The sequence below is a fragment of the Somniosus microcephalus genome, chromosome 1, assembly GCF_052327205.1.
Source record: "Somniosus microcephalus isolate GS21.2 chromosome 1, FLI_Smic_1.0, whole genome shotgun sequence".
Lineage (NCBI taxonomy): Eukaryota > Metazoa > Chordata > Chondrichthyes > Squaliformes > Somniosidae > Somniosus > Somniosus microcephalus.
In genome coordinates, this window is record NC_140987.1 from 316,453,086 (window position 1) to 316,596,626 (window position 143,541).

The window sequence follows — 143,541 nt, forward strand, 5'->3', positions numbered from 1 at the left end:
CCTCCTCCTCCTCTCCCCCTCCTCCTCCTCTCTCTCCCACCTCTCTCCTCCTCTCTCTCCCCCCTCCTCCTCCTCCTCCTCTCTCCCCCTCCTCCTCCTCTCTCCCCTCTCCTCCTTTCTCTCCCCCTCCTCCTCCTTCTCTCCCCCTCCCTCTGTCCCCCTCCTCCTCCCTCTCTCCCCTCCTGCTCCCTCACTCTCCCCCTCCTGCTCCTCTCTCCCACTCCTGCTCCCTCTCTCCCCACCTCCTCCGCCTCTCTCTCCCCCTCCTCCTCCTCCTCTCTCTCCCCCACCTCCTCCTCCTCTCTCTCCCCCATCCTCCTCCTCTCTCCCACCTCCTCCTCTCGAACCCGCTCCTCCTCTCTCTCCCCCTCCTTCTCTCTCTCCCCCCTCCCCCTGCCTCTCTCTCCCCCCTCCTCCTCCTCTCTCTCCCCTCTCCTCCTCCTCTCTCTCCCCTCTCCTCCTCACTCTCTCCCCCTCCTCCTCCCTCTCTCCCCCTCCTCCCTCTCTCCCCTCCCTCTCTCCCCCCTCCTCTCCTCTCTCCCCCTCCCTCTCTCCCCTTCCTCCTCCTCTCTCCCCCTTCCTCTCTCTCCCCCCTCCGCCTCCTCCCTCTCTCCCCCCTCCTCCTCCTCCTCTGCCTTCTCCCTCTCTCCCCCCTCCCTCCCTCTCTCCCCCTCCTCCCTCCTCCTCTCTCCCCTCCTCCTCTCTCCTCCTCCTCCTCTCTCTCCACCTCCTCCGCCTCTCCCCCCTCTTCCTCCTCTCTCTCTCCACCCTCCTCCGCCTCCTCCCCCCTCCTCCTCCTCTCTCCCCCCCTCCTCCACCTTCCTCCCTCCTCCTCCTCTCTCCCCACTCTCTCTCTCTCGTCCTCTCTCCCCCCTCCTCCTCCTCTCTCCCCCTCCTCCTCCCTCTCCTCCTCCTCCCTCTCCCCTCTCCCTCCTCCTCCCTCCCCCTCCTCTCTCCCCTCCTCTCCTCTCTCCCCCTCCTCTCTCTCCCCCTCGCCTCCTCCCTCTCTCCCCTCCTCTCTCCCCCTCCTCCTCTCTCTCCCCCTCTCCTCTCTCCCGCTCCTCTCTCCCCTCCTCCCCTCTCCCCCTCCTCCTCTCCTCCCCTCCTCCACTCTCCCCCTCCTCCACTCTCTCCCCCCCTCCTCCTCTCCCCCTCCTCTCTCTCCCCTCCTCCTCTCTCTTCCCCTCCTCCTCCTCTCTCGCCCCCCTCCTCCTCCACTCTCTCCCCTCTCCTCCTCTCTCCCCTCTCCTCCTCTCTCCCCCCTCCTCCTCTCCCTCCCCCCTCCTCCTCCTCTCTCTCCCCCTCCTCCTCTCTCTCCCCCTCCTCCTCTCTCCCCCTCCTCCTCCTCCCTCTCTCCTCCTCCCTCTCTCCCCCCTCCTCCTCCTCCTCCCTCTCCCCATCCACCTCCTCTCTCTCCCACCTCCTCCTCCTCTCTCTCCCCCCTCCTCCTCCTCCTCCTCTCTCCCCCTCCTCCTCCACTCTCTCCCCTCTCCTCCTTCTCTCCCCACTCCTCCTCCTTTCTCTCCCCCCTCCCTCTGTCCCCCCTCCTCCTCCCTCTCTTCCCCCTCCTGCTCCCTCACTCCCCCCTCCTGCTCCCTCTCTCCCCACTCCTGCTCCCTCTCTCCCCACCTCCTCCGCCTCTCTCCCCCCTCCTCCTCCTCCTCTCTCTCCCCCCACCTCCTCCTCCTCTCTCTCCCCCATCCTCCTCCTCTCTCCCACCTCCTCCTCTCGACCCGCTCCTCCTCTCTCTCTCCCCTCCTTCTCTCTCTCCCCCTCCCCCTGCTCCTCTCTCCCCCCCTCCTCCTCCTCTCTCTCCCCTCTCCTCCTCCTCTCTCTCCCTCTCCTCCTCCTCACTCTCTCCCCCCCCTCCTCCCTCTCTCCCCTCCCTCTCTCCCCCCTCCTCCTCCCTCTCTCCCCCTCCCTCTCTCCCCCTTCCTCCTCCTCCTCTCTCCCCCTTCCTCTCTCTCCCCCCTCCGCCTCCTCCCTCTCTCCCCCCTCCTCCTCCTCCCTCTGCCTTCTCCCTCTCTCCCCCCTCCTCCCTCTCTCCCCCTCCTCCCTCCTCCTCTCTCCCCTCCTCCTCTCTCCCTCCTCCTCCTCTCTCTCCCACCTCCTCCGCCTCTCCCCCCTCTTCCTCCTCCTCTCTCTCCACCCCTCCTCCGCCTCCTCCCCCCCTCCTCCTCCTCTCTCCCCCCTCTCCTCCTTCCTCCTCCTCCTCCTCTCTCCCCCTCTCTCTCTCTCGTCCTCTCTCCCCCCCCTCCTCCTCCTCTCTCCCCCTCCTCCTCCCCTCTCCTCCTCCTCCCTCTCCCCTCTCCCTCCTCCTCCCTCCCCCTCCTCTCTCCCCCTCCTCTTCCTCTCTCCCCCCTCCTCTCTCTCTCTCCCCCTCCGCCTCCTCCCTCTCTCCCCCCTCCTCCTCCTCTCTCCCCCTCCTCCTCTCTCTCCCCTCTCCCTCCTCCTCTCTCCCCTCCTCTCTCCCCCTCCTCCCTCTCTCCCCCTCCTCCGCTCTCCCCCTCCTCCACTCTCCCCTCCTCCACTCTCTCCCCCCTCCTCCTCTCCCCCCTCCTCTCTCTCCCCTCCTCCTCTCTCTGCCCCCTCCTCCTCTCTCTCTCCCCCTCCTCCTCTCTCTCCCCCCTCCTCCTCTCTCCCCCTCCTCCTCCTCTCTCCCCCTCCTCCACCTTCCCCCTCCTCCTCCTTCCCCCCCTCCTCCTCCTCTCTCCCCCCCTCTCACCCCCTTCTCTCTCGCCCCCCCTTCTCTCTCTCCCCCCTCCTCCCTCTCCCCCTCCTCCCTCTCCCCCTCCTCCTCCTCCTTTCTCTCCACCTCTCTCGTCCTCTCCCCCTCCTCCTCCTCTCTCCCCCTTCCCATCCTCCTCTCCCCCTCCTCCTCTCCCCGTCCTCCTCTCTCTCCCCTGCGCCTCCTCCCTCTCTCCCCCCCTCCTCCTCCCTCTCTCCCCCATCTCCTCCTCTCTCCCCCCTCCCCCTCCTCCTCTCTCCCCCCTCCTCCCACTCCTCCTCTCCCCCCTCCTCCTCTCTCTCCCTCCTCTTCCTTCTCCTCCTCTCTCACTCCTCCTCTTCCTCTCTACCCCTCTCCCCGTCCTCCTCTCTCTCCCCCCTCCTCCTCCTCTCTCTCCCCTCCTCCTCCTCTCCCCCTCCTCCTCTCCCCCTCCTCTCTCCCCCCTCCTCCTCTCCCCCTCCTCCTCTCTCCCCACTCCTCCTCTCTCTCCCGCCCTCCTCCTCCTCTCTCTCCCTCCTCCTCCCTCTCTCCCCCCTCCTCCTCCCTCTCTCCCCCCTCCCTCTCTCCCCTTCCTCCTCCCTCTCGCCCCCCTCCTCCCTCTCTCCCCCCTCCTCCTCCTCTCTCCCCCCTCCCTCTCTCCCCCATCCACCTCCTCTCTCTCCCACCTCCTCCTCCTCTCTCCCCCTCCTCCTCCTCCTCTCTCCCCCTCCTCCTCCTCTCCCCCCCTCCTCCTCCACTCTCTCCCCTCTCCTCCTTCTCTCCCCCCTCCTCCTCCTTCTCTCCCCCTCCCTCTGTCCCCCTCCTCCTCCCTCTCTTCCCCCTCCTGCTCCCTCTCTCCCCCCTCCTGCTCCCTCTCTCCCCCTCCTCCTCTCTCTCCCCACCTCCTCCTCCTCTCTCTCCTCTCCCCCTCTCCTCTCTCTCCCCCACCTCCTCCTCCTCTCTCTCCCCCATCCTCCTCCTCTCTCCCACCTCCTCCTCTCTACCCCCTCCTCCTCTCTCTCCCCCTCCTCCTCTCTCTCCCCCCTCCCCCTGCTCCTCTCTCTCCCCCCCTCCTCCTCCTCTCTCTCCCCTCTCCTCCTCCTCACTCTCCCCCTCCTCCTCCTCCCTCTCCCCTCCTCCTCCTCCTCTCTCCCTCCTCCTCCTCCCTCTCTCCCCCCTCCTCCAACCTCTCTCCCCCCTCCTCCCTCTCTCCCCCTCCCTCTCTCCCCCCTCCTCCTCCCTCTCTCCCCCCTCCCTCTCTCCCCCTTCCTCCTCCCTCTCTCCCCCCTCCTCTCTTTCCCCCCTCCGCCTCCTCCCTCTCCCCCCCTCCTCCTCCTCCCTCTCTCCCCCTCCTCCCTCTCCCCCCTCCGCCTTCTCCCTCTCTCCCCCCTCCTCCTCCTCCCTCTCTCCCCCTCCTCCCTCTCTCCCCCCTCCTCCTCCTCCTCTCCCTCCTCCTCCTCTCTCTCCCACCTCCTCCTCCTCCTCTCCCACCTCCTCCTCCTCCTCTCTCTCCCCCTCCTCCTCTCTCTCCCCCCTCCTCCTCTCTCTCCCCCCTCCTCCTCCTCTCTCTCCCCCCTCTCCTCTCTCTCCCCCCTCCTCCTCCGCCTCTCTCTCCCTCCTCCTCCCCTCTCCCCCTCTCTCTCCCTCTCCCTCCTCCTCTCTCCCTCCTCCCCCTCCTCCGCTCTCCCCCTCCTCCGCTCTCCCCCTCCTCCGCTCTCCCCCCTCCTCCTCTCCCCCTCCTCCACTCTCTCCCCCCTCCTCCTCTCCCCCTCCTCCTCTCCCCTCCTCCTCTCTGCCCCCTCCTCCTCCTCTCTCCCCCCTCCTCCTCCACTCTCTCCCCTCTCTCTCTCCCCCTCTCCTCCTCTCTCCCCCCTCCTCCTCTCCCTCCCCCCCTCCTCTCTCTCCCCCCTCCTCCTCTCTCCCCCTCCTCCTCCCTCTCTCCCCCCTCCTCCTCCCTCCCCCCCTCCTCCACCTTCCCCCTCCTCCCCCTCCTCCACCTTCCCCCCTCCTCCTCCTCTCTCCCCCCTCTCACCCCCCTTCTCTCTCGCCCCCCCTTCTCTCTCTCCCCCCTCCTCCCTCTCCCCCCTCCTCCTCCTCCTTTCTCTCCACCTCTCTCTCCTCGTCCTCTCCCCCTCCTCCTCCTCTCTCCCCCTTCCCATCCTCCTCTCCCCCTCCTCCTCTCCCCGTCCTCCTCTCTCTCTCCCCTGCGCCTCCTCCCTCTCTCCCCCCCTCCTCCTCCCTCTCTCCCCCATCTCCTCCTCTCTCCCCCCCTCCCCCTCCTCCTCTCTCCCCCTCCTCCCACTCCTCCTCTCCCCCCTCCTCCTCTCTCTCCCCTCCTCCTCCTCTCTCTCCCCCCTCCTCCTCCTCTCTCTCCCCACCTCCTCCCTCTCCCCCCTCCTCCTCTCCCCCCCTCCTCCTCTCTCCCCCCTCCTCTCTCCCCCCCTCCTCCTCTCCTCTCTCCCGCCCTCCTCCTCCTCCTCTCTCTCCCCTCCTTCTCCTCTCTCTCCCTCCTCCTCCCTCTCTCCCCCTCCCTCTCCTCCCCCCTCCTCCTCCCTCTCTCCCCCTCCCTCTCTCCCCCTTCCCTCCTCCTCTCATCCCCCTCTCCCTCTCTCCCCCCTCCTCCCTCTCTCCCCCTTCTCCTCCCTCTCTCCCCCTTCTCCTCCCTCTCTCCCCCCTCCGCCTCCTCCCTCTCTCCCCCCTCCCTCTCTCCCCCTTCCTCCTCCCTCTCTCCCCTCTCTCCCCCCTCCTCCCTCTCTCCCCCCTCCTCCCTCTCTCCCCCCTCTCTCCTCCCCCTCCGCCTCCTCCCCTCCCTCTCTCCCCCTCCTCCTCCCTCTCTCCCCCCTCCTCCTCCCTCTCTCCCCCCTCCTCCTCCTCCTCCCCTCTCCCCCATCCACCTCCTCTCTCTCCCACCTCCTCCTCCTCTCTCTCCCCCCTCCTCCTCCTCCTCTCTCCCCCTCCTCCTCCCTCTCCCCCCTCCTCCTCCACTCTCTCCCCTCTCCTCCTTTCTCTCCCCCCTCCTCCTCCTCCTTTCTCTCCCCCTCCCTCTGTCCCCCCTCCTCCTCCTCTCTTCCCCCTCCTGCTCCCTCACTCCCCCCTCCTGCTCCCTCTCTCCCCCTCCTCCTCTCTCTCCCCCCACCTCCTCCGCCTCTCTCTCCCTCCTCCTCCTCCTCCTCTCTCTCCCCCCACCTCCTCCTCCTCTCTCTCCCCCATCCTCCTCCTCTCTCCCACCTCCTCCTCTCTAACCCCCTCCTCCTCTCTCTCCCCCTCCTCCTCTCTCTCCCCCCTCCTCCCGCTCCTCTCTCCCCCACTCCTCCTCCTCTCTCTCCCCTCTCCTCCTCCTCTCTCCCCTCTCCTCCTCCTCACTCTCTCCCCACCTCCTCCAACCTCTCTCCCCCCCTCCTCCCTCTCTCCCCCTCCTCCCTCTCTCCCCCTCCCTCTCTCCCCCCTCCCTCTCTCCCCTCCCTCTCTCCCCCTTCCTCCTCCCTCTCTCCCCCCTCCTCTCTCTCCCCCCCTCCGCCTCCTCCCTCTCTCCCTCCTCCTCCCTCTCCCCCCTCCGCCTTCTCCCTCTCTCCCCCCTCCTCCCTCTCTCCCCCCTCCTCCTCTCTCTCCTCCACCTCCTCCCTCTCTCCTCTTCCTCCTCCTCCCTCTCTCCTCCTCCCTCTCTCCTCCTCCTCCCTCTCTCCTCCTCCTCCTCTCCTCCTCCTCCCTCCTCCTCCTCCCTCACTGTCCTCCTCCTCCCTCTCTCCTCCTCCTCCCTCTCTCTCCCTCCTTCTCCTCCTCCTCCTCCCTCTCTCTCCTCCTTCTCCACCTGCTCCCTCTCCTCCTCCTCCTCCTGCTCCTCCCTCTCTCCTCCTCCTCCCTCTCTGTCCTCCTCCTCCTCCCTCTCCCCTCCTCCTCCCTCTCCTCCCTCTTTCCTCCTCCTCCCTCTCTCTCCTCCTCCTCCCTCTCTCCTCCTCCTCCTCCCTCTCTCTCTCTCCTCCTCCTCCTCCCTCTCCTCTCTCTCCTCCTCCTCCTCCCTCTCTCTCTCCTCCTCCCTCTCTCTCGCCTCCTCCCTCTCTCTCTCTCTCTCCTCCTCCCTCTCTCTCTCTCTCCTCCTCCCTCTCTCTCTCCTCCTCCCTCTCTCTCTCTCTCTCTCCTCCTCCCTCCCTCTCTCTCTCTCCTCCTCCCTCTCTCTCTCTCTCTCCTCCTCCCTCTCTCTCTCTCTCCTCCTCCCTCTCTCTCTCTCTCCTCCTCCCTCTCTCTCTCTCTCTCCTCCTCCCTCTCTCTCTCTCTCCTCCTCCCTCTCTCTCTCTCTCTCCTCCTCCCTCTCTCTCTCTCCTCCTCCCTCTCTCTCTCTCTCTCTCCTCCTCTCTCTCTCTCTCTCCTCCTCCCTCTCTCTCTCCTCCTCCTCCCTCTCTCTCTCCTCCTCTCTCTCTCTCTCTCTCTCTCTCTCTCCTCCTCCCTCTCTCTCTCTCTCTCTCCTCCTCCCTCTCTCCTCCTCCCTCCCTCACTCTCCTCCTCCTCCCTCTCTCTCTCTCTCTCTCCTCCTCCCTCCCTCTCTCTCTCTCTCCTCCTCCCTCCCTCTCTCTCCTCCTCCCTCTCTCCTCCTCCCTCCCTCTCCTCCTCCTCCTCCTCTCTCTCCTCCTCCTCCCTCTCTCTCTCCTCCTCCTCCCTCCCTCTCTCTCCTCCTCCCTCCCTCACTCTCCTCCCTCCCTCTCTCTCTCCTCCTCCCTCCCTCTCTCTCTCTCTCTCCTCCTCCCTCTCTCTCTCTCCTCCCTCTCTCTCTCTCCTCCCTCTCTCTCTCTCTCCTCTTCTTCCTCCTCTCTCCCTCTCTCTCTCCCCTCCTCCTCCTTCTCTCTCTCCCCCTCTGCTCTCTCCTCCCCGCTCTCTCTCTCTCCTACCCGACCCCCCCCCGTTCTGCTCCGCTCTCCCCTCTCAATTCAATTCAATTCAAATCGCTTTATTGGCATGATGACAAGGTACCTCTTATGTTGCCAAAGCATCGAAAAACATTCGTGGTTGTACACAAAAATACAGATCTATCCATACAGTGTACAAACAGATATATCCCTGAGTGTATAAATATATACTCTCTCCCTTCCCCCGTTCCGCTCTCCCCTCTCTCCCTCCCCCCGTTCCGCTCTCCCCTCTCTCCCTCCCCCCGTTCCGCTCTCCCAGCCGCTCTCTCACCTGTTCCAGGGTCGATGCTCCGCTCTATCCGATCACCATGACAACTGCAAACAACGGGGAAATGGCGGGCCCGCTGATTGACCGTTGCTCCAGCCAATCAGCTGCAACCAGCCCGTGACCATGTGTCCAGGCCGCCCAATTTAAGCAGCCGCCCCTCGCCCACGAATCAGCCAATCAATGGCGTTGTTCCTGGCGGGTCCTGGAGCCGGACTGATGTTGGCCTGTTAGCAGCTGGTGAGGCGCTGCTGCACATGTACCCACGCTTGGGGCTGAGAAAGTGTTATCTTGCGAATTCGCCAAGCGGCCGAGTGTGGCGGAGCTCAACCAGTCAGATAGGCGCACGCAGGGCAACCGTGCTGGGGTCCTTCTGTCTGGCCCGCGCTGTGACGCAGCAAGACCGGGAGAGCGAGGCCTGAGAGTGTATATACACTAAGAGTGAGTATATACACAGTGAGTATATACACTGAGTGAGGGAGACCGAGTGAGTATACTCACTGAGAGTGAGGGGGACCGTGTGTGTATATACGCAGTGAGGGAAGACTGTGTGTATATACGCAGTGAGGGAAGACACTGTGTGTATATACGCAGTGAGGGAAGACACTGTGTGTGTATATACGCAGTGAGGGAAGACACTGTGTGTATATACGCAGTGAGGGAAGACACTGTGTGTATATACGCAGTGAGGGAAGACACTGTGTGTATATACGCAGTGAGGGAAGACACTGTGTGTATATACGCAGTGAGGGAAGACACTGTGTGTATATACGCAGTGAGGGAAGACACTGTGTGTATATACGCAGTGAGGGAAGACACTGTGTATATACGCAGTGAGGGAAGACACTGTGTGTATATATGCAGTGAGGGAAGACACTGTGTGTATATACGCAGTGAGGGAAGACACTGTATATACGCAGTGAGGGAAGACACTGTGTGTATATACGCAGTGAGGGAAGACACTGTATATACGCAGTGAGGGGAGACACTATATACGCAGTGAGGGAAGACACTGTATATACGCAGTGAGGGAAGACACTGTATATACGCAGTGAGGGAAGACACTATATACGCAGTGAGGGAAGACACTGTACACGCAGTGAGGGAAGACACTGTACACGCAGTGAGGGAAGACACTGTACACGCAGTGAGGGAAGACACTGTGTACACGCAGTGAGGGAAGACACTGTGTACACGCAGTGAGGGAAGACACTGTGTACACGCAGTGAGGGAAGACACTGTGTACACGCAGTGAGGGAAGACACTGTACACGCAGTGAGGGAAGACACTGTGTACACGCAGTGAGGGAAGACACTGTACACGCAGTGAGGGAAGACACTGTGTACACGCAGTGAGGGAAGACACTGTGTACACGCAGTGAGGGAAGACACTGTACACGCAGTGAGGGAAGACACTGTACACGCAGTGAGGGAAGACACTGTATACACGCAGTGAGGGAAGACACTGTATACACGCAGTGAGGGAAGACACTGTATACACGCAGTGAGGGAAGACACTGTATACACGCAGTGAGGGAAGACACTGTATACACGCAGTGAGGGAAGACACTGTATACACGCAGTGAGGGAAGACACTGTGTATACACGCAGTGAGGGAAGACACTGTGTATACGCAGTGAGGGAAGACACTGTGTATACGCAGTGAGGGAAGACACTGTACACGCAGTGAGGGAAGACACTGTACACGCAGTGAGGGAAGACACTGTACACGCAGTGAGGGAAGACACTGTACACGCAGTGAGGGAAGACACTGTACACGCAGTGAGGGAAGACACTGTACACGCAGTGAGGGAAGACACTGTACACGCAGTGAGGGAAGACACTGTACACGCAGTGAGGGAAGACACTGTACACGCAGTGAGGGAAGACACTACACGCAGTGAGGGAAGACACTGTACACGCAGTGAGGGAAGACACTACACGCAGTGAGGGAAGACACTGTACACGCAGTGAGGGAAGACACTGTACACGCACGCACACGGAAGACACGGCACGCGCACGCACGACACACGGGAGACACTGTATACACGCGCGCGCTACACGCACGCACGCGCGCCACACGTACACACACACTGAGGGAAGACACGTGTACACACACACTGAGGGAAGACACGTGTACACACACACTGAGGGAAGACACTGTATACACACACACACACACACACACACACACACACACACACACACACACACACACACACACACACACACACACACACACACACACACACACACACACACACTGAGGGAAGACTGTGTGTGTGTATACACACAGTGAGGGAAGACTGTAGCTGGGGTCCAGAGTGCGTGCCCAGGTCCCAGTGCAGTTAGGACTGTGTACAGTGTACTCACCGTGCACTTGACACAGTGCAGGAGAAATGACAGTCTTTGCCAGTAACATGTTGCTGGTTTCATTTTTTGGTCTTTTTCCCACAGGATTCAGAATGAGCTTTAATTTCGGGAGTCCAGCTGTGGGCAGCAGCTTCTCGTTTGCAACTCCTAAGACCGCCGCAGCAACACCGGCTGGATTTTCCTTTGGCAGCAATGCTGGAGGCTCCCAAGGTGGCTTCGGCTTTGGAACACCACAGCAGGCAGCTGCTGCTGCAGCAGCTACCACCTCCGCACCCAATGCCAGCTTGTTCTCGTTCACCACTCCTGCTGCCGGGACAGCCCCTTCCACTGGATTTTGCCTGCCAGTGCAGCCAGCAGCAACCTCTACTGCTGGAGGCTTCTCACTCGGGTAGGTCGCACTGGCAGTCCATGCACCAATCTTCAATATACATATTCTTCAAAGTGTACTGGGATGGGGGGGGGACGGCGGCAGGGGAGACAATGAATATAGGGGGATTTACAGGGGGTGTGTACTAGGGAGGATATGTAGGGAGCTGTTGGGGACGGTTTAAACTAGCTTGGCAGGGGGATGGGCACCAGCATGTAGGAGTAGAAAAGAGGAATAAGGTGCATAAGAGTGAGTGTTGGATACATGATCAGTGGTGTACATTTAAGGAGTTATTTTACAACTTCCAAAAAATATATATTCCGCTGAGGAAAAAAGTGTAAAAGAAAAGAGCCATCCGTGGCTAAGTAAAGTAATTAAGGATAGTATCCGACTAAAAATAAGGGCATATAAGGTAGCCAAATCTAGTGGGAGGATAGAAGATTGGGAAGTCTTTAAAAGACAGCAAAAAATAACTAAAAGATTGATTTAAGAAAGGGAAGATAGTTATGAAAGTAAATTAGCAAAAAATATAAAAACAGATAGTAAGAGTTTCTATAGTTAAATAAAAAGAAAAAGGGTGGCTAAAGTAAATGTTCATCCCTTAGAGGATGAGACTGGGAAATTAATGGTGGGAAACATTGAGATGGCAAAAACACTGAACAATTATTTTGTATCAGTCTTTATGGTAGAGGACACTAAGAATATCCCAACACTGGACAAACAGTGGGCTCTAGGAGGGGGGGAGCTAAACACGATCAAAATCACTAAGGAAGTGGTACTTAGTAAAATAATGGGATTCAAGGCGGATAAATCCCCTGGACCTGATGGCTTGCATCCTAGGGTCTTGAGGGAAGTGGCGGTAGGGATTGTGGATGCATTGGTAATTTTTCAAAACTCCCTGGACTCAGCAATGGTCCTGGCAGATTGGAAAACTGCTAATGTAACACCCTTATTTTAAAAGGGTAGTAGGCAGAAGGCTGGAAACTATAGACCTGTTAGCCTAACATCTGTGGTTGGTAAAATGTTAGAGTCCATTATTAAGGAGACAGTAATGGGACATTTGGATAAACATAATTTTAATAGGACAAACTCAGCATGGTTTCGTGAAGGGGAAGTCATGTTTGACAAATTTGCTTGAGTTCTTTGTGGAAGTAACATACAGGGTGGATAAAGGGGAACCAGTGGACGTAGTGTATTTAGACTTCCAAAAGGCATTTGACAAGGTGCCACACTAGATTATTGCTCAAGATAAAAAAAATCACGGGATTGGGGGTAATATTCTGGCGTGGGTGGAGGATTGGCTCTCTAACAGAAAGCAGAGAGTTGGGATAAATGGTTCGTTCTCAGACTGGCAACCAGTAACTAGTGGTGTTCCACAGGGGTCAGTGCTGGGTCCCCAACTCTTTACAATCTATATTAATGATTTGGAGGAGGGGACCGAGTGTAACATATCAAAGTTTGCAGATGATACAAAGATGGGAGGGAAAGTAGTGAGTGAGGAGGACATAAAAAACCTGCAAAGGGACATAGACAGGCTAAGTAAGTGGGCAGAGATTTGGCAGATGGAATACAATACTGGAAAGTGTGAGGTTATGCACTTTGGCAGGAAAAATCATAGAGCAAGTTATTATCTTAATGGCAAGAAACTGGAAAGTACTGTAGTACAAAGGGATCTGGGGGTCCTGGTGCACGAAACTCAAAGTTAGTATGCAGGTGCAGCAAGTGATTAAGAAGGCCAATGGAATGTTGGCTTTTATTGCTAGGGGGATAGAATATAAAAACAGGGTGGTATTGCTGCAGTTGTACAAGGTATTGGTGAGACCGCACCTGGAATACTGCATACAGTTTTGGTGTCCATACTTAAGAAAAGACATACTTGCTCTCGAGTCAGTACAAAGAAGGTTCACTCGGTTAATCTCGGGGATGAGGGGGTGGTCATGTGAGGAGAGGTTTAGATTGGGACTCTACTCATTGGAGTGCAGAAGAATTAGAGGCGATCTTATTGAAACATATAAGATTGTGAAGGGGCTTGATTGGGTGGATGCGGTGAGGATGTTCCCAATGATGGGTGAAACTAGAACTCGGGGGCATAATCTTAGAATAAGGGGCTGCTTTTTCAAAACTGAGATGAGGAGAAACTTCTTCACTCAGGGTGGTAGGTTTGTGGAATTTGCTGCCCCAGAAAGCTGTGGAAGCTACATCATTAAATAAATTTAAAACAGAAATAGATAGTTTCCTGGAATTAAAGGTTACGGGGAGCGGGCAGGATATTGGACATGAGTCTAGGTTCGGAATGGTCATGGCCCTGTGGGTAGTGGAGTGGGCCCAGGGGCCGTGTAGCCTGGTTCTGCTCCTACTGTGTTCTAATTCTGTGTTAGATTTCAGGAGATGGTTTTATTCCTGTTGCTGGCTGGGGTGGAGATTGCCTTTACAGAAGGTAAGTACTGTAGAAAATATAGGGACAGAGTGATCGCCTAGATGGGTCGGAGAGGAATTTCCCAGATTTTTTTTCTCCCAAATTGGCCATTGGGTTTTTTATCTGGTTTTTCGCCTCTCCCGGGAGATCACATGGGCTCGGGTGGATGGAGAGTGATAGAAGATTTGAGGTTAAGATCAGATCAGCCATGATCTTATTGAATGGTGGAGCAGGCTCGAGGGGCCGATTGGCCTATTCCTCCTATTTCTTATGTTCTTCTAGTACTACTTTCTTCTCTAGTACTATAAGTGGTAATTGTACCATATTAGATAGCAGACGAAGAAAAACTAAAAGTCAAAAATAGGTTTAGAATGCATGTACATAAATGCGCAAAGCATGGTGAATAAGGTTGGTGAGCTACAAGCACAATTAGCTGTGGCAATAATGGAAATGTGGCTTAAAAACCGTGAAGACTGGGCACTTAATATTCAAGGGTACAAGGTGTTCAGAAAAGATAAGGAAGGAAAAAAGGGAGGTGGGGTGGCAGTGCTGATTAAGGAAGACATTGTAGTGTTGGAAAGGGAGGATGTTCTTGAGGAGACAAGGACAGAATCCATTTGGTTAGAGTTAAGGAGCAAAAAGGGTATGATCACGCTATTGGGGGTATTCTGCAGGCATCCAAATAGTGAGAGGGAGGTAGAGGAGCAAATCTACAGGGAAATCGCAGAGATATGCAAGAGCTATAGAGTGGTGATATTTGAGGACTTTAATTACCCAAATATCGATTGGGATAATGCTAAGGGAAAGGAGGGGAGGAATTTCTGAAATGTGTTCAGGAGAATTTCCTTGACCAGTATGTTCTTGGCCCAACTAGGAAGGAGGCATTGCTGGGGAATGAGGTGGGCCAGGTCTGTGGGAGAACACTTGGGTACAAGTGATTATCGTATCATAAAATTTAGATTAGCAATGGAGAGGAGCAAATAACAAGCTAGAGTGGAACTTCTAAACTGGAATAGGACTAACTTCAGTGGCAGTGGGTTGCGAAAGGATCTAGCCAGGTTAAAATGGAACCAAAGACTGACTTTTGGGGGGGGGGGGGAAACTGTAATGGAACAATGGGTGATCTTTAAGGAGGAGATGTTCCAAGTACAGGCTAGGTACATTCCAACAAGAGGGCAGGGTAAGGGAATCAAAGTATGAGCTAACTGGATGACGAGGGAGATAGAGAAGATGATGAAACAAAAGAGGGTGTATGATGCATGTCAGGTGAATTCTTCAAGGGAGAACCAGACCAAATACAATAAATTGAGGGGAAGTGAAGATGAAAATAATTGGCAGAGTAGAATGGCAGTTAACATAAAAGGGAACCCAAAAATCTTCTAATAGCATGTAAACAGTAAGTGGGTAGGAAGAGGTGGGCTGGGGCCTGTTTGGGACAATGCAGGTGATATATGCTTCGCGGCACAGGGCAAGGCTAGAATACTCGGAGTACTTTGTATCGGTGTTTACTGAGGAGGTGGATGCTGACAAAATATCAGTAGAATTGGAAAAGGTACAAGCAATGGAAGGGGTGAAAATTGATAGGATGTACGAGACAGGCTAGGTATGCTTCGAGGGGATACGTCGCCTGGTCCAGATGGATTGTGTCCCAGGTTGCTAAGGGAATTGGGGAGGAGATAGCAGAAGGGCTTGCCATAATTTTCCAATCTTCCCTAGATGTGGGGGAGGTGCCTGAGGATTGGAAAGTGGCAAATGTGACACCATTGTTCAAGAGGGTGTAAGGACAATCGTAGTAACTACAGGCCAGTCAGTTTAACATCAGTGGTGGGTAAAGTTTTCAGAACAATCAAGGAAAAAATTATGTTTGACTAATTGAATTTTTTGATGAAGTAACAGGGAGGATCAATGAAAGGAATGCAATGGATGTTGTCTATGTGGATTTTAGGAAGGTGTTTGACAAAGTACCACATAGAAGGCTGGTTAACAAAATTGAGGGTCAGTGGCAGCTTGGATAAGGAATTGGCTTAAGGACAGAAAACAGCGAGTTGTGGTAAATGGCTGTTTTTCATACTGGAGGATGGTAGACAGTGGTGGGGCCACTGCTTTTTCTGATATATGTATGACCTGGATATTGGAATACAGAGTAGAATTTCTAAATTTGCCGATGACACCAAACTTGGGGGTGTGGCAAACAGTGATGATACCAATCGACTGCAACAGGACATAGAAAGGCTAGCAGAATGGGCAGACAAGTGGCAGATGGAATTTAATAGAGAAGTGTGAGGTGATGCATTTTGGCAGTGTGCAAGGACAGAGTGACCTGGGAGCTACTGTGCATAGGTCCCTGAAGGTGGCAGGAAATATTGAGTGGCTAGCAAAGCATATGGGATCTTGGGCTTCATAAATAGAGGTATTCAGTACAAAAGTAGAGAAGTTATGCTGAACCACTTCTGGTCACCACACTTTAGGAAGGATGTGAAGGCCTTTGAGAAGGTGCAGAGGAGTTTTACCAGGATGGTTCTGGGGATGGGGGATCTTAGCTACCAGGACAGGTTGGAGAAGCTGGATTTGTTTTCATTAGAGCAAAGGAAGTTGAAGGGTGATTTGATAGATGTGTACAAGAGTATGACTGATTTGGATAGGCTAGATGGGGAAAGGCTGTTCCCACTAGTTGATGGTACAAGGACTAGGGGACACCGATTTTAAGGTTTTGGGCAAGAGATACAGGGGGGGGGTGTGTATGAGGAAAAACTTTTTTACGCAGCGAGTGGTGATGACCTGGAACTCGCTGCCAATGGAAGTGGAGACACTCACTGTTTTCAAGGGGAGACTGGGTGGGCACTTGAGGGAAATAAACTTGCAGGGCTATGGGGATAGAGTGGGGGAATGGGACTGCACTAGAGAGCCGGTACAGACTCGAATGGCCTCCTTCTGTGCTGTTCTGACTATATTGGGGGGAATGTTTATTGCTGTAGTTTAGCTGCTGATAGCGCCTTGCATGTGTGGTATGTTTGGTTCACTGCACTATAGGAGGGGTGGGAGGCTGGTTTATCTTTGCCTGGCTCTGGTTCCACCCAGTGAGTGATGCTAGGTTTTTAACCAAAACTTGTTTTTTTTCTGCAGGATGAATAAAGCGAGTTTAGGGTTTGGTAGCCCGGCAGCCCAGCCGGTCTCAGGCTTCTCCTTTGGTAATGTGCCTGCTGCCAACACTGCAGCTGCAGCCACCACTACCACCAACACCACCTCGTGCTTCTCTCTGCCCTCTGGATCAACGGCCCAGACCGCAGCTCCAGCAGCCTTTAGTTTCGGCACTGTCCCAGCACAGCCGGCTGCAGGGGGCTTTGCACTCGGTGCCTGCTCCACAGCCCAGCCAGCAGCTTCCACTGGGTTTGGATTCACCGCGGCCCTGGCTGTCCCAACCCAGACCACTGCAGCCAGCGGCTTTGGATTCAGCACGGCCACCAGCGCAACGCCAACACCCACACTCGCTGGCTTCAGCTTTGGCACTCCAGCAACCACAACAGCAGCCCCCAAACCAGCAGCACCACTCTCCCTCGGGGCTCAGGCTACAGGTAGGTACACCGCAGTGCGGGGATGTTTCATTTCTTCACACTCCACACGCTGTAGAAGCTTGGGTGAGGGGATGCTTCATTTCTTCACTCTCCACACCACTCAAGTTCAGCTCTTATTGGAAATGTCAGACGGGGCAGGAGCTGTGGTGTCCTCAGTTACCAAAAAACCTGAAGCTATTTAAGAACATAAGAAGCAGGAGTAGGCCATTCGGCCCTTCGAGCCTGCTCCATCATTCAATGAGATCATGGCTGATCTTCTGCCTCAACTCCATTCACCAGCCCGATCGCCATACCCCTTGATGTCAGAAATCTATCGACTTCTGTTTTGAATATACCCAATGACTGAGCCTCCACAGCCCTCTGGAGTGGAGAATTCCAAAGATTTACCACCCTCTGAAGAAATTTCTTCTCATCTCAGTCCTGAATGGCCTACCCTTTATCCTGAGCCTGTGGCCCCTGGTTCTAGACTCCCCAGCCAAGGGAAACATTCTCCCAGCATCCACCCTATCAAGCCCTATAATAATTTTGAATGCTTCAATGAGACCCCCTCTCCATTCTTCTGAATTCAAGAGAATACAGGCCTTGTTTACTCAATCTCTTCTCATACGACAGTCCCGCCATCCCAGGAATCAATCTCGTGTACCTTCGTTGCACTCCCTCTATGGCAAGTATATCCTTCCTTCGGTAAGGAGACCAAAATTGTACACAGTACTCCAGGTGTGGCCTCACCAAGGCCCTATATAATTGGAGTAAGACTACTTTACCCCTGTATTCAAATCCCCTTGCTATGAAGACCAACATACCATTTGCCTTCCTAATGGCTTGCTGCACCTGCACATTCACCTTCAGTGACTCGTACAAGGACACCCAGGTCCCTTTGAGCACCTGCATTCCCCAATCTTTCACCATTTAGGAAATACTTTGCCTTTCTGTTTTTTCTACCAAAGTGGATAACTTCACATTTATCCACATTATAATCTATCTGCCATGTTCTCACCCACTGTCAAGATTGTCTTGAAGCCTCTTCGCAACTGACACTGCTACCTAGCTTTGTCATCCGCAAATTTGGAAATGTTACATTTAGTCCCCTCATCCAAATCATTGATATAGATTGTGTTCTTTTTCCGAGTGGCAGGCAGTGACTAGTGGGGTACCGCAGGGATCGGTCCTAGGACCCCAGCTATTCATCACTATATATTAATGAACTAGACGCGGGAACTAGATGTAATATATCCAAGTTTGCAGACGACACAAAGCTGGGTGGGCGTGTGTGCTGTGAGGAGGATGCCGAGAAACTCCAGTGTGATTTGGACAGGTTGGGTGATTGGGCAGATGCAGTATAATGTGGCTAAATGTGAGATTATCCACTTCGGTGGCAAAAACAGAAGGCAGATTATTATCTGAACGGCAATAGATTGGGAGAAGGGGAAGTGCAATGAGACCTGAGTGTCATTGTGCACCAGCCGCTGAAGGTAAGCATGTAGGTGCAGCAGGCGGTTAAGAAGGCAAATGGTATGTTGGCCTTTGTAGCGAGAGGGTTCGAGTACAGGAACAAGAATGTCTTGCTGCAGTTGTACAGGGCCTTGGTGAGACCACACCTTGAGTATTGTGTGCGGTTTTGGTCGCCTTATCTGAGGAAGGATGTTCTTGCCATGGAGGGAGTGCAGCGAAGATTCACCAGACTGATACCTGGGATGGCAGGAATGATGTATGAGGAAAGATTGGGTCGATTGGGCTTATACTCGCTGGAGTTTAGAAGAATGAGAGGGGATCTCATTAAAACTTTCAAAATTCTAACAGGACTAGACAAACTAGATACAGGAAGGATGTTCCTGATGGCTGGGGAGTCCAGAACCAGGGGTCACAGCCTAAGGATAAGGGGTAAGCCATTTAGGACTGATGAGGAATTTCTTCACCCAGAGCGGTGAACCTGTGGAATTCTCTACCACAGAAGGCAGTTGAGGCCAATTCATTAAGAAATATATCTAACTCCTTCTTGAATATATTTAATTAAGGCTCAAGGGATATGGGGAGAAGGCAGGGACAAGGTACTGAATTTGGATGATCAGCCATGATCTCATTGAATGGTGGAGCAAGCTCGAGGGGCCGAATGGCCTGCTCCCATCTTCTGTTTGTTTCTATGTATAGCTGGGGCCCAAGCACCGATCCTTGAAGTACCCCACAAGTCACAGCCTGCCATCCTGAAAAAGATCGGTTTATCCCTGCTCTGTTTTCTGTCTTAACCAATTCTCAATCCATGCTAGTATATTACTCCCAATTCCATGTGCCCTAATTTTACTCACCAACCTCTTGTGTGGGACCTTATTGAAGGCCTTCTGAAAATCCAGATACACCACATCTACCAGTTCCCCTTTGTCTGCCCCACTAGTTGTATCCTCAAAGAACTCCAATTGGTTTGTCAAACAGGACTTCCCTTTCATAAATCCACGTTGATTCTGCCCAATCTTACTATTAATTTCCAAGTGCCCAGTTATTGTATCCTTTATAATAGATTCCAGCATTTTCCCAACTACTGATGTGAGGCTAACAGGTCTGTAGTTCCCTTTTTTTTTCTCTCCATCCTTTCTCACATTTGCTATCCTCCAATCTGCAGGAACCATTCCAGAACCGATAGAATTTTGGAAGATGACAACCAATGCGTCCATTATCCCAATGGCCACCTCTTTCAAAACCCTAGGATGTAGGTCATCTGGTCCTTGAGATTTATTGACTTTTAGTCCCATTAATTTTGCTAGTACTGTTTTTTTTTTTTTTAACTAATAATTTCTTTAAGTTCCTCATTCTCACCACACCCTTGGTTTTCTCGTATTTCTAGGAAGTTTTTTGTCTTCCTCAGTGAAGACAGAAACAAAGTATTTATTTAATTTCTCTACCATTTCCTCATTCCCCATTGTAAATTCTCCCGTCTGACTGTAAAGGACCTACATTTACCTTCGCCAGTCTTTTCCTTTTCATCACATAACTATAGAAGCTTTTACAATCCGTTTTTATATTTTTTGCTAGTTTGTGCTCTTATTCCATTTTCCCTTTATCAATTTCTTGGTCCCCCTTTTCTGATTTCTAAAAAGATCCCAATCCTCAGGCTGACTGCTTTTTCTGGCAACTTTAAGCTTCCTCCTTTGACTTAATACTAGCTTTAATTTCTTTTGTTAGCCATGGTTGGATCGCTTTTCCTTTTTGGGTTTTTATGCCCTAGAGGCTTATGTTTGTTGAAAATTATGCATTATTTCCTTGAATGTTCACCATTGTATATCCACCTTCATACCTTTTTAATGTAGTCTCCCAATCTACCATGGTCAACTTGTTCCTCATACCCTTGTAGTTTTTTCTGTTTAGATTGAAGACCTTAGTTTCAGATTGGACTACATCACTCTCAAACCTAATATAAAATTCAATCATATTATGGTCACTTGTCCCTAAATGCCCCTTTACCACAAGATTATTGATTAGCCCTTTCTCATTACACAGTACCAGATCCAGAATAGCCTGTTCCCTGGTTGGTTGGTTCCTCCACATACTGATCCAGGAAACCATCTCGCATGCATTCCAAGAATTTGTCCTCCACACCATTAGTGGTAATTTGATTTGCCCAGTCAATATGTAGATTCAAGTCCTTGTTACATGCACTTCTAATCTCTTGCTTGATGCTGTGCCCTACATTACCATTACTGTTTGGTGGCCTATACACAATTCCCACCAATGTTTTCCTCCCTTTGCTGTTTCTTAGCTCCACCCAAACTGATTCCAGTTCTACATCACGATCTGCCGAGCCAAGATCTTTTATCTCTACCGTACTGATCTCATCCCTTATTAACAGTGCTACGCCACCTCCTTTTCCTTTTTGTCTGTCCTTCCTAAATGTTGAGTACCCTGGAACATTCAGTTCCCAGCTTTGGTTACCCTGCAACCATGTCTCTGTAATGGCAATTACATCATACCCATTTACTTCTATTAGTGCCATTAATTAATCCACCTTGTTGCGAATGCTACGTGCATTTAGATAGTGTCTTCAACTTTGCCTGTTTAATATTTTTCTGCACTTTGACCCTTTTTACTGTTGGCCTTTTTTTCTGCTCCCTACTAGTTTTGCTGACAACGTTTCTAACTTGCACTTCCAGCTTTTGTTTTTCTCTTCTGGGCCCACACTTAGGTTCCCAGCCCCCTGACAAACTAATTTAAATCCTTCCCAACAGCACTAGCAAACCCTCCTGTGAGGATATTGGTCCCGGTTCTGCTGAGGTGTAACCCATCCAGCTTGTACAGGTCCCACCTTCCCCAGAATCGGTCCCAATGCCTCAGGAATTTAAATCCCTCCCTCCTATCTCTCCAGCCACGCATTCATCTGTTCTATTCTATTTCTGCTCGCTAGCACGTGGCACTGGGAGTAATCCTGAGATTACTACCTTTTTGAGGCCCTGCTTTTTAATTTATTTCTTCGCTCCCTATATTCTGCTTGCAGGACCTCGTCCCTCTTTCTACCTATGTCGTTGGTACCAATCTGGACCATGACCTCTGGCTGTTCACCCATCCCCTTCAGAATGTCCTGCAGCCACTCAGTGACGTCCTTGACCCTGGCACCAAGGAGGCAACATACCATCCTGGAGTCATGTCTGCGGCCACAGAAACGTCTATCTGTTCCCCTTACGATAGAATCCCCTATCACTATTGCTCTCCCACTCTTTTTCCTCCCCTCCTGTGCAGCTGAGCCACTCGTAGTGCCACGGACTTGGCTCTTGCTGCATTCCCCTGAGAAACCATCTCCCCCAGCAGTATCCAAAACGGAAAATCTGTTGGAGAGGGAGATGGACCCAGACCTTCCTAGTTCTTTTACTCTGTATGGCGGTCACCCATTCCCTTTCTGCATGTGCACTTTTTTTTTTACCTGCGGTGTGACCACCTCGTTAAACGTGCTATCCACAAAGATCTCCGCCTCGCAGATGCTCTACAGTGATTTCAGCCGCAGCACGAGCTCCGAAACGCAGATTTCGAGTAGCTGCAGCTGGAGACACTTCCTGCACACGTGTTCGCCCTGGACACTGTGTCCCTGACTTCCCACAGCACAGGAGGAGCACTCCACACAGCCGAGCTGCCCTGCCATGTCCTACTCTTAATTTACTCCCTTTACTTCCTTTAAATTAAAACATATTAAATACACTAGGGACCTTACTTCACTTTAAACATTACTCGCTCTAAACTAGAGACCTTACTTTTACTTTAACGACTGGACTGTAGAAATACTCACCAGCTCCTACTTGCCAATCAGCTCCTTCCCTGGTTGTGATGTCACTTTAGTGGTGTTGTTGTTTGACTGCTCCTGCTCTCTTACTCTTCTGGGTGTAAAGTAAGAACCAAATCCTACAGTGAAAAGTTAGGGAAAGCAAAGGCGAAGCAAGGGAGCTCCTCCTTCCACTCCTCACTCACCCAACTGTCAGCACTCTGCTCAAACCGCACACGGTGCAGATCGCACTGCGAAGCCTGTTTTTATAGGCCTAGTTTCCCTACTAAACTGCCTTCAGCTGCTCTGAATTATTCTCTGCCTTCTCTGAGGCTGCTGACTCCTTTCAAGTCTGCTGTCCTTGGCCTCCCACGCTCTTTATCCTGCCTTTGTTGTCGGGGTGTTGCAGCACTAGCAGGAGCTTCATGTACTGCCCATCCCTAGTTACCCTGGAAAGGAGGGAAACTGGTCCTTTGGTAATGATTGCGTTTTTACAATTGAATGGCTCGCTCATCCAGTTGGGACAGTGTTGAGAATCAGCTGTGTTGTGTGGGATTGCAGTTGCACCTCAGTCAGATTGTGCAGGGGTGGCAAGTTTTTCCTGTGACCATCTGTAAACTTTCTTTCCTGATACCTGCTCATGAATTGACAGGTTTATCAAATTCACAAGTTGTCATGGTGGGATTTGAACTCCAGACCTTTGGGTTGCTGGTCCAGTACCGTGACAGCCACACTAACAAACCCAAGTACCCTGGGCTGATTCATAAGGGATGGCATTTAGAAACATAGAAGATGGGAGCAGGAGTAGGCCATTTGGCCCCTTGAGCCTGCGCCGCCATTCAATGCGATCATGGCTGATCATCCAAATTCAGTACCCGGTCCCTGCTTTCTCCCCATACCCCTTGATTTGGCTGAGGTACCAGAGAATGATGGGTGCCCATGGTATGGTGTCCAGCAGGAGTCGCACCTTGCTGGCTACCATTCCACAGGCACCATGACAGAGCGTGGAGGGCTATTATTCTTGTGTGAATATTGACACCACTCAGCCAATGACTTGGAGGTGGGTGGGACTTGTGGCTCATGGCAGAAACTACAGTCACTGAGTACAGCAGGATTAATTCTCCAGCAAAATACAATGAGTGCAGTTAAAGTTGCATACAAATTACGTGCAGAAAAATCAATCCCAGTCTCTTCCAGGCATGATTGACGGGGAATTACCTAATCATCTCCATTCTGACCAGGACCTGTGGTTTCACTGTATGCAGCCCTTTTCTATAGCCAAGTATTGGCATGCTCATAGCAACCTTAAACACCATCAGAATCTACTGCCATCTTTCATCTTGCTTAGCTTAACGTGTCATATCAATACATATTGGGCACAGTCACAATTAACTCAGTATACTTTAACATGTCATGATTCTGGTGTAATACCCAATTCATAGCCCCCCCCCCCCCCCCCCCCCCCCCCCCCAGTGCTAGACCTGCACCCGAGTGTTGCACTGCTCTCTCCAGACAACCCAAGTTTTGAAGAACAGAATCAAGGATTGTACTGCTGGAACTTTCTGCACTTCAAACGAAATTAAATTTCCCACCATTGCATCTCGTTGAGATCCTCAGAAAAAGGCTGCATATAGTGACCCTGCAATTCCTGCTCAGAATAGTGATGATTGGGTAATTCCCCTGTTGAGCACGTCTGGAGACTGCACTGCTGGAAGTGACTCATTGATTTTAGGCACATAATTTGTGACTAACTGCATTTAGATGCAATTGATGTGTGAAATAATTCCAGAGTTGCTGTCTCTGATGTGTGGCTGGTCCTGTTTGAAGCACGGTACAGTTAGAAGCCTGTTTCTTTGAGGAGGGTGTAGGTCCTTCTATTTGAAGAGTGTAAACCATGAATGCACACTCCATTTACCTGCGCTGCTATAACTATCACAGGCTCCCTGTTGTTTTGACACTGTGCTTTTTGCCTCTTTCAGCTTTTGCCTTTAGCCAATCTACACCGGCGGCGTGTGCCACCACATCAGCTCCAGGCTTTTCCTTTGGCTCAAAGCCAGCAGGTGGGTGCCGAGTCTGAGCTAGTGAACGACTGATAATGGAGTGAGGTGAATGAACTAATCCCTTTCAAACACAATGAAAACAAGCAAGCCATGCTGCTTCATCGATAAGTGATTACACTGGAATTTTGTTTCTCACCTCAGACCTGTGCAGGGGCACAGCCAGCACCCGCTGTGCCATCACCTACTCCCTCACCCACAACAAGGGCCAGCAATGTTGAGCTGTGCCTACTGCTTCAGTCGGTAACCGTACCGTCCAGAATGCAACAGTTAATGTCTCCCCTTGTGTGAGTGGAACAGCAGTGGTGAGACGAAAAAATACCATGGTCTAACTAGCTTGCCTTCTACCATCCTGGTAGTCACATGATACAATGATAATGGAGTTAGTGACTAATGGCACTCAATCTCTATCAATGAGTCCACAACAGACCCAGACATGATGTGAGGAAAACCCCATTGGTGGAGAGCTTTGGTCTAAAGTCACTTCCTCCCAAGCAGTGACTAGTCCTCGGTGTGGTGTGCACTGCACAGTTTGATTGAGAACTTAATAGGTCAGAGGAAGTTGCCATGCATTTTCACTTTAGACCTGGACTCATCCCCCTTCCTGTAGCATTAGGATCTATCTCTCTCTTGCACGCCTGCCCCCCCCCCCCCCCCCCCCATGATATTATGGATCCGCCAGTGATTGGCTTATTAATTGCTTCGTTTACAGCAGAACCCACAGTCACTGCTCTCATGCCAAGCTCCATCAGGGTTCTTTTGGCCGTGCCCTGTGTTTAGCATTGTGGTTTAAGTGCTGTATCTGGGGCCATTGTCTGCCAGGTGCTGGTTTACATGGCCTTGTCACACCACACAGTTCCTCTTCAATAAGTCATAAACTTTGACTTAGCAGAAATCACCCTGCACTAAAGTTGCTAAGTTATTGTGTAACACTTGAATCAGGACTAACCTGCCATTGAGTTAAATAGCAACAACCTGCATTTAGCATAGTTACTGCCCCAAGCAGAGTGTAGATGGGGCCGACACTGGAGTAATGTAAATACACCCTTAAATGATAGAGCAGCTGCTTCGCCGGGTTGTTATCCTGGGAGACGTTCCTCTTTAATGAATACAAAGACCAATGGATTCTTTCCCTGCAGGGTTGCCCACAGGAGCTTCAACTGGTGCACCTGCAGCAGGGCCAACTCTGTTTGCCTCGGTGGTGAGCTCGGTGCCTCCCGCCTCTTCCGTGACGACCGGCTTTACACGTGAGTCATGAGCAGATGCTTGGGACAGCAGCGATTTATAGAATCCTACATTTCCAAAATAAGATTAACATATCATATTCCACATACGCAATGTCTGTGTTCAGTGCAGCAAGTCCTGGCCTCGAGTTGGAGCACAGCGCCCTGGGGCCGGGTGAGTTACACGTTTCAGGAGGCTGCCAGAGTACCGTTTTTAACCTCTTGAGCAGCCTGAAGTTGGGCGTTGCGCACTTCCAGTTTGTTACTTCCCTTCTTGCTTACGGGTGAGGTTGGGAAAGGATGGGGTCCAGTCATTAGAATGACTTATCACGTGCCTGCTTCAAACAATGTTGTTGAGAACTACCAGCGCATGCAAGGCCTATATTTTGGAAGAGACACTTAAGTTAAACTAGCCAATCCACTGTTTCCTTTTACTTCCCTTCTTACTAAACATTTGTGGATTTTGCCCTGCTCTATATGGTTGGAGGTTAATCATCACAGCCCCAGGACATTGCTGCAGGAGTTTCTCAGGGCAGTGTCCTAGGCCCAACCATCTTCAGCTGCTTCATCAATGAACTTCCCTCCATCATAAAGTCAGAAATGGGGCTGTTTGCTGATGATTCCACAATGTTAACTCCACAAATAATGAAGCAGTCCATGCCCACGTGCAGTAATACCTAGATGATGTTCGGCTTGGGCTGATAAGTGGCAGGTAACATTCGCGCCACACAAGTGCCAGGCAATGACTATCTCCAAAAAGAGAAAGTATAACCACCGCCCCTTAACTTTCAACAGCGTTACCATCACCGAATCCCCACCATCAACATCCTGGGGGCAACCATTGACCAGAAATTTAACTAGACCAGCCACATAAATACTGTGGCAACAAGAGCAGGTCAGAGGCTGGGTATTCTGCGGCAAGTGTCTCACCTCCTGACTCCCCAAAGTCTTTCCACCAACTACAAGGCACAAATCAGGAGTGTGATGGCATACTCTCCACTTGCCTGGATGAGTGCAGCTCCAACAACACTCAAGAAGCTCGACACCATCCAAGACACAGCAGCCCGCTTGATTGGCACCCCATCCACCACCTTAGACATTCAATCCCCCCACTACTGGCGTACCATGGCTGCAGTGTGTACCATCTACAAGATGCACTGCAGCAACTCGCCAAGGCTTCTTCGGCAGCACCTCAAACCCACGATCTCTACCACCTAGAAAAACAAGGGCAGCAGGCACATGGGAACACCACTACCTCCAAGTTCCCCATCAAGTCACACACCATCCTGAGTTGGAAGTGTATTGCTGTTCCTTCATTGTCGCTCGGTCAAAATCCTGGAACTCCCTCCCTAACAGCACTGTAGGAGCACCTTCACCACACAGACTGCAGCAGTTCAAGAAGGCAGCTCACCACCACCTTCTCAAGGGCAATAAATGCCGGCCTTGCCAGTGACGTCCACATCCCATGAATGAATTTTTTTAAAAAAAAAGTTAGTTATTCAGGTGATATTCAAGTGTTTCCAGTATTGAGTGGGACAAAGGTTTGTGTATAATTATTTCCATGGTGATGTCTTGAGCATTAGTGGGACATTACTGATGGACAGCATCTTGGTGAAGCACCATGTGTAAAATTTTCCTAGTGTATTAGAGCATTGAAAGCACCCATCAGGCCATGTTTGGTGTAGAGGGAGCTTTACTCTGTATCTAACCTGTGCTGTACCTGCCCTGGGAGTGTTGGATTGGACAGTGCAGAGGGAGCTTTACTCTGCATCTAACCCTGTGCTGTACCTGTCCTGGGGGTGTTTGTTGTTTACACTGGATACCTCAAGTGGAAAATGTTCCATTCCCTAGCACTAACATCTTTCACTTTGAGCACAAAATTCGCACAGACAATTAAGAAATCTTCAGCCGGAGAAGCTGCAGGCTGACATTGCATGTAGTCCATTTGAACCTAGCATGGTTTAGCGACTTACTAAACTAACTAACTCTAGCTTCATAACATTGAGGACTGATCTTTTGTTCTGAGCCTGTATATCTTCAGATTCCTAATTAACTTGTTTGAAGTGCATCTTCCTGACCTAGTTTTGCTTGTGTTTAGTGACCAGTTCTGCCGCTCCTGTTCCTGCTGCCTCTACAGCGTCTGCTCCGTTTGGGTTTAAGCCGACAGCTACAGCCTTGCCTGTCACCACAGCTGCAACCTTGGGTATGTACTGGTACTATATTTGACTCTACAATTACAGTCCTTCCATAATTGATGCAGTACAGGTCCTAGGAAGTTTAACAGATTACTTCTCCAGTATCTCATTCTATGGTAAAGCTGAAGATTAAAGGGGGAGTCTGTGTGCTCAGTTTAATTACAGGTCTTGCATGGTGCTTGCACCATGGTCTAGGTTACTAGACAGTGCCAGTTTGGCTCTGTTAATAGCACTCTAGTCTGAGTCCAAAGGCTGTGGGTTAATGTGCCACTCCAGGAACTTGAGCACATATTCAGAGTGTGGAGCTGGGTGGTGCTAAGCTGGTCAGGAGCACCAGAGGAGCCTGGCAGTGACTTGCCGGAATCGCCAATATACACACCACTATCAGCAGCTGGAACAGTCACACATGCACTTAACATTTATTCTACATGGTCGTTCCAGGCTGTCTCTGGGAGCCTCACTAAGATGCATTGCTTGGTCAAGCTAGCCATTTCATCTCCTTCCCCATGGATCACCAACACCAGAAGCTGCAGTAAAAAAGAAAAATAGACTTGCATTTCTACAGTGCAGTTCACAGCCTCCAGACATTCCAAAGTGCTTTACAGCCAATGAAGTACTATTGAAGTGTAGTCAGTGTTGTAATGGAAATGCAGCAGCCAATTTGCAAACAACAAAAACCCACAACCAGCAATGAGATGATGACCAGATAATCTGTTTGTATTGATGTTGGTTAAGGGATAAATATTGGCCAGGACACTAGGGAGAACTCCCCTGCTCTTTGAAATAGTGCCATGGGATCTTTTACGTCCACCAGAGAGGGCAGGCGGGGCCTCGGTTTAATGTCTCATCCAAAAGACAGTGCTTCCGACAATGCAGCACTGCACTGGAATGTCAGCCTAGGTTTTTTGTGCTCACGTCCCTGTAGTGGGACGTGAACCCACAACCTTCTGACTCAGACGAGAGTGCTACCCACTGAGCCACAGCTGACACTACAATGTTAGTTACAGAATTTCTGAAGGCCCACGCGGTCATAGATTCTAGCCACGTGACCTAACGCACTCCCTTGCTCAGTGCCACAAGCTACATCAACAATGGATTTGTGCTACTTCTAAAGTGGCCCTGGAAATCCTCCGCATTGACTCCATGAAATCTCATGGCTTCAGGTCAAACCTCCTGCTTACCACCTACTGCCCTCCCTCTGTTTATGAATCCGTACTCCTCCATGTTGAACACCACTTGGAAGAAAGAGGGTAGCAAGGGCACAGAACGCACTCTGGGTGGGGGACTTCAATGTCCATCACCAAGAATGGCTCCGTAGTACTGCCACTGACCGAAGGACATGGCTGCCAGACTGGGAATGCGGCAGGTGGTGAGTGAACCAACACGAGGGAAAAACCTACTTAGGACCTCTGCTGTTTTTGATATAAATTAATGACTTGGACTTGGGGGTACAGGGCACAATTGCAAAATTTGCAGATGAGACAAAACTTGGAAGTGTAGTAAACCGTGAGGAGGGTAGTAATAGACTTCAAGAGGCTATAGACAGGCTGGTGGAATGGGTGGACACAGCAGATGAAATTCAATGCTGAAAAGTATGAGGTCATACATTTTAGTAGGAAGAATGAGGAGAGACAATACAAGCTAAATGGTACAATTTTAAAGGGGGTGCAAGAACACAGACCTGGCGGTGTGTGTAGACAAATCTTTGAAGGTGGCAGGGCAGGTTAACAAAGCAAGTTACTAAAACATATGAGACCCTGGGCTTTATAAATAGAGGCATAGAGAACAAAAGCCAGGCAGTTATGCTGAACCTTTATAAAACACTAGTTCAGCCCCAGCTAGAAAATTGTGTCCAATTCTGGGCACTGCACTTTAGGAAGGACATAAAGGTTTTAGAGAGGGTGCAGAAGAGATTTACTAGAATGGTTCCAGGGATGAGTGATTAGTTACGTGGATAGACTGGAGAAGCTGGGGTTGTTCTCCTTAGAGCAGAGGAGGCTAAGAAGAGATGTGATAGAGGTGTTTAAAATCATGAAGGATTTCGCTAGAGCAAATAAAGGGAAACTATTTCCAATGGCGGAGAGCACAGGTTTAAGGTGATTGGCAAAAGAACCAGAGGCGACATGAGGAACATTCTATGCAATGGAGTGGTTAGGATTTGGAATGCACTGCCTGATAGGGTGGTGGAAACAGATTCAATAGTAGCCTTCAAAGGGGAATTGGATAAATACTTGAAGGAGAACAAATTGCAGGGATATGGGGAAAGAGCGGGGGAGTAGGGCGAACTGGATTGCTCCTCGCAAGCCGACGCAGACTTGGTGGGCCGAACAGTCAACTTCTGTGCTGTACTATTCTATGGTTCTATACTTTGTCTCGTCCTCACCAATCTACCTGTTGCAGATGCATCTATCCATGGTAGTATTGATAGGAGTGATCACCGCACAGTCCTTGTGGAGACGAAGTCCCGTCTTCACACTGAAGACACCCTCTATCGTGTATTGTGCCAGTACCACCGTGCTAAATGGGATAGATTCAGAACAGATCTAGCAGCTTGAAACTGGGCATCCATGAGGCGCTGTAGGCCATCAGCAGCAGTAGAATTGTATTCCACCACAATCTGTAACCTCATGGCCTGAAATATCCCTCACTTTACCATTGAACCAGGGTTGGTCACCTGGCTTAATGAGGAGTGTAGAAGAGCATGCCAGGAGCAGCACTAGGCATACCTGAAAATGAGCTTGCAGCTTGGTAAAATAACACCGGACTACAAGTGTGCTAAACAGCAGAAGCAGCATGCTATAGACAGTTAAGTGATTCCCACAGCCAACTGATCAGATCAAAGCTCTGCAGTCCTGCCACATCCAGTCGTGAATGTTGATGGACAATTGAACAACAGATAGGAGGCTCCATGAAGATCCTCGAGTGGAGCCCAGCGCATGAGTGCAAAAGACAAGGTTAAAGTGTTCGCAACCATCTGTAGCCATAATTGCTAAGTGAATGATCCATCTCTGCCTCCTCCTGAGGTCTGACGCCAGTTGGTGGAACTACAGTATAACTTTTTTTTTTTTAAAACAAACTAGATATATTGCTAATTTCTCTGCATAATTCCGGTCTCTCAACACGTTGTATTGAAATGTACATGGGCAGAATGTGGCTGTTGAGGTGTGGATCATGCACTGGATTAAATGAACCCTCATTCTTCAAGGTGGAGCTGCATGACCACTGTCCTGCAGACTCATGCAGGTTGGTGATCACTGTCCCGCAGACCCATGCAGGTTGGTGATTAGTCGTTGGAAATGCCAGTGTCTGCTATTAGGGAGCTGGTATCTAATGATCACCCACTACCTGCTGGTCACTCGTGTCTGCTTTTGTAGAGCTTTGGATGGGGAGCTGGTACCAGCTGGCCAGCCAGGGTAATGTTTGATTTGAATAAAGGTACTCATTAACTGGCTTTAATAGTTAGAGAAAAGGTTCCACTGTATGATGCTGTAGCAAGGGAGGAAGCTTCAGAGCTCATTTCAATCTTCTGTCGTTAGCTTCTCTTTTAGTGTAATTGGACTATTCTTTGACTAATATTGGAATATGGAACCAAATCCATAGCCGGCTGTGCTCTAACTCCAGCACTACCACAGACTAAAAAATACTAGATTGCTATTTGTGCCCCTTGCCCTCTGCTTCCCCACTACTTTGCTCTTGCTGGCCTGGTGTGCTCTGCTTAATCTGCCTGACATGGTCCATGATTACCTGCTCCCTACACCACTTCTATTTCTGGCTTCGACTGACTCGTGCTGTTCAACTCCTGATTGTCCTACTTCAGCTTTTTTCACAACGCATCCTTTTTGAAATCCTTCAAGGACTGGCAGTTTGAGCTGCCCAGCTGAGTCTTCCTTGAAAAGCGGGTTTGGGTGGAAGCGGCTCACAGGCCGCGTGTTGTATACAGTAAGTGATCATCCTTCCTCACTACGCAAGTGATTGTAGTTCAAGCAGGAAGGAAAGTTGCTGTTGCAGCAGAAGATTACAGTTGCTGCGTTTTGTTTTGTAGCTTCCACTACTGCTGCTGCTGCCACCAGCAGCACTGGGTTTTCTCTGGGCCTGAAGACACCAGCAAGTTTCTCCCTAACACCAGGACCAGCTGGGACAGCCACCAGTGTGAGTACTACGGCTGCCGCTACCACCACTGCTGTTTGCACCGCTGCCGTCACCATCACCACCACCAGTGCTGCTGCCACCACCAGTAGGTAAGGGAATCATTTAGTCAGCCTGCTAGACCAGGAGGGGTGAGGTTGCTCCAAGGTGCTCGGGTCCATGCTGTTGCTGCAATGTCTTCCCATCACTACTTGTGCCACTAAGCAGCAGAATGGTTATTGGTCAGGCAGATTGAGGAGTGGGGGTAGTGGCCTCATGGCAGAAGGAGCACGGGTATAGGACACTTTGCACAGCTTCAGGAGTGAATTTTGTGATGTACAGAACTACATCTTCAGAGCTTTTAGGCAATCCCTTTATTTTGCTACAAAGACAGGTTTATTTGCAAAAAGTCAATTTTTTTTCTACCTGCAAGGAGCTGCGTGAGGTGGGAGTTTGGTGGGTGTGAGAGATTTGGCATAGATGGATTTAAGTTCAGGTGCCATAACTGACGACCTTGCGTTCCTTCTGAGGTATCATCTCATTCTGTCGTACGAGAAGAGATTGAGTAAACTAGGCCTGTATTCTCTTGAATTCAGAAGAACGAGAGGGGATCTCATTGTAGCATACAAAATTATTACAGGGCTTGATGGGCTGGATGCTGCGAGAATGTTTCCCTTGGCTGGGGAATCTAGAACCAGGGGCCACAGGCTCAGGATAAAGGGTAGGCCATTCAGGACTGAGAAGAAATTTCTTCAGAGGGTGGTGAATCTTTGGATTTCTCTACCCCAGAGGGCTGTGGAGGCTCAGTCATTGGGAATATTCAAAACAGAAGTGGATAGATTTCTGACTAGAAAAGGGATATGGCAATAGGGCCGGTGAATGGAGTTGAGGCAGAAGATCAGCCATGATCTCATTGAATGGCGGAGCAGGTTCGAAAGGCCGAATGGCCTACTCCTGCTCCCATTATGTTATTCTTCCCACCCACGCACGTACATCCTTGTACCTTCATAGTTACTTTTTTCTGCTATCTAAGCTCTTCCTGGCGTGTTCACAGAGCATGCCTTGTGTTCTGGGAATAGGAGGTCACATGCTCGATGGGAACATCACTGGTTCTCCATTTTCATTCCATGAGGAGCAACCACGCCTACTTGTATCATTTGTTCATTCAAAATCTTCCTTCAACTTCCTCCCCAAAAGAAAACCATCTGGAGAACTAACAGGAGGGTGAAGGACAGGTTATGTCTGGGGCCAGTCACAACTGTTGGAGGTTTTTGGAGCACTCCTTGTGTTGAAATGAGCTTGGTATGGAATTGGGTTTTGGAGGTTCCCCTAATTTGAAGCAGGTTTGACTTGCCGTTCATTCTATTTGCAGTGCCCCTCCAGTTATGTCGTATGCTCAGCTGGAGAGTCTCATCAACAAGTGGAGTGTGGAGCTGGAGGATCAGGAGAAACAATTCCTGCACCAGGCCACACAGGTCAACGCCTGGGACCGGATGCTGATTGAAAATGGAGAGAAGGTGGGCAAAGTGCTGACCAATTGTAGAAAACAGAATTGATATTGAATGGCTCAGATTTGTCCAGAAGGACACTAACAACATGGTTATTTCTCTTCCTCCTCCCCCAATCTCTTAATTGATTTAAGTGGAGATTGGCTGGGCTTTAAGGTAGTTAATAGACAGCTGACCAGGTAGCTGCCAGGACTGTCCTACAAGAGCATCATGCCTCTCCTTTGTGAAGGGTTTTGTTTGGGTTTGTGATCCTCCTTGTTTCTGCAAATTGTTCTGTAATGCTAACGAGTTTTTTGCTGAGACAGCATCTGGAATTCACCACTGTGGGAACACCATCACCACAAGGACTAGCGGTTCAAGAAGGCCCGCCACCACTTTCTCAGGGCAATAAATGCAACCTTGCCCATGTGGGCTATATCCCAAAAACAGTGTTTTTAAAAAAAAAAAACCCCATCACTGAACAAATGGCTAATCTCACATTAAAGTATTGTTACAAGAGTTGATCCTTTTGGGGGGGGGGGGGGGGGGTGCGTGTGTGCACGTTCTCTGTTACCTCTGGGACCTGCGTTCAAGAGGAGCTCAGTGATGGATGTTGTCTTTGCTTATGTCTGCTGGCTGGAAAGGTCCTGTGTGTAATGCGTTTGGTCTGAATGCCAGTCCTCATAGGCATGAAACCACAGCTAGCCACTGCCTTGAAAACTCAGTAAATTGATCAGGATGGCTGGTGTGGGAGGTGGAAATTAATAATCCTGTGATCCTTTTGAAGTGGAGGCTGAGCTACATTGGTGCATTGTAGATTGGACTCTATGCCACATGACACTGGCTACCTGAAATGGGCATGTGTTCTGGCACCCTTCACCTTGAATACAAAAAAGAGAGAAGATGGATTATGAGAGTAAACTAGCAAGAAATATAATAACATAGTAAGAGCTTCTACAGGTATATAAAAAGGAAGAGTAGCTAAAGTAAACATTGGTATCAGGGAAATGGCAGAGACTTTGAACAAATATTTTGTATCAGTCTTCACAGTAGAAGACACTAAAACCATCTCAGTAACACAATCAAGGGGCTATAGGGAGGAGGGAACTTAAAACAATCACTAAAGAAAAAGTACTCGGTAAAATAATGGGACTAAAGGTGGACAAGTCCCCTGGACCTGATGGGATGGACTACACCTGAACCATGCTGGGACCAGAGTACTAGCGAATTGAATAACTAGGGAGGTAGATGGGGCTTTAAACTAAATTAGGGGGAGGGGAGGGGGGGGAGGTCCCGGTGGGGAGAAATCTAGAATGCTAAAGAGAAAAGACAAGGAAGCAGTGCAGGAAAGTGATTGGGGTAAGGATAACCAGATTGTGTCAGGAAGGGACCGAGCGTACAAACAAAGGAGTGCACTAAAATAGGGTCCGGGTAAGACAAATAGAGCCATAGTACAAAAAAATGTTAAGATGCCTAAAAATGTTAGTCAAATCTAAAGGCACTGTATCTGAATGCACAAAGCATTCATAATAAGGTAGACAAATTAACAGCACAAATAGATGTAAACGGTTACAATATAATTGCGATTAGAGACATGGCTGCAGGGTGACCAAGGCTGGGAGCTGAATAGCCAAGGATATTCGATGTTTAGGAAGGACAGGCAAAAAGGAAAAGGTGAGGTTAGTAAAGGATGAAATCAGCAATAGTGAGACGATATTGGCTCAGAAAATAAAGATGTAGAATCAGTCTGGGTGGAGCTAAGAAGCACCAAGGGGCATAAAACATTGGTGGGAGTTGTCTGTAGGCATCCAAACAGTAGTGGTAATGTAGGGGATGGCATCAAACAGGAAATTAGAGATGCATGTAACAAGGGTACTACAGTAGTCATGGGTGACTTTAATCTACATAGACTGGCCAAACCAAATTAGCAGTAATACTGTGGAGGATGAATTCCTGGAGTGTACGAGATTTTTTTTTAGACCAGTACATTGAGGAGCCAACTAGGGAACAGGCTACGATAGCAAAATACTGCGGATGCTGGTAATCCGAAATAACAGAAAATGCTGGAAAAACTCAGCAGACCAGGCAGCATCTGTGGAGAGAGAAACCGAGAATGTTTCAGGTCGAAGACCTTTTCGTCAGAACTGGGGGGGGAAAAAAAAGCAGGAAATGGAATAGATTTTAAAGCAAGTTTAGGGGCTGGGAAAAGGCGGAGGGGATGAAAGAACAAAAGGGAAGGTCAGTGATAGGATAGAAAGCAGGAGCGATTAAGAGACAGAGATATTCAGGGCAAGAAGGTGGTAATGGGACAGGTTAAAGAACAAAGGATGGCTCTAGATGAAGTGTGAATTGGGCTGGCAGAATGAAGGACTGTTGCCATGTGGGAGGGAAGAAAAAAAGGCCAAACAGAAGTGTGGATAAAAGAATAAATATATAAATAAAGTGTGTGTATGTGCCCGTCCACCGGGAGCCGAGGTCCCCCTTACGGACTAAACGGAGGTGTTCCGCAAAGCAGTCACCCAATCTGCGTTTGGCCTCCCCAATGTAGAGGAGGCCACATCGTGAGCAGTGAATGCAGTATACCAAATTGCGAGAAGTACAAGTAAATCGCTGTTTCACCGGGAAGGGGTGTTTGGGACCCTGGACAGTGGGAAGGGGGGAGGTATAAGGGCATGTGTTGCATCTCCTGCGCTTGCACGGGAAGGTGCTGGGCGAAGAGGAAGGGGTGCTGGGGTTGATAGTGGACTAGGGTGTCGCGCAGGGATCGGTCCCTACGGAATGCTGAAAGGGGAGGTGAAGAGATGTGTTTGGTGGTGGGATCACGCAGGAGGTGGTGGAGGCTGGTGGGGTGAAAGGTGAGGACAAGGGGAGCTTTCGTGGTTCCGGGAGGGAGGGGTGAGGGCAGAATTGCAGGAGATGGAACGGACGCGGTCGAGAGCAGTGTCCACCACAGTAGAGGGCAATCCTCGGTTGAGGAAAAAGGAAGGCATATCTGAAGCACTAGTATGGCAGGTGGCATCGTCAGAGCAGAGGAGAATGGAATAGAGTCCTTACAGGAGGTGGGGTGGGAGGAAGTGTAGTCCAGGTAGCTGGGAGTCAGTGGACTTGTAGTGAATGTTTGTCAATAACCTATCCCCAGAGATGAAGTCAAGGAAGGGAAGGCAAGAGTCGGAGATGGGCCATGGGAAGGGTGGAAATTGGAAGCAAAGTGAATAAAATTTTCTAGTTCAGGGTGAGAGCAGGAGATGGCACCGATACCTCTTTCCGGTACATTGATGACTGAGGGAGAGGACCTGAGTAGGACTGGAATAAAGAACGTTCCACATATCCCATGAAAAGGCAGGCATAGCTAGGACCCATGCAGGCACCCATAGCAGCACCTTTGATTTGGAGGAAATGAGTGGAGCCAAAGGAGAAGTTGTTCAATGTGAGAACAAGTTCAGCCAGGCAGAGGAGGGTGGTTGGTCTTCTCCAAGGAAGAAGCGGAGCGCCCTCAGGCCATCCTGATGGGGGGTGGAGGTGTAGAGGGATTGTACGTCCATGGTGAAAAGGAGGCAGTTGGGGCCGGGGGTAACTTAGTGGCGGAGGGCGTCAGAAGAGTCGCGGATGTAGGTGGGAAGAGACTGGACAAGGGGAGGAAAAAATAGTCGAGATAGGAAGAGAGAAGTTCCGTGGGGCAAGAACAGGCTGAAACGATGGATCTACCAGGGCAGTCTGGTTTGTGGATCTTGGGAAGGAGGTAGAAGCGGGCTGTGAGGTTGGGGAGCTATGAGGTTGGTGGCTGTGGGGGGGGGGATCTCCAGAGGAGATGAGGTCAATGACAGTCTTGGAAATGGTGGCTTGATGTTCGGTAGTGGGGTCATGGTCCAGGTGGAGGTAGGAGGAGGTGTCTGAGAGTTGCCGTTCAGCTTCCGCTAGGTAGAGGTCGGTTCGCCAAACAACAGCACCACCCTTGTCAGCAGGTTTAATGACAGTCGGGGTTGGATCTGAGAGAATGGATTGCTGCAAGTTCAGAGGGAGGTAGGTTGGAGTGAGTGAGGGGAGCAGAGAAATGGAGACGGCCAATGTCACAGTGGCAGTTTGCAATGAAAAGATAGAGGGTAAGAGGCCTGAGGGAGGGGTCCAGGTAGAACGAGAATTCTGAAAGCAAGAGAAAGGGTCAGCCGTGCGGGGGGGAACGAATCCTGGCCAAAGAAGTAGGCACGGAGACGAAGGCGGTGGAAAAAGCTCTCCGCATCATGCTGAGCTCAATTCATTGAGGTGGGGGCGTAAGGGGATGAAGCTCCGGCCTTTGAGGACTGATCGTTTGGGGTCAGAGGGGAAGGTCAGAGGATAGTGAAAACACAGCCGGGGGTAAGATTGGGAGAAGGGTCAGAGGAAAGTGAAGGGGGCGAAGGTTCCGGAAGGGCGTTGGTGTTCGAAAGTTGATGAAGCTTGCGATCCTTGACATCAGAAAGGAAGAAAAAAAGTTTTTTGTTGGTGTCAGATGAGTCGAAGGATGAAATGGAACACTGGACCCGGGCAGCTTTGAGAGTGCGTCGGTGCTGCTGAAGAGAGGTTGAGTGTGTTCATGTGGCGCCGCATGGGAACAGGCTATCCTAAATTGGGTATTGTGCAATGTGAAAGGGTTAATTAATCTTTTGTGTGGTTCTTTAGGGAAGAGTGATCATGACATGATAGCATTCTTCATTAAGATGGAAAGTGAAGTCCAATCTGAAACTAGGGTCCTAAATCTAATCAAAGGAAATTACAAAGATATGAGGAGTGAGTTGGCTATGATAGCTTGGGGAGCTTCATTAAAAGGCATGACTGTGGATAGGCAATGGCTAACATTTAAGGAACGAATGCATGAATTGTAACAGATATAATTGGGATTACGGAGACATGGCTCCAGGGTGACCAAGGCTGGGATTTCAACATCCAGGGGTATTCAATATTCAGGAATTGTGGTATGTGCCTTAAGAGCCCCTGTGTACTGCAATGCCAGTAGTGGCCACTCGGGCTATATAAGCCTGTATAGTGTCTTGTATCTTTTAGTTCACCTCCAGACTTGGTTCAGTAAACACCTGTTAAACCAGCTCCTGCATTCCGTGTCTCCATTAACACACGGATACAACAATGCCGACAAATTGGAAACTGACTTACCTGCAATTCGGCAGCACCTCAAGGAGATCGATTCCTCAGACGAAGGTCGAAGGAAAAAAAAAAGAGAAAACTCTGGTTTCACCAGCTAGCCGGGCTGGTGGCAGGTACTGCAATAATCCTTCCTGGGCGGCGGGCTGGGGCTCGATCGGCTGGCTCTGCAGCAGGGCCGAGCAGCGAAGGCGGAGGCAAACAGACGGAGGGTGGAGCACTCTGGAGACGGCCAGCGCTGCAAAGCAGGTCGGCGTTCGGACCAAGCCGAGGGAGGGAAAAGTCCCAGAGAGTCCGGCGGGAACGAGTCTCCAACTACTAAAAATATCTATAAATAAAAACCGCGGAGAACAGCATTGGCAGCGCGGGAGGCGCCATTTTTTCTCGGCAGGGAAGAAAGGAAAGCACTGGAGGTGCCACTTTTTCAGGATGCCTAAGACTGGCAATATTACTGCTTTCGATAGTGATGTAGAGGATTGGACCACATGTGCAAAGAGTGGAGGTATATTGCACAGCGAATGAAAGAGGATGATAAAAAGGCATCGGTACTTCTAAATCTGATGGGCGCAAGGACATACGGGCTGTTACGAAACTTAATCACTCCAGCCAAACCGATGGACAAGAATTTTAAGATTGTTGATACCCTACAGGAGCACTTAAACCCAACACCGCTGTTGATAGTGGAACGATTCAAATTCTTCAAGAGGAATCAGCACAAGAATGAAAGTAACGCTGATTACCTCACCGAATTAAGGAAGCTGTCAAAGCGCTGTCAAAGCACTGCCAATTCGGGGCAGGACTGGCAGATTCTCTTCGAGACAAATTAGTCTGCGGTCTCCTAAGTGAAGGAACACCGAAAAGGCTACTTTCTGAGAGATTTAACACTGGACAAGGCTTTCAGTGTGGCTGTACCATACGAAGCAGCAGCAAGAGGAGCTGCAGAGATACAGCAAAAGCCACAGGACTTCGGCACCCATGAAATGACACGGGGGTTTCGAGAGATGTTTATCGCTGCAGCAGATCCACCCATGACCAGAGGGACTGCTGGTTCAAGGACAAAGCATGCAGGCAATGCGGAAAGATGGGACACATTGCACGTGTATGCCGATCTGGAAACAAAAAATCCACTGACAGGAAAAAAAAATCAATAAGGAAAAGTACAGAAAGGTACAAATGATGACGGACAGTAGCTCCGACAACCAGAAGAGCGATAGTGACTCCGGAAACAAGAGACTAAGCTGTCTCAAATTACATAATGTAATTGCCAAAGAAGATTACCAGACCATTTGGGTTACACTCACAATAGCGGGGTCCCCAGTTAAAATGGAGCTAGATACATGATCAGCTCTGACCGTCATAAGTCGACGGGATTACGAGCGGCTATTTCCGCATATACCTTTTTGAAAGACACATCCATTATCTTGAAAACATATACGGGGCAGAAAGTATACCCCAGAGGGAATAAGGGTGCCTGTTGTATACAACGGCAAGGAAATACAGAAGTTGTATTTATACGTTCTGCAAGATGGTGGTCCACTGCTGTTGGGACGTGAAGGATCAGGAAGATAAGTTTAGACTGGCACTCCATTCAGGCACTGACGGTGACCAGTAAGGGGGGAAAAAATGATGACGTCATACCTGAACGATTAAAAGACATCTTTGCCAACGCCAAAGAAGTGTTTCAACAGGAACTAGGGACCTTGAAAGGCGTCACCCCCTCAATAAAAGTGGAAGATGCGGCAATTCCCAAGTGTAAGGCAAGGCCGGTGCCATATGCAATTCGTCCAGCAGTCGAGGCAGAGCTGGAGAATTTGGAAAAGGCGGGCGTGTTATCCAAGATAGATTGGAGCAAGTGGGCAACACCCATCGTCCCTGTCATGAAGAAAAGTTGAATAATGATAAATCTGAAGAACCGAGAAAAATTCGCATCTGTGGGGACTTCAAGGTGACTGTAAACCCGGTCCTTCACACGGGAGGATAGAAGATATTTTCGCCTCACTATCCTGAGGGAAATGTTTCACCAAAATTGACTTGGCACAAGCATAACTACAGATGGAGGTTGAGGAGGCCTCTTTAAAAAGTACCTCACGATAAACACACACAAAGGCCTGTACCAGTACAATCGACTAGTTTTCGGAGTAGCATCCGCTCCAGCTATCTGGCAAAGAGCTATGGAGCAAGTCCTGCAAGGGATTCAGGGGACTCAATGCTACCTAGACGACCTCCTTGTAACAGGAGAAAACGACAACAAGCACCTTGCCAATTTGGCGCAGGTGCTCACTAGGCTGAGAGAACGAGGCCTGCGAGCAAATCGCCCCAAGTGTGAATTTTTCCAGAAACAAATCCTATTGTGGCCACATAATTAACGAAGAAGGGTTGCATAAGTCACCTGAGAAAATTGAAGCGGTCATAAAAGCCCCAGCACCTGTGTCTCTCAATTAAGGTCATTCCTGGGATTAATAAATTACTATCTCAAATTTTTACCAAACTTGTCAACTCTTCTGCACCCTCTTAACAAACTGCTACAAACGGGAGTAATTTGGAAATGGAGCGAAGACTGTAAACGTGCCTTCCATAAATGCAAAGGCTTGATCACGTCCAAGGAAGTTTTGGCTCATTACAACCCATCACTGCCAATCAGACTGGCGTGCGATGCATCCCCTTACGGTGTAGGAGCGGTTTATCGCCTAGATTCCCTGATGGCTCGGAGCGGCTGATAGCTTTTGCGTCACGCTCATTGAACTCAGCTGAGCGTAACTATGCCCAGATCGACAGGGAAGCACTCAGCCTGGTGTGGGGAGTGAAGAAATTCAACCATTACCTACACGGACAAAAATTTACCTTGTTGACTGACCATCAACCCCTCGTCTCATATTCAACCCTAAAAAGGGCGTTCCCATTATGATAGCGCAAAGGCTACAGAGGTGGTCCCTTTTCCTAGGGGCACACCAATATGACATAGAATACAAAGGATCAAAACAGCGTGGAAATGCTGACGGCGTATCGCGTCTACCGTTGCCAACGGTAGAAGAGGCACCTACAGTGGACCCAGTGGAGATGTTCCACTCAACCATAGTGGAATGTCTACCAGTAACAAATTCTACCATTGAAAAGGAAACGAGAAATGACCTGACTCTCACGAGTCTACGATTTAACGGTGAAGGGATGGCCAGCACATGGCGAACCACTGCCAGTATTCTCGCAAAGAAGAGAACAGCTGTCAGTGTGCCGAGGAACCTTGATGTGTGGATCCAGAGTGGTGATTCCACCCAAACTCCAGGATAAAGTGCTAAAGGAGCTTCACGAGGGGCACCTGGGTGGAGTGAAAATGAAGAACCTAGCCAGAGCGTTTGTGTGGTGGCCAGGTATCGATGGAGACATCGAAAAAATGACCAAGAGCTGTCTAGGATGCCAGCAGGTCCAAAACGCCCCACCACAAGCCCCTCTACATCCATGGGAGTGGCCCTCCTCTCCATGGCAAAGGGTACACATCGACTTTGCTGGTCCATTTATGGACTCGATGTTCTTAATCGCAGTTGATGCACACTCCAAGTGGCTGGGGGTAATAAAGATGTCCTCCACCGCCACGGAAAAAACCATCACCAGTATTAAGGACCATATTTGCCAGGAATGGGATGCCTGAACAGATCTGTTCTGATAATGGACCGCAATTTGTGTCCGAAGAATTCAGGAAGTTCTTAAAACAATGGGGTTAAGCACTACACGTCCGCCCCATACCATCCCGCCACCAATGGATTGGCTGAAAGGTTTGTCCAGACCTTTAAGAAGGCCATAAAGGCCATGGGTAATGAAGACATAAATCTACAGCATAAGGTAGATAACTTCTTGTCTGCATACAGGAATGCAACACGTGGTTACAAACCAAACTCCCGCCATGATGTTCTTCAATAGAAGACTAGATGCCGGCTGGATTTGATCAAGCCAAACATCAGAAGGGACGTAGAGAACCGGCAATTTCAAGGCACGAATGAAAGGCCAACTAGAACCTTCCAGATAGGTCAACAAGTTTTGGCCCGGGACTACCGTACCGAGAAATGGCAGCCTGGAACTATTTGCACACGACTAGGACTGCTGATGTATACCGTGGACATTGGAGAAAGCATAATAAGGCGCCATGCTGACCATATCATAGAATCATCCGAAAAGGGACAACCTACACCACAACTCTACGCCTAATGATGAAGCAGAGATACCCATAGTATCTACCTCCGATCCGGTGATACTGGAACCAGATGAACCTGACACTGGCATTCAAGCTGAATCGACCTTGCCAAAAGAACCTACTACACCACCGAAAACTACTTCACCACCGAGGCGTTATCCGGACCGAGTCAGGAAGCCTCCAGAGAGACTGACTTATAATTGATTAACTGCAGCAAATGTGTAGATTATTGTTCTTGTAAACATGTTAATTAATGATTACTTAAAATATTGTGTACTGGTTGTCTAAAAGGGGAGGAATTGTGGTGTATGTGCCTTTAAGAGCCCCTGTGTACTGTAATGCCGGTAGTGGCCACTCGGGCTCTATAAGCCTGTATAGTGTCTTGTATCTGTTAGTTCACCTCCAGACTTTGTTCAGTAAACACATGTTAAACCAGCTCCTGCCTTCCGTGTCTCCATTAACACACAGATACAACAGGAAGGACAGGCAAAAAGGAAAAGGCGGTGGGGTAGCATTGCTGGTTAAAGAGGCGATAACACAATAGTAAAGAAGGATATTAGCTCTGATGCTGTGGAATCTGTATGGGTAGAGCTGAGCAATAACAAGGGGCAGGAAAAAGTTAGTGGGAGTTGAATACAGACCCCCAAAAGTAATGCTGAGGTTGGGGATGGCATTAAACGGGAAATTCGAGATGCGTGCAATAAGGGCACAGCAGTTATCATGGGTGACTTTAATCTACATATACAGGAAACTTTGGTTTATCCGGAGGTTAACTGTCCGGAATGCTCGAGGCACCGGCAAAATTCAGGAGTCGGTTCAGTAAGTTTTTTTTCTTTTCGTTGCTTTTTTTTTTTCACCAGTCAGGCTCTGCAAGGTCTAGCTAAAGCTGTTGCTTAGCTACAGAGACTCTTGCAAGCTACGGCCGACTGTTTAGAAGCACAGGGTTTGTTGCTAGATACGGAGCTCAAAAGCTTCCGTATGTTTTAACATTAGCACTGGTTTGTCCGGCAGTTTTGATGGGATGGCAACAGCTCGGTCCCGTCGGTGCCGGATATCACAAAGTTTCCTGTAGATTGGTCTAACCAAATTAGTAACAATACTGTGGCAGAGGAATTCCTAGAGTGTATACAGGATGGTTTCTGGAACCAACTAGAGATCAGGCCATCTTAGACTGGGTATTATGTAATGAGAGAGGATTAATTAGCAATCTTGTTGTGCGAGGCCCCTTGGGGGAGCAATCATAACATATGATCGAATTCTTCATTAAAATGGAGAGTGAAGTAGTTGATTCAGAGACTTGGGTACTGAATTTAAATAAAGGAAACTACGATGGTATGAGGCGCGAGTTGGCTAGGATGGATTGGGGAATGTTACTAGACGGTGATAGGCAATGGCAAACATTTAAAGATCGCATGGATGAACTACAGAATTTGTTCTTCCCTGTTTGGCATAAAAATAAAACATCTAAGGTGACTCAACATTGGCTAACAAGGGAAATTAGGGATAGCATAAGATCCAAGGAGAGGACATAGAAATTGGCCAGAGAAAGCAGCAAACCTGAGGATTGGGAGCAGTTTAGGATTCAGCAAAGGAGGACAAAGGGATTAATTAAGAGGGGGAAAATAGTGAGTAGTCTTAGACTGTGTTCGGTGCCTTCCCGGATGCTTCTCCAATTTGTGCAATCTTGGGCCAGGGATTCCCAGGTGTCAGGGATGTTGCACTTTTTCAAGGAGGCTTTGAGGGTGTCCTTGAAGCGTTTCCTCTGCCCACCTGGGGCTCTCTTGCCGTGCCGGAGCTCAGAGCGCTTGTTTTGGGAGTCTCTGTCCGCATGCCTGATAAATGTGACCGGCCCATCGGAGCTGATCGCACGTGGTCAAAGCTTCGATGCTGGGGATGTTGGCCTGAGCAAGAACACTGACGTTGGTGTGCCTATCCCGCCAATGGATTTGCAGGATCTTGTGGAGGCAGCGTTGGTGGTACCCCTCCAGTGCTTTGAGTTGCCTGCTGTACATAGTCCATGTCTCTGAGGCATACAGCAGGGCGGGTATCACTGCTGCTCTGTAGACCATGAGCTTAGTGGCGGGTTTGAGGTTCTGGTCTTCAAACGCTCTCTTCCTCAGGCGACCGAAGGCTGCACTGGCACACTGAAGGCGGTGTTGGACTTCGTCGTCGACGTCTGCCCTTGTTGATCGTAGGCTCCCGAGGTTTGGCAAGTGGTCCACGTTGTCAAAGGCCTTGTCATGGATTTTGATATTCGGGGGGCAGTACTGTGTGGCGGGGGCAGGTTGGTGCAGGACCTTTGTCTTGCGTATGTTTAGTGTAAGGCCCATGCTCTCATACGCTTCGGTGAAGGTGTTGACGATGGTTTGGAGTTCGACCTCAGAGTGAGCGCAGACGCAAGCGTCGTCTGCATACTGTAATTCAACGACAGAGGATGGGAAGACCTTGGATCTGAACTGGAGGCGACTGAGGTTGAACAGTTTCCCGTTTGTTCTGTAAATTAGCTCCACCCCAGTGGGGAGCTTAGAGTGAGATGGAGCATTGCAACAAGGAAGATAGAGAACAGCGTTGGTGCGATGACACAGCCTTGATTGACCCCGGTTCGTATGTGAATTGGGTCTGTGGTGGAACCATTGGTCAGGATCACGGCTTGCATGTCATCGTGAAGCAGGTGGAGGATAGTGACAAACTTTTGACTGCAGCCAAATTTGAGGGCACTCCATAATCCCTCACGGTTGAGTGTTGAAGGTGTTTGAGATCAAAAGGCCATGTACAGCGGTTGGTGCTGTTCCCTGCATTTCTCTTGTAATTGACATGCGGTGAAGATCATGTCCTTTGTGCCCCTTATTGCGACTTTGGGACGAGCTCTTCGGCCACTGGGAGAAGGCGATTGAGGAGGATTCTTGCAATGACTTTCCCTGTGGCAGACAGCAGGGAAACTCCTCTGTAATTACCGCAATCGGACTTGTGACCATCTTCAAGAAAGGTGACAATTACAGCGTCTGAGATCCCCTGGCATGATCTCCTCCTTCCAAATAAGAGAAATGAGTTCATGAATTCGCACCAGTAGTGTTTCTCCACCATGCTTTAGTGCCTCGACGGGGATTCCATCTGCTCCTGAAGCCTTGTTGTTCAGTTGTCGGATGGCCTTTTCAACCTCATGCCGGGCTGGGGTTGTGCTGAGATGGTGGTGGGTAGCATGCTGTAGGATGGAGTTGAGGACACTCGTGTCGAAGACAGAGTCGTGGTTAAGAAGATCTGGCCGTAGATGGTCTTGACTGCGCTAGATCGCATGGATGAACTGCAGAATTTGTTCATCCCTGTTTGGCATAAAAATAAAACAAAGGTGACTCAACATTGGCTAACAAGGGAAATTAGGGATAATATAAGATCCAAGGAGAGAACATATAAATTGGCCAGAAAAAACAGCAAACCTGAGGATTGGGAGCAGTTTAGGATTCGGCAAAGGAGGACAAAGGGATTAATTAAGAGGGGGAAAATAGAGTATGAGCGTAAGCTTGCAGGGAACATAAAAACTGACTGTAAAAGCTTCTATAGATATGTGAAGAGAACAAGATTGGTGAAGTCAAGCGTAGGTCCCTTGCAGTCAGAATCGGGGGAATTTATAATGGGGAACAAAGACATGGCAGACCAAATAAATGCATACTTTGGTTCTGACTTCACAAAGGAGGAGACACAAACTCCCAGAGATGTCTGGGAACATAGGGTCTAATGAGAGGGAGGAACTGAAGGAAAACGGTGTTGGGGAAATTGACAGGTTTGAAGGCCGATAAGTCCCCAGGGCCTGATGATCTACATCCTAGGGTACTTAAGGAAGTGGCCCTAGAAATTGCTGGTCATCTTCCAAAATTTTATAGACTCTGGAACAGTTCCCATGGATTGGAGGGTAGCTAATGTAACCCCACTATTTAAAAAAGGTGGTAGAGAGAAAAATGGGGAATTACAGCCTGACATTGTTAGTGGGGAAAATGCTAGAGTCCATTATAAAAGATGTAATAGCAGAGCACTTGGAAAACAATGACCGGATCGGACAAAGTCAACATGGATTTACAAAAGGTAAATCAAGCTTGACTAATCTACTGGAATTTTGAGGATGTAACTGGTAGAATAGATAAGGGAGAACCAGTGGTTGTGGTGTATTTGGACTTTCCGAAGGCTTTCGATAAGGTCCCGCATAAGAGATTAGCGTGCAAAGTTAAAGCACATGGGATTGGGGGTAAGGTACTGACTTGGATAGAAAACTGGTTGGCAGACAGGAAACAGAGTTGGAATAAACGAGTCTTTTTCCGAGTGGAAGTCAGTGACTAGTGGGGTACCGCAGGGATCGGTGCTAGGACCCCAGTTATTCACTATATATATTAATGATCTATATTAATGATCTAGACGAGGGAACTAGATGTAATATCTCCAAGTTTGCAGACGACACAAAGCTGGGTGGGCGTGTGTGCTGTGAGGAGGATGCAGAGAAACTCCAGTACAATTTGGGCGATTGGGCCAATGCAGTATAATGTGGAGAAATGCGAGGTTATCCACTTTGGTGGCAAAAACAGGAAGGCAGATTATTATCTAAATGGCAATAGATTGGGAAAAGGGGAAGTGCAACGAGACCTGGGTGTCCTTGTGCACCAGTCGCTGAAGGTAAGCATGCAGGTGCAGCAGGCGGTTAAGAAGGCAAATGGTATGCTGACCTTCATAGTGAGAGGATTCGAGTGCAGGAACAAGGATGTCTTGCTGCAGTTGTGCAGGGCCTTGGTGAGACCACACCTTGAGTATTGTGTGCAGTTTTGGTCGCCTTATCTGAGGAAGGATGCTCTTGCCATGGAGGGAGTGCAGGGAAGATTCACCAGACTGATACCTGGGATGGCAGGAATGACGTATGAGGAGAGATTGGGTTGATTGGGCTTATACTCACTGGAGTTTAGAAGAATGAGAGGGGATCTCATTGAAACTTAAAATTCTAACAGGACTAGACAGACTAGATGCAGGAAGGCTGTTCCTGATGGCAGGGGAGTCCAGAACCAGGGGTCACAATCTAAGGATAAGGGGTAAGCCATTTAGGACTGATGAGGAGGAATTTCTTCACCCAGAGTGGTGAACCTGTGGAATTCTCTACCACAGGACATTTGAGGCCAATTCATTCATTAAATATATTCAAGAAGGAGTTAGATATATTTCTTAAGGCTAAGGGGATCAAGGGATATGGGGATAAAACAGTGATAGGGTACTGAATTTGGATGATCAGCCATGATTGCATTGAATGGCGGAGCAGGCTTGAGGGGCCGAATGGCCTACTCCTATCTTCTATGTTTCTAACAATTATACATTCCTTTCTGGTGCAAAAACACAAAAGGAAAAGCGGCCCAACCATGTCTAACAAGAAATTAAGGATAGTATTAGATCCAAAGAGGTCATATAAAGTTGCCAGAAAAAGTAGCAAGCCTGAGGATTGGGAGCAGTTTAGAGTTCAGCAAAAAAGGACCAAGAGATTGATTAAGAATGGAAAAATAGAGTAGGAGAGTAAACTTGCAAAACATAAAAGCGGATTGTAAAAGCTTCTACATGTATGTAAAAAGAAAAAGATTAGTGAAGACAAATGTCAGGAAATGGCAGAGCAATTAAACAAATACTTTGGTTCTGTCTTCACAGAAGAGGACACAAATAACTTCCCAGAAATGCTAGGGAACAAAGGGTCTAGTGAGAAGGAGGCATTAAAGGAAATTGGTATTAGTAAAAAAAAAAAAAAAGTGCTGGAGAAATTAATGGGACTGAAAGCTGATAAATCCCCAGGGCCTGATAACCTGCATCCCAGAGTACTAGGAGGTAGCCATGGAAATAGTGGATGCTTTGGTTGTCATCTTCCAAAATTCTATAGATTATGGAATAGTTCCTGCAGATTGGCGGGTGGCAAATGTAACCCCACTATTTAAAAAAGGAGGGAGAGAAAACCGATAGGGAACATGCTAGAGTCTCATATAAATGATATGATAACTGGACACTTAGAAAACATCTACGGGATTAGACAAAGTCAACACAGATTTTTGAAAGGGAAATCTTGTTTTTTGAGTATGTAACTAGTAGAATAGATAAAGGAGAACCAGTGGATGTGGTGTATTTGGATTTTCAGAAGGCCTTTGATAAAGTCGCACATAAGCGGTTAGTGTGCAAAATTAAAGCACATGGGATTGGGGGTAATATACTGGCATGGATTGAAAATTGGTTAACAGACAGGAAACAGTAGGAATAAATGGGTCTTTTTCAGGGTGGCAGACGGTGACTAGTGGGGTACCGCAGGGATCAGTGCTTGGGCCCCAGCTAGTTACAATATATTAATGATTTGGATGAGGGAACCAAATGTAATATTTTGAAGTTTACTGACGACACGAAACTAGGTGGGATTGAGTTGTGAGGAGAATGCAAAGAGGCTTCAAGGCGATTTAGATAAGTTGAGTGAGTGGGCAAATACATGGCAGATGCAGTATAACTTGGATGAATGTGAAGTTATCCACTTCAGTAGGGAAAACAGAAAGGTAGAGTATTTCAATGGGGATAGATTGGGAAATGCTGATGTACAAAGGGACCTGGGTGTCCTTGTACACGAGTCACTGAAAGCAAACATGCAGGTGCAGCAAGCAGTTAGAAAGGCAAATGGTATATTGGCCTTCATTGCAAGAGGATTTGAGTACAGGAGCAAGGATGTCTTACTACAGTTGTACAGGGGCTTGGTGGGACCATACCTGGAGTACTGTGTGCAGTTTTGGTCTCCTTGCCTAAGAAAGGATATACTTGCCATAGAAGGAGTGCAGCAAAGGTTCACCAGACTGATTCCTGGGATGGCAGGACTGTCGTATGAGGAGAGATTGGGTCGACTAGTCTTGTATTCACTAGAGTTTAGAAGAATGAGAGGGGATCTCATTGAAACATACAACATTCTGACAGGGCTAGGCAGACTGGATGTAGGGAGGATGTTTCCCTTGGCTGGGGGGGTCCAGAACGAGGAGTCACAGTCTCCGGATGCGGGGTAGGACATTTAGGACTGAGATGAGGAGAAATTTCTTCACTCAAAGGGTGGTGAACCTGTGGCATTCTCTACCACAGAAGGCTGTGGAGGCCAAGTCACTGAATATATTTGAGATATAGATTTCTCGACACAAGACATCAAGGGGTATGGGGAGAGCAGGAATATGGTATTGAGATAGAGGATCAGCCATGATCATATTGAATGGTGGAGCAGGCTTGAAGGGCTGAAATTTTCTATTTTTCTATGCATCCTGGGATCTTAAAAGAAGTGGATGCATTGGTTGCAATCTACCAAAAGTCCCTGGAATCTGGCGAGGTCCCAGCGGATTGGAAAGCTGGATTGGACAGCCGCAAATGTAACACCCCTATTTAAGAAGGGAGGGAGACAGAAAGCCGTAAACTGTAGACCAGTTAGCCTAACATCTGTCATTGGGGAAAATGCTGGAGTCCATTATTAAGGAAGCAGTAGCTGGACAATTAGAAAATCATAATAGTCAAGCAGAGTCAGCATGGTTTTATGAAAGGGAAATCATGTTTGACAAATTTGCTGGCGTTCTCTGAGGATGTAACGAGCAGGCTGGATAAAGGGAAACCAGTGGATGTGGTGTACAGGAAACTTTCAATTAACTGGAACGCTCTCCACTGGCAAAATTCAGGAGTCGGTTCAGGTAACTTTTTTTACTTTTAGTTTTTTTTTTAATTGATTTGTTGCTGTGCAAGGGTGCAGCTGAAGCTGTTGCTAAGCTACAGAGATGCTTGCAACTTGTGCCGATTGTTTTGAAGCTGTTGGGTTTGTTGCTTTATACGGAGCTCTGAGCTCCGTATCTTTTACTATAGCGTTCGGTTATCCGGAATTGTTGATAAACCGGCAACACGCCGGTCCCGTCTGTGCCGGATACCAGAAAGTTTCCTGTATTTAGATTTCCAGAAGGCATTTGATGAGGTGCCACATAAAAGGTTACTGCACAAGATAAGAGATCATGGGGTTGTGGGTGATATATTACTATGGACTGCCTAAGAGGAGGAGAAAAAGAACCATGGATAGAGAATTGGCTAACAGAAAACAGAGTCGGGATAAATGGGTCATTTTCCGGTTGGCAAAAGGTAACTACTGGGGTGCCACAGAGATCAGTGCTGGGGCCTCAACTATTTACAATCTACATTAAAGACTTGGATGAAGGGACTGAATGTAACATATTTACTGATGATACAAAGATAGGTGGGAAAGCAAATAGAGTGGAGGACGCAAAGAATCTCCAGAGGGATATAGATAGGCTAAGTGAGTGGGCAAAAATCTGGCAGATGGAGTTTAATGTGGGGAAAATGCAAGGTTATCCACTTTGGTAGGAAAAATAAAAAAGCAAATTATTATTTAAATGGGGAGAGATTACAAAATGCTGAGGTACAGAGGGATCTGGGGGTCCTTGTACATGAATCACAAAGTTAGCATGCAGGTACAGCAAATAATTAGGAAGGCAAATGGAGTGTTGGTCTTTTATTGCAAAGGGAATGGAGTATAAAAGTAGGGAAGTCCTGTTGCAACTGTACAGGGCATTGGTGGGACCACACCTGGGGTACTGCGTACAGTTTTGGTCTCCTTATTTAAGGAAGGATATACTTGCATTGGAGGCAGTTCAGAGAAGGTTCACGTGGTTGATTCCAGAGATGAAGGGGTTGTCTTGTGAAGAAAGGTTGGGCCTATACTCATTGGAGTTGAGAAGAATGAGGGGATCTTACTGAAACATATAAGATTCTGAAGGGGTGTTTCCCCCCTCATGGGGGAATCTAGAACTAGGAGGCATAATTTCTGATTAAGGGGGCACCCATTTAAATCAAATGAGGAGAAATTTCTTCAGAGGGTCGTGAATCTTTGGAATTCTCTTCCCCAGAGAGCTGTGGAGGCTGGGTCATTGAATATATTTAAGGTGGAGATAGACAGATTTTTGAAAGGTAAGGGAGTCGAGGGTTATGGGGAACAGGCAGGGAAGTGGAGTTGAGATCAGATCAGCCATGATCTTACTGAATGGCAGAGCAGGCTCAAGGGGCCAAATGACCTACTTCTGCTCCTATGTCTTATGATCTTATGAAAAAAGGTTGAGCAGGTTGGGCCTATAAACATTGGAGTTTAGAAGAATGAGAGGTGATCGTATTGAAACATAAGATACTGAGGGGGCTCGACAAGGTAGATGCAAAGATGTTGTTTCCCCTCATGGGGGAATCTAGAACTAGGGGGCATAGTTTCAGTATAAGGGGTCACCCATTTAAAACTCAGATGAGGAGGAATTTCTTCAGAGGGTCGTGAATCTTTGGAATTCTCTGCCCCAGAGCTGTGGAGGCTGGGTCATTGAATATATTTAAGGTGGAGTTCGACAGATTTTTGAAGCCAGGATCTCATTAAATGGCGGAGCAGGCTCGAGGGGCCAAATGGCCTACTCCTGCTCCTATTTCTTAGGTTCTTATGATGAGGTCCTGTCAGTGCTGGATTCTAGAAATGGGCTAGCCAAAGATCCACCTTCTAGGTTGCTCTTACAGAGACTTTAATAGGACATGAATCTTATCTAGCACCTTGGATAGAATCTTACCTATCTTAGAAGGTTAATCACAGAAATCACAGAAACCCCACAGTGCAGATAGAGGCCATTTCGGCCCATCGAGCCTGCACTGACACATATCCCACCCGATCCCTGTAACACTAAGGGTCAATTTATCATAGCCAATCAACCTAACCCGCACATCTTTGGACTGTGGGAGGAAACCGGAGCACCCGGAGGAAACCCACGCAAACACGGGGAGAATGTGCAAACTCCACACAGACAGTCACCCGAGGCCAGATTTGGGGTGATCTGATCAAAGTTTTTGAGATTAAGGGGAACAGATAGAAAGAAACTATTTTTGCTAGTTGGGACATTTCAGGAGTGAAATTAGATCACACTTCTACACACACAGGGTGGTAGAAGTTTGGAACTCTTCTGCAATTGATGCTAGATCAATTGTTAATTTTAAATCCGAGATTGATAGCTTTTTGTTAACCAAAGGTATTAAGGGGTATTGGCCAAAGGCGGGTCTATGGAGTTAGGCCGCAGATCAGTCATTATCTCATTGAATGGCAGAACCGGCTCAAGGGGCTGAACGGCTCCTCCTGTTCCACTTTCTTTTCAGTGTACCTTCTTTGTTTTGACTTGGAGAAGCATGAAGTATGAATTGGCTTTTTGCAAAGGGCTGCTGGTGGGTTATGGGGTGAATTTTGGATGGTTTCTACCCAACTCTCCTCTGTTGTCTTTTCCTTAGATCACTGCCTTGCACCGAGAAGCAGAGAAAGTAAAACTGGATCAGAAGAGGTAAGGCCATATTCAGTATTGTACCATTTTATCCACCTAGAGTCTGTCTTCCACAACCCCATAGAATATCCTTGCGTTCTAACGCTGTGATCGAATCCTTCATTAATACTGCTGCTTCACCTGTTGGCACAAACAGCAATGAGATAAATGATAGATAATCTGCTTTTGGTCGTATTTGAGTGTTGGCCAAGACACTGAGAACTCCCTCCTCTTCCAATCGTGCCAAAGGATCTTTTACATTCAGGCAAACAGGGCCTTGGTTTAATGCTTCATACGAAAGACAGCACCTCTGATAGTGCAGCACTCCCTCAGTACTGCACTGAAGTGTCAGTAATAGGTCATGTGCTCATGTCCTGGAGTGGCACTTGAACCCACAACCTTTTGACTGACCTGAGAGTGCTACCACTGAGCCTAGCTGAAGCTTGATTTTCATGGAGCCAGTGCATTCTGTGTGACAGAACTGAGCCCATCCATCAGTTTCAGTAGTATTGTCATTGGGATTTCAGTAAAGTGTAATAGTGAGTGGATGAAATGTTAATACTGTGTCCACTTGAACTGTGAACAAGACTCCGTATTATTGTTGGTGGGTACAGGTCTCGGAGCAATCTGGATGGATCCAGGACCTGGAGAGCCTCTAGTAATGTGTTTTAAGTGTGTGCTCCCACCATTATATTGTGTTGGTACCAGTACATGAACACCATTGGGAGCAAATCTGAGCAATCACTAACAGATGAATGGACCATCCTCTTGGGTTGTCAAACTCCCGGGGAACAGTCCAAGCTAGTCCCTGTGCTGCGGCTGCAAGGTGGCCCAGTGTTTGCAGATCATGGAGCCTTGTGCTTTTACAAGGAATAGTCTTCAAAATATTTCTTTGGTCCGAGTTTTACCACTGCCTTGCATCATAATTTAATGCAGTATTTGCATTGAGAAATGACAGGCTGGTGGCTGACCAGGTGGGTTGGTGAATTTCATTGGGTTGAGGCAGCAACAGATCTCTGCAGGGATTGAGGGTCTTTTCAGGAATCAGCCCAATTATAGAGGGCTGGGTAGGCAGGATAATGGCTTGCTGGAAGGGAAATTATATCCAGGTGTTTTCCCAAGTCCATGTGAAACTTGTGTATTACTTCCTTTACATAGAATGTGTGGGACAGAAACAGACCATTCGACCCAACTGGTCCATGCTGGTTTGTTCCAAATGAACCTCATCCTACGTGCGTTTTGTTTGCATTTTGTTACCGAGGGGCCTATTGGATTTCTCCACATCCGAGGAATACATCTGGCTACCAGGAGTCAAACCATACAAGTGGGAGTGGGTTCCTTGCCCAGCTTAAAGCAGACCGTGCGCGTAGAGGCGAGTCTGGGGAGGTGGCTCAGGCATTCATGACATGGTCTTGTGGAGCGCCTCTTGGGTGAAGGCCTAGGAACAGAAGTCAGTCATTCAACTTCTCGAATCTGTTGCACAGGAGGAGGCCCTTCAGCTCCTTGAGCCTATTCTGCCATTCAGTTAGAACATGGCTAATCTGTAACTTCACTCCTTTTAATACAAGAAGTGCTCCAAACAATCTTATCAATCTCCAGTTTTGAAATTTTTAGTTGACCCCAAGCCTCAACAGCTTTTTGGAGGATCTCCAGATCCCTACTACCCTTTGTGTGAAGTGCCTCCTGACATTGCCCATGAACAACCTAGCTCTATTTTTAAGGTTGACCCTTGTTCTGCCCCCCCCCCCCCCCCCCCAAAAGCCAGAGGAAATAGTTTCTCTATTTACCCTATCAACTTCTTTAATCATCATAAACATCTCAATGAGAGAACCTTCAATCGTCTATACTCCAGGGAATACAAGCCTCGTCTGTGCAACCTGTCCTCATAATTTAACTCTCTTAGCCCCAGTATCCTTCTGGTGAATCAGCTTTGCACCCCTCTCCAGTGCCAATATATTCCTGAGGTGCGGTGCCCAGAACTGAACGCAGTACTCGAACCAGAGCTTTATATAACATTACCCCTTTGTATTCCAGCCCCCTTGAGATAAAGGCCAACACTCCATTAGTATTTTTTATTATTTTTGTACCTGTTCACTAGTTTTTAGTGATTTCTGTGCTTGGACCCCTAAATCTCTCAGCTCCTCCACAGTTCCCAGCTTCTCGTCATTTAGAAAATACTCTGATTTATCTTTCTTGGGTCCCAAATGGATGAACTCACACTTCCCCACATTGAACACCATCTGCCACAGTTTTGCCCACTCACTTAATCTATCAATGTCCCTTTGCAACTTCTTGCTCCTATCTATACTATACACCTAACTTGGTGTCATCAGCAAACTTGGATATACATCTCTCTATTCCTTCATCTAACTTAAAAATCCAGTGAAAAGCTGAGGCTCCAGTACAGATCCCTGGAGGACACCACTAGTCACATCCTGCCAATTTGAGTACACACCCATTATCCCTACTCTGTCGCCTACCTCCTAACCAATTTCCTACCCATGTCAATAGGTTGCTCCAATTCCATGCCCCCTCATTTTTGTTAACAGTCTCTTATGTGGAGCCTTACCAAATGCCTTCTGGAAGTCCACATAAATAACATCCATAGACACTCCCTTATCTACCACATTAGTTACCACCTCAAAAAAATGAGCTAGGTTTGTTAGATATGACTTCCCCTTTACACAACCATGCTGACTCTCTCTGATCAGCTCATTTTGTCCAAGTGCTCAGTTACTCTGTCCCTAATAACAGATTCTAGTAACTTCCCACAGCAGATGTTGGACTAATAGACCTAGAATTTCTGAATTTACCTTTTCTACCCTTAAATAATGGACTGATGGTGGCAATTTTCCAATCTATGGGGACAATTCTTGAATTGGAAGATAATGTCTAGAGCACCTGCAATTTCCGTACCTTTAGTTAACTTTTTACTATTTTAGTATCTCGGTCTTTGAGGCCAGTTTCTTGGAGTTTTATCGGTCAGTGTCTTAAATGTCAGTCTCTTAGATTTTTAGAGTTCAGTGTTAAGTGTTTTAGGGTCAGGGTCTCAGTGATTAAGGTCAGTGGGTTGGTTACCATGGCAGGCCAGTGAGGACCCATTGCATGCGCATCCTGTTCTATGTGGGAACTCCAGGATACTTCCTACACACATGGTTATCCAGGATGTATGAAGTGCCGCCAGTTGCTCAAGCTCCAACTTTCTGAGCTTGAGTGGCTGGAGTCGCTTCAGTGCATCCGGGAGTCTGAGTTTTCTCGAACATACGTTCCAGGAAGTGGCCACCCCACAGCTACAGGAGGTGAGGGAGTGGGTGACCACCAGACAGGGTAGGAGGAAGACGCAAGTACTGAAGGAATTTCCCAAGCCAGTGCCACTCACTAACTGATTTTCAGTTTTGAATACCAGGGAGGGTGACTTCTCTTTGGAGGAGTGCAGTAAGAATCAAACCCCTGGCACCACAGGAGATTTGACTGTGCACAGTGGAAAAAGAAATAGTAATGTTGGAACCATAGGGCATAGACGGGCTTTTCTGTAACCGCAAACGTGATTGCTGAATGACCTGTTGGCTCCCTGGTGCCAGGGTAAAGGATATCCCCAAGTGGATGCAGGACATTCTGCGAGGGGAAGGGGAAGCTAGAAGTCGTTGTCCATGTTGGAAGCAATGACATGGGTAGAAAGTGTTGTGGTCCTTCAGGCAGATGGGGTAAAAAAAGAACTTCAAAGGTAGTCATCTCTGGATTACTCCCAGTGCCACGTGCTAGTGAGTATAGAAATAAGGAAGATAGTGTAGATAAATGCATGGCTCAAAGTGGTGCAGGAGGGAGGGTTTCAGCTTCTAGGGGCACCTGTAAAAGATGGACGGGTTACACCAGAACAAAGCCGGACCAATGTTCTCTCGGAAGTGAACGAGTACTGTTGGGGAGGGTTTAAACTAATTTGGCAGAGGAAGGGGAACCAGAAAATAGCAGAAATGAGATCAGAGGACCGAGCAATAACAGTAAAATTAGAAAATGGTGGTTTGAGCAGTGGCTGCGTGCCTCGGGGGTAAAGAGCCAGGCTCGCTGCTCGTGGGCAGCCGGTGCTAGGCGAGCGCTGTCCGCACCTGGCCCTGTCCCGAGGGCCCTGAGACACAGCCGTAGCCTCTCTCCAACGTCCCCTGCCTGCTGGCACAAGCAGATTGAATGTGAGGGCAATGGGGTTACAATCCCCTCCCCACGTCAGGAGACCTAACCCCCAGATTGAGCGCTCGCTCCGCTGGAAACCTCCCGACAGCCCAACCCCGAGCTTCCGCTCGCTTGTCCTTTGAATTTTCCATCCCACTCCTGCTCTGACACCCCTGTCCTCGGCCTCCGACACCGTTCCAATGACGCTCGAGGAACAGAAACTCGTCTTTCGATGAGGCGCTTTACAGCCTTCCGGACTCGACAGAGTTAAATAATTTCAGATCATAACCACTGTTCCCTTTTTTTTCGGACAGCAGCTGCTGGTGCTGCCTGACCTGCTGAATATTTCCAGCATTTTCTGTAGCTTTGATAGAAAGTTAGTTGACAGACAGGAAACAAATGGACGTTGCTCCGATTGGGATAGATTGGAAGTGGTGTCCTTGAGAGATTCGTAAAGCTACATCATTCATGTCAGAGGCCGGGTCCCAGGAGTGAGGTCAAGGCCCAGGAGTGGCGCAACGTGGATCAGCAGTGGGGTCGGGGCCCAGGGAAGGTGCGGCACGGGCCAACAGCGAGGTCGGGAGGACCGCAATGCATCCTACGAAACCCAGGCAGAGGGACCTGTGGGAAGGTGTGTGTGTGGTGTGTCAGTGTCAGAACAGCGGGGGAGCTGTTTATAGAGCTCCAAACAAAATTTCAAAGACATGCATTTGTTATATTCGACTTTAATTGCCCAAATATAAACTTGGTAAAACATAGTGCTAAGGGTAGGGAAGGAGAGGAATGTCTGATGTGTACATGAGAACTTTCTTCATCAGTATGTCTCCAGTCCAACAAGGAAGGAAGCAGTGTTGGATCTGGTTCTGGGAAATGAGGTAGGGCAACTGGAGTGTTAAGTGACCACAACATAATTCAGTTTAAAGTAATTATGGAAAGAGACCAGAAGATATCAAGGTACAATTGCTCAACTGGGGAAGAGTTAATGTCAGTGATTTAAAAAGGGGCCTAGCACAGGTAGATTGGAAAAGGCGATTTTATACCGGACTAGCTGGAGTTCCCGGTGGTGTCGAGGGTTTTTTGAGGGCATGGGGAGAGGGAGAGAGACTGGGGGAAAGAGACAGAGAGACTGACTGGGATTAGCAGAGAGAGAGAGAGACTGGGATTAGCAGGGACTCGCCTTAGCTCAGGTCGCGCTCCGGGCTGACGGTGACGCGCGCGCTGACTCCTGCCCTGCACGCCTTTACTAAGATGGCGGCGATGGCTACGCTGGGCTCAGTCCCGCGCTGCCAGCCTTTACCAAGATGGCGGCGATCGCGGGACAGGCGGTGCCTAGCTTGGGCGTGGCTGGAGAGGCCGAGGCCTGCAGGCAGCTCATCCACTGCCGAGGGGGGGTGCCCCGAGTCCCCTTTGGAAAAGGATTTTTTTTTTCTTAAAACCAATTTTTTTTTTTTTTTTGCTGCAAATCTATATTTCAAAAAAGAAACACGCAGAAAGTGGGAAAAAGAAATTGAATAGTTAGGAATCAAGATGGCGGCCACTCACCTCAGGTCAGAGGGATTAGGCCCACCCACACACGCAATGTGACGCAGCGATTGGTCAACCATCAGGTCACTCAACTGTAGGATTGGTCAACCATGTCACTCAATGCTATCCCCTGTAGGATGGCCCGCCCCCCCCCCCCCCGTGACCACCGATTGGTCAACCATCACGTCACTCAATGCTAATGAGCGGAATGTTGCCATTTTTTGAACCTTTTTTGTATACTGTCGGAACAATTTTTGTCTGATATATAATCAAGGAGCAATAGAGGGCATTCAGGGAAGAGCAAGTTCAGGTACAAACTAGGCAGATTCCTTTGAAGGTAAAAGGTAGAGCATCCAAAGCTAATGTGCCCTGGATGACGAAGGAAATAAAAGTTAAAATAACACAGAAAAAGAAGGCTTGTAACAAATGTCAGGAGCAAGATTCATTCATAACCAGGAAGATTATGGAAAGTACAGGAGGGAATAGAAAAAGTTAATACAGGAGGCAAAGAGGTTAGGAGAATAGATTAGCAGGCAACATTAAATTGAACCCTAAAACATTTTATAAACCTGTGACGTGTAAGCGGTTAGCGAGGGGAATAAGTTGGGCCTTTTAAGGACCCAAAGGGAAATCTTCCTGTAGAGGCAGAGGACAAGGCTAAAGTATTAAATGAGTACTTTGCATATGTCTTCATATAGGAAGCGGATGGTGTGAATGTTATACTAAAAGAGGAGAGGGAAGGTATGGACAGGACAGTAATAGATAGAGAAGATGTACTAAAAATATTAGCATTACTGAAAGTTGCTAAGTCACCTGGCCCAGATGGAATGTATCCCATGTTGCTGAAAGAAGCAAAGGTAGAAATAGCAGAGGCATTGGCCACAATCTTTCAATCCTCATTGGATACAGGAGTAGTGCTGGAGGGTTGCTAATGTTATACCACTATTCAAAAAAAGGGGAGTGGGATAAACCAGGAAACTATAGGCCAGTCAGCCTAACATCAATGGTGGGGAAATTATTGGAAGCCGTTATCGGGGACAAAAATAAACTTTCATTTGGAAAGGCATGGGTTAATCAAGGAGAGCCAGTAATGATTTGTTAAAGGTAAATTGTGTCTGACTGACTTGACTGAATTCTTTGAGGTAACCGAGAAGGTGGATCAAGGTAGTGCAGTAGGTGTTGTATATGGGAGGGTATACAGGTCTTTCACTGAACCAAATACTTGTTTGAACACTTGCCACAGTTCACCTGTGTTTTTACCCATTAACAGTCCTGTGGTCAATTTAAGGTTCTATGGGTACGGTAGCATAGTGGTTGTTACTGGACTATTAATTGAGGCCTGGACTAATTATCCAGAGGCGTGAGTTCAAATCCCACCAGGGCAACTGGGAAATTTAAATTCAGCTAATTAAATAAATCAAATAAAAAGCTAGTATCTGTAATGGTGACCACGAAACTACCGGATTGTCGTAAAAACCCATCTGGTTCACTAATGTCCTTTTTTTAAGGAATGAAATGTGCCGTCCTTACCCAGTCTGGCCTATGTGACTCCAGACCCACAGTGGTTGACTCTTAACCGCGCGTCAACTACAAAAGAAATGCAGGGAACAGCACCAACTGCTGTACATGGCCTTCTTTGACCTCAAAGGCTTTCGACACCGTCAACCATGAGGGATTATGGAGTGTCCTCCTCAAATTTGGCTGCCCTCAAAAGTTTGTCACCATACTCCGCCTGCTTCACGATGACATGCAAGCCGTGATCCTGACCAACGGATCCACCACAGACCCAGTTGATGTACGGACCGGGGTCAAGCAAGGCGCTGTCATCGCACCAACTCTCTTCTTGATCTTCCTTGCTAAATGCTCCATCTCACCCTCCGTAAGCTCCCTGCTGGAGTGGAGCTAATCTACACAACAAACAGGAAACTGTTCAACCTCCATCGCCTCCAGTCCAGATCCAAGGTTGTCCCATCCTCTCATCGAATTACGGTATGCAGACGACGCTTGCGTTGCGCACACTGAGGCCAAACTCCAAACCATCGTCAACACCTTCACCGAAGCGTCTGAGGGCATGGACCTTGCACTAAACATCCGTAAGACAAGGGTCCTCTACCAACCTGCCCCCGCCACACGGTACTGCTCCCCAATTATCAAAATCCATGATGAGGCCTTGGACAATGTGGACCACTTTCCATACCTCGGGAGCCTACTGTCAACAAGGGCAGACATCCATGACCAAGTCCAACACCACCTTCATTGTGCCAGTGCAGCCTTCGGTTGCCTGAGGAAGAGTGTTTGAAGACCAGGACCTCAAACCCAGCACCAAGCTCATGGTCTGCAGAGCAGTAATGATACCCGCCCTCCTGTATGCTTCAGAGACATGGACCATGTACAGCAGGCACCTCAAAGCACCAGCGAGGTACCACCAACGCAGCCTCTGCAAGATCCTGCAAATCCAGGATAGGTGCACCAATGTCTGTTCTCGCTCAGGCCAGCATAGAGCGTGGTCAAAGCGTCGATCAGCTCCGATGGACGGGCCACATCGCATGCCAGATACGGACTCCCAAAACAAGCGCTCTACTCGGAGCTCCGACAGGTCAAGAGAGCCCCAGATGGACAGAGGAAACGCTTCAAGGACACCCTCAAAGCCTCCTGGAAAAAGTGCAACATCCCCATTGACACCTGGGAATCCCTGGCCCAAGACCACAGAGTGGAGGAGAAATATCCGGGAAGGCGCCGAGCACCTGGAGTCTCTTCACTGGGAGCAAGCAGAAGCCAAGTGCAAACAGCGGAATGAGCGCACGTCAACCCAAGCACTCCACCCACCCAATCCTTCAACCACCGTCTGCCCCACCTGCGACAGAGACTGTAGGTCCCACATTGGACTCATCAGTCACCCGAGAACTAATCTTTAGTGTGGAAGCAAGTCATCCTCAGTTCCGAGGGACTGCCTAAGAAGAAGAAGCCCTCTGAAATGACCTAGCAAGCCACTCAGTTGTACCAAACTGCTACGAAAAGCACTAATCGGAATAAAACTGGACGGACCACCTGGCATCGTAGGCACCAGCTTCAGATGCAACACTACACCCAGCCCAGTCAACCCTGCAAAGTCCTCCTCACTAACATCTGAGGATTTGTGCCAAAATTGGGAGAGCTGTCCCACAGACTAGTCAAGCAACAGCCTGACATAGTCATACTCACAGAACCATACCTTTCAGCCAATGTCCCAACTCCTCCATCACTGGGTATGTCCTGTCCCACAGGCAGGACAGACTCAGCAGAGGTGATGGCACAGTGGTATACTGTTGAGGGAGTGGCACTGGGGGTCCTCAACATTGACTCTGGACCCCATGAAGTCTCATGGCTTCAGGTCAAGCATGGACAAGGAAACCTCCTGCTGCTTGCCCCCTACCACTCTCCCTCATGTTCAACATTGCAGAGTACTGATTCATCAATACTTGGAAGCCCTGAGAGTAGCAAGGGCACAGAATGTACTCTGGGTGGGGGACTTCAATGTCCATCACCAAGAGTGGCTCGGTAGTGCTACTACTGACCAAGCTGGCCAAGTCCTGAGGACATAGCTGCCAGACTGGGCCTGCGACAGGTGGTGAGAACCAACTTGAGGGAAAGATCTGCTTGACCTCGTCCTGGGGCTGAGATGGAGGCCAGTCATCTCTGCCCCAGGACATCGCTGCAGGTGTTCCTCAGGGCAGTGTCCTAGGCACAACCATCTTCAGCTGCTTCATCAATGACCTTCCCTCCATCAGTTCAGAAGTGGGGATGTTTGCTGCTGATTGCGCAGTGTTCAGTTCCATTCACAACTCCTCAGATAATGAAGCAGTCCATTCCTGCATGCAGCAAGACCTAGATGCCATTCGGGCTTGGGCTGATAAGTGGCAAGTAACATTTGCGCCGCACAAGTGCCAGGCAATGACTATCTCCAAGAAGAGAGTCTAACCACTGCCCGTTGACATTCAATGACATTACCATTGCCGAATCAGCATCCTGCGTGTCGCCATTGACCAGAAACTTAACTGGACTAGCCACATAAATATTGTGGCTACAAGAGCAGGTCAGAGGCTGGGTATTCTGTGGTGAGTGTCTTGCTTCCTGACTCCCCAAACAAAGCCTTTCCACGATCTACAAGGCACAAGTCAGGAGTGTGATGGAATACACTCCACTTGCCTGGATGAGTGCAGCTCCAACAACACAAGAAGCTCAACACCATCCAGGACAAAGCAGCCCGCTTGATTGGCACCCCATCCACCACCTTAAACATTCACTCCCTCCACCACCGGCGTACCGTGGCTGCAGTGTGTACCATCTACAAGATGCACTGCAGTCACTTGCCAAGGCTTCGTCAACAGCACCTTCCAAACCCACGACCTCTGCCACCTAGGACAAGGGCAGCAGGCGCATGGTAACACCGCCACCTCCAAATCACACACCATCCCAACTTGGAAATGTATTGCCATTCCTTCGTCATCGCTGGGTCAAAATTATGGAACTCCTGCCCTTATAGCACTATGGGAGTACCTTCACCACACAGACTGCAGCGGTTCAAGGTGGCTCACTGCCACCCTCTCGAGTGCCATTACGGGTGGGCAATAAATGTTGGCCTTGCCAGTTACATCCCAGGAACTATTTACAGTTTAAAAAAAATAAAATTAAAAAAAATTCTACCTCGTTCCTTTGAAGTCTGCATTACCTAAATTTAAAACCTTAGTTGATAACTCCAACCCAATATCGAATTCGATCCTGTCCCTGTTAGCTAGGTGTTTCCTCACCATTATTGACTCATTGTTAAATCTAGTGAGGCCTGTTCTCTTGGTTCAGAAAATATTCCAGAAAACTGTCTTGGATACACACAGAATGTGAAGTGTGTGTCAGCCCTATCCTAGAATCTCACAGCACAGGAGGTGGCCATTTGGCCCATTGTGCCTGTGCCAGCTCTTTGACAGAGCTTTCCAATTAGTCCCACTCCCCTGCTCTTTCCCCATAGCCCTGCAAATGTTTCCTTTTCAAGGATATATCCAATTCCCTTTTTGGAAGTTACTATTGAATCTGCTTCCACCACCCTCTCGGACAGTGCATTCCAGATTACAACTCGCTGGGTAAATAAATTCTCATGTCACCTCTGGTTCTTTTGCCAATTACCTTAAATCTGTGTCCTCTGGTTACTGACCCTCCTGCCAGTGGCATCAGTTTCTCCTTATTTACTTTATCAAAACCCTTGATAATTTTGAACACCTCCTATCAAATCTCTTAACCTCTGCTCTTAGAATAACCCCAGCTTCTCCAGTCTCTCCATGTAACTGAAGTCCCTCATCCCTGGTATAATTCTAGTAAATCTCCTCTGCCTATGTCCTCCATTCCACCAGCAACCAGTTGGATGTAAGTTCGAGTTTGTGTGGTGAATAATTGAGTTGATTCACTCACATTCTGCTGGACGTGGAGGTCACAAGGGTCAGTCTCGGGGCCTCATTACTGTCTTACTGTGGGCAGATGGCCTGAGTTACTGTCCCCAGGACCGACATTGATTTTCCACGTCTACCATTGTATTGAATGGAGGCCTGAGATGTGTCTATGGTCGGCAGAGCATTGTAGAGAGCAATTTCTAATGGGTTTGGTTTGTCTTGAATTTCATGAGTCAGCAAGATCTTGGAGTAAGTATTGGACTGGAGGTATCTCAAGTTCTGTCTCATTCTGAAAACTGACGTCAACAAGAATCTGGCTTTAAACAGGACCGCTCTGAAGTCTGCCGTATATCTAAGTTTGCTGGTGGCACAGTAAATAGTGTAGATGGGAGTAGAAAGTTGCAAAGGGACACTGATAGATTAAGTGAGTGGGCAAAACTGGCAGATGGAGTTCAATGTGGGGAAGTGTGAGGTCTGCACTTTAGACCTAAGAAAAATAAATGAGTGTTTTCTAAATGGTGAGCAGAGAGATTTAGGTGTCCAAGCACAGAAATCGCTCAAAGCAAGTGACCAGGTGCAGAAATAATTAAAAAGGCTAATGGAATGTTGGCCTTTATCTCGAGGGGGCTGGAATACAAAGGGGTGGAAGTGATGTTTCAGTTGTATAAAACTCTGGTCAGACCCCATTGGAGTAACTGCTCAGTTCTGTGCACCGCACCTCAGGTGGGATGTATTGGCCTTGGAGGGGAGCAGTGCAGATTCACCAGAATAATAAAAGGGCTAAATTATAAAGGCAGGTTGAATAGACTAGACTTGTATTCCCATGAGTATAGAAGATTAAGGGGTGATATAATTGAGGTGTTTAAGATGATTTAAAGGGTTTGATAGGGTAGATAGAGAAACTTTCTTCTGGTGGAGGGAGTCCAGCGCAAGGGGGGGCACAACCTTTAAAATTAGAGCCAGGCTGTTGAGAAATGATGTTTAGAAACACCACTACACACAAAGGGTAGTGGAGATCTGGAACTATCTCCCAAATAAACTGTTGAGACTAGGTCAATTGAAAATTTCAGAACTTATATTAAGAAATATGGAACCAAGACAGGTAAATGGAGTTAAGATACAGATCAGCAGTGATCTAATTGAATGGCAAAACAGGCTCGAGGGGCTGAATGGCGTCCTCCTGTTCAAATGTTTTGACAAATGCCATTGTACATAGGAAGCAGAGCTGCAGATGCGAGTATCAGGCATGTGTGTGTCTGATACCTTGTCCATCAGCGTGCTGTTTCTGCTGCTGCCTCTTCTGCAAAGAGGTGAATCTCAGAACAACAGAGTAGAGGGGATCGCATTACTGTAATGTGGTGTCAGCATTTCCTGCATTTGGATGGTTGTAAAAGCTTCTATAGGCATGTAAAAAGGAAGCGAAAGTAAACGTGGGTCCCTTGTAGGCAGATACAGGAAAAATTATGAGGAATAAGGAAATGGCAGAGACATCAAACTAATACTTTGTATTTGTCTTTACAGAAGAAGACAAAAACATTCTGGAAATAGTGGGGAACCAAGGGTCCAGTGAGTGGTTAGGATCAGGAATGCACTGCCTGAAAGGGTGGTGGAGGCAGACTCAATCTTGGCTTTCAAAAGGGAGTTGGATAAGTACCTGAAGGAAAAAAATTTGCAGGGCTACAGGGAAAGGGTGGGGGAGTGAGACTAGCTAAAGTGCTCTTGCAGAGAGCCGGCACGGGCTCGACGGGCCGAATGGCTGCCTTCCATGCTAGAACCATAGAATGCTTACATGATGGTGAGAATGAGGAACTTAAAAAAATTAGCATTAGTAAAGAAATAGTACTGGAGAAATTAATGGGATTAAAAGCTGACAAATCCCCTGGACCTGATGGCCTGCATCCTAGGGTTTTGAAAGAGGTGGCTGTAGAGATAGTGGATGCATTGGTTTTGATCTTCCAGAATTTCCTAGATTCTGGAATGGTCCCAGCGGATTGGGAGGTAGCAAATATAACCCCGCTATTCAAGAAAGGGAGAAACGGGGAACTATTGACCAGATGGCCTGACATTAGTAATAGGGAAAATGCTAGAACCTATTATTAGGGGCGTGATGACAGAACACTTAGAAAGTCATAATATGATTGGGCAGAGTCAACACAGATTTATGAAAGAGAAATCGTGTTTGACAAATCTACTTTTTGAGGTTGTAACTAGCAGGGTAGATAAAGGGGGACCAGTGGATGTAGTGTATTTAGATTTTCAACAAGCATTCAATAAGGTTCCACACAAGAGCTTATTACACAAAATTAGGGCTCATGGGGTTGGGAATAATATATTAGCATGGATTGAGGATTGGTTAACGGACAGAAAACAGTGTGAATAAACTGGTCATTTTCGGATTGGCAGGCTGTAACCAGTGGGGTGCCACAAGGATCTGTGCTTGAGCCTCAGCTATTTACAATCTATATATTAATGACTTGGATGAGGGGAGTTTGCTGACTATACAAAACAAGGTGAGAAAGCAAGTTATGAGGAGGACACGGAGGTTGCAAAGGGATATACTGTAGATTGGTTAAGTGAGTGGGCAAGAACATGGCAGATGGAATATAATGTGAAGTTATCCACTTTGATAGGAAAAATAGAGCAGAATATTGTTTAAATGGTGGGAGACTGGGAAATGTTGGGTGTCCTTGTACATGAGTCACAAAGTTAACATGTAGGTACAGCAAGCAATTAGAAAACAAATGGCATGTTAGCCTTTATTACAAAAGGATTGGAGAAGTACAAGAGTAAAAAAGTCTTACTGCAGTTGGATAGATTCTGGGTGAGACCACACCTGGAGTATTGTGCGCAGCTTTGGTCTCCTTACCTAAGGAAGGATATACTTGCCTTGGAGGGAGTGCAACAAAGGTTCACCAGACTGGTTCCTGGGATGGGGGGAATTGTCCTATGAGGAGAGATTGAGTAGACTAGGCCTATATTCTCTAGAGTTTAGAAGAATGAGAAGTGATCTCATTGAAATGTATAAAATTTATTAAGGGGATTGACAGGGTAGATGCAGGGAGGATGTTTCCCCTGGCTGAGGAGTCCAGAACCAGGGGGCAGTCTCAGAATAAGAGGTCGGCCATTTAGGACTGATGAGAAATTTCTTCACTGAGGGTGGTGAATCTTTGGAATTCTCTACCCCAGAGGGCTGAGGAGGCTCAGTCACTCTGTATAGTCAAGACAGAGATCGATAGATTTTTGCTTACTACGGGAATAGTGCGGGAAGGTGGAATTGAGGTAGATCAGCCACGATCTTACTGCATCACGGAAAAGGCCCGAACTGCCGATTCCTGCTCCTATTTCCTATGTTCTTATGATTTGCCTGTTTTAACGTATTTCGATTTCCCTACATAAACAAAGAGGACGAGCAGATCATCCCTGGTCTCCTTGATTTTAAACTTGTAAACATGTAATGAGAGAATGCAACGTCTAATTTCATTGAAAATATCTCTCTCTCGTAGACTGGACCAAGAGCTTGACTTCATCCTGTCGCAGCAAAAGGAGCTGGAAGACCTGCTGGCACCACTGGAGGAATCGGTCAGGGACCAACATGGCACCATTTACCTGCAGCATGCAGATGAAGAGCGAGAGCACACGTGAGTGTCTGGTGTTTTTGTCTAGGGCTCTATGTCACAGGGTTAGAGACAGAGTAAAGCTCCCTCTACACTGTCCCATCAAACACTCCCAGGGCAGGTACAGCACAGGTTAGATAAAACAATAATCATATTTAAATAGCACCTTTTAATGTAAAACAAAATGTCGGGAAGCTTTGTCAAAGGGGTTGTTTTATTCCTTAATCCCTTAAGGAATAAAAACCCCACGGGGAAAAATTGTCCAACTGTGGCTAATGAGAAATTAAAGATAGTATTAGATTAAAGGAAGAGGCTTATAATGTTGCCAAAACGAGTAGTTAGCCTGAGGATTGGGAGGATTTTAGAATTCAGCCAAGGAGGATCAAGAAAAGAAAAGGAAAGTAAAATATGAGTAAACTAGCGAGAGACATAAAAACAGACTGTGAAAGCTTCTATAGGTATGTAAAAAGGAAAACACTAGAGAAAGTAAACATGGCTCCCTTACAGGCTGAGACAGGAGAAATTATAATGGGGAATAACAAAATGGCAGAGAAATTAAACACATACTCTGTCTTCATGGAAGAAGATGCAAAAAACCTCCCAGAAATAGTGGAGAACCAAGGGTCTAGCGAGAATGAGGAACTGGAATAGTCAGTTATACAGTACAGAAAGGGGCCCTTCGACCCATCGTGTCTGCGCCGGCCATCAAGCCCTATCTATTCTAATCGCATTTTCCAGCACTTGGTCCATAGCCTTGTATGCTATGGCGTTTCAAATGCTCATCTAAATGCTCCTTGAATGTTGAGGATTCCTAGCTCTACTACCCTTTCAGGCAGTGAGTTCCAGATTCCAACCACCCTCTGGGTGAAAAAGTTTTTCCTCAAAGCCCCTTACCTTGAAACTATGCCCCCTGGTTATTGACCCCTCTACTAAGGGGAAAAGTTCCTTTTCTATCTACCCTATCTATGCCCCTTGTACTTGTTCACCTCAATCGGGTCCCCCCTCAGCCTTCTCTGCTCTAAGGAAAACAACCCCAACCTGTCCAATCTCTCTTCAGAGCTGAAATGCTCCAGCCCAGGTAACATCCTGGTGAATCTCCTCTGCACCCTCTCCAATACAATCGCATCCTTCCTATAGTGTGGCGACCAGAACTGCACACAGTATTCCAGCTGTGGCCTAACTAGCGTTTTGTACAGCTCCATCATAACCTCCCTGCTCTTGCCTTCATTAGCCGAGGCATAGAATATAAGTATCCCATATGCCTTCTTAACCACCTTATCTACCTGTCCTGCTGCCTTCAGGGATCTATGTACATGCACACCAAGGTCCCTCTGTCCTTCTTAGGGTCCTACCATTCATTATGTATTCCCTTGCCTTGTTAGTCCTCCCAAAATGCATCACCTCACACTTTTCAGGGTTAAATTCCATTTGCCACTGTTCTGCCCATCTCTCATCCTGTAGCCTGAGGCTTCCCTCCTTGCTATTTAACACTCCACCAATTTTCATGTCATCTGCAAACTTACTGATCATGCCTCCTACATTCATATCTAAATCATTAATGTACAATACAAACAGCAAGGGACCCAGCACCAATCCCTGCGGTACACCACTGGACACAGGCTTCCAGTCACACAAACAACCTTCAACCATCGCCCTCTGCCTCCTGCCACTAAGCCAATTTTGGATCCAATGTGCCAAGTTGCCTGGATCCCATGGGCTCTTACCTTCTTGACCAGTCTCCCATGCGGGACCTTGTCAAAAGCCTTGCTGAAGTCCATGTAGACTACATCTACTGCACTACCCGCATCCACACACCTAGTCACCTCCTCTCAAAATTCAATCAAATTGGTTAGACATGATCTCCCCCTGGCAAAGCCATGCTGACTATCCTTGATTAATCCCTGCCTCTCCAAGTGGAGGCTAATTCTGTCCCTCAGAATTTTTTCCAATAATTTCCCTACCGCTGATGTTAGGCTCACTGGCCTGTAATTCCCTGGTTTATCCCTACTACCCTTCTCGAATAATGGTACTAGGTTAGCTGTCCTCCAGTCCTCTGGCACCTCCCCTGTGGCCAGAGAGGATATGAAAATGTGTGTCGGAGCCCCTGCAATCTCCTCCCTTGAAAGAAATTAGTATTGGTTAAAAAAAAATAGTTCCAGAGAAATTAATGGGACTGAAAGCCGATAGATACCCTGGACCTTGTGGCCTACATCCTAGGGTTTAAAAAAAAAAAAAAAAAAAATTATAAAGTGGCATTGGTTTGTCATCTTGCAAAATTCCATTGATTCTAGAACAGTTCCTGCAGATTGGAAGGTAGCAAATGTAACCCCATTATTTTAGAAAGGAGGGAGAGAAAACTTGAACTACACACCAGTTAGCCTGACATCAGTAGTAGGCAAAATGCTAGAACCTATTAAGGATGTGGTAACAAGGCACTTAGAAAATAATAATGGGATTGGGCAGACTCAACGCAGATTTATGAAAGAAATCATGTTTGACGAATGTGTTAAGAGTATTTTGAGGTTGTAATTAGTAGGATGGATAAGGGGGGCCCAGTGGATGTGGTGCATTTGGATTTTCAGAAGGCATTTGATAAGGTGCCACAAGAGGTTATTAAACAAAATTAGGGCTCATGGGATTGGTAATATACAACCATGGATTGGTTAATGGACAGAAAACAGTAGGAATGAACAGGTCATTTTCAGGTTGACAGGCTGTAACTAGTGGGGGTACCACAAGAATCAGTGCTTGGGCCTCAGCTATTCACAATGATTTGGATGAGGGGACCAAATGTAATATATCCAAGTTTGCTGATGATACAAAGCTAGGTGGGAATGTAAGCTGGGAGGAGAATGCAAAGAGGCTTCAAGGGGATACAGACAGGCTAAGTGAGTGGCAAATGGAAAATGTGGCGAAATGTGAAGTTATCCACTTTGGTAGCAAAAATAGAAAAGCAGAGTAATTTTTAAATGAGCAATTGAGAAATGTTGGTGTTCAGAGGGACCTGGGTGTCCTTTTATATGAACCACAAAGTTAACATGCAGGTACAGTAAGCAATTTGGAAAGCAAATGGTATGTTGGCCTTTATTACAAGAGGATTTGAGTATAAGAGTAAAGATGTCTTACTGCAATTGTATAGGGCCCTGGTGAGACCACACCTGGAGTATTGTGTACAGTTTTGGTCTCCTTACCTAAAGAAGGATATACTTGCCATAGAGGGAATGCAACGAAGATTCACCAGACAGCCCCTGGGATTGGGGGGGGAGGTGGATTGTCCTATGAGGAGAGATTGAGTAGACTAGGCCTATATTTAGAGTTTAGAAGAATGAGTGTTGATCTCATTGAAACATACAAAATTCTTACAATGCTTGGACAGGGTAGATGCAGGGAGGATGTTTCCGCTGGCTGGGGAGTCTAGAACCAGGGGTCACAGTCTCTGAATAAGGGGTTGGCCATTTAGGACTGAAATGAGGAGAAATTTCTTCACTCGGAGGGAGGGGGGGGGCGGGTTGTTGGAATACCAGACAGTGAGGCATAAAGCTGGTAAAAGCACAGCCAGCAAAAGGGGATTGGAGGAAGCGCACAAGCAGCCAGAGTCAGGAACAGCATTTGGGAGGCAACTCTTCAGAAAATGAAGCAGTCCATACCTGCATGCAGCAAGATCTGGATGACATTTAGACTTGGGCTGATAAGTGGCAAATAACATTCATGCCACACAAGCGCCAGGCAATGATTATAGAAACATAAAAGATAGGAGCAGGAGTAGGCCATTCGACCCCTCGAGCCTGTTCCGCCATTTAATGAGATCATGGCTGATCATCCAAATTCAGTACCCTGTCCCTGCTTTCTCCCCATTTCCCTTGATCCCTTTAGCCTTAAGAAATATATCCAACTCCTTCTTCAATATATTTAATGAATTGGCCTCAACTGCCTTCTGTCGTAGAGAATTCCACAGGTTCACCACTCTCTCTCTGGGTGAAGAAATTCCTCCTCATCTCTGTCCTAAAATGGCTTACCCCTTATCCTTAGACTGTGACCCCTGGTTCTGGACTCCCCCCACCACCAGGAACATCCTTCCTACATCTAGTCTGTCTAGTCCTGTTAGAATTTTATAAGTTTCAATGAGATTCCCCCTCATTCTTCTAAACTCTAGCGAATATAAGCCTAGTCGACCCAATCTCTCCTCGTACGTCGAGGTATCAGTCTGGTGAATTTTCGTTGTGCGCACTCCATGGCAAGCAATATATCTCCGAACAAGCAAGAGTCTAGCCACCTCACCTTGACATTCAATGGCATTACCATCACCGAATCCCCCACCATCAATATCCTGGGGCTCACCATTGAACAGAAACTCAACTGGACCAGCCACATAAATACTGTGGCCACAAGAGTGGATCAGAGACTGGGTATTCTGCAGTGAATGTGTCTCCTCCTGATTCCCCAAAGCCTTTCCACCATCTACAAGGCACAAGTAAGGAGTGTGATGGATTATTCTCTACTTGCCTGGATGAGTGCAGCTCCAACAACACTCCAGAAGCTTGACACCATCCAGGACAAAGCAGCCCGCTTGATTGGCACCCCATCTACCACCTTAAACATTCATTCCCTTCACCACCAGCGTACTGTGGCTGCAGTGTGTACCATCTACAAGATGCACTGCAGCAACTCGCCAAGGCTGCTTCGGCAGCACCTCCCAAACCCGCGACCTCTTCCACCTAGAAGGACAAGGGCAGCAAGCATGTGGGAATGCTATCGCCTGCAATTTCCCCTCCAAGTTACACACAATCCTAACTTGGAAACATAGTGCCTGCTGTTCCTTCATCGTCATTGAATCCTGGCACTCCCTTCCAAAACAACACTGGGTCTACCTTCACCACAAGGACTACAGCGGTTCAAGAAGGCCACTCGCCGCCACCTTCTCAGGGCAATTCAGGATGGGCAATAAATGCTGGCCTTGCTGGCGACGCCCACATCCCAGAACAAATTTAAAAAAAAAAAAAAAAAAAGCTGGGGAGGGACGAACCCACAGTTATTTCACCACAAGAATAAGAATTTTAAATTTGAGGTTATTCACAGAATCACAGAAACCCCACCGTGCAGATAGAGGCCATTTCGGCCCATCAAAGTCTGCACCGACACATATCCCACCCGATTCCCGTAAACCCACGTATTTAATCCCCCTAACACTAAGGGTCAATTTATCATAGCCAATCAACCTAACCCACACATCTTTGGACTGTGGGAGGAAACCGGAGCACCTGGAGGAAACCCACGCAAACACGGGGAGAATGTGCAAACTCCACACACAGTCGCCCGAGGCCGGATTCGAACCCGGGTCCCTGGCGCTGTGAGGCAACAGTGCTAACCACTATGCCACCGTGTGTGTGTGTGTGGCCCAGTGGGGGTCTGCGAGGATTTGAGTGAGCTGCTTTACTCTGGGTGGAGGCCAGCCAAGAGAGCACTGGAATCATCGAGTCTGGAAGTAACAGGCTTTAAAGTTTCAGCAGCAGATGGGCTGGAGCAGGGGAAAAGGTGGGTGATATTAGAGGTGGAAGTAGGGGGTCTAAGTGATGGAGCGGTGGTGGTCAGAAGCTCAGTTCAGGATCAGATGAGATATTGAAGTTGTGAACAGCCTCAGACAGTGACATGGGGAGGTGGGGGAAGCGGTGGAGTTGATGGCTAGGGAAGGGAGTTGCTGCTGGAACCGAAGATGATGGCTTCAGCATTCCCATGTTTAGCTTTTTGTTCCATAAACTTATTAATGTCTAATTGCCAAACTTTTAAAAATATAAATGATTCCTGCTGTTAAAAACAAATTGACGTGAGGTAGTTAGTTAAGTTCTGCCCATTCAGCAGTATTGCCATGTGTATATATTTGTACACTGGCATAGAGAGGGAACTTTGAAAATAAAGATAATCAAACCCATTACATTGCAGCTCAGATGTGACACAAAGGATAAATGTGGCAATCTAATGGAGGGGGGAGGAATGAACTTTGGATCCAAACTGACGAGGTGCTTGGATCCATGTAGCAATGACTGGAACATCTTGTTTCTCAGTATAGTGCATCTGTTTTTGGTGAGTGAGCTGCAGAGTCATTTCTACATAGTCATAGCAGCTACATCGCAGTACAGCCAGTGGAGGTTACAGTGCTTTGCTGAACACCTCCACCAGTGTGACACTAAGCTTCCGGTCACTTGCCACTTTAACTCTCCACCCTACTCTGACCTTTCTGTACTCTACCTCCTACACTGTTCCAATGAAGCTCCGTGCAAGCTCGAGAAACAGAACCTCGTCATTCTGTGAGGCACTTTACAGCCTTTGGCCTTAACATTGAACTAAACAACTTCAGACCTTAACCCCGGCTTCCATTCTCTCTCTCCGCAGATCCTGCTGAGTGTTTCCAACATGTTTTGTCTTTATTTGAGGTTACAATATTTGTCAGAAAGGGGGTGCTCCTAGTTAATGACTCCAGTGTGATATTTGTATCCACGGGCAGGACCAAACCATGCAAGTCAGGACCTCCCTACAGTGCTGTTGGGCTGTAGGCCAGGTCCCAGATTCAGCACTTTAGTTTATGGTGAGTGGCCAGCAGCTCTTAGTGTTATGCCACATGATAAGTTCATTGCCTGGTCTCTCTTCTTTTAACTGATGCTGGGGTGGTGTCGAGGTGTTCGAATTGAGCTAGAGAGGGCAGGTCCTCCTGATCGCTGCTGCCCTCTACTCCCCCTCGCGTACCCTGCTGAAAGTAAAGACAGAATGTGACTTTGTTCTGTGTTGCTGTCTAGCTATAAATTGGCAGAAAACATTGATGCCCAGTTGAAGAGGATGGCCCAGGATCTGAAGGAAATTATCCAACATCTCAACACCACCAACAGCTCCTCCGAGATCAGCGATCCTGTAAGTGGATGCAATATTAGCTAGTCTAGAATTTACAATCTAGTAGTCTAATCCGCAGTCTCTGAGCTCAGAGGGAGGGAGAGAAGTAAAAAGTAATCGAAGTGTGACATCACCAGAAAGCAGGTAAGTGATTGGTTGGTGAGTATTTCTTTCTTTTTTAAACTTTTAGTTACTAAGGTCTCTCTGGTGTAGCGGGGACTGTTGGTAAACCATTTAACTGTAGTGTAATTGGTGGGGTTGATTTAATTTAATTTCAATTAATTAAAGGGTAAGTCATGGCAGGACAGCCTGGCCACGTGGTATGCTCCTCCTGCGCTATGTGGGAACTCGGACACTTCCTGTGTCCCTGACAACTACGTGTGCAGGAAGTGTATCCAGCTGCAGCTACTAACAGACCACATTGCGGCGCTGGAGCTGTGATTGGATGCATACTGGAGCGTTCGCGATGCTCAGCACGTTTAGGGAGTTCGACACACCGCAAGTAGAGGTTGGACAGGCAGAAAGGGAAGGGGTGACCAACAGGCAGAGTACTAGGCGCAGGCAGGTAGTGCAGGGATCCCCTGTGGACATCCCCCTCTCAAACAGATACACCACTTTGAGTGCTGTTGGGGGGGATGGCTTATCAGAGGGCAGCAGCAGCAGCCAACTTCCTGGCACCAGGGGTGGCTCTGCTGCACAAGACTGGAGGAAAAAGAGGGGTAGAGCTATAGTAATAGGGGAATAGATGGGCATTTCTGCGGCCGCAGACGAGACTCCAGGATGGTGTGTTGCACCCCTGGTGCAAGAGTCAAGGATGTCTCAGAGCGGCTGCAGAACATCTTGGAAGGGGAGGGTGAACAGCCAGTTGTGGTGGTGTATATAGATACCAACGATATAGGTAAAAACCGGGATGAGGTCCTAAAAGCTGAATATAGGGAGTTAGGAGGTAAATTTAAAAAATGGGACCTCCAAAGGTAGTAATCTCAGGAATGCAACCAGTGCCACGTGCTAGTCAGAGTAGAAATGGGATATTTCAGATGAATACGTGGCTAGAGGAATGGTGCAACGGGGAGGGATTCAAGTTCCTGGGACATTGGAACCGGTTCAAACCGGACGGTTTGCACCTGGGCAGGGCTGGAACCGATGTCCTAGGGGGAGTGTTTGCTAGTGCTCTGGGGGAGGGTTTAAACTAAAATGGCAGGGGGTTGGGAACCTGAGCAGGGAGACAGGAAAGGGAAACGAGGATAAAAACAAAAGATAGGAAGGAGAAAACCAAAAGTGGCAGTCAGAGAAATCAACTGTTTAAATCGAACGTGGCCACAGTAAATAATAATTCTAAGAGCGTTAAAAAAACAAGCCTGAAGGCTTTGTCTTAATGCGAGGAGCATTTGTAATAAGGTGGATGAATTGGCTGCGCAAATAGAGGTAAACGAATATGATTTGGTTGGGATTACGGAAACGTGGCTCAAGGATGGCCAAGACTGGGAACTCAACATCCAGGGGTATTCGATATTCAGGAAAGATAGGCAAAAAGGAAAGGGAGGAGGGGTAGCATTACTGGTTAAAGAAGGGATTAACACAATTGTAATGAAGGATATTAGCTCTGATGAGGTGGAATCTGTATGGGTAGCATTGAGAAATACTAAGGGGGGAAAAAACGTTAGTGGGAGTGGTATATAGACCTCCCAACAGTAAGGCGGAGGTTGGGGATGGCATTAAAAGGGAAATTAAAGAAGCGTGCAATAAGGGCACAGAAGTCATCATGGGTGACTTTAATCTACATATAGATTGGGCTAACCAAATTAGTAACAATACTGTGGAGGAGGAATTCCTGGAGTGTTTACGGGATGGTTTCCTGGACCAATATGTCGAGGAACCAACCAGAGATCAGGCCATCTTAGACTGGGTATTATGTAATGAGAAAGGATTAATTAGCAATCTTGTTGTACGAGGCCCCTTTGGTCGGAGCGATCATAATATGATCGAATTCTTCATTAAGATGGAGAGTGAAGTAGTTGACTCAGACTAGGGTCCTCAATTTAAATAAAGGAAACTGCGATGGTCTGAGGCGCGAATTGGGTAGGATTGATTGGGGAATGTCACTCAAAGGGTTGACGGTGGATAGGCAATGGCAAACATTCAAAGACCGCATGGATGAACTACATAATTTGTCCATCCCAGTTTGGCATAAAAATAAAACAAAGGGTGACTCAACTGTGCCTAACAAGGGAAATTAGGGATAGCATAAAATCCAAGGAGAGGACATATAAATTGGCCAGAAAAAGCAATAATCCTGAGGATTGGGAGCAGTTTAGGATTCAACAAAGGAGCACAAAGGGATTAATTAAGAAGGGGAAAATAGAATGAGTGTAAGCTTGCAGGGAACGTGAAAACTGACTGTAAAAGCTTTTATAGATATGTGAAGAGAAAAAGATTGGTGAAGTCAAGCGTAGGTCCCTTGCAGTCAGAATCAGGGGAATTTATAATGGGGAACAAAGAAATGGCAGACCAACTAAATACTTATATTGGTTCTGTCTTCACAAAGGAGGACACAAATAACCTCCCAGAGATGCCGGGGAACATAGGGTCTGATGAAGGGGAGGAACTGAAAGAAATCAGTATTTGTAGGGAAATGGTGTTGGGGAAATTGATGGGATTGAAGGCCAATAAATCCTCCGGGCCTGATAATCAACATCCTAGGGTACTTAAGGAAGTGGCCCTAGAAATAGTAGATGCATTGCTGGTCATCTTCCAACATTCGATGGAATCTGGAACAGTACCCATGGATTGGAGGGTAGCTAATGTTACCCCACTATTCAAAAAAGGTGGTAGAGAGAAAACGGGGAATTACAGACCGGTAAGCCTGACATCAGTAGTGGGGGAAAATGCTAGAGTTCATTATAGAAGATGTAATAGCAGAGCACTTGGAAAACAGTGACAGGATCGGACAAAGTCAACATGGATTCACAAAAGGTAAATCGTGCTTGACTAATCTTGAATTTTTTGAGGATGTAACTGGTAAAATAGATAAGGGAGAACCAGTGGTGTATCTGGACTTTCAGAAGGCCTTCGATCAGGTCCCGCATAAGAAATTAGTGTGTAAAGTTAAGGCACATGGGATTGGGGGCAAGGTATTGACTTGGATAGAGAACTGGTAGGCAGACAGAAAGCAAAGAGTTGGAATAAACGGGTCTTTTTCCGAATGGCAGGCAGTGACAAGATGTAATATCTCCAAATTTGCAGACGACACAAAGCTGGGTGTGTGTGCGCTGTGAGGAGGATGTTGAAACTCCAGTATGATTTGGACATGTTGGATGATTGGGCAGAAACATGGCAGATGCAATATAACGTGGATAAATGTGAGGTTATCCACTTTGGTGGCAAAAACAGGAAGGCAGATTATTATCTAAATGGCAATAGATTGGGAGAAGGGGAAGTGCAACGAGACCTGGGTGTCCTTGTGCACCAGTCGCTGAAGGTAAGCATGCAGGTGCAGCAGGCGGTTAAGAAGGCAAATGGTATGTTGGCCTTCGTAGCGAGAGGGTTTGAACAAAGGAACAAGAAGTCTTGCTGCAGTTGTACAGGGCCTTGGTCAGACCACATCTTGAGTATTGTGTGCAGTTTTGGTCGCCTTATCTGAGGAAGGATGTTCTTGCCATGGAAGGAGTTCAGCGAAGATTCACCAGGCTGATACCTGGGATGGCAGGAATGACGTATGAGGCGAGATTGGGTCGATTGGACTTGTACTCGCTGGAGTTTAGAAGAATGAGAGGTGATCTGATTGAAACTTATAAAATCCTGACAAGACTGGACAGACTAGATGCAGGAAGGATGTTCCTGATGGTTGGGGAGTCCAGAACCAGGGGACACAGTCTAAGGATAAAGGGTTGGCCATTTAGGACAGAAATGAGGAGGACTTTCTTCACCCAGAGAGTGGTGAACCTGTGGAGACCAGTTCGTTAAGTATATTCAAGAAGGAGTTGGATATATTTCTTAAGGCTAAAGGGGTATGGGGAGAAAGCAGAGACCGGGTACTGAATTTGGATGATCAGCCATGATCGCATTGATTGGCGGAGCAGGCTCGAGGGGCCGAATGGCCTACTCCTGCTCCTAGCTTCTATGTTTCTATGTCTATTCAGCCCATCAGACCTCGCTCATCGGCTGGAACTGTTACTCCAGTCCGCTTTCCCTGCCCATTCCCTTTTATCCTTTTATATTCTTTATGAAATTCTTTAAATGACATTACAGTCTCTACCTCAACAGCTCCTTGTGGTGAAGCATTCCATGTTCCAGTAAACCTCTGTGAAAACATTCCTTCTAACTACCCTCTCCTGATAATCCTCAGTTTATTCTCCTTTAGTTAACAATTCACCAGCTGGTGGGAACTGTCTTTCACACCTTCCAACTCAGAACCCAGGATGGCTCAGTTTTTGTGTTACCACTGATCTGATTATTTGATGGTGTGACTGGCCAATCCAGAATGTCGGGATTCTCTCTCTGGGGGACCACTCACTGTGTATATAAGGCCAGGATTCCTCCTTTAATTGGGGTCCAGTCGCATGGACCTCTTGGGCAGGTAAGGGTCCAAATGATGCCACTGCCGTGTTTTTTTTTAAGAATCCCAATACAGGAAACTTTCGATTTAACTGGCCCCTAAATAACCGGAACGCTCTATCCACCAGCAAAATTCAGGAGTCGGTTCAGATAAAAAAAAATTTAACTCCATTTGTTGCTGTGCAAGGGTGTAGCTGAAGCTGTTGCTAAGCTACAAAGACGCTTGCAACTTGTGCCGATTGTTTTGAAGCTGTAAGCAACAAGGTTTGTTGCTTTATACGGAGCTCTGAGCTCCGTATCTTTTACTATAGCGTTTGGTTATCTGGAATTGTTGATGAACTGGCACCACGTCGGTCCCGTCCGTGCCGGATACCAGAAAGTTTCCTGAACCACCATTGGCATAGTATTACATAATATTACATAAACTGGGCATTCGGCCCAACTGGTCTATGCCGGTGTTTATGCTCCACACGAGCCTCCTCCCACCTTTCTTCCAAGCTCATCAGAATATCTTTATTTATTTTCTCCCTCGTGTGCTTATCTCTCTTAGGCAGTCCCTCGCAACCGAGGATGACTTGCTTCCATGCTAAAAATGAGTTCTCAGGTGACCGAGTCCAGTGTGGGAGCTACAGTCTCTGTCACAGGTGGGGCAGACAGTAGTTGAAGGGGTGGGTGGGGTGCTTGGGTTGACGTGCGCTCCTTTCCGCTTGCTCCCGGCGAAGAGACTCGGTGTTTGGCGCCTTCCCACATGCGTCTCCTCCACTTTTAAGCGGTCATGGGCCAGGGATTCCCAGGTGTCGGAGGGGATGTTGCACTTTTTCAAGGAGGCTTTGAGGGTGTCCTTGAAGCGTTTCCTCTGCCCATCTGGGATGCTCTTGCCGTGTCGGAGCTCCGAGTAGAGCGCTTGTTTGGGGAGTCTCGTATTCACAGAAATCACAGAAACCCCACAATGCAGATAGAGGCCATTTCGGCCCATCGAGCCTGCACCAACACATATCCCACCCGATCCCTGTAACCCCTACACCAACACATATCCCACCCTATCCCCGTAACCCCATGTATTTAATCCCCCTAACACTAAGGGTCAATTTATCATAGCCAATCAACCTAACCCGCACATCTTTGGACTGTGGGAGGAAACCGGAGCACCCGGAGGAAACCCACGCAAACACTGGGCGAATGTGCAAACTCCACACACAGTCACCCGAGGCCGGATTCGAACCCGGGTCCCTGGCGCTGTGAGGCAACAGTGCTAACCACTATGCCACCATGCTGCCCTTGGGGATGTAACCCGTCCATCGGAGCTGATTGAGCGTGGTCGATGCTGGGGATGTTGGCCTGAGCAAGAACACTGACGGTGCGCCTATCCTGCCAATGGATTTGCAGGATCTTGCGGAGGCAGCGTTGGTGGTACCCCTCCAGTACTTTGAGTTGCCTGCTGTACATGGTCCATGTCTCTGAAGCATACAGGAGGGCAGGAATCACTACTGCTCTGTAGACCATGAGCTTGGTGCCAGGTTTGAGGTCTTGGTCTTCAAACACACCTTCAGGTGACAAGGCTACACTGGCACACTGAAGGCGGTGTTGGACTTCATTGACGTCTGCCCTTGTTGACAGTAGGTTCCTGAAGTATGGAACGTGTAAGGCCCATGCTCTCGTACACTTTGGTGCAGGTGTTGACGATGGTTTGGAGTTCGACCTCAGTGTGCGCATACACGAGCGTCGTCTGCATACTGTACTTCGATGACAGCAGATGGGATGACCTTGGATCTGGACTGGAGGCAACGGAGGTTGAACAGTTTCCCTTTTGTCCTGCAAATGAGCTCCATTCCAGTGGGGAGCTTACCGAGCGTGAGATGGAGCATTGCAGCAAGGAAGATCGAGAAGAGTGTTGGTGCGATGACACAGCCTTGCTTGACCCCGGTCCGTACGTGAATGGAGTCTGTGGTGGATCCGTTGGTCAGGATCACGGCTTGCATGTCGTTGTGAAGCAGGCGGAGGATGGTGACAAACTTCTGGGGGCAGCCAAATTTGAGGAAGACACTCCATAATCCCTCACGGTTGACGGTGTCAAAGAAGGCCATGTACAGCGGTTGGTGCTGTTCCCTGCATTTCTCTTGTATTTTCCGCACGGTGAAGATCACGTCCATTGTGCCCCTTTCTGGGCGGAATCTGCATTGCGACACTGGGAGAAGGCGATTTGAGGAGGATTCTTGCGATGACTTTCCCTGTGGCAGACAGCAGGGAAACTCCCCTGTAATAACTGCAATCGGACTTGTCACCTTTCTTGAAGATGGTCACGATTACGGTGTCTGAGATCCCCTGGCATGCTCTCCTCCTTCCAGATAAGAGAAATGAGTTCATGTATTCGCGCCAATAGTGCTTCTCCACCATGCTTTAGTGCCTCGGCGGGGATTCTATCTGCTCCTGAAGCCTTGTTCTTCAGTTGTCGGATGGCCTTTTCAACCTCCTGCCGGCTGTGGCTGTGCTGAGGTGGTGTTGGGTAGCATTCTGCGGGATGGAGTTGAGGACACTCGCGTCGAAGACAGAGTCTCAGTTAAGGAGATCTTTTGAAGTGCTCCTTCCAGCGGGCACTGACTGCCTCTCTGTCCTTGATGAGTACCTCTCTGTTCTCTGCCCGCGGTGGGGTAGGACCGTAGGTGATCATGTGCATGTGCTTATCTAGCTTCCTTTTAAATGCATCTATGCTATTCGCCTCAACCACTCCCTGTGGTAGCAAGTTCCACATTCTCACCACTCTGGGTGAAGAAGTTTCTCCTGAATTCCCTGATGGATTTATTAATGATTGGATTTATGGCCCCTTGTTCTAGTCTCACCAAGTGGAAACCTCATCTCTACGTCTACCCTCTCAAACTCTTTCATAATTTTCAAGACCTCTATCGGGGCACCCCTCAGTTTTTTCTAGAGAAAAGAGCCCCATCTTGATAGGTATATCCTCTCCGTTCTGGGTATATCCTCTCCGTTCTGGTATCATCCTAGTAATCTTTTTTGGACCTTCTCCAGTGCCTCTATCGTTTTTATAATATGAAGACCAGAACTCTGCACAGTACTCCAAGTGTGGTCTAACCAAAGTTCTATACAAGTTTAACATAACTCTGCTTTTCAATTCTACCCCTCTCAAAATGAACCCTAGTGCTTTGTTTGCTTTTTTTAATGGCCTGATTAACCTGCGTTGCTACTTAGTGATGTGTGTATCTGTACCCCCAGATCTTCTGGTCCTCTACCCCATTTTAGACACTTTTTTTTTCCAAGGAGTTAAGTGGCCTCCTTATTCTTCCTGCCAAAATGTACCCCCTCTCACTTGTCCATTTAGAAGTTCATTGCCATTTACATGCCCATTCTGCAAGTTTATTAATGTCTTCCTGTATTTTGTCACAGCCCTCCTCTATTAATTATACCCCCAATTTGGTGGTGTCTGCAAATTTTGAAATTGTACCTCCGATTCCAGAGTCCAAATTGTTGATGTAAATGGTGAACAGTAGTCCCAGCGCCATGTATGTGGACTGGAACTAAAATCAGTGGGGAATTTGTATCCCGGTAGTTTGAGGTGCAGCAGAAGTGATGCTGACATGAATATTTGGGGTCATTGGACAAAGATTGTAGAGCGACTGCTCTGCGGGGTTACGGCAAATGATCATTTTTAAATCTATATTCCATTATTGCAGCCAGCCTAGCTCTCCAAAAAAAATATGATGAACTATTCTTTAAATGTCATGTATTCAGGTTTAAGTTGGGTTACTTGAAGAATAAAATGTTCCTAGTTGACCCGCTCTCCTGTTATTTGAAGTACTAATTGAACTGGAAACCTCTTCAGCATTCCCGTGCCGAGCCTCTTGAATACACCGCTGCCCTGTGCTGCTTGGTGCTGTGTATGGGCAGCACTGCCAGTAGTCCAGGCACCAGATGGTGTTCAAAGTGCGAGTGGTTTAAGTATGGCATTGTGTAGAGCAAGTGCTGCTAACATTGTCGGAATGGGTTACAAGATTTATTAAACAATCGCATTACTTTCTCGTGTTCTGCTCTCTGACTTTCCTCTTGTTTCAGCTGCAACAAATTTGCAAAATTCTCAATGCACACATGGATTCTCTGCAGTGGATCGACCAGAGCTCAGGTACTTATTACTGCTTTCTTGGGATGTCTTTAAAACTGCTTCAAATACAGTATATTCAAAAGAGCTAGAAGTTTGAGTAGTGCAGATGTGTGTATTCAGACCTGTATGTGTCCCAGCTACTTCTGTCTGTTTTTCTTTTAACTTGCTGTTTGTGGTCTACATTAATGATTTGGATGTGAATGTAAAAGTTATGATCAGTAAGTTCGCAGATGACACGAAAATTGGTGGGGTGGTAAATAGCGAGGCGGGAAGCCTCGGGCTACAGGACGATATAGATGGGTTGGTCAGATGGGCGGAACAGTGGCAAATGGAATTTAACCCTGAAAAGTGAGGTGATGCATTTTGGAGGGACTAACAAGGCAAGGGAATACACAATGAATGGTAAGACCCTAGGAAAGACAGAGGATCAGAGGGACCTTGGTGTGCATGTACATAGATCCCTGAAGGCAGCAGATAAGGTGGTTAAAAAGGCATATGGGATACTTGCCTTCATTAGCCGAGGCATAGAATATAAGAGCAGGGAGGTTATGATGGAGCTGTACAAAACGCTGGTAAGGCCACAGCTGGAGTACTGTGTGCAGTTCTGGTTGCCACACTATAGGAAGGATGTGATTGCTTTGGAGAGGGTGCAGAGGAGATTTACCAGGATGTTACCTGGGATGGAGCGCTTCAGCTATGATGAAAGACTGGACAAGCTGGGGTTGTTTTCCTTGGAGCAGAGAAGGCTGAGGGGGGGACCTGATTGAGGTATACAAAATTATGAGGGGCATAGATAGGATGGATAGAAAGGAACTTTTCCCCTTAGTAGAGGGGTCAATAACAAGGGGGCATAGATTCAAGGTAAGGGGCAGGAGGTTTAGAGGGGATTTGAGGGGAAACTTTTTCACCGAGGGTGGTTGGAATCTGGAACTCACTGCCTGAAAGGATGGTAGAGGCAGGAACCCTCAACATTCAAGAAGCATTTGGATGAGCACTTGAAATGCCATAGCATACAAGGCTACGGACCAAATGCTGGAAAATGGGATTAGATTAGATAGGGCTTGATGGCCGGCGTGGACGTGATGGGCCGAAGGGCCTTTTTCTGTGCTGTATAACTCTGACTCTATTTGATTTTCAAAATTCTCCCATTACCAAGGTTTCCTGTGAAACTCTCCACTGGAGTGTCAGCGTTGACTCAGTGGGCGGCACTCTTGCCTCTGGGTCAGAAGGTTATGGGTTTAAGTCCCACTTGAGCACATTCCAGGCTGACACTCCCAGTGCAGTACCGAGGGAGCGCTGCACTGTTGGAGGTGCTGTCTTTTGGATGAGATGTTAAACTGAGGCCCTGTCTCGGGTGGATGTAAAAGATCCCATGGCACCATTTTGAAGAGCAAGATAGTTCTCACGGTCTCCTGGCCAATAATTTTCCCTTAACCAACATCAGTAAACAGATACAATAGCAAAATACTGCAGATGCTACAGAAAATGCTGGAAATACTCAGCAGGTCAGGCAGCATCGAGGAGAGAGAAACAGTGTTAATGTTGCGGGTTGAAGACCCTTCATCAGAACTGGAAAATGTTAGAGAAGTAACATTTATAAGCAAGTGCAGGGAAAGGGAGGAGGGGAGGAAAGAACAAAGGGAAAGACTGTGATGGGCTGGAAGGCGGGAAAGATTGACTGACAAAAGGGATGATGGTGCAAGGCAACAGAAGGTAATGGGACAAGTTAAGAAACAAAAGATTGTAATGATCAATAACATGTCATTCTATAGTGGACACGAGGTGGAGCCGTAGAGCTGTATATAAGACTACACTACCCATGAGGCACTAGGCTACCCACAAGGCAACAGTCAAGATGGCAGCCTACACACAGGAGCACACATGCTGCATCTCTACAGATACTGTACCTACAGAACGTGTACTGAATAAATAACTAGCTAGAAGCTAGCTGTGTTCATAATAAGAATGTCTAGTTATTAATGAACATAAGATGGTACCAGGGTGGTGAAGATCTGCTGAAAATTGTGAAAAGCGACATGGAGAATTTGAAGCCACCAGAGCGTTTGAAACTCACAGGAAACATCGACTACAATTGGCAGACTCTTCAACAACAATTCGAACTCTACATTGCAGCCATCGGATTCGGTACGAAGCCAGACGCAAGGAAGATAGCGTTGCTGCTTACGGTTGCAGGCCCACAAGCGATAGAGGTAATTAATACATTTGTATTTAATCCAGCGGAGAACAGAGAAAAATAAGATGTGCTAAAAAAAATTGATGCACATTGCTCTCCCAAAAAGAATGAGACGTATGAAAGATACATCTTCTGTTCTCAGACACAGCAACAAAATGAGACTTTTGATAGCTTTATAACTGATCTGAAACTGAAAGCACAGACATGTAATTTCTCTGAGCTCAAAGCATCCATGATTCGTGACCAGATTGTGTTTGGTATTCATGATAAAGTCAGGGAACGTCTGAGAAACCGAACTAAATTTGGAAAATGCGGTGAAAATATGTCAAGCCAGCGAGCTAGCTCGAAAGCACGCGAAGACTTTCAGTGAAATCAATAATGATGCGATTGTAATGAGTGATAATGCTGCTGTCGGTGCTGTGTCCTACAAGGGGAAGAAACGTGGGCAGAACAGAAATGAAAAGCAATCGGAGGATGAAATTTTTAATTGTAAACGCTGTGGTTACAAACACCAGTTAAGACGATGCCCAGCGTTTGGAAAAATGTGCACAAAGTGTAATGGAAAGAATCACTTTGCCAAACAATGCTTTTCAAAAGTAAAAACAACGAAAGGGCAACAAGTTAATGTGATTGAGGACACTGATTTAAGTGAGACATTTTTTGTAGGAATGGTGTCATGTGACAATATCAAAAAGGATACAGAAAATGTGCAGCCCTCAGAAATGGACAATGCTGAACATAAAGTTAATGCAGTAAAAGAGGACAAATGGATGATCCCACTGCAGGTAAATGGAGCATTAGTTACCTTGAAACTAGACACTGGGGCAAAAGCAAACTTAATCAGTATGAGTGACATTAACAATATGAAAGAAAAGCCCAAAATACAGAAAGTCAGTACTACTGAAGGACTATAATGGACAGAAAATAGATAGCTTAGGTGTATGCAGACTTAAAGTGACAGTCAAAGACAAAGTGCATCATCTCATGTTTTCTGTTGTGGCTGAAAGGCTTGATTCACTACTGGGTGACAAAGCTTGTGAGGACTTAGAACTGGTCAAAAAAATCTACTGTATAAACTGTGCCATAAGCAGACCAGATGACTCGGTGGATTCTGTAGTGAATAATTTCCAGGATGTGTTCAAAGGATTTGGAGTTCTACCATTCACTTACAAGACCCAGCTAAAGGAGGATGCTCAGCCAGTGGTACATGCTCCACGAAGAGTTCCAGCACCCCTGCGTGACCGGCACAAGAATGAACTGGACAGAATGACCACACTAGGAGTCATCAGGAAACTCGAAGAGCCAACAGACTGGGTTAACTCCATGGTATGTGTAAAGAAAAAGAACAATGATCTAAGAATATGCATGGATCCAAAGGACTTAAATGCAAACATAAAACGTGAACACTACCAGATTCCCAAGCGAGAAGAAATCACCAGTGAAATGTCAGGTGCCAAATACTTTACAAAGCTCGATGCCTCACAAGGATTTTGGCAACTAAAACTGGAGATGAAGAGAGCACCAAATACTGTACCTTCAACACACCATTTGGCAGGCATTGTTTCCTCGGAATGCCTTTTGGGATAATATCTGCATCAGAAATCTTTCATAGAGCGATGGAACACATAATTGAAGGTCTGGAAGGAGTTCGGGTCTATGTTGATGACATCATCATCTGGGGCTCCACACTGAAAGAACACAATGAGAGACTGACTAAAGTGCTACAGAGCATACGCCGGAATGGACTGAAGCTCAACAAAGCCAAGTGTCAGTTTGGCGTCCAGGAAGTCACTTTCCTAGGAGATAATCTATCTGGTAAAGGAATAGAGCCATATATGGAAAAAGTAAACGCCATACTCAAAATGCCCCGACCCACTGACAAAAAAGGAGTGCTACGCATCATGGTGATGATAAACTTCATTGGAAAGTTCATTCCTAACTTGTCAGCCAAGACAGCCTGTCTGCAAGACCTGCTACATAAAACAAATGAGTTCGCATGGACAGAAAGACATGAACAAGAGTGGATAAACCTCAAAACAGTGCTGACAACCACACCTGTACTCCTTCTTTGACCCAACAAAAAGAATCAAAGTGTCAACGGATGCATCAAAAGATGGCCTAGGTGCGGTCTTGCTACAAGCAGAGGGTGAAGATTGGAAGCCTGTTGCCTATGCCTCCAGGTCTATGACTGATACTGAGTGTCGATACGCCCAGATTGAAAAGGAATGTCTAGGCTTGGTAGTTGGACTAGAAAAGTTTCATGGCTACATATATGGACTTCCCACCTTCACAGTTGAGACAGACCACAGCCCACTGGTTGCCATCATAAAAAAGAACCTGAATGAGATGTCTCCAAGGATTCAACGACTCATGATGAAGCTGCAAAGATATGACTTTGAACTAATCTACACACCAGGCAAATACATAGTGTTAGCAGATGCATTATCCCGAGCACCCACAATGAGTCATGCGAGCTCTACTGAAGAAGACGTGGATGTTCATGTGAGTATGGTCACTGCTGCGCTGCCCGTGTCAGACACAAAATCAAAGCAAATAGCAGAAGAAACAGTAAAAGATACAGCATTACAAACAGTAATAGAGAACATTCATCATGGTTGGCCAAAAGGTTCCTGTCCAAAATATTTTCACAAGGTCAGAATTGAGTGTCGCAAGTGGACTATTACTAAAACAGAACAGAATAGTCATTCCACAGGCTCTACGTCAAGACATGCTCAAAAGGATTCATGAGGGACACCTCTGAATTGAAAAATGCAAAAGGAGGGCAAGAGACACTGTTTATTGGCCTGGCATAAATAAGGACATTGAGAACATGATAGGCAAATGTGAGACATGTCAAACACCAAAACAAACCAGCAAAGGAACCAATGATAGTAGCTGACATACCAACAGCACCATGGCAAAAGGATGGTATGGACCTCCTTCATTTAAATGGTAAAGACTATCTAATAGTGATTGACTACTATTCTAACTATCCTGAGATGGCGCTGCTCTCGAGCACCACAGCAAGCAGTGTCATAATGCATGTGAAATCCAGCTTCGCCAGACATGGAATTCCCAGGATTGCCATTAGCGACAATGGTCCGTGCTTCAACTGTAAGGAGTGGCAACAGTTTGCAGCACATTATGACTTTCAGCACATCACATCCAGTCCTTTGTATGCTCAGTCAAATGGTAAGGCAGAGAAGGGTGTTCAAGTTCTCAAGCAGCTACTGAAGAAAGCGACAGAAAGCAAGTCTGATCCTTATCTCGCCCTGCTGAGCTACCGAGCCTCACCTTTAGACTGTGGTTCTTCACCTGCTGAACTACTAATGGGTCGCAAGTTGCGCACCACGCTACACTGCTGTGCAAAAGAACAGCAAAGTGAGGAACTGAGACAGAGACTTCAACTGTTAAAGCTGAAACACATCATACTATGACAAGTCATCCAAAACTCTAAAACCATTGACAAGGGATGATGTTGTCAGGATTGAGGATCCAGATGCATGGAACAGGAAAGCTACAGTTCTTGAGGAAGTAGGACCAAGGTCATACACTGTTAGAACTGAGGAAGGACAGATTCTCAGGAGGAACCGCCGTTCCCTCCTTAAAAACACGAGACTATTCAAGACCAGATTGATGACCATGCCGCAACTGCATCTTGTCATTCACCACCAGAACAATCTCATGAAGACACATCAGACTTACCCGTGTTGAGAAGATCCACACGTGAAGTAAAAAAGCCTGATAGACTTAATCTTTGAGTACAATGTAAAGCTTTGAAAATGTGTTGACTGTTTTGAAAATGTTTGTTTATAGAGCACTAACAAAAGTGTTACTGATATGATCTTTTGTTTTCTTGAAAGTTGATTGATATTGATGTTGTTAAACCTCAAAGAAAGGGGGATGTAATGATCAATAACATGTCATTCTATAGTGGACACTAGGTGGAGCCGTAGAGCTGTATATAAGACTACACTACCCAGCTGTATATTAAGACTATATTATCCATGAGGCACAAGGCAACAGTCAAGATGGAAGCCTCTACAGATACTTTATTGAACACGTGGACTGGTACAGTAACTAGCAAAAGCTAGCTGTGTTCATAAGAAAGATGACTCTAGATGAGGTGTAAACAGCTACCATGTGAGGGGGGAAAAAGAGGGGGGAAATTTAGGGGCCGAGGTTATCGTCTGAAATTGTTGCACTCTGAGGCCTGAAGCCTGTAAAGTTTCTAATTGAAAGATGAGCTGCTGTTCCTCAAGCTTGCGTTGAGCTTCATTGGAATAGTGTAAGAGGCCAAGGACAGAGATCAGAGTGGGAGTGGAGCAGAGAATTAAAGTGACAGGCGACCAGAAGCTCGGGGGTCACGCTTACGGTTTGAACGGAGGTGTTCCGCAAAGCGGTCCCCCAATCTGCGTTTGGTCGTCTCAATGTAGAGGAGACTGCATTGTGAGCAGTGAATACAGTATACAAATTGTAAGCAGTGGCGGACATTTAAGGAGATATTTCATAACTCAACAAAAATATATTCCAGTGAGAGATTTTACGATGGTATCGAATTGAAAACTAAGTCATACAATGTTGCCAAGATTGGTGGGAGACCAGAGGATTGGGAATTTTCTTTTTAAACCAGCAAAGGATGACTTTATAAAAAAAAAATTTTTTTTAATGAATTATGAGAGTAAGCTGGCAAGAAACATTAAAACGGCTAGTAAGAGCTTCTACAGGTATATAAAAAGGAAGAGGGTAGCTAAATTAAACGTTGGTCCCCTGCAGGATGAGACTGGAGAATTAATAATGGGGAACGGGGCAATAGCAGAGACTCTGAACAAATATTTTGTATCTGTCTTCATGGTAGAAGACACTAACAACATCCCCAAAAATGGATAATCAAGGGGCCACAGGGAGGGGGGAACTAAAGACTATCACTAAGGAAATAATACTTGGTAAAATAATGGGACTAAAAGACGACCAGTCCCCTGGACCAGATGGCCTGGATCCTAGGGTCTTAAAAGAAGTGGCTGCAGAGATAGTGGATGCATTGATTGCAATATACCAAAATTCCCCGGACTCTGGAGCGGTCCCAGCGGATTGGAAAACTGCAAATGTAACTCCCCTATTTAAGAAAGGGAGACAGAAAGCAGGAAATGATAGACCAGTTAGCCTTGCATCTGTCATTGGGAAAATGCTGGAGTCCTTCATGAAGGAAGCAGTAGCAGGGCATTTGGAAAATTATAATAGTCAAGCAGTCAGCATGGTTTTATGAAAGGGAAATCATGTTTCACAAACTTGCTGGAGTTCTTTGAGGAGGTAACGAGCAGGGTGGGTAAAGGTGAACCAGTGGATGTGGTGTATTTAGATTTCCAGAAGGCATTCAATAAGGTGCCACCTAAAAGGTTACTGCATAAGATAAGAGCTCACAAAGTTGAGGGTAATATATTAGCATGGATAGAGAATTGGCTAACAGAAAGCAGAGAGTCAGGATAAATGGATCATTTTCCGGTTGGCAAACTATAACTAGTGGGGTGCCACAGGGATTGGTGCTGGGGCCTCAACTATTTACAATCTACATTACGCTCAGTCCCTTCATCCAAGTCATTAATGTAGCCAAGTTTGCAGATGATACAAAGATGGGTGGGAAAGCAAGTTGTGCAGAGGACTCCAAGAACCTGCAAAGGGATATAGACAGGCTAAGTGAGTGGGCAAACATTTGGCAGATGGAGTATAATGTGGGAAAGTGCGAGGTTATACACTTTGGCAGGAAAAATAAAAAAGCAAATTATTATTTAAATGGAGAGAGATTACAAAATGCTACAGTTCAGAGGAACCTGGGGGTCCTTGTGCATGAAACAGAGTTAGCATGCAGGTACAGCAAGTAATCAAAAAGGCAAATGGATGTTGGCCTTTATTTCAAAGGGGGTTGGAGTATAAAAGCAGTGAAGTCCTGCTACAACTGTACAGGGTATTGGTGAGACCACACCTGGAGTACTGGTTACAGTTTTGGTCTCTTTATTTAAGGAAGGATATACTTGCATTGGAGGCAGTTCAGAGACGATTCACTAGGTTAATTCCAGAGATGAGGGGTTTGACTTGTGAGGAAAGGTTGAGCAAGCTGGGCCTATACTCATTGGAATTTAGAAGGATGAGAGGTGATCTTATTGAAACATATAAGATACTGAGGGGCCTCTTTGTTGGGAAATCTAGAACAAGGGGGCACAGTTTCAGAATAAAGGGTCACCCTTTTAGAACTGAGATGAAGAATTTCTTCTGAGGGTTGTAAATCTGTGGAATTCTCTGCCCCAGAGGCTGGGTCATTAAATACATTTAAGGTGGCGATAGACACATGTTTGCAAGATAAGGGAGTGAAGGGTTATGGGGAGCGGGCGAGGAAGTGGCTTTGAGCCCAAAATCAGCCATGATCTTATTGAATGGCTTAGCAGGCTCGAGGGGCCAAGTGGCCTATTCATGCTTATGTTCTTATGTACAAGTAAATTGCTGTTTCACTTGGAAGGAGTGTTTGGGGGCCCTGGACAGTGGGAGGGATTGGGGGGGGAAGATGTGGTGGGATCACGCTTGAGGTGGTGGAAATGACACAGGATGATCCGTTGAATGTGGAGGCTGGTGAAGTGAAAGGTGAAGACGAGGGGAACCCTATCGTGGTGCTGGGAGGGAGGGAAAGGGGCGAGAGCAGAAGTGTGGGAAATGGATTGGATTTGGTCAAGGGCTGTGTCAACCACGGTAGAGGGGACTCCTCAGTTGAGGAAAAAGGAAGACCTGTCGGAAGCACTGGTACGGAAGGTGGCATTGTCTGAGCGGGGGGGGGGCGGCGGGCGGGGGGGGGGGCGCTGCCCTGATGTAGAATTGAGCCACACTGACCCAGGACCCAGCAGGGTCTCCTGATCTCAACTTAATAGCAGTTGAGATGCTGTAATTGTCCTCAACACTCCTGAGGGGAATTGGCCTGGATTCCCACGTCTGATTGCTCTCCAGTGAATCCTGCCGAAAGTGTAGATCAGGATCCGGTCAACCCTGATTCCCCACAAGGTTCAGTATCCAACCAGGATTCTGTTTAATCTCAAGTAGAGAATGGTCACTTGCGTGCAGTAATGTGGAGATAGTCTATTGAAGGGGGGACACATCTTGGTCAGTGTGTACCTTTCATCGCCCTTGACCCTGTGATGTCTTGTTGAAGAGCTGTTGTGGCAGAGGACTGGATTCACACTGTCTCTGATTGCACCGTGCTGCTGAGCTCATCCACTTCCATCCCTTTCTCGCTAATGCTCTTTTTGCCTTTCCTCAGTCTTGCTGCAGAAGAAAGTGGAGGATGTCTCGAAACAATTTGAAGTGCGACGGAAGGAGCAGGAGAGGAACTGCAGAATTACTTTTGACTGAATCCTGCCAGGATTTAACTTGCACCAGGAACCTGCAACTTTCTTGAACATTTTTTTTCAATAAAGAATCGCATTATCACTCGGCAGGTGTGAGACTCACTGTGTAAAGGTTTGATGCCAAGTCTGGGTTTTCAAACTCTTAGATGGTTGGAAGGGGTAAGCGATGCTGTGAGGTTCTGCTAGGGAATGTTAGTGTATGAGACTTTGCTGATATCGAGGCACCGAGAAGGAATGTGCTATCGGGTGGGAGGGGAATTTGCTGGTTGGAAGGGTCATCCGTGTAGGCAGGGGGACGGGGTGTGCTGTAGTCGGGGGGACGGGGTAGAGTGTAGCGAGTAGCATAGAAGCAAAAGACAGGAAGGAGAAAAGCATAAGTGGCAGTCAGAGAAATCAAGGAGGAAAAATTCAGTATCGCCTCATTTGGGGTGTCATTATTGGCGGTGGGCAAAGTTTAGCGCCTGGCGCTAATTATCACCTCCGACAGCAAACTTGGCTTTTATTGCCCCTGGAGGTGATTGGCATGCTAAATCTAGCGCTACACACCTCCAAGGCGCCGAGGTGCTACCTCCGTGCTGGCGCAGCTCATGTGATGTCAGTCAGCAATGGAACACAGACGAGCTGTCACCATCCAATTCTTAAAGGGGAGGGTTGATCTTACTCTACATCCACATCCTGCTCATTGCAGCCTTGAATCTTGGCCTGGAGCGACTTGTACATCAAATCTGCTGGAAAGAACAATGGAGAGACCCAGGGAAAGAGCTCTGAGTGCAGCGCCCACAGTCTCTAAATTGATACAAGGAAGGTCAAATCAAAATGAATCTCTCGGAATGCGTGGTGCAAAAATGTCATCAAAAAAAGGCAGGAAGTGGTCGCCTTTAAATAGCACTCCCCCAGCCCCTTTCTGACTGCAGCACGCACCCATCAACCTGTCGTTACTGGTGGCAGGGGGTGCCACTCAATATCCGGGGCCTTGCGCACTCAACTGACGTCACGATCTGCCAGCGCAGGAGATCGTGGCGGTAGTGTTTAGCGCCGCCGCAAAATGTCCTAATTTTGTGTGAGGTGCAGATATCACCACACTAGGGCAGTAGTTGCTTTGCGTCCCACTTGGCACCCTCTTAAGGCGCTAACGGGAGCAGCCGCAACCAACTGAATTATTCCCCCCAAGGGTTTAAATCAAACGTGGCCACAGTAAATAATTCTGAACAGTGTAAGTGTTTTTAAAAAAAACAAGCCTCAAGGCTTTGTCTTATTGCGAGGAGCATTCGTAATAAGGTGGAGGAGTTAGCTGCGCAAATAGATGTAAACGGATATATGATTGGGATTACGGAAACATGGCTCCAGGGTGACCAAGGCTGGGAACTCAACATCCAGCGTTTTCAATATTCAGGAAAGACGGGCAAAAATGAAAAGGAGGTGGGGTAGTATTGCTGGTTAAAGAGATTAACACAATTGTATGGAAGGATATTAGCTCTGATGATGTGGAATCTATGGGTAGAGCTGTGAAATACCATGGGGCAGAAAACGTTAGTGGGAGTTGTATACAGACCCCCAAACAGCAATGAGGAGGTTGGGGATGGCATTAAACAGGAAATTAGAGATGTGTGCAATAAGGGCACAGCAGTTATCATGGGTGACTTTAATCTACATATAGATTGGGCTAACCAAATTAGTAACAATACTGTGGAGGAGGAATTCCTGGAGTGTATACGGGATGGTTTCCTGGACCAATATGTCGAGGAACCAACTAGAGATCAGGCCATCTTAGACTGGGTATTATATAATGAGAAAGGAATAATTAGCAATTTTGTGCGAGGCCCCTTGGGGCGGAGCAATCATAATATGATAGGATTCTTCATTAAGATGGAGAGTGGAGTATTTGACTCAGACTAGGGTCCTGAATTTAAATAAAGGAAACTGCGATGGTATGAGGCACGAGTTGGGTAGGATTGATTGGGGAATGTTACTCAAAGGGTTGATGGTGGCTAGGCAATGGCGAACATTTAAAGATCGCAAGGATGAACTACAGAATTTGTTCATCCCTATTTGGCATAAAAATAAAACAAAAAAGGTGACTCAACTGTGCCTAACAAGGGAAATTAGGGATAGCATAAGATCCAAGGAGAGGACATATAAATTGGCCAGAAAAAGCAGCAAACCTGAGGATTGGGAGCAGTTTAGGATTCAGCAAAAGAATACAAAGGGATTAATTAAGAGGGGGAAAATAGAGGTATGAGAGTAAGCTTGCAGGGAACATAAAAACTGACTCTTATAGCTTCTATAAATATGTGAAGAGAAAAAGATTGGTGAAGTCAAGCATAGGTCCCTTGCAGTCAGAATCGGGGGAATTTATAATGGGGAAGAAAGAAATGGCAGACCAATTAAATACATACTTTGGTTCTGTCTTCACAAAGGAGGACACAAATAACCTCCCAGAGATGCCGGGGAACATAGGGTCTGATGAAAGGGAGGAACTTAAAGAAATCAGTATTTGTAGGGAAATGGTGTTAGGGAAATTGACAGGATTGAAGGCTGATAAATCCCCAGGGCCTGATAATCTACATCTAGGGTACTAAAGGAAGTGGCCCTAGAAATAGTAGATGCATCGTTGGTCATCTTCCAAAATTTTATAGACTCTGGAACAGTTCCAATGGATTGTAGGGTAGCTAATGTTACCCCACTATTCAAAAAAGGTGGTAGAGAGAAAACGGGGAATTATAGACTAGTAAGCCTGACATCGGTAGTTGGGAAAATGCTAGAGTCCATTATAAAAGATGTAATAGCAGAGCACTTGGAAAACAGTGACAGGATCAGACGAAGTCAACATGGATTTACAAAAGGTAAATTGTGCTTGACTACTGGAATTTTTTGAGGATGTAACTGGTAGAATAGATAAGGGAGAACCAGTGGATGTGGTGTATTTGGACTATTAGAAGGCTTTCGATAAGGTCCCGCATAAGAGATTAGCGTGTAAAGTTAAGGCACATTGGATTGGGGGTAAGGTACTGACTTGGATAGAGAACTGGTTGGTAGACAGGAAGCAAAGAGTTGGAATAAACGGGTCTTTTTCCGAGTGGCAGGCAGTGACTAGTGGGGTACCGCAGGATTCGGTCCTAGGACCCCAGCTATTCACAATATATATCAATGGTCTAGACGAGGGATCTAGATGTAATATCTCCAAGTTTGCAGACAACACAAAGCTGGGTTGACGTGTGTGCTGTGAGGAGGATGCCGAGAAACTCCAGTAAATAATAATTCTAATAGGTCTAAGAGCGTCAAAAAAACAAGCCTGAAGGCTTTGTGTCTTAATGCGAGGAGCATTTGTAATAAGGTGTATTGGCTGCGCAAATAGAGGTAAACAAATATGATTTGGTTGGGATTACGGAAACGTGGCTCAAGGACGGCCAAGACTGGGAACTCAACATCCAGGGGTATTCGATATTCAGGAACGATAGGCAAAAAGGAAAGGGAGGAGGGGTAGCATTACTGGTTAAAGAAGGGATTAACACAATTGTAATGAAGGATATTAGCTCTGATGAGGTGGAATCTGTATGGGTAGCATTGAGAAATACTAAGGGGGAAAAAACATTAGTGGGAGTGGTATATAGACCTCCAAACAGTAAGGCGGAGGTTGGGGATGGCATTAAAAGGGAAACTAAAGAAGCGTGCAATAAGGGCACAGCAGTCATGGGTGACTTTAATCTACATATAGATTGGGCTAACCAAATTAGTAACAATACTGTGGAGGAGGAATTCCTGGAGTGTTTACGGGATGGTTTCCTGGACCAATATGTCGAGGAACCAACCAGAGATCAGGCCATCTTGGACTGGGTATTATGTAACGAGAAAGGATTAATTAGCAATCTTGTTGTACGAGGCCCCTTTGGTCGGTGCGATCATAATATGATCGAATTCTTCATTGAGATGGAGAATGAAGTAGTTGACTCAAAAACTAGGGTCCTCAATTTAAATAAAGGAAACTACGATGGTCTGAGGAGCGAGTTGGGTAGGATTGATTGGGGAATGGCACTCAAAGGGTTGACGGTGGATAGGCAATGGCAAACATTCAAAGACCGAATGGATGAACTACAGAAGTTGTTCATCCCAGTTTGGCATAAAAATAAAACAAAAAAGGTGACTCAACCGTGGCTAACAAGGGAAATTAGGGATAGCATAAGATCCAAGGAGAGGACATACAAATTGGCCAGTGTGGAGTCTGTGTGGAGTTTGCACATTCTCCCTGTGTTTGCGTGGGTTTTCTCCGGGTGCTCCGGTTTCCTCCCACAGTCCAAAGATGTGCGGGTTAGGTTGATTGGCTATGATAAATTGACCCTTAGTGTTAGGGGGATTAAATACGTGGGGTTACGGGGATAGAGTGGGATATGTGTAGGGGTTACGGGGATCGGGTGGGATATGTGTCGGTGCAGGCTCGATGGGCCGAAATGGCCTCTATCTGCACTGTGGGGTTTCTGTGATTTCTGTGAAAAAGCAATAATCCTGAAGATTGGGAGCAGTTTAGGATTCAACAAAGGAGGACAAAGGGATTAATTAAGAAAGGGAAAATAGAATGAGAGTAAGCTTGCAGGGAACATAAAAACTGACTGTAAAAGCTTTTATAGATATGTAAAGAGAAAAAGATTGGTGAAGTCAAGCGTAGGTCCCTTGCAGTCAGAATCGGGGGAATTTATAATGGGGAGCAAAGAAATGGCAGACCAACTAAATACATATTTTGGTTCTGTCTTCACAAAGGAGGACACAAATAACCTCCCAGAAATACTGCGGAACATAGGGTCTGATGAAAGGGTGGAACTGAAAGAAATCAGTATTTGTAGGGAAATGGTGTTAGGAAAATTGATGGGACTGAAGGTCGATAAATCCCCAGGACCTGATAATCTACATCGCAGGGTACTTAAGGAAGTGGCCCTAGAAATAGTACATGCATTGCTGGTCATCTTCCAGAACTCGATAGACTCTGGAACAGTACCCATGGATTGGAGGGTAGCTAATGTTACCCCACTATTCAAAAAAGGTGGCAGAGAAAAAGCGGGGAATTATAGACCGGTAAACCTGACATCGGTAGTGGGGAAAATGCTAGAGTCCATTATAAAAGATGTAATAGCAGAGCACTTGGAAAGCAGTGACAGGATCCGACAAAGTCAACATGGAATTACAAAAGGTAAATCATGCTTGACTAATCTACTGGAATTTTTTGAGGATGTAACTGGTAAAATAGATAAGGAGAACCAGTGGATGTGGTGTATTTGGACTTTCAGAAGGCTTTCGATAAGGTCCCGCATAAGAGGTTAGCGTGCAAAATTAAGGCACATGGGATTTGGGGCAAGGTATTGACTTGGATAGAGAACTGGTTGGCAGACAGAAAGCAAAGAGTTGGAATAAACGGGTCGTTTTCCGAGTGGCAGGCAGTGACTAGTGGGGTACCGCAAGGATCGGTCCTAGGACCCCAGCTGTTCACAATATATATTAATGATCTGGACAAGGGAATTGGATGAAATATCTCCAAATTTGCAGACGACACAAAGCTGGGTGGGAGGGTATGCTGTGAGGAGGATGTCATGAAACTCCAGTACGATTTGGACAGGTTGGGTGATTGGGCAGAAACATGGCAAATGCACTATAATGTGGATAAATGTGAGGTTATCCACTTTGGTGGCAAAAACAGGAAGGCAGATTATTATTTGAATGGCAATAGATTGGGAGAAGGGGAAGTGCAAAGAGACCTGGGTGTTCTTGTGCACCAGTCGCTGAAGGTAAGCATGCAGGTGCAGCAGGCGGTTAAGAAGGCAAATGGTATGTTGGCCTTCGTAGCAAGAGGGTTCAAGTACAGGAACAAGGATGTCTTGCTGCAGTTGTACAGGGCCTTGGTGAGACCACACCTTGAGTATTGTGTGCAGTTTTGGTCACCTTACCTGAGGAAGGATGTTCTTGCCATGGAGGGATTGCAGTGAAGATTCACCAGGCTGATACCTGGGATGGCAGGAATGACGTACGAGGAGAGATTGTGTCAATTGGGCTTATACTCACTGGAGTTTAGAAGATTGAGAGGGTATCTCATCAAAACCTATAAAATCCTGTCAGGTCTGGACAGACTAGATGCAGAAAGGATGTTTCTGATGGCTGGGGAGTCCAGAACCAGGGGTCATAGTCTAAGGATAAGGGGTAAGCCATTTAGGACTGAAATGAGGAATTTCTTCACCCAGAGAGTGGTGAACCTGTGCAATTCTCTGCCACAGAGGGCGGTGGAGGCCAGTTCATTAAATATATTCAAGAAAGAGTTGGATATATTTCTTGAGGCTAAAGGGATATGGGGAGAAGGCAGGGACAGGGTACAGAATGTGGATGATCAGCCATGATCTCATTGAATGGCGGAGCAGGCTCGAAGGGCCGAATGGCCTACTCCTGCTCCTATCTTCTATGTTTCTATGATTTGGACAGGTTGGGTGATTGGGCAGATGCAATATAATGTGGATAAATGCGAGGTTATCCACTTTGGTGGCAAAAACAGGAAGGCAGATTATTATCTGAACGGTAATAGATTGGGAGAAGGGGAAGTACAACGAGACCTGGGTGTTATTGTGCACCAGTCGCTGAAGGTAAACATACAGGTGCAGTAGGCGGTTAAGAAGGCAAATGGTATGTTGGCCTTCGTTGCGAGAGGGTTCGAGTACAGGAATAAGGATGTCTTGCTGCAGTTGTACAGGGCCTTGGTGAGGCCGCACCTCGAGTATTGTGTGCGGTTTTGGTCGCCTTATCTGAGGAAGGATGTTCTTGCCATGGAGGGAGTGCAGCGAAGATTCACCAGACGGATACCTGGGATGGCAGGAATGACGTATGAGGAGAGATTGGGTTGATTGGGTTTATACTCGCTGGAGTTTAGAAGAATGAGGGGATCTCATTGAAACTTATAAAATTCTAACAGGACTAGACAGACTAGATTGCAGGAAGGATGTTCCAGATGGTCGTGGATTCCAGAACCAGGGGTCACAGTCTAAGGATAAGGGGTAGGCCATTTAGGACAGAGATGAGGAGGAATTTCTTCACCCAGAGAGTGGTGAACCTGTGGAATTCTCTACCACAGAAGGCAGTTGAGGCCAATTAATTAATTATATTCAAGAAGGAGTTAGATATATTTCTTAATGCTAAAGGGATCAAGGGATATGGGGAGAAAGCAGGGACAGGGTACTGAATTTGGATGATCAGCCATGATCTCATTGAATGGCGGAGCAGGCTCAATGGGCCGAATGGGCTACTCCTGCTCCTATCTTCTATGTTTATATGTTTCTATGTAGCGAGAGGGACGGGGTATAGTGTAGCGATTTTGACGGCTTACAGTGTAGCGAGGGGGACGGGGTATAGTGTAGCGAGTGCGATGGGTTTTAGTGTAGTGATTTCGACAGCTTATAGTGTAGCTAGAGGGACAGGGTATAGTATAGCGAGAGGGATGGGGTATAGTGTAGCGAGAGGGACGGGGTATAGGTTAGCGAGAGGGACGGGGTGTAGTGAGAGGGATGGGGTATAGTGGGAGAGGAATGGGGTATAGTGCAGCGAGAGGGACGGGGTTTAGTGCAGCGAGAGGGACGGGGTATAGTGTAGCGAGAGAGACGGGGTGTAGGGAGAGGGACGGGGTATAGAGTAGCGAGGTGGATGGGGTATAGTGTAGCGAGAGGGACGGGTTTATAGTGTAGCGAGAGGGACGGGGTATAGTGTAGCGAGAGGGATGGTGTATAGTGTAATAAGGGGGACAGGGTATCGTGTAGCGTGCGGGACGGGGTGTAGTGAGCGAGACGAATAGTGTCACGAGAGGGACGGGGTATAGTGTGGTGAGAGAGATGGGGTATAGAGTAGCAAGAGGGATGGGGTATAGTGCAGTGAGAGGGACAATGTATAGTGTAGTGAGAGGGACGGGGTATAGTGTAGCGAGAGGGACGGGGTATAGTGCAGTGAGAGGGACAATGTATAGTGTAGCGAGAGGCACGGGGTACAGTGTAGTGAGAGGGACGGGGTATAGTGTAGTGAGGGACGGGGTATAGTGTAGCGAGAGGGACGGGGTATAGTGTAGCGAGAGGGACGGGGTATAGTGTAGTGAGAGGGACGGGGTATAGTGTAGCAAGAGGGACGGGGTATAGTGCAGTGAGAGGGACAATGTATAGTGTAGTGAGAGGGACGGTGTATAGTGTAGTGAGAGGGACGGGGTATAGTGTAGTGAGAGGGACGGTGTATAGTGTAGTGAGAGGGACGGGGTATAGTGTAGTGAGAGGGACGGGGTATAGTGTAGCGAGAGGGACGGGGTATAGTGTAGCGAGAGGGACGGTGTATAGTGTAGTGAGAGGGACGGGGTATAGTGTAGTGAGAGGGACGGGGTATAGTGTAGCGAGAGGGACGGGGTGTAGTGAGAGGAACGGGGTATAGTGTAGTGAGAGGGACGGGGTATAGTGTAGTGAGAGGGACGGGGTATAGTGTAGCGAGAGGGACGATGTATAGTGTAGTGAGAGGGACGGGGTATAGTGTAGCGAGAGGGACGGGGTATAGTGTAGCGAGAGGGACGGGGTATAGTGTCGAGAGATGGACGGGGTATAGTGTAGTGAGAGGGACGATGTATAGTGTAGTGAGAGGGACGGGGTATAGTGTAGCGAGAGTAACGGGGTATAGTGTAGGGAGAGGGACGGGGTACAGTATAGCGAGAGGAACAGGGTATAGTGTAGCGAGAGGGACGGGGTATAGTGTAGCGACAGGGATGGGGTATAGTGTAGTGAGAGGGACGGGGTGTAGTGTAGCGAGAGGGACAGGGTATAGTGTAGCGAGAGGGATGGGGTATAGTGTAGTGAGAGGGACGGGGTATAGTGTAGCGAGAGGGACAGGGTATAGTGTAGCGAGAGGGATGGGGTATAGTGTAATGAGAGGGACGGGGTATAGTGTAGCGAGAGGGACGGGGTACAGTGTTGGGAGAGGGACTGGGTATACTGCAGCAAGGGGGACGGGGTATAGTGTAGGGAGAGGGACGGGGTATAGTGTAGCGAGAATGACGGGGTATAGTGTAGTGAGAGGGACGGCGTATAGTGTAGTGAGAGGGAAGGGGTATAGTGTAGCGAGAGGGACGGGGTATAGTGTAGTGAGGGGGATGGGGTATAGTGAAGTGAGAGGGACGGCGTATAGTGTAGTGAGGGGGACGGGGTATAGTGAAGCGAGAGGGACGGGGTATAGTGTAGTGAGGGGGACGAGGTATAGTGTAGTGAGGGACGGGGTATAGTGTAGCGAGAGGGACGGTGTTTAGTGTAGCGAGAGGGATGGAGTATAGTGAGAGGGAGAGGGACGGTGTATAGTGTGGCGAGAGGGACAGGGTATATTGTGGCGAGAGGGACAGGGTATAGTGTAGCGAGAGGGACGGGGTATAGTGTAGTGAGAGTGACGGGGTATAGTGTCGCGAGAGGGACGGGGTATATTGTAGTGAGTGAGATGGTGCATAGTGTAGCTAGAGTGACTGGGTATAGTGTAGTGAGGGGGACGGGGTATAGTGAGAGGGAGAGGGACGGGTATAGTGTAGTGAGGAGGACGGGGTATAGTGTAGAGAGAGGGACGGTGTGTACTGTAGCGAGAGGGACGGGGTAGAGTGTAGTGAGGGGGACGGGGTATAGCGAGAGGGAGTGTGACGGGATATAGTGTAGCGAGAGGGACGGGGTATAGTGTAGCGAGAGGGACGGGGTATAGTGTAGCGAGAGGGACGGGGTATAGTGTAGCAAGAGGGACGGGGTATAGTGTAGCGAGAGGGACGGGGTATAGTGTAGCGAGAGGGACGGGGTATAGTGTAGCGAGAGTGACGGGGTAGAGTGCAGCGAGAGGGATGGGGTATCTTGTGGTGCGCGGGACAGTGTATAGTGTAGCGAGAGGGACGGGGTATAGTGTAGTGAGGGGGACGGTGTACAGTGTAGCGAGATAGACGGGGTATACTGTAGTGAGCGGGATGGGGTATACTGTAGTGAGCGGGACGGTGTATAGTGTAGCGTGAGGGAATGGGTATAGTTTAGTGAGAGGGATGGGGTATAGTGCAGTGAGCGGGATTGGTTAAAGTGTAGTGAGGGGGACGGGAAATAGTGTAGCGAGAGGAACGGCGTATCGTGTAACAAGGGGGACGGGGTACAGTGTAGCGAGGGGGATGGTATATAGTGAGAGGGAGAGGGACGGTGTATAGTGTAGTGAGAGGGAAGGTGTATAGTGTGTATTGATTTCTATGTGGGTTCAATGACGACACATTGATGAAAGAGAATGTCTTTTAATCTAAAGTTTGTTCAACTATGTTAACAGCATTACTGGAGACACCATCTTAGAGATCCATCTAAAACGAAACTAAAACTAAACTCCCTCTCTCACATGCCCTCTGCTGGTAAGGCATAAATAATCAAACAGGCAAATATGCTGGTAAGGCATCATAATCAAACAGGCAAATACCATCACTATTTGCTGATATCATTACATCTCCCTTTCTTAAAACAAAAGTATTTTACTTTTATCTAACAACATGTTTTCTTTGTATTAATCTGCATTTTAACTGTAACACTTAATGAACTTACATTATCATTATCATTATCAAGGTTTTTTAACCTTGTTTTGTGTGTTCACATGAAATATGTAAATACCTAGAACTTGAAGAGAGAATAAGATAACATTACTTCCTTCTATAACAAGAGTCCTTAAACTTGCTCAATGAGTCTCTCAGGAGGCTTCACGTGTCTTGGGGATTTTCTGATTGATTGTCCTTGAATCTGAGTTGTTGCCTCAGATGATGGTTTCTCAGCTGTGTGATCAGGTTGTTCAACAGTATCAGTCTTTTGACCTGCTGTGTGATCAAGTTGTTCAACAGTATCAGTCTTTTGACTTGCTGTGGCTGGTCCCATGAGAAGATCTCGACGATTTCTTCGCAGAACAGCACCCTCACCTGTCTGAATGGTGTATGATCTTGGTTGAACTTCACTCAGGACAGTTCCCTTCTGAGTCCATATGTTTGTTTTGTCTTTGAACCTTACTTGGTCACCAGTGTGGAGTTCAGGTAGGTTTTGTGTTCCTCTGTCATAGTAATACTTTTGCTTTTCTTTCTGTTGTTCTTTGAACTTCCTCACTTTTTCCCCCTCTTTTGTTTTCAGGAGGTTCTCCGGGATGGGTAGGTTTGACCTTAGCAGACGTCCCATAAGAAGTTGGGCTGGTGACATACCACACTCGAGTGGCGTTGTGCGGTATACAAGCATGCTCTGGTAGAAGTCAGTTCCACTGTCTTTTGCCTTGTACATCAGTGTTTTCACTGTCTGGACCGATTTTTCCACTAGTCCATTGGACTGTGGAAAGTGAGGACTTGACGTTGTGTGGACAAAGTCCCACTCTTTGGCAAAGTGTTGGAAACTTGCATTGTAAAACTGGGGTCCGTTGTCTGTGAAGACCTCGCTTGCCACGCCATGTCTGGAGAATATGGCTTTCATACATCTTATCACAGCATCTGCAGTGGTGGTGTACAGTCTACAAACCTCTGGATACAGGGAGTAATAGTCTGTGACTACAGGATAGTCCTTCCCTTGACATACGAATAGGTCAGCGCCTACCTTCTGGTAAGGTCTGTCTGGCGCTGGGTGTGGCTTTAGTGGTTCTACCGGATTGCTTGCTCGATATTTCAGGCATATTGTGCAGTTTGACACCTCATTTGTCACATCTTGGTTGATTCGTGGCCAGTACATCACCTCTCGTGCTCTTTTCTTACACTTTTCGATTCCCAGATGTCCTCCATGGATCCTTTTTAGCATCTCTTTTCTCAGACTCTTTGGGATAACTATTTTACTTCCTTTGTAGATTATGTCTTCGACCACTGATAGTTCCGCCCTGCAGTTCCAGTACTCTGCCATGTCAGGTGAGCAGTCTTGCTTCATGTTGGGCCATCCATCCAAGATGCTTTTCCTCAGTCGTCTCATTGTTTCATCTTTGTTTGTCTCAGTCTTTATGAGCTCCATTTTTGCATCTGCTATGGGCAGTGCACTTGTGATCATGTCCACGTAGGCGTTCACTTTTTCATCCATTTTGGTGTTTGCGGGCTCACTTGGGTCAACAGCTCTGGACAACGTGTCTGCTGTATACATCAGCTTACCCGGTGTGTACGCAACATTCAGTGTATAGCGTTGCAGCCTGATCATCATTCTTTGTATTCTAAGCGGACAGCTATTTAGTGGCTTTTGGAACAATGCAATCAAGGGCTTATGGTCAGTCTCTACACTGATTGCTTGTCCTGCCACAAACTGGTGAAATCTTTCACAGGCGTATGTGATGCTGAGCAGCTCCTTTTCTATTTGAGCATATCGCGTCTCCGCGTCTGTCATCGAGCGCGATGCATATGCAATAGGTTGCCAGTAGTCATATTTTTGCAGAAGAATGGCACCGAGCCCACTCTGTGATGCATCTGATGATATCTTGATGGGTCTCGCTGGGTCATAAAACCTCAGAACTGGTTTCTCTGTGAGCAGTTTCTTTAGATCGCTCCATGACTTCTCATGCTCATGATTCCATTCCCATTCTATGTTCTTTTCAGTTAGTCATCTCAGTGGCGCCATCTTTTCTGAGAGGTTGGATATGAATTTACCCATGTAGTTGATCATTCCATTAAACATCTGCACGTCCTTTTTGCATTGTGGCTTTGGCATATTCTCAATGGCGGACACCTTTCTGGGATCTGGTCTGATGCCCTCACTGCTAAGGATATCTCCCACGAATGTCAGTTCTGTCACCCCGAGCTGGCATTTCTCTCTATTCAGCTTCAGGTTTGTTTTCCTTGTTGCTTCCAGCACTTTTTTCAGTCTCTCGTCATGCTCAGTTCTCGTGGTTCCCCATACTATGATGTCATCCATTGATGTATCAACTCCCTCCAGGTGCTTATAGATCATATGGATAGTTTTGTGATACACTTCAGGAGCTGAGGCAATGCCAAATGGTAACCTTAGGAATCTGTATCTGCCAAATGGACTGTTGAACGTGCACAGTCTTGAACTTACCTCGTCCAGTTTCATCTGCCAAAATCCTGATGATGCATCTAACTTGCTGAAATACTTTGCATTTGCAAACTGTGACATGATTTCCTCACGTGTAGGAAGCTTGAAGTGCTCTCTCTTTATTGCTCTGTTTAGATCTCTTGGATCCAGGCATATTCTGAGCTTTCCATTCTTTTTGTCCACAACGACGAGGGAACTCACCCACTCAGTTGGCTCATCTATCTTCTGAATCACGTTCAGGCTTTCCATCCTGTCCAACTCTGCCTTCAGTTGCTTTTGAAGAGCAAACGGAACTTTTCTGCATGGATGTATGACCGTTGGCATACTTTTATCTACTCTGATCGTGTGTTCTCCTGGAAGGCAGCCTAGACCCTGAAATAGGTCGTTGTACTCTTTCATGAGTTCATCATAGACTGTCTCTCCTTCGCTTTCCACAACGAGGACTCTCTTTACCAGGTTCAGTCTCTCACAGGCTATTAAACCTAGTATGGCCTGCACATCCTTTGGCACCACGATTAATGCTAGCGTGTGCTCTCTGTCCTTGTGTGTCACTTTGACAATGCATTTTCCTTTCACTGGTATATCAGTACCTGAGTATCCTGTCACTTTCACTTTGATTCCATGTATCTTTGGTCTGGGTCTAATTTTCTTAAAATCAGTCTCTGATATCACATTAACTTGTGCTCCAGTATCCAATTTAAATGGAATGTGTATGTCATTCACTTTTAGTGTGAACATCCAGTCTCTTTTTTCTTTTTTGTTTTCAGACACAACATCTACATAGAACTCCTCTATCTCGCTTTCATCTACTGCATGGACCTTGCTTTGTTGCACTTGGTTCTTGCAGCAACGGGCATAATGGTTGTTTTTGTTGCAACTATTGCATGTTTTACCATATGCTGGACACTTTTTTGCTGGATGCTGTGTACCGCATCGACTACATGACTTTCGATTGTCCCTTTCATTTTTGTTCGCTGGCCACGCCTCTTTTTTCACATTGGCGCTCTTTTTGTTAAACGGTTTGTGTCCATTCTTTCTCACTGCACCCACGTTGCAGCTACTGTCACTGAACAGCTCCTTTGCCTGTGACTTCACAGTCTCTGTAGCCCTACACAGTGCTATGGCTTTTCCCAGGTCTAGATCTTGCTCTCTTAGCAATCTTTCCCTTAGACCATTATCTGGAATACCACACACCAGTCTGTCTTTTATCACCGACTCTGTCAGTCCCCCAAATTCACATGTTTTGCTTCGGTTTCTCAGTTCAGTCACATACTGATCAATAGTCTCTCCCGTTTTCTGTACACATGTGAAAAATCTGTGCCTCTCAAAAGTCACGTTATGTTTAGGTATGCAGTAGGCCTCAAACTGTTCCATTATTTTATCCAACTTCATTTTGTCTCCATCAGCAGCGAATGTGAAGTTATTATACACCTCCAGCGCTTCATCACCCACGACATGTAAGAACACTGACGCTTTCATTTTATCACTTTTCTCGTCAGCTCCGATTGCCGCTAAATACAACTCCAAACGTTGTTTGAACCTTCTCCAATTTTCAGCCACATTACCTGTCAACTGAAGCTTCGCCGGTGGGTGTAAACCTTCCATTTTTCACTTCGTTAGCTATTCTCCAATGGTAAGTAACGATGTTCTCTTTTGGCTTGCTAATATGTGGAGAGCTGATTTAACTTCAGATTTTTCCTCTTCATCTCTTTCAATCACTTCTGACACCATGTATTGATTTGTATGTGGGTTCAATGACGACACATTGATGAAAGAGAATGTCTTTTAATCTAAAGTTTGTTCAACTATGTTAACAGCATTACTGGAGACACCATCTTAGAGATCCATCTAAAACGAAACTAAAACTAAACTCCCTCTCTCACATGCCCTCTGCTGGTAAGGCATAAATAATCAAACAGGCAAATATGCTGGTAAGGCATCATAATCAAACAGGCAAATACCATCACTATTTCCTGATATCATTACATAGTGTAGCGAGAGGGACGGTGTATGGTGTAGCGAGAGGGATGGGGTATAGTGTAGCGAGAGGGACTGGGGATAATGTAGCGAGAGGGACGCGGTGTAGTTTAGCGAGAGGGACACGGTGTAGTTTAGCGAGAGTGACGGGGTATAGTGTAGCGAGAGGGACGGGTTATAATGCAGGATCTTGTGTTTGGTGAGCTGCGATGCGCGGGACCTTGTGTTTGTTGAGCAGGGCCGCACTGGACCTTGTCTCGGTGAGTGGGGCTGCGCGCGTCCTTGAGTTTGGTGTTGGGCTGCATGGGACTCATGTTTGGAGAGCAGGGCCATGCGGGACACTGTGTTTGGTGAGTTGGGCCACACGGGACACTGTGTTTGGTGAGCGGGGCTGCGCGGGACCTTGTGTTTGGTGCCGGGCCGCACGGGACCTTCTGTTTCGTGCAGGGCCACGTGGGACCTCGTGTTTGGTGAGTGGGGCCACGCGGGACCTCGTGTTTGGTGCCGAGCCATGCGGGACCATGTGTTTGGTGCTGGGCCACGTGGGTTCTCGTGTTTGGTGAGCGGGGCCGCATGGGACCTTGTGTTTGGTGAGCGGGGCCGTGCGGGACCTTGTGTTTGGTGAGTGGGGCCGTTTGGGACCTTGTGTTTGGTGTCGGGCCGCGCAGGACCTTGTGTTTGGTGCTGGGCCCCGTGGGACCTCGTGTTTGGAGAGCGGGGCCATGCGGAACCTTGTGTTTGGTGAGTTGGGCCGCACGAGACCTTGTGTTTCGTGAGCGGGTCTGAGCAGGATCTTGTGTTTGGTGCCGGGCCTCGTAGGACCTTGTGCTTGGTGAGTTGGGCTATAAGGGACCTTGTGTTTGATGCCGGGCCGCGCGGGACATTGTGTTTGCTGAGCGGGGCCGCACTGGACCTTGTCTCGGTGAGTGGGGCTGCGCGCGTCCTTGAGTTTGGTGTTGGGCTGCATGGGACTCATGTTTGGAGAGCAGGGCCATGCGGGACACTGTGTTTGGTGAGTTGGGCCACACGGGACCTTGTGTTTGGTGAGCGGGGCTGCGCGGGACCTTGTGTTTGGTGCCGGGCCGCACGGGACCTTGTGTTTCGTGCAGGGCCACGTGGGACCTCGTGTTTGGTGAGTGGGGCCGCGCAGCTCCTTGTGTTTGATGTGCGGCCGCGCGGGACCTTGTCTTTGGTGAGCACGGCAGCGCGGAAACTCATGTTTGGTGCCGGGCCACACGGGACATTGTGCTAGTTGAGCAGGGCAGCGTGGGAACTCGTGTTTGGTGCCGGGCCACACGGGACCTTGTGTGTGTTGAGCAGGGCTGCTCAGGACCTCGTGTTTGGTGCAGGGCCGTGCGGGATTTTGTGTTTGGTGCCGGGCCTCGTGGGACCTCGTGTCTGGTGCCGGGCCGCAGGTGACATTGTCTTTAGTGCCGGGCCATATTGGACCTCATGTTTGGTAAGCGGGGCCACGCAGGACCTCGGGTTTGGTGCCGAGCCATGCTGGACCATGTGTTTGGTGCTGGGCCACGTGGGTTCTCGTGTTTGGAGAGCGGGGCTGCATGGGACCTTGTGTTTGGTGAGCGGGGCCGCGCGGGACCTTGTGTTTGGTATCGGGCCACGCGGGACCTTGTATTTGGTGCTGGGCCCCGTGGGACCTCGTGTTTGGAGAGCGGGGCCATGCGGAACCTTGTGTTTGGTGAGTTGGGCCGCATGAGACCATGTGTTCCGTGAGCGGGGCTGAGCAGGATCTTGTGTTTGGTGCCGGGCCTCGTGGGACTTTGTGCTTGGTGAGTTGGGCTATAAGTGACCTTGTGTTTGGTGCCGGGCTGCGCGGGACCTTGTGTTTGGTAAGCAGCGCCACGCGGGATCTTGTGTTTAGTGAACGGCGATGTGCGGGACCTTGTGTTTGGTGAGCGGGGCCATGTAGGCCCTTGTCTTTGGTGAGCGGGGCCGCACTGGACCTTGTCTTCTTGAGCGGGGCTACACGGGACTTTGTGTTTGGTGCCGGGCTGCGTGGGACCTTGTGTTTGGAGAGCAGGGCCATGCGGGACACTGTGTCTGGTGAGTTGGGCCGCACGGGACCTTGTGTTTGGTGAGCGGGGCTGTGCAGGACCTTGTGTTTGGTGCCAGGCCGTGCGGGACCTTGTGTTTGGTGCTGGGCCCCGTGGGACCTCGTGTTTGGAGAACAGGGCCATATGGAACCTTGTGTTTGGTGAGTTGGGCCACACGGGACCTTGTGTTTGGTGCTGGGCCCCGTGGGACCTTGTGTTTGGAGAGCGGGGCCATGTGGGACCTTGTGTTTCATGAGCGGGGCTGTGCTGGACCTTGTGTTTGGTGCCGGGCCTCGCGGGACCTTGTGTTTGGTGAGTTGCACTGCAAGGGACCTAGTGTTTGGTGAACGGGGCCCCACAGGACCTTGTGTTTGGTGCTGGGCCGCGCGGGATCTTGTGTTTGGTGAGCGGCGCCATGCGGGATCTTGTGTTTGGTGAGTGGTGATGCGCGGGCCCTTGTCATTGGTGAACGGGGCCGCGCGGGACCTTGTGTTTGTCGCCAGGCCACGCGGGACCCAGCCTTTGGTGCCGGGCCACGCAGGACCTGGCGTTTGGTGACGGGCCGTGCGGGACCTTGTGTTTGGTGAGCGGCGCCGCGCGGGATCTTGTGTTAGGTGAGCGGCGATGCGCGGTACCTTGTGTTTGGTGAGCGGGGCCGCGCGTGCCCTTGTGTTTGCTGAGCGGGGCCACGCTGGACCTTGTTTTGGTAAGCAGGGCCATGCGGGACCTTGTGTTTGGCGTCGGGTCGCGTGGGACTTTGTGTTTGGTGAGTTAGGCAGCAAGGGACCTAGTGTTTGGTGAGCGGGGCCGCACAGGATCTTGTGTTTGGTGAGCGGCGATGCACGGGACCTTGTGTTTGATGAGCGGGGCCACGCAGGCCTTTGTGTTTCATGAGCAGGGCTGCGCTGGCCCTTGTCTTGGTGAGCTGGGCTGCGCAGGACCTTGTGTTTGGTGCCGGGCCACGTGGGACCTCGTGTTTGGAAAGATGGGGCCACGCCGAACATTGTGTTTGGTGTGTTGGGCCACACGGGACCTCGTGGTTGGTGAGCGGAGCTGCGCAGGACCTTGTGATTGGTGCCGGGCCACGCGGGACCTTCTATTTGGTGACGGTCCTCGTGGGACATTGTGTTTGGTGCCGGGCCGCGCGTGACCTTATGTTTGATGCCGGGCTGCGTGTGACCTTGTGTTTGGTGCAGAGCCACGCGTGACCTTGCGTATGATGTCGGGCCGTGCATGACCTTGTGTTTGGTGCAGTGCCGCGCATGACCTTGTGTTTGGTGCAGTGCCGCGCATGACCTTGTGTTTGGTGCGGGGCCGGGCGAGACCTTGTGTTTGATGTGGGGCCACGCGGGACCTTATGTTTGGTTCCGGGACACGCGGGACCTTGTCGTTGGATTTGGTCCATGTGGGACCTTGTGTTTGGTGCCGGGCCGTGCGTGACCTTGCGTTTGATGCAGGGCTGCGTGGGACCTTGTACTTGGTGCCGGGCTGCGCGGGACCTCGTCTCTGGTGCTGGGCCACGGGGGTCCTTGTGTTTAGTGCCGGGCCATGCGGGACCTCGTGTTTGGTAAGCGGGGCCATGCAGGACCTCGTGTTTGGTGCCGGGCCACGCGGGACCTTGTGTTTGGTGAGCAGGGCCGCTTGGGACCTCGTGTTTGGTGAGGGGGGCTACGCGGGACCTTGTGTTTGGTGAGTGGGGCCGCGTGGGACCTTGTGTTTGGTGAGCTGGGCCGCGCAGGACTTGTGTTTGGTGAGCTGGGCCGCGCAGGACTTGTGTTTGGTGCCAGGCCGCGCGTGACCTTGTGTTTGGTGCTGGTCCTCGGGGGATGTTGTGTTTGGTGCCCGGCCGCGCGTGACCTTATGTTTGATGCCGGGCTGCATGTGACCCTGTGTTTGGTGCAGGGCCGCGCGTGACCTTGCGTATGATGCCGGGCCACGCATGACCTTGTATTTGGTGAGTGGGGCCGCGCGGGACCTTGTGTTTGGTGAGCTGGGCCGCGCAGGACCTTGTATTTGGTGCTGGGCCCCGTGGGACCTTGTGTTTGGAGAGCGGGGCCATGTGGGACCTTGTGTTTCGTGAGCGGGGCTGTACGGGACCTTGTTTTTGGTGCCAGGCCTCGCGGGACCTTGTGTTTGGTGAGTTGCGCTGCAATGGACCTAGTGTTTGGTGAGCGGGGCCGCACAGGACCTTGTGTTTGGTGCTGGGCTGCGCGGGATCTTGTGTTTGGTGAGCAGCGATGCGCGGGACCTTGTGTTTGCTGAGCGGGGCCACACTGGACCTTGTCTCGATGAGTGGGGCTGCGCGCGTCCTTGAGTTTGGTGCTGGGCTGCATGGGACCTCATGTTTGGAGAGCGGGGCCATGCGGGACACTGTGTTTGGTGAGTTGGGCCACACGGGACACTGTGTTTGGTGAGCGGGGCTGCGCGGGACCTTGTGTTTGGTGCCGGGCCGCACGGGACCTTCTGTTTCGTGCAGGGCCACGTGGGACCTCGTGTTTGGTGAGTGGGGCCACGCGGGACCTCGTGTTTGGTGCCGAGCCATGCGGGACCATGTGTTTGGTGCTGGGCCACGTGGGTTCTCGTGTTTGGTGAGCGGGGCCGCATGGGACCTTGTGTTTGGTGAGCGGGGCCGTGCGGGACCTTGTGTTTGGTGAGTGGGGCCGTTTGGGACCTTGTGTTTGGTGTTGGGCCGCGCGGGACCTTGTGTTTGGTGCTGGGCCCCGTGGGACCTCGTGTTTGGAGAGCGGGGCCATGCGGAACCTTGTGTTTGGTGAGTTGGGCCGCACGAGACCTTGTGTTTCGTGAGCGGGTCTGAGCAGGATCTTGTGTTTGGTGCCGAGCCTCGTAGGACCTTGTGCTTGGTGAGTTGGGCTATAAGGGACCTTGTGTTTGATGCCGGGCCGCGCGGGACATTGTGTTTGCTGAGCGGGGCCGCACTGGACCTTGTCTCGGTGAGTGGGGCTGCGCGCGTCCTTGAGTTTGGTGTTGGGCTGCATGGGACTCATGTTTGGAGAGCAGGGCCATGCGGGACACTGTGTTTGGTGAGTTGGGCCACACGGGACCTTGTGTTTGGTGAGCGGGGCTGCGCGGGACCTTGTGTTTGGTGCCGGGCCGCACGGGACCTTGTGTTTCGTGCAGGGCCACGTGGGACCTCGTGTTTGGTGAGTGGGGCCGCGCAGCTCCTTGTGTTTGATGTGCGGCCGCGCGGGACCTTGTCTTTGGTGAGCACGGCAGCGCGGAAACTCATGTTTGGTGCCGGGCCACACGGGACCTTGTGTGTGTTGAGCAGGGCTGCTCAGGACCTCGTGTTTGGTGCAGGGCCGTGTGGGATTTTGTGTTTGGTGCCGGGCCTCGTGGGACCTCGTGTCTGGTGCCGGGCCGCAGGTGACATTGTCTTTAGTGCCGGGCCATATTGGACCTCATGTTTGGTAAGCGGGGCCACGCAGGACCTCGGGTTTGGTGCCGAGCCATGCTGGACCATGTGTTTGGTGCTGGGCCACGTGGGTTCTCGTGTTTGGAGAGCGGGGCTGCATGGGACCTTGTGTTTGGTGAGCGGGGCCGCGCGGGACCTTGTGTTTGGTGAGTGGGGCCATGCGGGACCTTGTATTTGGTGCTGGGCCCCGTGGGACCTCGTGTTTGGAGAGCGGGGCCATGCGGAACCTTGTGTTTGGTGAGTTGGGCCGCACGAGACCTTGTGTTTCGTGAGCGGGGCTGAGCAGGATCTTGTGTTTGGTGCCGGGCCTCGTGGGACCTTGTGCTTGGTGAGTTGGGCTATAAGTGACCTTGTGTTTGGTGCCGGGCTGCGCGGGACCTTGTGTTTGGTAAGCAGCGCCACGCGGGATCTTGTGTTTAGTGAGCGGCGATGCGCGGGTCCTTGTGTTTGGTGAGCGGGGCCATGTAGGCCCTTGTCTTTGGTGAGCGGGGCCGCGCTGGACCTTGTCTTCATGAGCGGGGCTGCGCGGGACCTTGTGTTTGGTGCCGGGCTGCGTGGGACCTTGTGTTTGGAGAGGGGGGCCATGCGGGACACTGTGTCTGGTGAGTTGGGCCGCACGGGACCTTGTGTTTGGTGAGCGGGGCTGCGCAGGACCTTGTGTTTGGTGCCAGGCCGTGCGGGACCTTGTGTTTGGTGCTGGGCCCCGTGGGACCTCGTGTTTGGAGAGCGGGGCCATACGGAACCTTGTGTTTGGTGAGTTGGGCCACACGGGACAATGTGTTTGGTGCTGGGCCCCGTGGGACCTTGTGTTTGGAGAGCGGGGCCATGTGGAACCTTGTGTTTCATGAGCGGGGCTGTGCTGGACCTTGTGTTTGGTGCTGGGCCTCGCGGGACCTTGTGTTTGGTGATTTGCACTGCAAGGGACCTAGTGTTTGGTGAGCAGGGCCCCACAGGACCTTGTGTTTGGTGCTGGGCCGCGCGGGATCTTGTGTTTGGTGAGCGGCGCCATGCGGGATCTTGTGTGTGGTGAGCGGTGATGCGTGGGACCTTGTGTTTGGTGAGCGGCGCCATGCGGGATCTTGTGTTTGGTGAGTGGTGATGCGTGGGCCCTTGTCATTGGTGAACGGGGCCGCGCGGGACCTTGTGTTTGTCGCCAGGCCACGCGGGACCCAGCCTTTGGTGCCGGGCCACGCAGGACCTGGCGTTTGGTGACGGGCCGTGCGGGACCTTGTGTTTGGTGCCGGGCCACGTGGGACCTCGTGTTTGGAAAGATGGGGCCACGCCGAACATTGTGTTTGGTGTGTTGGGCCACACGGGACCTCGTGGTTGGTGAGCGGAGCTGCGCAGGACCTTGTGATTGGTGCCGGGCCACGCGGGACCTTCTATTTGGTGCCGGTCCTCGCGGGACATTGTGTTTGGTGCCGGGCCGCGCGTGACCTTATGTTTGATGCCGGGCTGCGCGTGACCTTGTGTTTGGTGCAGGGCCACTCGTGACCTTGCGTATGATGTCGGGCCATGCATGGCCTTGTGTTTGGTGCAGTGCCGTGCATGACCTTGTGTTTGGTGCGGGGCCGGGCGAGACCTTGTGTTTGGTGAGTGGGGCCGCGTGGGACCTTGTGTTTGGTGAGCTGGGCCGCGCAGGACTTGTGTTTGGTGAGCTGGGCCACGCAGGACTTGTGTTTGGTGCCGGGCCACGCGTGACCTTGTGTATGATGCCGGGCCACGCATGACCTTGTATTTGGTGAGTGGGGCCGCGCGGGACCTTGTGTTTGGTGCTGGGCCCCGTGGGACCTTCTGTTTGGAGAGCGGGGCCATGTGGGACCTTGTGTTTCGTGAGCGGGGCTGTGCGGGACCTTGTGTTTGGTGCCAGGCCTCGCGGGACCTTGTGTTTGGTGAGTTGCGCTGCAAGGGACCTAGTGTTTGGTGAGCGGGGCCGCACAGGACCTTGTGTTTGGTGCTGGGCTGCGCGGGATCTTGTGTTTGGTGAGCTGGGCCAGGCAGGACTTGTGTTTGGTGAGCTGGGCTGCGCAGGACTTGTGTTTGGTGCCGGGCCGCGCGAGACCTTGGCCTAGATTTTCAGTAGCTTGCGCCAGCAGTTAGCGCCTTAAGAGAAGTGATTTCCGGGCGCTATGCGTGTAGCGCCCGGGCGCAGCGCAGTTTGCGCTCCGCCCCAAATTAAGTTGCCCGTTAGCGCCGGCGCAAAGTTTAGCGCCCGCCCGGATGCGCGCGCAGAAAATGACGTCACATCCTCGTGCAACGCCCTTTGGCCGCCCCGATTGCAAACTTCAGTCGGACCGCCCCATTGTGCGGCGGGCGGCCGGAGCGTTTGGAAAAAGGAACGCAACACAACCAGCGCGGGCCCCGGGGGGCGCTAATTAAAGGGAACGTCCTCTCCAGTATAAAGGCCATCCTTTTTTCAGAAAACAGTCTTGTGCAACGCATTTCTGGAGACACAACAAGGAGGATAGCTAACTGGTTTCAAGCAGCAAGAGGCAGGTATTTTTGGACTCAGGCAATAGCGCTGCAAGTGGCCATTTGGAAATTAGACTGTTTGCCAGGATTTGATGGGGGCTGCATGGGGTGCCAACGCGCAGCTGCAGCGCCATATCCGTAGGGCTCGCAGACGCATTGTGAGAGGGGCAGCCCTGGCTAGAGGCAGAGGGGGCTACAGGCGTCGGCCACGTAGGCCTTACCCAGTCAGGCTATACCGCCAGCAGCGCTCCTACCTAAACATGAGTGCCGCGCGATGTGTTAGAAGGCTCCGATTCCGAAAGGAGGTGATTGCAGAGATCTGCCACCTGCTTCGCCGAGATCTGCGGCCAAAGCTCAGGTGCAGGACGTCTCTGTCGGTGGAAGTGAAGGTGACGGTGGCATTGAACTTCTATGCCACCGGCTCCTTCCAATACGCTGCTGGGGACATAGCAAACATCTCCCAGTATGGCGCGCATCGCTGCATCCGCCACGTGACCGAAGCACTGTTCAGAAGGAGAAGCCAATTCATCTCCTTCCCCATGGCCCTCGAGAGCCAGCATCAGCGCGCATTGGGATTTGCCAGACTCGGGGAATTCCCCTTGGTGCAGGGCGCCATTGACTGTACGCATGTGGCTTTGCGGGCCCCTCTGGAGCATGGCGAGCAGTATCGCAACAGGAAGGGCTACCATTCTCTGAATGTGCAGCTGGTATGTGACCACAAGCAGCGCATCATGGCAGTCAATGCCAGCTTCCCAGGCAGCAGCCACGATGCCTTTATCCTGCGGCAGAGTACTGTGCATGACATGTTCCAGGCACAGCCTCCCCCAAGAGGATGGCTACTCGGGGACAAAGGCTATCCTTTGTGCACCTGGCTCATGACCCCGCTCCGCGCGCCCAGGACCGCTGCTGAAGAGGCCTACAACGAGAGCCATCAAACCACCCGCAACATCATCGAGCTAACTATTGGGGTCCTCAAGCAGCGGTTCCGCTGCCTTGATCGCTCCGGAGGAGCTCTCCAGTATTCGCCGGACCGGGTCTCCCAATTTGTGGTGGTTTGCAGCATGCTACACAACCTGGCTATCCGCAGGACTCAGGCACTGCCGCCTGACGTTGGACCAGCACCTCAGGAGGAGGAGCAGGAGGAGGAGGAGGAGGAGGAGGAGGAGCAGGAGTACGTTCCCAGGAGGGAGCGACCAGGGCCAAGGGCCGCACGACGCCACCTTATTACACGGTACTTCTAAGCCCCCTGTCAGGGAATGGCCAGGGGCCATGAGGGAAGATGAATGCAGCCGCTCCGCAAGCCCTCAGCCGGCGAAGCCAACAAACACTAAGAAGAACAACCATGGAGACTGCATGAATAAAGATAATTTTTTATTGCACAAAAATGAAAAGCCCTTCCCACATGAATCCCCAAAAACAATAAACGGGCCCCACAAAAAGCCCAACAAACGACTCACTCGCACAAACTGGGGAGGAGCCACTCCACCTTTATTGAAACCGGGCCTCAACGTCGGCCTAACGCAAAAAATAAGCCCTCCAAAAGCACAACCATGGGCAAAATAAAGATGGCCACCGCCATATTAAAGGAAAGCTGGCCACACCCTCTACTGAGTGGCCCGCGAGGGCGAGACCTTGGCCAGCATTTTGCCTCCCCTGCCCTGCCTGCTGCTCCTTTGCAAGCTCTGCCCAGTGGCTGCTGCGAGGCTGGGGGAAGGCGCCTGAGGCTCAGATGCCCTTCCGCCAGATGCCGCTGGGGGGCGGCCTACACGGCGTTTGGGCCTCGAGGGGCCGTCTGCTGAGTGGCGCACCTGAGCCTGGCCACCATCAGCTGCAGCCGCTTGCCGTCGACGCCCCAGAGGGGGAATGGCGGCGACGGATGGCGCAATGTGGGCCAGCTGGCGTCTGGGATGCGCTGGCTGGTGCTGTGGCGCGGTGGCACTCGGCCGGGCCCGCACTGCAGGATCCGCAGCAATCAGCCGACGGGCGGCTTGCTGGGATGGTCCAGCGCGGCGCCTGCCCTGGCGATGCCTGCCTGAGACAGCGCGTGTGGCAGCAGTGAGTGGCCCTGTGGTCCTGGTGTGCGCGCGCATCACATCCGCCAGGGTCTTGACGGCATCAGTCAGCATGCGGCCAGTCGCGGCAGTTGCTGCCCCGAACTCGCGCACACTGGTCGCCAGCGACTCGATGGCCTCAGGCATGCGCCCCACCACGCTCATGAGCTCCGTGTGGCGCCGGTCCGAGTCGTCGGCCATCTGATCCAGCTTCCGCACCTCCTCCGAAGTGAAGGTGTCCGGACTGGAGTCGCGACTCTCCCGCTGGGGAGGAGGGGGCCGAACTAGGGGACCCTTGCCGCGTTGGTGACGGCGAGTGTGCCGAGCAGCAGCACTCCCCTCTGATCCTTCCCCCCTTTGGGGGGAAGGCCGCGGGCCACGCGCACGGCTGCTGGGTGGCTGGACGCCACTGGTCCCAGAAGCTGCATTGCCCTGCGACAGTTCCTCCAGGCACTCGTCCAGTGAGGAGGTGTCAAGCATTTCCTCCTCTCCTGCGGGACGTGACTGTTCCCCCGAAGGTCCGGCTTGCTCCTCCTCCTCCTCCTGGTTGGAGGTGCTGTCACTGGCAGCCTCAGGGTCCTGGTCGTCACCAGCTGAAAGCAGGAATGCACAAGAGTAGCTTCAGAGTGAGGAGACGGCGTCAGCGAGGGAGTTAGGACTGGTGGGATTCAGCGCATTGGTGGGACAGTGGCAAAGGAGGTAGCTCGGATGGGCCAGTGCGACGCGAGAGGGCCAAAAGGCGAGGTCCTTACCATTGCCGGGCAGTGGAGGGTCGGATACACCGCACGCTGTGGGGACAATCACACGGGCTCCCATGAGCACACACACGCGCTCCTCCAGCCGAGTGAGCTTCTGCAGCTTGGCGCGGCCACCCCTGGCACGGGCCTGGCGATTAAACGCTACTTTAGCCTGCAAGAGAAAGGACGGGCTGTAAGTGCGCAGTGAAGCCCTGATGTAGTGTGCACTGCCTCCCATGGTGGAATAGCTTGGACAGAGTGAAGCCCTGATGTAGTGTGCACTGCCTCCCATGGTGGAATAGCTTGGCCAAAGTGTAGAGTGCCGAATGGCCATTTGATGCTCATGACTGTCCCAATGCTGCTGGCTGAGGGCTGGCCAAAAGGACTTTCAGGTCCCTTTGCCCATCATGTCAGGTGTACATGCAAGAATGAGGAGGAGACTGGAAAGGCTACTCACCCTCACAATCCTGGTCAGATCGTTGTATTTCTTACGGCATTGTTTGTGGGTCCTGGGGGCCTCGCCGGTGAACGTCACCCTCTGGGCGATCTGCTTCCAGGCTTTGGTGTAGTCGTGGTGGGTTGGATTCCTCCCACTCTCTGGAAACAAGATCTTGCGCCTCACCTCCAGAGCTGTGACCATTATGTCCAGATCACCCTCTGAGAAGCGCAGGGCACGCTGACGGGCCTTCTCTGGCGTTGCCATGACTCCCTGGGGCTGAGCAGTAGTGTTGAGGCCTCTTTGCAAGGCTGCAGTGTGCAGGGCGTGGCAGCAGACCAATTCGTCCCTTCCCCCTTTAAGAGCTGGTCGGCACCACGGGGTCTGCTGTCAGTGCAAAAATGACCGCACCCGTGCTGCGCCCCGCCTGGGCGCTATCCCTCTGGACCGCCGGCTTAGCGCCTAAAGAGAGTAGTGGAACGCCTCTTTTAGCGCTCCACCAACCTCTTAGGGCGAAGCCACTGAATTCCCGGCAACGGGGCGCTACTTTGGGGCGGGCGCTAACTTCGGGCGGGCGCTAAAGCTAGCGCCCCAAAACTGCCTATACTGAAAATCTAGCCCCAGGTCCCATGCGGCCCCATTCTCCAAACACGAGAACCCACGTGGCCAAGCACCAAAGACGAGGTCCCGCATGGCCCGCCACTAAACACAAGGACCCCCGCGGCCCTGCATCAAACACAAGGTCACGCACGGCCCGACACCAAAAACAAGGTCCTGCATGGACCAGCACCAATGACAAGGTCCCGCGTGTCCCAAAACCAAACATAAGGTCCCGCGCGGCCCCACATCAAACACAAGGTCTCGCGCGGCCCTGCACCAAACACAAGGTCATGCGCAGCACTGCACCAAACATAAGGTCATGCGTGGCCCGGCATCATACGCAAGGTCACGCGCGGCCCGGCACCAAACACAACGACCCCGAGGACCAGCACCAAACACAAGGTCACGCGCGGCCCGGCACCAAACACAAGTCCTGCGCAGCCAAGCTCACCAAACACAAGTCCTGCGCGGCCCCGCTCACCAAACACAAGGTCCCGCGCATCACCGCTCACCAAACACAAGATCCCGCACAGCGCCGCTCACAAAACACAAGGTCCCGCGCGGCCCGGCCGAGTGCCACCGCGCCACAGCACCAGCCAGCGCATCCCAGACGCCAGCTGGCCCACATTGCGCCATCCGTCGCCGCCATTCCCCCACTGGGGCATCAAGGGCAAGCGGCTGCAGCTGATGGTGGCCAGGCTCAGGTGCGCCACTCAGCAGACGGCCCCTCGAGGCCCAAACGCCGTGTAGGCCGCCCCCCAGCGGCATCTGGCGGAAGGGCATCTGAGCCTCAGGCGCCTTCCCCCAGCCTCGCAGCAGCCACTGGGCAGAGCTTGCAAAGGAGCAGCAGGCAGGGCAGGGGAGGCAAAATGCTGGCCAAGGTCTCGCCCTCGCGGGCCACTCAGTAGAGGGTGTGGCCAGCTTTCCTTTAATATGGCGGTGGCCATCTTTATTTTGCCCATGGTTGTGCTTTTGGAGGGCTTATTTTTTGCGTTAGGCCGACGTTGAGGCCCGGTTTCAATAAAGGTGGAGTGGCTCCTCCCCAGTTTGTGCGAGTGAGTCGTTTGTTGGGCTTTTTGTGGGGCCCGTTTATTGTTTTTGGGGATTCATGTGGGAAGGGCTTTTCATTTTTGTGTAATAAAAAATTATCTTTATTCATGCAGTCTCCATGGTTGTTCTTCTTAGTGTTTGTTGGCTTCGCCGGCTGAGGGCTTGCGGAGCGGCTGCATTCATCTTCCCTCATGGCCCCTGGCCATTCCCTGACAGGGGGCTTAGAAGTACCGTGTAATAAGGTGGCGTCGTGCGGCCCTTGGCCCTGGTCGCTCCCTCCTGGGAACGTACTCCTGCTCCTCCTCCTCCTCCTCCTCCTCCTCCTCATGCTCCTCCTGCTCCTCCTCCTGAGGTGCTGGTCCAACGTCAGGTGGCAGTGCCTGAGTCCTGCGGATAGCCAGGTTGTGTAGCATGCAGCAAACCACCACAAATTGGGAGACCCGGTCCGGCGAATACTGGAGAGCTCCTCCGGAGCGATCAAGGCAGCGGAACCGCTGCTTGAGGACCCCAATAGTTAGCTCGATGATGTTGCGGGTGGTTTGATGGCTCTCGTTGTAGGCCTCTTCAGCAGCGGTCCTGGGCGCGCGGAGCGGGGTCATGAGCCAGGTGCACAAAGGATAGCCTTTGTCCCCGAGTAGCCATCCTCTTGGGGGAGGCTGTGCCTGGAACATGTCATGCACAGTACTCTGCCGCAGGATAAAGGCATCGTGGCTGCTGCCTGGGAAGCTGGCATTGACTGCCATGATGCGCTGCTTGTGGTCACAGACCAGCTGCACATTCAGAGAATGGTAGCCCTTCCTGTTGCGATACTGCTCGCCATGCTCCAGAGGGGCCCGCAAAGCCACATGCGTACAGTCAATGGCGCCCTGCACCAAGGGGAATTCCCCGAGTCTGGAAAATCCCAATGCGCGCTGATGCTGGCTCTCCAGGGCCATGGGGAAGGAGATGAATTGGCTTCTCCTTCTGAACAGTGCTTCGGTCACCTGGCGGATGCAGCGATGCGCGCCGTACTGGGAGATGTTTGCTATGTCCCCAGCAGCGTATTGGAAGGAGCCGGTGGCATAGAAGTTCAATGCCACTGTCACCTTCACTTCCACCGACAGAGACGTCCTGCACCTGAGCTTTGGCCGCAGATCTCGGCGAAGCAGGTGGCAGATCTCTGCAATCACCCCCTTTCGGAATCGGAGCCTTTTAACACATCGCGCGGCACTCATGTTTAGGTAGGAGCGCTGCTGGCGGTATAGCCTGACTGGGTAAGGCCTACGTGGCCGACGCCTGTAGCCCCCTCTGCCTCTAGCCAGGGCTGCCCCTCTCACAATGCGTCTGCGAGCCCTACGGACATGGAGCTGCAGCTCCGCGTTGGCACCCCATGCAACCCCCATCAAATCCTGGCAAACACTCTAATTTCCAAATGGCCACTTGCAGCGCTGTTGCCTGAGTCCAAAAATACCTGGCTCTTGCTGCTTGAAACCAGTTAGCTATCCTCCTTGTTGTGTCTCCAGAAATGCGTTGCACAAGACTGTTTTCTGAAAAAAGGATGGCCTTTATACTGGAGAGGACGTTCCCTTTAATTAGCGCCCCCTGGGGCCCGCGCTGGTTGTGTTGCGTTCCTTTTTCCAAACGCTCCGGCCGCCCGCCGCACAATGGGGCGGTCCGACTGAAGTTTGCAATCGGGGCGGCCAAAGGGCGTTGCACGAGGATGTGACGTCATTTTCTGCGCGCGCATCCGGGCGGGCGCTAAACTTTGCGCCGGCGCTAACGGGCAACTTAATTTGGGGCGGAGCGCAAACTGCGCTGCGCCCGGGCGCTACACGCATAGCGCCCGGAAATCACTTCTCTTAAGGCGCTAACTGCTGGCGCAAGCTACTGAAAATCTAGCCCCTGGTGTTTGGTGAGCGGGGCCATGCAGGACCTCGTGTTTGGTGCTGGGCCACGTGGGTTCTCATGTTTGGAGAGTGGGGCCGCATGGGACCTTGTGTTTGGTGAGCTGGGCCGCTGGGGACCTCATGTTTGGTGCGGGGCCGTGCGGGACCTTGTGTTTGGTGCCAAGCCACGCGGGACCTTGTGTTTCGTGCTGGGCCCCGTGGGACCTCGTGTTTGGAGAGCAGGGCCACGCGGAACCTTGTGTTTGGTGAGTTGGGCCACACGGGCCATTGTGTTTCATGAGCGGGACTGCGCGGGACCTTGTGTTTTGTGCCGGGCCGTGCGGGACCTTGTGTTTTGTGAGCGGCGCTGTGCAGGATCTTGTGTCTGGTGAGCGGTGATGCGCGGGACCTTGTGTTTGGTGAGCGGGGCCGCGCGCCCTTGTCTTGGTGAGCGGGGCCATGCAGGACCTTGTGTTTGGCACTGGGTCGCACGGGACTGTGTTTGGTGAGTTGGGCAGCAAGGGACCTAGTGTTTGGTGAGCGGGGCCGTGTGGGATCTCGTGTTTGGTGAGCGGCGATGCACGGGACCTTGTGTTTGGTGAGCGGGGCCACGTAGGCCTTTGTGTTTTGAGAGCAGGGCCGCGCTGGCCCTTGTCTTGGTGAGCTGGGCCGCATGGGACCTTGTGTTTGGTGCCGGGCCTCGTGGGACCTCGTGCTTGGAAAGACGGTGCCACGCGGGACATTGTGTTTGGGGAGTTGGGCCACACGGGACCTTGTGTTTGATGAGCCGGGCTGCGCGGGACCTTGTATTTGGTGCGGGGCCGTGAGGGATCTCGTGTTTGGTGCCGAGTCACGCGGGCCCTCGTGTTTGTTGCCGAGCCACGCAGGACCTCGTGTTTGGTGCTGGACCACGTGGGTTCTCGTGTTTGGAGAGCGGGGCCGCATGGGACCTTGTGTTTGGTGAGTGGGGCTACGCGGGACATTTTGTTTGGTGAGTGGGGCCGTGCGGGACCTTGTGTTTGGTGCCGGGCTGCGCGGGACCTTTTGTTTGGCGCTGGGCCCCGTGGGACCTCGTGTTTGGAGAGCAGGGCCATGCGGAACCTTGTGTTTGGTGAGTTGGGCCGCACGGGCCATTGTGTTTCGTGAGCGGGGCTGCGCGGGACCTTGTGTTTTGTGACGGGCCACGCGGGACCTTGCCTTTGGTGCCGGGCCACACAGGACCTTGCGTTTGGTGCCGGGCGGCGCGGGACCTTGTGTTTGGTGAGCGGCGCTGCGCGGGATCTTGTGTTTGGTGAGTGGCAGTGCAGGACCTTGTGTTTGGTGCAGGGCCACGCGGGACCTTGTGTTTGGTGAGCAGCCGCGCGGGACCTCGTGTTTGGTGAGCGGGGCCGCATGGGACCTTGGCCTAGAAATTCAGTATAGCCACTTTTGGGGCGGTAAAGTCGGGCGGCCGCTGAAGTTTGCGTCCGGCGCAAAGTCGAGGCCACTTCGCCGATATTCAGTAGCATCACCCTAAGAGGTTGCTGCTGCGCTAAAACTGGTGATGCACGACTATCTTTAGGCGCTAAGCCGGCGGTGCTGAGTGATACCGCCGAGGCCGGGCGCAGCGCAGGTGCGGTGATTTTTTGATTGACGGCAGACACGCTGGCCCCGGCCAGCTCTTAAAGGGGGAAGGGTCGATTTGTTTGCCTGCAACGCCCTGGACACTGCAGCCCTCCACCTAGGCCTGAGCACTGCTGCTGCAACTCTTTACCGCCCAGGATGATGCAGAAGGCCCAGGAGAGAGCGCAGCGCTTTAGCGAAGGTGACCTGAGGCTGCTGGTTAGCTCAGTGGAGCGAAGACGCCATGTTTTGTTTCCTGACAGTGGCAAGAAGCCGCTGGCCAGCGTCTACCGCAAAGCCTGGAGGGAGGTCTCCAACAGGGTGACATCCAACAGCGTGGTTGCCAGGAATCCTGTACAATGCAGGAAGAAGTTCAACGACCTCACTCGGGTTGTCAGGGTGAGTACCCTTTCCAGTGTCCTCCTCATCCTTGCATGTGCACCTCACATTATGGACAAAGGGACCTGAAAGCCATAATGGCCAGCCCTCATCCAGCAGCTATGGGACTGGCATGAACATCAATTGCACATTCTGCACTTTACACACTGTCCAAGCTATTCGACCATGGGAGGCAGTGCAGACAAGATCAGGGCTACACAATGTCCAAGCTATTCGACCATGGGAGGCAGTGCAGACAAGATCAGGGCTACACACTGTACTTAGAGGCCGTCCTTTCTCTTGCAGGCCAAGCTGGCTAACAACAAGCGTAGCCAGATTGCGACCGGGGGAGGCCGACCTCAGCTCCAAGAGCTCACCGACCTCGACCAGTGCGTGGAGCGCATTATGGGAGGCCAGCTGATTGGCCCCGTTGCCACTGGAGATGCCGACCCTGTTCTGGGCACCAATGGTAAGGACATCACCTTTTGGACCTCTTTCGTTCCACTTGCGCATCAGATCAACATCCTTTGCCACTGTCCGACCAATGCGGTGAATGGCACCACTCATGCCTCCCTCTCTGATGCCCTGTCCTCACTCTAAAGCTACTCTTGTGCCTTCCTGCTTTCAAATGGTGACTCGCCAGGTGAGGAGGAGGTCCCTCAAGCTGCCAGTGTCAGCCCCTCAGAAGAGGAGGAGGAGGAAGAGGAAGCCGGCCCATCAGTGGCACCCTCAGCCGCGGCAGCCCATGGCGATGTAGGGGACACGGCTTCCCTGGAGGGGAGCCTGGGGGAAGGGTCGGAGGAGAGTCAAGTTCCGGGGCCCAGCGGCCTGCAGCAACGCGGGAGGGGTGGGGAAGCTCGGCGGCCTTCTCCCCAGAGGGTGAGTGCAGCCTCCAGTCCTGCGATGGTCAGCGCAGAGGAGGTGCGCCTCCTAGAGGAGATGGCCGTCGACTCTGAGCGCAGGCACACTGAGCTCATGGTGGTAGTGGCACGGATGCCTGACTCCATAGAGTCACTGGCTAAGAGTGTCCAGGAATTCGGGGCAGCACAGGCCAGGAGTCTGCAGGAATTCGGGGCAGCACAGGCCAGGAGTCTGCAGGAATTCGGGGCAGCACAGGCAGCTAGTATCCAAATGCTCAGTCGTGCCGTCCAGCCACTGGCTGGTCTCATGCGGTCACAGACCAGGGCAACACGGGCACTAACTGCTGCCACACTCGCTGCGTCAGGCAGGCATCGCCAGGGTACCCGCCGCGCTACAGCAGCACAGCGGTCTGTCCTTCAGCAGATTGCTGTGCATGCTGCAGTGCTGGCCCGGGCGAGTGCCACTGTATCAGGCGACCAGCGAGCGCCTGCAATCAGCCAGCTTGCCCCCATTCCTGCAGCCGCCACTGCCACTCCACCAGTGGAGCTGCCACGAGCTGCTGGACAGACTGATGCCGCCCAGCCACAGCTGCAGCAGTCACCAGCTGGCCCCTCGAGGGCCAGAGCTCGTGCAGGCCGACCCCCAAGGGCATCTGCCGTCACGCCATGTGCCCCTCAGGAGCCTTCCCCCAGCCTTGCTGCAGCCACTGGGCTCACATTGAGGAGGAGCAGCAGGGCGGGCAGGGGCCAGGCAAGGATGCGCAAGGCATCGCCCTCGCGGGGCAAAAAGTAGAATGTGTGGGCAGTTGTGTTTGTTTGTTATGAAGGCCGAGGATGTCGGTCATTTTTGTTTCACTGTTTTGATCATCCTCTCCAGGTTGTGGGAGCCAGTTATGTGTCTGACTGTTTTTTGGGGGGTTTTCCTGTTGTTGTTTGTCATGCGGGAAGGGCACAGAGTTTGTGAAATAAACAATTTTCTTTATTCAGATTGTCCATGTTTGAACTTTGAAGTCTTTGTTGCCTTGACCGGCTGAGGGCTTGCGGAGCGGCTCCATTCATCTTCTTTCATTGGCACAAGCCATTCCCTGAGAGGGGGCCTAGAACCTACGTTCAATAAGCCGCCGACGGGCGGCCCTTGGACCTTGTGCCTCCCTCCTGTGCTGGTCCTCCTCCTCCTGCTCCTCCTGCTCCTCCTCCTGAGGTGGTGCTCCAATCTGTGGTGGCAGTGCCTGAGTCCTGCGGATAGCCAGGTTGTGCAGCATGCAGCAAATGACCACAAAATGGGAGACTCGCTCCGGAGAATACTGCAGGGCTCCGCCAGAACGATCCAGGCAGCGGAACCGTTGCTTCAGGACGCCGATTATTTGTTCGATGATGTTCCTGGTCGCTTGATGGCTCTCGTTGTATGCCTCTTCAGCAGGGGTGCTGGGCGCACGGAGCGGGGTCATGAGCCAGGTACACAAAGGATAGCCTTTGTCCCCGATAAGCCATCCTCGTGGCTGAGGCTGTGCCTGGAACATGTCAGCCACAGTAGTCTGTCGCAGGATGAAGGCATCGTGGCTGCTGCCTGGAAAGCGGGCATTGACAGCTAGGATGAGCTGCCTGTGGTCACACACCAGCTGCACGTTCAGCGAATGGTAGCCCTTCCGGTTGCGGTAATCCTCGGCATTCTCCACAGGTGCCCGCAAAGCCACATGCATGCAGTCAATGGCGCCCTGCACCATGGGGAAGCCCGCTATTCTTCCAAATCCCATTGCACGCTGTTGCTGCTTGTCCAGGGTCATGGGGAAGGAGATGAACTGACGTCTCCTTCTGAAAAGGGCATTGGTCACCTGGCGGATGCAGCAATGCACGGCGAACTGGGAGATGTTAGCAATGTCCCCAGCAGCGGATTGGAAGGAGCCGGTGGCATAGAAGTTGAGAGCCACCGTCACCTTCACTGCCATCGACAGAGACGCCCTGCACCTCAGCTGTGGCTGCAGATCTCTCTGAAGCAGCTGGCAGATCTCTGTGACCACCTCCCTTCGGAATCACAGCCTCCTAACACACTGCTCGTCAGACATGTTGAGATAGGAGAACTGCTGGCGGTAGACCCTGGGTGGGTAAGGCCTCCCTTGGCGACGCCTGTTGCCCCCTCTCCGTCTAGCCAGGGCTCGCACTCTCTCACGGCATCTGTGAGCCCTTTGGATGTAATTGTGAAAGCCAGCGTTGACACCCATTGCAGCCCCCATAATATGCTGGCAAGCAATGAGATATCAATGAGGCCAAAAACAATTGCAAAGCTGTGGCCTGAAGCCAGAAGTACCTGTCCTAGTGTTGGGCCAAAGCAGTAAGCTCTCTACCTTGGTTTCTCTCCAAAGATCCGTTTCACAAGAATGAGTGCTGCAAAATGGCAGCCTTTTATAGTGCAGGGGAAGTGCCCTTTAATTTGCGCTCCCCGCGGCCCGCATCGGCTGAGCACCGTTCCACTCAACAGTCGCTAGGGCCGCCAGGCGCACAATGGGCCGGCGCGACTGAAGATCCGGTTGGGGGCGCACAAAGGGCGTTGCACGAGGAAATGACATCATGATCTGCGCGCGCAGCTGAGCGCGCGCAAAGACTTTGCGCCGGCGCTAAATGTCTACTGAAGTTGGGGCGAGGCGCAGATCGCGCTCCGCCCGGGCGCTAAGCGCCTAGCGCTCGACATCTACTCCTCCTAAGGCGCTAACGGCTGGCGCAACCAACTGAATTTCTAGCCCCTTGTGTTTGGTGAGCGGGGCCGCACGAGACCTTGTGTTTGGTGAGCGGAGCCACGGGGGTCTCGTGTTAGGTGCCAGGCCACGCGGAACCTTGTGTATGGTGCTGGACCATGCGGGAACTTTTGTATGGTTAGTGGGGCCATGCGGGTCATTGTGTTTGGTGAGTTGGGCCTCACGGTACCTTGTATTTGGTGAGCGGGGCTGCGCGGGATCTTGTGTTTGCTGCCGGGCCGCACGGGACCTTGTGTTTGGCGAGTGGGACTGCGCGGGACCTCGCCTTTGGTACCAGGCCACGCGGGACCTTGTGTTTGGTGAGCGGGGCCGCGCGGGACCTCGTGTTTGGTGCTGGGCCTCGCAGGTCCTTGTGTTTGGAGCCAGGCTGCGCAGGACCTTGTGTTTGGTGCCGGGGTGTGCAAGATCTTGTGTTTGGTGAGCGGGTCCGCACGGGACCTTGTGTTTGGTGAGCAGGGCCGTGCGGGACCTCGCATTTGGTGCCGGGCCACGCGGGACCTTGTGTTTGATGCCGGGCTGCGCGGGACCTTGTGTTTGGTGAGCGGCGCCGCGCGGGACCTTGTGTTTGATGAGCGGGGCCATGCGGGCCCTTGTCTTTGGTGAGCGTGGCTGCGCTGGACCTTGTCTAAGTGAGCGAGCCGCGCGGGACCTTGTGTTTGGTGCCAGGCAGCGTGGAACCTCGTGTTTGGAGAGCGGGGCCATGCGGGGCACTGTGTTTGGTGAGTTGGGCCGCACGGGACCTTGTGTTTGGTGTGCAGGGCTGCGCGGGACCTTGTGCTTGGTGCTAGGCCCCACGGGACCTTGTGCTTTGTGCAGGGCCACACAGGACCTTGTGTTTGGTGAGAGTGGCCGCGCGGTACCTATGTTTGTTGTGCAGGGCCGCGCGGGTCATTGTGTTTGGTGAGCGGTCGCGCGGGACCCTTGTGTTTGTTGAGCAGGGCCCCTCAGGACCTCGTGTTTGGTTCAGGGCTGCGCGGGACCTCGTGTTTGGTACCGGGCCACGTGGGACCTTGTGTTTGGAGCTGGGCCACGCGGGATCTCGTGTTTGGAGAGCGGGGCCGCATGGGACCTTGTGTTTGGTGAGCGGTGCCGCGCAGGACCTTGTGCTTGGTGCTGGGCTGCGCGGGACCTTGTCTTTGGAGCCGGGCCACGCAGTACCTTGTGTTTGGTGAGCGGGCCGAGCAGGACCTTGTGTTTGTCGAGCGGGGCTGCGTGGGACCTTGTGTTTGGTGAGTTGGGCCACGCGGGACCTTGTGTTTGGTGAGCGGGGCCGCGCGGGACCTTGCGTTAGGTGCTGGGCCATGCGGGACCTCATTTTTTAGTGAGCAAGGCCAAGCGGGACCTTGTGTTTGGTGCCGGGCCGCGCGGGACCTTGTCTTTTGTGAGCGGGCCATGCGGGAGCTTTTGTTTGGTGAGTTGAGCCATGCGGGACCGTGTGTTTGGTGAGTTGGGCCGTGCAGGACCTTATGTTTGGTGCCGGGCTGTGAGGGACCTCGCGTTTGGTGCGTTGCCACATGGGACTTCATGTTTGGTGTGGGGCTGCGCGGGATCTTGTGTTTGGTGAACGGGCCACGCGGGACCTCGTGTTTGGTGAGCGGGGTTGCACGGTACCTCGCGTTTGGTGCGGGGCCGCGCGGGACTTTGTGTTTGGTGCGGGGCCACGCGGGACCTTGTGTTTGGTGAGCGGGGTTGCACGGTGTTGCATCCGTGATTCTGAGAGTATGATGTTTTCCAATAACTACACGGAGGCTGTAACTTAACAATCAACAGGTGTTTACAGGAGTAGGGTAGTCTCAAGACTGGTAGTACAGAGGCATGCTCAAGGCTTATATACAGGGGTGGTCACTGCCGGTACTACAGTATACAGGAGCTGTAAAAGTAGTTCTCTCTTAAAGGTACATACACTACAATTCCTCCCCTTTTAGATTAGCAGTACCCATAATATTCAAATAACAATTAACACTTTAACATGCACATTAAACAGAAATAGTCCATTTATAGATTCAGTCTTTGGGGCGGCTTCCTGATCCTTTCTGGATAGCGCCTTTCCTGAGGTTCTTGTTCTTGGTGCGGCGGCGATTCTGGCCCCCTTTCGTCGGTTAGTTCATCAGTTTCCACTGCTACTGTTTCTGAGGTAGATGCTACCAGTATGTCGGGTTCATCCCCAGGTACGCGAGACATGGGGTTGACTCATTCCTGTGACGCTAAGATCTGATCGACGTGGCGTCTCACAATGTTCTCCCCGACATCCACTGTGTACATTAATGGACCCTGCCGTGTGCATATCGTTCCGGGTTGCCATTTCTCTGTTCGGTAGTCATGGGCCAAGACTGGTTGTCCTACATTGAAGCTCCTTGTCGGCTTCTCATTGATGTGCTGGAATTGTTTATCCTCAACATTTCTTCGCACATTTGGCCTGAGCAAATCCAGACGAGATCTCAACCTTCGGTTAAATAACATCATGGCCGGGGTCTGGTTGGGAACTGCATGTGTCGCATTTCTGTAGGCTAACAGGAAATTGTCCACCTTATGCTGTAGTGGAATTTCATCATCGCACATGGCCTTTATCGCCTTTTTAAAGGTTTGTACGAACCTCTCAGCCAATCCATTTGTGGCTGGATGATACGGGGCGGATGTGTAATGCCTTACCCCATTCCTTCTCATAAATTTCCGAAACTCTTCGGACACAAACTGTGGTCCATTATCAGAGCAAATCTGCTCTGGCAAGCCGTTCCTGGCAAATATGGTCCGTAGGACTGCAATCGTTTTCTCTGTAGTGGTTGAGGACATTTTTATCACCTCAGGCCATTTCGAGTGAGCATCCACTGCTATTAAGAACATTGAGTCCATGAATGGACCAGCAAAATCAATATGCACCCGTTGCCATGGAGAGGAGGGCCACTCCCATGGGTGTAGAGGGGCATGTGGTGGTGCATTTTGGACCTTCTGGCATCCTGAGCAGCTCTTGGTTAGGTCCTCGATTTGTTGATCGATCCCCGGCCACCACACATAAGCCCTAGCAAGGCTTTTCATTTTCACCCCTCCCAGATGACCTTCGTGAAGCTCATTTAGCACTCTCTCCCTTAACTTGGGTGGAATTACCACTCGGGATCCACACATCACTGTCCCCTGGCATACTGACAGCTGTTCTCTTCTGGATGAGAATGCTGGCAACAGTGAGTCACCATGTGTTGGCCATCCCCTCACCGTCAAATCATATACCCGAGACAGTGTCGGATCATTGCGGGTCTCCTTCTCTATATCCGCGTTAGTTACTGGCAATCGTTCAATTATTGATGAATAAAATATCTCGATAGGGTCCACTGCTGGTGCTTCCTCCACAGTAGGCAGTGGCAGGTGTGATAGCCCATCAGCGTTTCCATGCTGTTTCGTGCCTTTGTATTCTATTTCATATTGGTTCGCCCCTAGAAAAAGGGACCATCTTTGTAACCGTTGTGCAGTCATCACCGGAACGCCCTTCTTTGGATTAAAGATGGAGACAAGTGGTCGGTGGTCAGTCAGCAAGGTGAACTTCTGCCCATGCAGATAGTGGTTGAATTTTTTTACTCCCCATACTAGGCTGAGGGCCTCCCTGTCAATCTGGGTGTAGTTGCGCTCGGCTGAGGTTAGTGACCGAGACGCAAAGGCTACTGGCCTCTCCAACCCGTCTGGGAATTTGTGCGACAGCACTGCTCCAATACCATAGGGTGATGCATCACATGCCAAACGAATTGGTAGTGCTGGGTTGAAATGGGCCAACACCTCTTTTGATGTGATCAATTCTTTGCACTTCTGGAAAGCTCGTTTACGTTCGTCATTCCACTTCCATGGTACCCCCGTTTGCAGTAGGGTCTTCAGTGGGTGTAATACTGTAGACAAATTTGGTAAGAACTTATGGTAGTAGTTCACCAGCCCGAGGAACGACCTCAGTTGTGACACATTTTCCGGTGTCGGAGCCTTGACTACTGCCTCAATCTTTTCAGGGGACTTATGTAACCCCTCTTCATCAATAACGTGGCCACAATACGAGATCTGCTTCTGGAAAAACTCGCACTTGTGGCGATTAGCTCGTAGCCCATATTCCTTTAATCTAGTGAGCACCTTCTCCAGGTTGGCGAGGTGATCGCTGTCATTTTCGCCCGTGACCAGGATGTCGTCCAAATAACACTGGGTCCCTGGAATCCCTTGCAGGACATGATCCATCGCCCTTTGCCAAATAGCCGGAGCCGATGCTACCCCGAACACCCGCCGGTTGTATTGGTAGAGACCTTTATGAGTGTTGATCGTGAGGTATTGTTTCGAGGCTTCTTCTACCTCCATTTGCAAGTACGCCTGGGCTAGATCAATTTTGGTGAAGCGTTTACCTCCAGATAGCGAGGCGAAAATATCCTCAATCTGTGGAAGCGGATATTGTACCATGTGAAAGACTGGGTTCACTGTCACCTTAAAGTCCCCACAGATGCGAACCTTCTTTGGTTCCCCAGGCGTATTACTCAACGACCTCTTCATTACAGGAATGATGGGTGTAGCCCACTCGCTCCAGTCTACTTTGGACAATACTCCTGAACGTTCCAACCCTTCCAGCTCTGCTTCAACGGCTGGTCGGATTGCATAAGGCACTGGTCTGGCCTTAAGAAACTTTTGGCTTGCATTTTCCTCTATTTTAATCATTGCTGTTATGCCTTTTAGTGTTCCAAGTCCCTCCTGGAACACTTCTTTTGCGTCAGTTAGCATTTTTGACAGTCGTCCAGGTGTGACGTCGTCATCCTTTTTGGCCTCAACCTTCAGTGCCTGTATGGAATGCCAATCTAATTGTATCTTCCGGATCCATTCACGTCCTAATAGTGGTGGTCCTCCATCTGGCAATACATATAGGTCCATTTTAGGTATTTCCTGGCCTTTGTATATCACTTTCACCCTTATTTTTCCTTTGGGGTAGACTTTTTGCCCCGTGTACGTCTTCAAGACAATCTCTGTAGCTTTCAAGGGTATATGTGAAAATAGCCGCTTGTCGTCCCTTTGGTTTATGACTGTTAGGGCTGATCCTGTGTCCAATTCCATTTTCACTTGGACTCCGTCTATCTTGAGTGTGACCCAGATAGTCTGGTGATCCTCCATTTTGGTTACCTTATGTAGTTTCAGACAACCCAGCTCCTTGCTTCCGGAGTCTGTATCACTTTTCTGTTCATCTGAACTACTGTCCATCACCTTATGTACCTTTTTGTACTTCTCCTGTGGAGATTTCTTGCTGTTGGTTTTCTTCCCTGACCTGCAGACTCTTGCTATGTGTCCTGCTTTTCCACACTGTCTGCACACTTGGTCCTTGAACCAAAAATCCTTCTGGTCATGTGTTGTTCTGCTGCAGCGATAACACTTCCCTGCTCCATATGACAATTCATTGGTGTCATATTCTTGCGGTTTCCGTTGTATCTCTGCAGCGCCCCTTGAGGCTGCTTCGTGTGATACTGCCATGCTGAAAGCCTTGTCCAGCGTAAGATCCTTTTCTGATAGAAGCCGTTTCTGGGTTCCTTCACTTTGAAGCCCACACACAAACTTGTCCCTTAATGCATCTGCTAGTCCCACTCCAAACTGGCAGTGTTTCGATAGCTTGCGCAGTTCCGTTAAGTACTCAGCATTACTTTCATCATTATGCTGGTTCTGTTTGTGGAACTTAAATCTTTCTGCTATCAGCAGCGGTGTGGGGTTTAAGTGGTCCTGTAGGATTTCTACTATGCTACCGAAATTCTTATCCACGGGCTTCTCTGGGGTTATTAGGTTTCGCAGTAAGCCATAAGTTTTTGCACACATGGAATTTAACAAAACCAGTGCTTTCCTAGCATCTGGCACTTCATTCACCCTGCAGTACACCTCAATGTGTTCCACATATGTCGCCCAATCTTCGACTTCATTGTCGAACGCAGAGATACTGCCACTCTTCGGCAACCCTGGGTGTGATTTAACTGTCAAAAATGGCGTCTCTCACGCTCTCCCTTCTTCTCCGCTGGCACAATGGCGTCTCCTGCGCTCTCCCTGCTTCTCCCCGCGGACGCTGTTCAGCCCTTGAGCCCTGGCTGTGCTCTGCGCGTTCTCCTGTGCGCCTTTCCCGTTTCCGCTGCTCGGTCCTGAACCCGACTGCTGCTTTACCCTCTCTCTCTCTGTTTTTGTTTTTCCTCGACGCCGCTCGGTTTTCAACCCCCAGCTGCACCCAGTGCGCTTCACCTTCTCTCTTACCCCGTCGACGCTGCTCGGCTTTTTCTCTGCTGTCGGTAGCCTCCAGCCGCCGCTGTCCGGGAAGGGTCTGCGCTGTACCTGTTGCCAGTCTGTTGCTGGATCGTCATGGCTGGGGAACCAAGCCCGGCTCTCAACAGCCTCCCCTGCGATGTTCACTCTCTGCCAGACGACTGGGCAGTTGCTCGTGGTCGGTGTTGTGTATGTAATAGGTATGTTACTTTAAACCTATGGCCAGGGCAGCACTACTTTGTAGGGCGTAGTGATACCGTAGTACCACTCCTGGCCATAGGGGTATAAATAATACTGTGGGTACTGATCTCCCCTCAGTTTCCCGCCTGTTGGTATTAAGTAAAGACCTCCGTTGAATCTTCCAAGCTGTCTCGTCATTATTGCATTAAGTATAGACACATACTTTATACTGGCGACGAGTAAGGTTCGAACTCACCAGTACACGGTGCAACAAAGGAACGGTAGCAGTACGGAGAGAGAAGGAGAGAGGCTTCTTACCAGCCAGCCTGCAGAGTCCAGCGTCGACCGAAGGAGGCCACCCAGCACTCCGGGTTCGGGAGGAGCAGCAGCAATGGAGCGAGAGAGAGGTTTCCAGTGGAGGCTGCGGCAGCTGAGAGAAGAGGCTGAACAGGCGCTCCAGCCACGGGGCAAAAGTCCACCCAGGGCCAGGTAAACTGAAATCCTTCCCGGGGGACGGGAGCTGCAAGGGCCAGAATGGGCAGGCGATCTGGGGAACAAACGGAGCCACAAGGACTAGTGGGCCACGAGAGGGGAAGGTCGTTGTTAATAGCGGCGGTGGCAATAACGGAAGCTGCAAAGGCCAAAAATAACGACGCTGGAGAGAGGTCGTTGACAGCAGAGGGAGAAAAGGCGGGAAAAACGCCATCTAGTGGAGAAAGCGGGGAAAGTTTTTTTTTCTCTTCAAAAGTTTAAAATGGCTAAAAAAGGTTGTTTGTCAGCATTTGTTGAGGACACAGAAGAGTGGGATGCCTATATCAAAAGGCATGAACTTTATTGCATAGTAAACAAGGTGGAAGATGACCAAAAAGGTAGCAACCTTATTAAATTTTATGGGGGCAAAAACATACAGTCTGCTGAGGAATCTTCTTACTCCAGAAAAGCCAGCAGACAAAACGTACGCCCAAATTGTTGATACGTTAAGGGAAGATTTAAACCCTAAGCCACCATTTATAGCGGAAAGGTACCGCTTCTACAGACGTGACCAAAGGAATGATGAGTCGCAGGCAGCCTATTTAGCTGAGCTCAGAAGGTTGTCCAAACATTGCCAGTTTGGAGCCATATTGACGGACGCGATCAGAGACAGATTTGTCTGTGGCATGTTAAATGAGAATACACGTAAACGGTTGCTAGCCAAGAAACAGCTCAGCCTAGATCAGGCGATTGAAATAGCATCGGTCCACGAAGCAGCAGCACAGGGTGCTGCTCAAAGACGACAAAACACAACCGGCTATGACACCCATGAGGTGACATTTCATAAAGGTAAATGCTACCGTTGTGGCAAAACCACCCACGACCAAAGTAATTGTTGGTTTCGTGATAAAATATGCCGGCAGTGTGAGAAAAAGGGGCATATAGCAAAAGTTTGTCGGTCTGGTACGAAACCCAATCATGGGGGCAATCCGAGCAGTACCAAGGCAAGGACAAAAATACATAAGATGTCTGACAGTAGCTCAGACGAGTCACAGGAAGGCACAAAAGCAGAGCCTAAAGGTCTGGGATGTCTCAAGTTGTATGGTGTAGACAAAATGGAGGACCACAGCACAATGTGGGTTAAAATGAAAGTAGCAGGCGTCGAAGTTAATATGGAGCTGGACACGGGTTCAGCCCTATCAGTAATTAATGAACAAGATTATAACAGGCTGTTCAAACGCATTCCCTTAAAGGATACGGAAATTAAATTAAAAACATATACGGGACAAAAAGTTTACCCGAAGGGAAAAATGCAAGTAACAGTTAAATACAACGGCAGAAAAGTGCCAGGACTTTATTTATACGTCCTACCAAATGGTGGACCACCACTTTTGGGTAGGGAATGGATAAGAAAAATCCATTTCGACTGGAAGTCGATACACGAGTTAAAAGTAGAGACCACCACGGATGATACAACCATTACAAGCAGGCTGTCGAAACTATTGGCAAAAACGCCAGAGGTGTTCCAACAAGGGCTGGGGACCTTAAAGGGCATTAGAGCAAAAATAACTATTGCTCAAGACGCAAACCCCAAGTTTTGTAAGGCCAGACCGGTGCCTTATGCCACTCGGCCAACGGTGGAAGCAGAACTGGATGCCTTAGAGAGTGCAGGTGTCGTTACAAAGATTGAGTGGAGCGAGTGGGCCACGCCCATCGTCCCAGTTATAAAGAAATCTGCAAATAACACACCGGGGGAACCAAAGAAGGTTCGCATTTGCGGGGATTTTAAGATAACTATTAACCCAGTCCTGCCCACAGTACAGTATCCGCTGCCGCGGATAGAGGACATCTTCGCATCGTTAGCTGGGGGTAGACACTTTACGAAGATTGACCTTTGTCAAGCTTATTTACAGATGGAGGTGGAGCAGGACTCGAATAAGCTCCTAACGATTAACACACACAAGGGATTGTACCAGTACAATCGCCTGGTATTTGGTGTGGCGTCCGCCCCGGCAATATGGCAGAGGACCATGGAACAGGTCCTACAGGGCATTCCAGGAACGCAATGCTACCTGGATGACATCCTGGTGACAGGACAAACGGATAACGACCACCTCGCTAACCTGGAGCGAGTACTTCTGCGGTTACAACAATACAGACTCAGGGCGAACAAGCAGAAATGTGAGTTTTTCCGGGAACGTATCTCATACTGTGGTCACATTATAGATAAGGAAGGCCTGCATAAGTCCCCGGAAAAGATTGAGGCAGTAGTGAAGGCCCCGCCCCCTGAGAATGTATCTCAGTTACGATCATTTTTAGGCCTTATAAACTATTACCATAAGTTCCTCCCGAACTTATCGTCCATTTTACATCCACTAAATTCATTGCTGCAAAAGGGAGTCTCCTGGAATTGGGACGAAGCGTGTGAGGCTGCTTTTAAAAAGGGTAAACAACTCATTACATCAAAGGAAGTGCTCGCACACTTTGACCCAAAAATGCCAATGAGGTTGGCATGTGACGCCTCCCCGTACGGTATAGGGGCAGTGTTGTCACACAAATTTCCCAACGGGACGGAGAGGCCAATAGCATTTGCCTCAAGGTCGTTAACTACAGCCGAAAGAAACTATGCGCAAATCGACAGGGAGGCCCTCAGCCTGGTGTGGGGTGTAAAAAAATTCCACCACTACCTGCATGGGCAACGTTTCACACTACTGACGGATCATCAACCGTTGGTGTCGCTATTTAATCCAACAAAAGGGGTGCCCCTGATGACGGCCCAAAGGCTACAGAGATGGTCACTGTTCTTAGGAGCACACCAGTACCTTATCGAATATAAGGGTACCAAACAGCATGGCAATGCGGATGGCCTGTCGCGGCTACCCTTGCCTGCCGAGATCGAAGAGATAGTACAGGACCCCGTGGAAATATATCATACGGCTGTTATGGAACATTTGCCCATCACCAGCCAATGTATCGAGCGGGAAACACGGAATGACCCGACATTGGCAAGGGTTTACGAATTAACTGTGAAAGGCTGGCCGGCACAGGGTGACGCATCATTGCCGGCGTTTTCGGCAAGGAAGGACCAGTTGTCCGTCTGCCGGGGCACATTGATGTGCGGAGCCAGGGTGGTGGTCCCTCAAAAATTACAACATAAAGTGTTGCAGGACTTACACGAAGGTCATCTGGGGGGTGTCAAAATGAAAAGCCTCGCCAGAGCCTACGTCTGGTGGCCCGGCATTGACAGGGACATTGAGGAAGTAGCAAAAGCGTGCCAAGGGTGCCAGATGGTACAGAACGTACCACCACAAGCCCCACTACATCCGTGGGAGTGGCCCTCAATGCCGTGGCAAAGGATCCACGTGGACTTCGCTGGCCCCTTCCTGGATGCGATGTTCCTTATTGTAGTGGACGCCCATTCAAAATGGCCAGAGGTCATAAAGATGTCATCAACGACAGCCGAAAAGACGGTCGCAGTCTTAAGGACCATTTTTGCCCGAAACGGGGTGCCCGAGCAAGTCTGTTCGGACAATGGGCCACAATTTGTGGCAGAAGAATTTCAAGCATTCCTAAAAAGGAATGGAGTGCGACATTATACGTCCGCACCATATCATCCGGCTACAAATGGGCTGGCAGAGCGATTTGTGCAGACTTTTAAAAAGGCCATCAAGGCGATGGGGGAGGAAAGGTTGCCACTACAACACAAGGTGGACAACTTCCTATTCGCATACCGTAATGCTGCACATACGGTGACCAACCAGGCCCCCGCCGTCATGTTCTTTAATAGAAGGTTAAGGTCTCACCTTGAATTGCTCAGACCAAACATTCGGAGAGATGTGGAAAACCGAGTATTTCGTAGGGCTCCTGACAGACAGACACGGAGCTTCGAGGTGGGGCAGCAAGTGTTGGCCCGTGATTATAGGAAGGAAAAGTGGTGGTCTGGTACGATAAAGGCCCGCCAGGGACCCTTGATGTACACAGTTGAGACAGGGGAAGGCATAATCAGACGACATGCTGATCAACTTGTGGAGTCCAGAAACCCAACTGATTCACTACCTCAAACGTCTCAGCACATTGTTACAGCGGAATCACGGCCCAGCTCGTCGTTACAGAGGTCTCAGGATTGCGAGGAGTTCAGCACTCCAGTGATCTCCACGGCACAGGATGTGCCATCAGACACCGACGAGTCCAGCGATGAAGGGGTGACGGAAGTACTGCCGCCTACACCGAGACCGACTAGAGAAAGACGTTATCCTAGTCGAGACAGGAGGCCTCCTCAGAGACTGAATCTATAACATGTTTCTGTTTATATATATATATAAGTAGACAACTCTTGATGTAAATATGTTATGTATATTGTGTTACCAAATGTTATTAGCTCTAGTTATGGGGCATCTATTGACTTAATTGCACGGGTACATTTTAATTAAAAGGGGAGGAATGTTGTGTATGTAATAGGTATGTTACTTTAAACCTATGGCCAGGGCAGCACTGCTTTGTAGGGCGTAGTGATGCCGTAGTACCACTCCTGGCCATAGGGGTATAAATAGTACTGTGGGTACTGATCTCCCCTCAGTTTCCCACCTGTTGGTATTAAGTAAAGACCTACATTGAATCTTCCAAGCTGTCTTGTCATTATTGCATTAAGTATAGACACATACTTTATAGTCGGCGCCCGTGCTTCTGGCCTCGACTTTCTTCCACCGCCCTCCCGGAGCGAATCCTTGAAGGGAAATGCAGAGTTGCAGGTAGATTCGAATCAACCTCGTCACCACTGTTGGATCCGTGATTCTTAGAGTATGATGTTTTTGAATAACTACACGGAGGCTGTAACTTAACAATCAACAGGTGTTTACTGGAGTAGGGTAGTCTCAAGACTGGCAGTACAGAGGCATGCTCAAGGCTTATATACAGGGGTGGTGACTGCCAGTACTACAGTATACAGGTGCTGTAAAAGTAGTTCTCTCTTAAAGGTACATACACTACACACAGTACCTCGTGTTTGGTGCTGGGCCGCACGGGACTTTGTGTTTGGTGCGGGGCCACGCGGTACTTCGTTTTTGGTGCAGGGCCATGCGGGACCTTGTGTTTGGTGAGTGGGCCACGCGGGACCTTATGTTTGGTGAGCGGGGCCATGCGGGACCTCGCGGTTGGTGCCGGGCCACGTGGGACCTTGTGTTTAGTGAGCGGGCTGCGCGGGACCTTGTGTTTGGTGAGCGGGGCCGTGCGGGACTCGTGTTAGGTGCGGGGCCGCACGGGACCTTTTGTTTGGTGAGCGGGCCGCGCGGGACCTTGTGTCTGGTGAGCGGAGCAGCGCAGGACCTTGTGTTTCGTGCCGGGCCGCTCAGGACCTTGTGTTTGGTGAGCGGGACCTTGTGTTTGGTGAGTGGAGCCACGCGGGACCTTGTGTTAGGTGAAAGGGGTTATACAGTTCCTTGCATTTGGTGTGGGGCCGCGCGGGACTTTGTGTTTGCTGCGGGGCCACGTGGGACCTTGTGTTTGGTGAGCGGGCCATGCGGGACCTTATGTTTGGTGAGCGGGGCCGTGCGGTACCTCGCGTTTGGTGCCGGGTCGCGTGGGACCTTGTGTTTGGTGAGCGGGCCACGCGGGACCTTGTGTTTGGCGAGCCGTGCCACGCGGGACCTTGTGTTTGGTGCCGGGCAGCACGGTACCTTCTGTTTGGTGAGCGGGGCCATGCGGGACCTCGTGTTTGGTGAGTTGGGCCCCGCGGAACCTTGTGTTTGGTGAGTGGGGCCGCGCTGGACCTCGCGTTAGGTGCCGGGCCACGCGGAATGTGGCGTTTGGTGCCCGGCCATGCGGGACCTTGTGTTTTGTGCCAGGCTGCGTGGGACCACGTGTTTGATGAGCGGGGCCACGCGCGACTCCGTGTTTGATGAGCGGAGCCTTGAGGGATCTCGTGTTTGATGAGAGGGGCCATGCGGGACCTCATTTTTCATGAGCGGGGCCGCGTGGGACCTCATGATTGGTTAGCAGGGCCACGTGGGACCTTGTGTTTGGTGAGTGGGGCCGCGCGGGACTTTGTGTTTGGTGAGCGGTGCCGCACGGGACCTCGTGTTTCGTGAGCGCCCACGCAGGACTTCGTGTATGATGCGGGGCTGCGCTGGACCTCGTCTTTGGTGAGCGGGGCCGCGTGGGAACATGTGTTTTGTGAGCGGCCGTGTGGGACCTCGTGTTTGGTGAGCAGGGCTGTGCGGCACCTTGTGTTTGGTGAACGGCCGCGCGTGACCTTGTGTTTGGTGAGCGGCCACGCGAGACCTCGTCTTTGGTGAGCGGGGCCGCGCGGAACCTTGTGTTTGGTGAGCAGCCCTGCGGGACATCGTGTTTGGTGAGCAGCCGCGTGGGACCTCGTGTTTGGTGAGCAGGGCCGCGTGGGACCTTGTGTCTGGTGAGCAGGGCCGCGCGGGACTTGTGTTTGGTGCCAGGCCGTGCGGGACCTTGTGTTTCATGCAGGGCCATGCGGAACCTTGTGTTTGGTGAGCGGGGCTGCTCGGGACCTCATGTTTGGTGCCGGGCCGCACGTGACCTTGTGTTTGGTGAGTGGGGCAGCGCAGGACCTTGTGTTTGGTGCGGGGCTGTGCGGGACCTTGTGTTTGGTAAGCGGGCCGAGCGGGACCTTGTGTTTGGTGAGCAGGGCCACGCAGGACCTTGTGTTTGTTGAGCGGGTATGCGCGGTACCTCGTGTATGGTGGTGGGCCGCGCTGGACCTTGTCTTTGGTGAGCGGGTCGAGCAGGACCTTGTCCTTGGTGAGCGGGTTGAGCAGGACCTTGTGCTTGGTGAGTGGGGCCATGCGGGACTTTGTGTTTGGTGAGCGGGGCCGCGCGGGACCTCGTGTTTGGTGAGCGGTGTTGCACGGTACCTCGCGTTTGCTGTGGGGCCGCACGGGACTTCGTGTTTGGTGCGGAACCTTGTGTTTGGTGAGCAGGGCCATGTGGGACCTCGCGTTTGGTGCCGGGCTGCGCGGGACCTTTGTTTGGTGAGCAGGACCGCGCGGGACCTTGTAACGGAGACCCGGGAGTGACGGAGACCCGGGAGTGACGGAGACCTCGGAATGATGGAGACCCCAGTGGGGGGGAGGTTCCTAGAGAGCAAATAATAAAAATGACAACAGAGAAGGTCATAGACTTAGGCAGCAGTGGGGAAATTAAAAACCAGAGCATGTCAGGAAGGGGCAGAAGGTATGGAGTAAAAGGTAAAGTAATAAAAAGGGCAAAAGCAGGAACTAAGTGTCACAAAACATATTTGAAAGTTCTCTATCTGAATGCATGTAGCATTCGTAACAAAATAGACGAGTTAATGGTACAAATAACTACATATGGGTATGATCTTGTGGCCATAACAGAAACATGGCTACAGGGTGACAATGCCTGGGAATTAAACATACCAGGTTACTTAACGATCAGGAAGGACAGGCAGGAAGGAAGGGGAGGTGGGGTGGCTATGTTAATAAAGGAAGGAATCACTGTAATACAGAGAAATGATATTGGGTCAAAAGATCAGGATAATGAAACAGTTTGGGTGGAGGTAAGGAATAATAAGGGGAAAAAAACACTAGTGGGCGTAGTCTATAGGCCTCCGAACAGTTGCAACTCTGTTGGACGGAGTATCAATCAGGAAATAGTTGAGGCTTGTAATAAGGGAACATCTATAATTATGGGGGATTTTAACTATCATATTAATTGGACAAATCAAATTGGGCAGGGCTGCCTTGAGGATGAGTTCATTGAGTGTATTAGGGATGGGTTTCTTGAGCAGTATGGAACTGAACCGACCAGGGGGCAAGCAACCTTAGATCTGGTCCTGTGTAACGAGACAGGATTAATTAAAAATGTCCTAGTAAAGGATCCCCTTGGAATGAGTGACCATAACATGGTTGAATTCCATATTCAATTAGAGGGTGAGAAGGTTGGATCTCAAACAAGCGTGCTAAGCTTGAATAAAGGAGACTATGAAGGTATGAGAGTGGAATTCAGTAGAGTGGATTGGGAAAATAGATTAAAGGGTAAGACGATACATGATCAGTGGTGTACATTTAAGGAGTTATTTTACAACTTCCAAAAAATATATATTCCACTGAGAAGAAAAGGGTGTAAAAGAAAAGACAGCCATCCGTGGCTAAGTAAAAAAATTAAGGATAGTATTTGACTAAAAACAAGGGCATATAAGGTAGCCAAATCTAGTGAGAGGATAGAGGATTGGGAAAACTTTAAAAGACAGCAAAAAAGAACAAAAAGATTGATTAAGAAAGGGAAGATAGATTATGAAAGTAAATTAGCAAAAAATATAAAAACAGATAGTAAGAGTTTTTATAGTTCTATAAAAAGAAAAAGGGTGGCTAAAGTAAATGTTGGTCCCTTAGAGGATGAGACCTGGAAATTAATGGTGGGAAATATGGAGATGGCAAAAACACTGAATGAATATTTTGTATCTGTCTTTACAGTAGAGGACACTAAGAATATCCCAACACTGGACAAACAGGGGGCTAAAGGGGGGGAGGAGCTAAACACGATCAAAATCACTAAGGAAGTGGTACTCGGTAAAATAATGGGACTCAAGGCGGATAAATCACCTGGACCTGATGGCTTACATCCTAGGGTCTTGAGGGAAGTGGCGGTAGGGATTGTGGATGCATTGGTAATAACTTTCCAAAACTCCCTGGGCTCGGCAAAGGTCCCGGCAGACTGGAAAACTGCTAATGTAACACCCTTATTTAAAAAGGGCAGTAGACAGAAGGCTGGAAACTATAGACCGGTTAGCCTAAAATCTGTGGTCGGTAAAATTTTGGAGTCCATTATTAAGGAGACAGTAACAGGACATTTGGATAATCATAATTTAATAGGACAAAGTCAGCATGGTTTTATGAAGGGGAAGTCATGTTTGACAAATTTGCTGG

The 143,541-nt window shown here is 49.8% G+C and overlaps 1 protein-coding gene across 4 annotated transcripts; it reads left to right on the forward strand.

Moving 5' to 3' along the window:
* The first annotated feature begins 8,028 nt into the window (after window positions 1-8,028).
* LOC147124867 (nuclear pore glycoprotein p62-like) lies at window positions 8,029-92,521 on the forward strand. 4 transcript variants are annotated; one of them, XM_085994128.1, is made up of 13 exons: window positions 8,029-8,110; window positions 10,327-10,630; window positions 16,149-16,597; window positions 23,813-23,893; window positions 25,030-25,137; window positions 27,212-27,316; window positions 31,351-31,546; window positions 32,806-32,950; window positions 52,563-52,612; window positions 67,200-67,334; window positions 74,099-74,210; window positions 82,809-82,875; window positions 92,349-92,521. In XM_085994128.1, exons 2-13 carry the CDS (start codon window positions 10,335-10,337, stop codon window positions 92,438-92,440), a joined length of 1,836 nt encoding a protein of 611 aa, XP_085850254.1. In that variant the 5' UTR covers window positions 8,029-8,110; window positions 10,327-10,334; the 3' UTR covers window positions 92,441-92,521. The 4 variants fall into 4 exon arrangements, with proteins under 4 accessions (XP_085850254.1, XP_085850263.1, XP_085850244.1 ...); XM_085994118.1 differs by lacking the exon at window positions 8,029-8,110 and adding an exon at window positions 8,131-8,326; XM_085994108.1 differs by lacking the exon at window positions 8,029-8,110 and adding an exon at window positions 8,131-8,311.
* The last annotated feature ends 51,020 nt before the right edge of the window (window positions 92,522-143,541 follow it).

What these genes read in the sequence shown, in the direction of transcription:
- LOC147124867 (XM_085994128.1), top strand. Translation starts at nt 10,335, where the DNA reads ATGAGCTTTAATTTCGGGAGTCCAGCTGTGGGCAGCAGCTTCTCGTTT. An exon ending in GCTGGAGGCTTCTCACTCGG is followed by an intron (nt 10,631 to 16,148) that starts GTAGGTCGCACT and finishes TTTTTTCTGCAG; the next exon opens with GATGAATAAAGCGAGTTTAG. An exon ending in CTTTGGCTCAAAGCCAGCAG is followed by an intron (nt 23,894 to 25,029) that starts GTGGGTGCCGAG and finishes CTTTCCCTGCAG; the next exon opens with GGTTGCCCACAGGAGCTTCA.